Source organism: Coccinella septempunctata, chromosome 5 (genome assembly GCF_907165205.1).
Source record: "Coccinella septempunctata chromosome 5, icCocSept1.1, whole genome shotgun sequence".
Classification (NCBI taxonomy): domain Eukaryota; kingdom Metazoa; phylum Arthropoda; class Insecta; order Coleoptera; family Coccinellidae; genus Coccinella; species Coccinella septempunctata.
Window position 1 is genome coordinate 1,331,171 of NC_058193.1, and position 119,480 is coordinate 1,450,650.

Below are 119,480 nucleotides of genomic sequence, written 5' to 3' on the forward strand. Positions count from 1 at the left end.
CACAAGGAAAATTCTTTTTTCTCTCTTTTAGAAGTACGTGAGTGCGTTAAACAAAAAAGTTAGGTTAGGGTACAGAATATTGTTTAGTACTTTTTCTTTGTTCAAGATCCGTGATCTGGGTAGGCATCAGATGTTAGGGTGTGCCAAACATTTCATGCCTTAAAAATCAGTATTTTTGCCGTTATTGAATAAAACTCAAATTTCACGACTAATGCCAGGTTTCGCACAGTCAGGTTCATTTGTATGCTTGTGTTTTTTGGAGTAGGCTATGTTGGGAATTGTCATTCTTACTTTTTTTACTGATCAAGCACTATGCAAAACATGCAATAATAATTCTGTCGTCCTTACATGAAGAGTCCTATCTGCAAAATTTAGGTTTGGAGAAAATCCGGGGTGTTTTTTTCTTTTCATTGTAAAACATAGAGTATTTCCAGAGACAACAACGAGACGCCCAACTCCCCACTATATTTCGTCTGATGTTTTGCATCCTTGTCTCACAGCATCGACCCTATTTGTAGATGGCGCCAAAGGCACTGGTGTAGCGTTTAGCGCGGGAATTATGAATTATTCTTTTGTGTATTACTGTTTTCTTGTTTTGAAGTATGGGAGCGATTTCGCGCAACCATGAAATTGATGCTGAAATTTTTGCCATGTTGATTATTATAATCAATTGGCAAACAATTTCGCTATCAATATGGCTGCGTGAAAATTTTTGGACGGAAATACAACTTTTCGAATGGTGGTTTTACGATTTATTTGAATTTGAATGAAACTAATAACAAACATATAGGAGAACAATTGAAGTATTAAAAAAGGGAAATATAAAACAAAACAAGTAAAATATAAAGCAAGTGACGTATAAACAACAAAATAGGTCAAATGACCTATCACATATTCTTCATTTTCATCAATTTTTTCGATTTGATTATAGCATTTTTTTGGTTTTTAAATTTCTGGTTTTCCCTTTTAACCCACCAGACTATTCCAATATTTACAATACTTTGCACTGTTATAGTTTCTATCTGTTCGCAATGTTGTTCACATGTTAACCATGAAAAATCAATGTGATTATGAACAAATTCAGAGGCATGATATGGAAGGTCAGAAATATTAGAGTTATCCACCATAAAATTCTCCAAAGAAGTTATACCTTGTGCAATGGATATTGTGAATACAACACTTGGATAATACAAACTCCTCTTATCATCTGACCATTCCTTGTTCCAGATGAACATGTTGTGTGCCTCCAACACATCTGATGACAATAGAGCAGAACAACCCGTACACGTTATTTTCTTATAGATGCCTTTCAAAATGAAACCAGCAACATAAGCTACTGAAAAAGTTTCTGCACGGCCTCCATTCACATCTGCTTCAATTATGGATACCGTCTCCTCTGTTGATATTTCTGGCATACATATGACTTCAACTTCATTAGGTTGATATTCTCCTTCTTTCTCATCTTTCTCCAGAAATGATTTTAAATTGCTGAGAAGATCATTATTGTCCTTCTCACAATTTGAATGAGTGGAACAATGAATTAGATTGTTTAAAATTTGGGCTTTCAAACTACCCACAAATTGAAAAGCAGAGGGATTATCATTACATCCTGATCCATATCTGATGCATCCAAATAGGTTCTCTAAAGGATCTTGATTTAGAGACCTTGGACGCAATACTGTGAATCTTTTAGAATGCACATATGCCCAGATTCCCCTGATAGCATTCAGAGATGTAATCCAACCCATTTGAGATGGTGGTGTACCTACTTTGCTTGACCTGCCCGCTTTTTGAAAGCCTTTTAAATTTCCAACTCTTCACCATTTGCAAAGCTTTTGGCCAATATTCAATATGAGGAGAGTTTTCACTAATATAACATTTCAACTCCTTTCCTGACTGGTTGGTGTTCCCATTAAGACTATCGAACAGCGTATCTACTTCCATCAGGAATAAGGCTGTAGCAATACACTCCTGTTGCATTGCTCCTAAAAATTGATATTCGATGAAAAAATATAAAGATAAATTTGAAATTAATTTTACCATTTCTTATCATCGAGTACAAATATGCTGACACAGTTCTACTCATTACTTGTGCAGCTATGTTAACCTTCATGGTATACTTCATGATTGGGTCAAAAAAATTATCTTTCAGCTTATGAAGGGACCTGAAGACATAAGGAGATGCCTTGTCTTGCTCATAAGCCCAACGAACATGCGAGAATTTGGCCTCCATAGTTCTCATAGGCCTCCATAGAGAAACTTCGCCGTCCAGCATATCATCATATATGACTGAGAGATGGCCGAAAAACGATCTTTTATGTTTCGACTTGAAGTCTAAAAATAGCAAAAAATCTTTTAAGGTAGGTAGCAAAGATCTAGATTTGGAGGAGTTACTTAACCCAAAAGCATGGCCTGAGGGTATACTAATCAGACCATTCCAGAACATCTAGCTAAGAGTAACCCAATCTGACAATGAAGCTGTGCACCAAGGAAGTTATTGTGAGGTGAACGATATTCGTTGTAGTACTAGTTCAAACTTACCTCAGAATAATTGTTTATATTGCTATTACCAAAATGTCAGAGGGTTACGTACAAAGATAACTAATCTTGCTGTATCAATAATTAGTTCAGATTATGATGTTATATTTTTAACTGAAACTTGGTTGTGTAAAGACATCTCAAATTCAGAATTAGGTATTAATAATTTCGATATTTACCGCAAAGATAGAGATTCCGTAATTAGCTGTAAATCAAGGGGTGGTGGTGTCATGATAGCCATAAAGAAATCGATTTCTTCAAGAATTATATCAAGCTCACATAATGATATAGAAGTTATATTTGTTTTAGTTCATACTGAGCGCGGAGATATATTATTGTCAAATGTATATTTCCCTCCAAATAGCGACGTTTCTCTTTACGAGAGGTTTTGCGAAGAATTAGAAGATATATCTGATCGATATTCTGACGCAAACCTTATATGCTGTGGAGACTTTAATCTCCCGGGTATCTGTTGGAAAACCGAGTCTAATAAAAACTCAGTAAAGATAACAAAAACTCAAAGGGTAATCGCACAGTCGATAGCATTGTTAAATATGGTGCAATTGAACGAAATCTCAAACATGAACAATGTGATATTAGATTTAATATTTTCATCATTCGATAACACGACGGTTTCTTTAGCGGCTGATATCTTGCTTCCTTGTGATATACATCATCCGGCATTATGTTTCTACATTGATTCCGGATGTTCGATAAGGGAAGAACAAAATTACACATTCCTGGATTTTAAGAACGCCAATTACAATGATTTATTAGATTACTTTTCGACAATAAACTGGAACGAAATTATTTTTGAAAGGGATGTTCAAAAGTCCATTTCAAACTTTTACTATATTGTTGATTCAGCAGTTGAATTATATGTTCCTAAAAGAATATCAAAAAAAATATAAATTCCCAAATTGGTTTTCACCTCGCCTAAAAGGTCTAATTTATTCGAAAAAAGCGGCACATAGATCATATAAGATATCTAATAGCTTAGAAGCATATACACAGTTTGCTGAATTGAGACAAGAATGTAAAATTGAGTCGGAAAATTGCTTTCGTGAATATATAAATTCTGTCGAAAACTCTATAGAAATTAACCCAAAGTATTTTTGGAAATTTGTGAACGATTCCAAGTTGAATAAGAGTCTTCCCTCAACTATGTATTTCCAAGATGAAATTTCAGAAAATCCACAAGAAATAGCCGAATTTTTTAGTTCCTATTTTTCCAAAGTTTATAAAGCGAGCAAGCCAAAACACTTGAATACACCGCAGGATAATTTAGTCGATATAGGAAATGTATATTTTACGCCAGATGAAGTACTTAAAGAGTTGTTGACTTTGAATGACTCTAATGACTCGGGTGCTGATAATATTGGGGCGATATTTTTGAAGCGCTGCGGTGATATATTAGCTGAACCTTTATGCCTTATATTCAATAGCTCGATTAATTGCGGAAGTTATCCAAAGATCTGGAAAGATAACTTTGTTATTCCTGTACACAAGTCTGGAGATGAAAAAGATGTAAAAAATTATAGACCAGTATTGAAATACAGTACAATCGCGATAACGTGAACAGAATAAAACCAGGGTTGTTCACACAATAGAGGTTGTTCATGTTACCGGAGGTCACTGAAATACAAACTCTAAAACATATTGCTATACAGATTAATTATCTAATAAAACTAAAATACATTCTTATCGAAGATTTACAATGGTTGAAAAAATTGTGAGATCTTAGTTTGCACCCTTTTTGGCAGAAACAATGTTGTTCACGCTATTGAGCCGTTCTAACGAGCGAGTGTTCACAGTATCGCGATTGTACTGTATTCTCACATCCCTAAAAATTTCGATAAGCTTGTCAACATCAAGATTTCGCCCTGCCTTTCACATGTTTTTCTATCAGAACAACACGGATTCATTAGCAAGAGATCGGTAACAACTAATCTTGTTTCGTACATAGACATCATTTCAAATGCAATGAAAGAAAAATTTCAGGTTGATAGCATTTACACCGACTTTCAAAAAGCTTTTGACACGGTTCCACATTCGTTACTTGTTGAAAAACTTAAAGGGATCGGTATCGGCCCTCCGTTATTGGACTGGTTGTCTGATCGTCTGCGTGATGGTACCTTAAGGGTTAAGCTTAGAGATAATATTATCTCCGAGCAGTTTCTCGTTCTTTCTGGGGTTGGTCAGGGTTCACCCCTTTCTACGCTACTCTTCCTATGTTTTATAAATGATATAGGAAAATATATTAGAGGAAGTCTATTTCTACTGTTCGCTGACGATCTTAAATTGTTTAGGGTCATACGGAGTATTCAAGATTGTCTTTCACTACAAGAAGATCTTATCAATGTTGAAAGGTGGTGTGTTGACAATGAAATGCAATTCAATATCGGTAAATGTAGTGTAATGAGATTTTACAAAATTAAATCACCTATCCAGTACGATTATAAGTTGAACAATGTCAAACTGAGCTCAAGCCTAATTGTTGAAGATCTAGGAATACACCTCGACCACCAACTGAATTTGATTCAGCATATTTTCATCATAACTCAGAAAGCTATGAGGATGCTTGGATTTATTAAGAGAAAACTCAAAGATTTTAATAATATCTCTGCCTTAAAAAGTGTTTATTTTGCGAATGTCCGAAGTATATTGGAATATTCAACTGTAGTTTGGTCTCCTTATTATGAAGTAGGTACACAAAAATAATATTGAGCGCGTGCAACGAAAATTTTTAAGATGGGTTGCTTACAAAACGAGTATTCCCAAGGCCTCAATAAACTACGACCATCTACACGTGTCTTTATCAATGAAACCACTAACTATAAGAAGGAATAATTTTGATGTAATGTTTGTATACAAACTAATCAATAATTACATTGATTATGAATACTTAGTATCTAAGATAAAACTTAATGCGAAAAATGTATTCCTTAGACATAGAGATCTCTTATACATCGAATATAACCCCACTAATTATGCCATGAATAATCCGATTGCACGAGCGATAAAAGGGGCAAATGCATCGGAGATTGATCTTTTTCAGATATCTATTTTTAGTCTTAAAAGATATTTTGAAGCTATTTGAACTTGTCAACTGTTCTTGTTGTTTTTTTTTTTTTGTTTTGTAGATTTCAACATTTTTTGTTTGTTTTCTTGTTAATTTTTGGAATATTGTATATCTTATTGGAAAATTGGCTTTGCTATTTGTAATTAATAATAATAATGATAATAATTCGTAAATTGGCATGTCCGTTAAGATAAATAAATAAATAACAGCATACAAACAAAGGAAAAAGGGCGCCAAAGTTTATTTTGAATCGTGGCGTTGTATACACTAGAGATCCGGTCCTGATTTAAAACATACCTGATTCAATAATATTTGGGATATCAGATTCGATTGGCATATCATTGCTACTTTCAGATACAATAAATCTGCTTTCTTCACATTTTTCTGGCGTTGCAGAAGTCGAAGCGAGTGATTTATTGAAGAACTGCATTGGAACTGCATCTCTGAGCAGTCTATGATTTATAGAATCTGTGTATGATTCTAGAGTGAAATGTTTAGAGCATATTCTGTAATTTCGGAGATTCTCTCCCATGAATCTCATTCCTAATTTTTCTTGCCAGATTTTGGATCTGAAAATATAAAAAACAACATTGTATTCACAGTTATCACTGGTATAAATATCATTCATCACTGGTATGCGTGTCCTGACCAGAAATAAAGGTCGAAACGTCGGCATCTCATTAAGGATTTTTATTTCCCCTGTCCTCTTTGCCACTACATAGTTGATTATTTATGGTATAAATATCTTCAACTTACTTGTTAATATTAGTTGGAAATCGATGCATTTTTGGTACTTCATCTTCTACAGCTCCACAAATAAAACATTTAACCATTTTAAAAGAATAATTTGTCACAAACAAACACCCAGTTGCAAGAAGGAGTCCATTAAATCAGCATTAATTAATAGTGCCTTAAATTTGATGTTTTCATTATTTCAATGCCTGTTGCAAGAACTTGATTTTTCAATTATTTTCGTTCCATTAGTTAATGTTTCGGTAATGAATTCATTAAAAGAATTATGACATTTCTCCCGAGAAATGGCATTTCTAGTGCACAAACCATAGTGTAACTAATGAAACCGTGGAAAATGCAAAAATTATATCTATGCTATGAACCTAAATTATTTTTAGTGTCAGTTGTGTTGACGGTGTTGTTTGACGGAATTTATATAAAATGATTGCTACAAAAAGAAAAAAGGGTTGCAACTACACCGCCGAAGAAACGACTAAACTATTAGATCTCTTTCAACAGTAAGTATCATATCATAATATAATTCAATTCATTATAATTCCATTCATTGATGTTATCATGTTTCAGTATATATTCAGGGAAGAATTAATTCTTATTTATTACTTTAATGTACAGTATATTTTACTTCATAGGTATCAGTCCAGTATAGAGGATAAAAGGACAGGAACTATTTTTTTAGCCCGCAAAAAAGAAGCGTGGCAGAAGATTTGTAATGCATATAATGCTGTCGCCACGAGTGGGGTCCGAACAGTGGAAAATTTGAAAACCTTTTACGACAATAAGAAAGCAGAAAGCAAGAAAATCCTTGGCAGAATATAATGTAAGGCTAATTATTATATACATAATAATAAAAACTAAAATAAATAATTTCGACAACACAAAAATATATATAATGTTGATGTTTTCAGAAAAAAGAATTCATGAAACACCAGGCTGAGCTGTCGTTACAAAATGTAATAGCTAGAGAGCTAGTGAACCCTGGGAGTAACGGTCTCCCTGTAAGGTTAGAAATTTGTATACTTACGATTTATGACATGCTAAGAGCAATAGCCATGACCTGGCAGGCGTCAGCCCTGCACGTCATCAGCCCCTTTATTTTTTGGACTGTTAAGTAAATTGAGTTTCAAAACTTGTTTCTGTAAATTTGAAAATTTAATAGGAGAAAGTTTATTTATTGTACATCTTAAAAAAAAATTGACAGGCGATTACAATAAGCAGAAGTATATGACAGATCAATCAGAAAACGTACAGTTGATGAGGTAAAATAAACTTTATCCTGTATACTTAAAATTTTTATATGTTTTCAAGTAAACGTCTCAGAGTAAATATGTACAATGCCAGGCGGTTTTGAACAGCATAAGAGCTTGACAGGCGAGGGGACAACTGCTAAGGGCGTGCAAATAAGAAAAATTGTGCAGTGATATTGTGCATTGTTCTACTTAATATTAACATTTCAGGAAATAGTGTGCAAGATGGAATTGGAACACGTGGTTTGTGTGATTTGTAACGAAGACACTGACGAAAAAACTGTACAATATACAGAGACTACGTTGAATAAAAGTAAATCAATATTGAAAATAAGAAAAGACAATAATTTAAAATTTAAAGATATTTCTTTGCCAGAGGAAATTAACGCAAATACTGGTTACCATGTAAAATTTTATGAAAACTTTCTTGCTGTGATGAAAAAATATCGCACAAGTGAATCATCAACTTCTTCAAATCTACCAGCATCATCATCAGGTATTTTTTATGAACTTCTATATTTTTTACTAGGCTTTATTCTTTAATTGTAACTATATTTTTGATTTTATTACGTGGTACAAATTTTATCATTATTAAATATATATTAAATGGAAATTATTCATAATAATGGTACTGTAACAATAATTATATTAATGTGCAAATCACGATTTATTAATTATTATTGACGGAAATAAAAATAATTACGTAAAAAAATAATTATAATTAATTGTTAAATATGAATATCTCAATGATTTTTTTTATATAAATGTCATCGACAAACGTAGAAACAGTGACAGTAGCCCCTCCAATAGCTACTGAAGAAAGCGGAGCATCAACATCTGCTGAAGTGCCCGTTACTAAAACTAGCCATGCTGATAGGCTATGTGTGTTTTGTCGAAATAAATATAAACGAGTGAAAGGGCGGTACCAACCTCTTCACTCGTCAGAAAGAGTAAGTTTGATGCAAGTTTTGAAAGAATTTGGCGAAAATAATGAATTTTATGAAAAAGTTAGCGCAGATTTAAGCCCATTGATTTTTTATCATAATAGCTGTCGAACAATTGCCATATATACTTTACAAGAACAAGCGAAGACAAAATCACCACCGAAGAAGACTTGGAAATATTTTCACAAACTGGCTTTTGATGAAATGCAAATATTTATCAGCGAGGAAATAATAAATAAAAAAAGGACATTTTCATTCACATACTTATTATGTAAATACTACTTTGAATTATTACAAGGAATACTCGAGGAAAATGATGAAGATGTTGATGTTAATTTTAGTATCCAGCGGTTTGAAGCTAAATTGTTACAGAATTACGATGAAATTACAATTATCATTTACTGTATGCGTTCATGTAACATTTCTTATTTGCACGCCCTTAGCAGCTGTCCCCTCGCCTGTCAAGGTCTTATGCTGTTCAAAACCGCCTGGCATTATACATATTTACTCTGAGACGTTTACTTGAAAACATATAAAAATTTTAAGTATACAGGATAAAGTTTATTTTACCTCATCAACTGTACGTTTTCTAATTGATCTGTCATATACTTCTGCTTATTGTAATCGCCTGTCAATTTTTTTTTAAGATGTACAATAAATAAACTTTATCCTATTAAATTTTCAAATTTACAGAAACAAGTTTTGAAACTCAATTTACTTAACAGTCCAAAAAATAAAGGGGCTGATGACGTGCAGGGCTGACGCCTGCCAGGTCATGGCTATTGCTCTCAGCATGTCATAAATCGTAAGTATACAAATTTCTAACCTTACAGGGAGATCGTTACTCCCAGGGTTCACTAGCTCTTGGACTATAACAAGAGATGAATTGAGAACAGCTCTAGAACACGAAAAAACTGATAAGGTTAGTTTAACTCAATCAGAATTTGATGTTAATTATTGTTACAGAATATTGATCTTATTTTATTCAGGGTCAGTGGAGTAAAACTGGCGGTGGTAATTGGTGTCCCACTATTACAGAGCATGACCAGAAAGTTCTGGCTATTTTGAAGGATCAAGTAACACGTCTGCCGAATAGCAGTGATAGTGCTGCTTTTTACTTCAAAGGTGATGAATCAATAAAATATTTCAAGTTCTTTGTTCAGATATTGAAACTCTCTCATGAATTCCTACAGATCATTCTGGGGACATATTCATCGACTTGGATGAACCTAATGTTTTGGTACCAGCAGATGAATATCAAGGAACAGGTAAACAAGTCGTTTTGTATGTATATGTACCATTATAATTTACTTAAAAAAAAAGAGTCCTCATAGATAATAATTATAAATTATCACACATAATACTATTTTTATCTTGTGTAGGTTCAAATGAAAATGAAGTTGGAGAACAACTTGAAAGTGAAGGAAATATGAGAGGTTCAGTTAGATTTATTTTATTAACCTATACTGATATGGCTTGTTATTTCTAGGTGACATGGAGACAGTAGCAGACTATGATATGAACTTGCCCAGAAATATTGAAACAAAAAAGGAAAATGGTGATTGATTGCTACGATATCTGTTATTAAATGATAATCCCTTTCAAAAATATTATTGGCGGTTATTTGCATATTTCATTTTCCAGTTTCATCCCGATCCCGAAAACCTAAGAAGAAGAAAACCAAAAAGGAACTTGTTAATTACAAACAATTATATTTTAAGCGGAAGTGCCAAAATGCATATCTCCAGAAACGAAAAATATTGCAAGATATACGCTTGCGGCAACAAGAGCACACAATGTTGAAAAAAAAAATTGATTTTGAAGTAGAATTAATGCAAAAACAACATAATATGAAATATAAATGAGTGGTAAGATCCAACTAACATTGCTGAAAATATGCTCTCATCAATATTTTTATAAAAATAATTTCCATTTGTTTTTCAGTTGGTGGTAACATTTACTAACCTCACCTAACCTAACCTGGTCCCATATATCCTGGACTGATGAACATTTTTTATATTGATAATTTCCTTTGTTTCCTTTTCCAAACATTTTTTTCAATCAAAACATTACAGGTTTCATCGGTAGTTTTGGTAAGGTTTGACAGTGTACTAACAGTAATTGTGAATAATTCTTGAGACTGATGTGTAATAAAAGTTATCCCTTGAAGAAAAATGTCTTTATTTCAACCTATTACCAATATACAGAGTGGAAACCAACGAAATTCTTTGTTCATATGTTAGAAGAAAATTTTGTTCCATAAAGGGTTTTTTAATAATAATAATAATAAGTAATTTATTTCAACAGGTAAATACCTAGTTACAGAAAATAACTTAACCTAGCATAATGAAAGAAACCAAGCTACATTGCTAATAACGAAAAGGAAGAAAAACAAAATTGAACGATATTATACCGAGACTAGAAATATGCAAATGAGAAATCAACCAATATTGCAAACTGAAAAAAAAAAATTTGAAATTACAATGGCATGGAAACAACGAACAAAAAAAATTAAGAAAGGGTTTCTACACTGTAAAATATAAATAAATAATTATCAATTGAAAACGGTATTGACCAAAGCTGATCTAACTGAAAAATCTTGGGGACCATGTGATATATGATTTGCAAGTTCTTCCTGATCCAAATCTACTTCAAAAAATTCTTCTTCTTCAAATGAGATGGCCATATTATGAAGAACTGCGGTGGCCACAATAACTTTTAATATTGTGTCCATTTTTTTCAAAGTAATTCCTTTTTGGATGCAAGGAAATCTACGTTTCCATACTCCTATGCACCTCTCTACTGTATTTCTTGTTAGAATATGGCTTTTATTGTAATTTTCTTCTCCGGTGGTGGAGGGACTTAGAAATGGTGTTAGTAAATATCTTTTACAAAAATATCCACTATCTCCAATTAAATAAAAATTGCCATATGCACCATTTTCAAGCATAGCACATAAAGGCGAATTATTGAAAATTGTGCTATCATGAACAGAGCCTGGCCAGCGAGCAATTATGTTTCTTATTTTCAATCTGGCGTCATAAACAATTTGCACGTTGATTGAAAAAAAGCCTTTGCGACACCTGAAGGTCTCAGCTAAGTGTCCACCTGGTGAATTTATCTTCACATGGGTACAATCTACAGCTCCTAAAACCCTTGGAAAAGCAGCAATTTCATAAAATTCTTGAGCAACTTGCTGGTACTCTTCTGAAGTTGGCATTTTAATCTGCTGATCCGCTAAGCTTGTAATAGCTTTCGTTACCCTTTGTATGATGCGGCACATGGTAGATTTATTACATTCCACCAAATCCCCAAGTACTGCTTGAAAAGAGCCTGTTGCATAGTATCTCAGCACTATAAGCAGTTGAGTTCTCGCATCAATTGCTTTAGAACGCCTTGTTTCAGGTTCAATCAGGTGTTCAATTTTACTCAGCAAATGCAGAATACATGGTTTATTGAACCTGAATCTGGATCTGAACTCGTTGTCATCATATCTGTTCCATAGGTCCTTTCTGTCCGGGATATTTCGGGAAGTAGTCGTTTCTCCATCGGATAGAGATGAGAGACTGGACATGCTCGACAAACTGGACATAATATGTAGCGAATAAAAGTGATTTCCAACAATTTTCACTCCAAAAAACGTTTGAATTATGACTTGCGTCAATTAAATGAATATTTGATGGGACGAAACTGGATCATTAAATTTTTAACGATAAAGCGTCAATATAATACTTCATTTGAAGCAAAAACTGTTTCCTGCAACAGGAAATATCGATAATGACGTGATAATGATTGGTGTACTTTAAATTAAACGAACAACTAATGTTTTCATTAAATCTGTTTCCTTGCAACAGAAAACCCCGTTTAATAAAGAATTAAAATTTTAAAGAGACCATTACAGTATAATGAACGTTCCTGCAACTGGGTGAAAGTCTCACAAAATTTAAAATTTCAAACCACTGTCACTCAGTTGACGCATGTGTAGGTGTGTTCCGTGTTGCCACAAGTATTTGCACGTGGACTTATGAACATAGAATAGCGCTTTCGCCATTGAAAATGGAACATTGATTTTGTTAATTATCTCGCAATGGCAGTTTATATTTATACATTTGGCAACGCCAGCAAAACCGTATGCAGCGCCTCTACATTCAGGGCCGTTTATGTAGACAAAGATAGATTTATGTTATTTTCAGTGAAATAGACAAAGATGATTGACATAGCCTGAATCGGACAAATTTAGTGAAGGAGTTGACCGTCTCGTTGTCTCTGGTATTTCAACATTTTCAACAAACTTTTCATGTTTTATTTTATATATTATGTCGAAGAATAGAACTTGATTGCAAAACATAATTTTGATTTATCTCTTCCCGGTTAGTAGATGTTTGATTATATTATTTTACATTCATCACATTTTACAGATAGGATCTTTGTTGTTAGCAAGGCAAAATTACACTGGAATGATATATCAAAAGTATGTTCTTTATTCGCGGCGAATGTAAAAAATCTTAAAAAGGATAATTAGAAATTTAAAGAAAGAAATTCACATTTACGAATTCTGACAAAATCAAAGTTCAGGAAGTATCATAACAATTTTTTCCGTAGTGGAAGCAATAACCCTAAACGGACTCGAGTGAATTCAGTTACAGATAATGAATGATATCTCAGTTCAAAACTATCACAGCAATTTTCTTAACAACAGGAAACTAATACTACAATAAATCTTCAGAATGTTGACCCACTACCTCCATATATTTATCAATTCTTCTACGAAGTCCATCTAATGTAGCTTTTCTTATTTATTCAGGTTCAGGTGATAATCCCAATAATGCAGCCCGCACCCTCACTTCAAGGTGTTATTTTTGTAGATCAGTCTACTTCAAAGAACACAAGCATAAAAATGAATCTGACTGTGCGAAACCTGGTTTAGTCGTGAAATTCGAATTTCATTCAATAACGGCAAAATTACGGATTCTAAAGGCATGAAATATTTAAGACACCCCTAACTAGTTTTTGACGAGCAATGGATTGGAATTACAAAATTATAGGTTGCCATTCGAAAAAAGTAAGATACAGTTTTATTGGGTCTCACTTTGGAGCCCTGTTTCAAACACCCTGTATAATATTTCCTGAAAAGTTATACAAGGAACAGTATAATCTTACTTTCTTTTGTTCTACTTTCACAAAAAAGAATTATTTCAATTAGGGATTTCGAAGGTATGGACACTAATTTGTGACAATATTCTTTTTCAAAAATTTGATAATCAGGCTATAATTCGAAAATCGCGCATATCATCCAACAAATAGTGTGAAATTTGACGAAGAATTCGAATATGTATAAATATACAGGGTGTTGCATTTGAAATAAAAAAGTTACATTCGTTTCCGGTAAAACCGTAACTAGATTGTGCTTGAAAATATTTTACAATTCAAGTTCATGTATTCTGAAACGAAAATCCAAAATCTTGAATCTATGTTACAATTCCATCCTCGAACACGTCTAATGAAATACTAAAAAAATCACCCTGCAGATTTCTAACGTATCCCAAGTTACGCAAAACTAATTCGCACAATGAACGAGAGCAGTTTTATTTACACTAATATTCAATCCGAGATTCAATCTCTCCTCTCAAAATATACTGAGTTTTTATCCTTCGTTACTGTTCACAATCCATTATTTATTTTCATTGCTGAATCATGGTTATACGTTGATATACAGGACTCACTGATCAACATTCCAAATTACAAGTTGTTCCGGGGTGATAGTGTCACTATAAAAGGATTTATTTACAATAACTCTTCTGTTGTTTCCAGACGGATTGATACATCGGGTATAGATAACCTTCTACTTTACGTCTCTTTCAATCTTCGTCAACTTATACCTGCTGAAGTATTACTATTCATTGTGTTAATCAGAGTTACATGAAAAAAAAATATTTGTCAAGTTGAGATTAAAACTCAGAGGCCTAAGTAATAGAAAAGAGCAATACAAAGGTGAAAATGATTAAAAATAGCAGTTGCAATGACTAGCTATAAAGGAAAACGTCATTGAGTCAAGAATTGTAAAAAGTGGATAGCTGGCTGTCGACCACCCAAAAATAAACCAAAATTGAAAACCAAAATCAAAGAGGACGCTCTATCTGTCAAAGAAGTTTTAGTTGAAGAGGAAGATAGGTCAATTTGGTGGATGGATAATGCAGCCACTAAGCATGTCACGAATACCCCAATTTATTTTTCTGATTTTCAAAAGTTTGAAAATTCTTGTAGTATGAAGGCCGCGGGGTCAGAAGTACTAGAAACAGTTGGAAAAGGTACAATTCAGTTCATGTATCCTGTTCGAAAAGGAAATTCAATCAAAGAAGAGTTGCTGACACTAAGTGGAATTTGGTTTGTTCCAAGCATATCAAAAAATCTTTTTTTCTAATTTTGACATTTAAAGTGACTTTTTTGAAACTCATTGACGTTTTGAAACGTTTTAATTTTCGCAACCAGTTACTCAAAGTAAAATATTTCGCAACTGATGATTAAACGATATTTGCTTTCATAGTAACAGAGTGAAAAATTGAATAATTTCAGTCACTAGACGATTTTAAAGGAATCTCCAAGACAAGCTTTTACAGACGATTCTGGTAATTTTGATTTGAATTCATAGCAACATCCTATGCAAAATTAGAAAAAATATTAAATGAAATGAAAGAATATTGGGATTCTTGGACTAATTTTATTTATTGTTCTTCAATACAACGCCGACGTTTCGAAACGACTAACTAAATGGACCACAACCTAAGAACAACAAAGAAAAAATATTGTGTGAAACACGTTGGGAAACACTATTTTTCGTATTTCGCGTTCTTTTGCTCAACCAGGGAAGCGCGAGAAATACGCTCATTACGAAAAATAATGCTTTTCCCAACTGATTGCACAAATAACTATTTCGGTGTTGGCGGCACATGATAAGACTTCAAGCAGAAATGTTTTTAGATCTACATCTACTAAGTGCACTTTTAAAGTTGAAACCAAAGTAATAACAGGAACTAGGGATGTTGATGGAGGATTATTCAAGTTGAATATCAAACCCATCATTCCAGAATCAGAAGTTCACTGCAGTATTGCTGAAGCAAACTACTATATGCTGCAATTATATCATGAGAGATAGGGACACCAAGACGAACGATATGTAGAGGCAAAACTTGACAGAGAAATGAATATCAAATTCAGAATGGATAATGAAGTTTGTGAGCCTTGTATATTTGGAAAGATACATCGATTAACTTTTGGTAGAAGATAGAAATCAACAACTGCAGGAGAATTAGTTTCGGCGCGGATTTAGTTGGATCTTTTGATTTTTCCCTCCAGAAAAAAAGATCTGCTCATCTTCAAGGACAGCTGCACCCAGTTTAGAATGGGCTATTATTTGAAAGAGAAATCGGAAGTATAAGATAGATTGAAAGACGTGATAGCGATAATACAAAACACTGGTCATTCAATGAAAGAATGTTTAAAGAGACGTTAATCAAAATTCAGAATAGTTCAGAAAAGACTGACTCTCCAGAAAGAGGTCAAGATATTCAAGAGCAACAAGAAGAATATTCGGTGGAATTTTGTGTTTGTAAGAATCGGGAGAATAAGAAGTAGTCTACTTGCCTGATAGTGTTTCAATTATGTAAATCTATTCAATCATGGATGAAAGTGAAGGTTATAGTAATTAGTATTATTATTATCAGAACAGAAACTTCACCCGAGATATTCAGTCAGCTAGAAGATATACAGAATAAGAATTCGGTAAAAGTGATTCTGTGCGAGAATTCCTTCCATCGACATATTATACAGGGAGCATTTTGTTTTCCGCATTTCCTCCAGGGTTCACACCGATAGACCTCTATTAGATTAGATAAGTAGAATTAAGATAGTGAAGTTTTGAGAGATTGGGAATTGCCTGAATATGTTTTGTATTCCCTGAACTTCTTTTAGATGTCATTTTGAATACAGGGTGTATGGTGTATTCAAAGGTGAGGCTTCTTTTTTCAACAGAAGGTAGAACTGGTCAAGATAAAGCGTTTCACGAAAAATCACCTACCTATACAGAAAATTGAAAATGTTCACTGAAATGTACATAATACGATCATATTTATCTGAATTATCACAAAGCAATCGTAAAAATTTATTTCTTGAAAACTATATGCTTTCGTTCAGGATATTGGATTTTTAAGAGGGGATTGTAGAAATTTTCTCATTATTTAATAACTCAAACGATTTTATAAAATGGCTCATGTCGATACCAACTAACAAAAAAATTCAAAGTGTAAAAAATATAATATTAGTTCAAAATCAATGAAATCTGTCTGAATTATTCACAATTTTTCAACAATGGTCATCACAATCTTCTTTCATTCTAACCCTTCTACAATCCTCGTAAAAATGGGGTGAAATTGCCGAAATTGGGTAACAATAATAGCACTATGTCAAAAAAAGCACTTCCAATGAACTATCTCGATTTTCTTCACCCTGAATCACACGATACAACAATTTTTTCAAGTGACCGGATCCAACTACTCAGACTCGCGAGCACTTTCATAGTCCCGTACTAGAAATTAAATGAAATTTTGTCAAACTACTAGAGGTTATGGCTCAATCATTTTGGATATTTCATAAAGACGTTTTTGGTGAAATGACTTACTTTGATGACTTCTACCTTCTTTAAAAAATTCACTTTTGAGAACAGCCTGTATATTTTTGAAAAAGCGACAGCTTCAAATATTTAAAACTACAAGAAACCTTCGAATTTGCATCACTCTATACAATTTTCGTAATAAAACCGTCTTCAAAAGCATATCAAAAATTCCCAAGGAAACGTTTCGGTTATAGACAGAAGACAGAATGGAGTTCGATGCACAATAATTTTATCTAATCTTATCTGATTCACTCAGTGTTCCCTCTCAACATCATTCTTGGTAACCAATTTTTATCATTTTGAATTTAGTTGGGAATTAGTTTAGGTAAAAGATGTTTTCGTATTTTCGTGTCCGATCATCTTCACGAGAGTAAGTAAAAACAATATTCATCAACTGATTTGGGAGAATCCTGTGAAAAAAATTCATGATATTCCTGCGAGATGATTGTCAATGAAATTGAGTGGTCGTGTAATCATGTTCATGAAAAAAAGAAGACAAAACCTTCATATCCATTCCTGATCTAACCGGTTGACGTCACACATTATATATGGTCAGGCCATATTCGGTAAAATTTAAAAATTGGCGAACTCGAAAGTTCTGTTTTCATAATTTTCTCAAACTTATGCGTGCGATGGAATTCAAATTTTAAGACCAGTTCATTATCTCCGAAGTGACTCAATTTTTTTCAAACTAATCAAGTCAACCGCAACAAAAGGTGATCTAAAATGGGAGATAATTTGAACTAGGCAAACCAAACCTAACATAAATAATAAACTAGTTAGCATTTTTTTATACAATATGGTCCAGAATTTCTAGTGGTGAAAATTTGTCAAAAATTAAGGGGTAGAGATCTTACTTCCTTATGTACACCTCTTTCTGAAACGGAATTAAAAAACATATTTCTTCAGCAATATTTACAACAGCAATGATTACTGAATTAATAATGTGGGTATGATTATGAGAGATTAGCATACTATTCCGTACTCCTTGAATAGAGTGTTGTGTGTTTTTGGAGGGTATTGAGGATTTTTATGTTATAGTTTTATTAATTTTCAATCATCCGAAGGAATTATTTCCAGAATTGTTTGCTTAGACTTTTTTTACGCATAAAAGGTGTGTTTGTTAGAATTCGTCAGATATCACCCTTTTCGATTGATTCAAGATATAAAGATATATTTCACTCTAATCTTCACATTTTTATAATAAATCAATAATAATTTGACATCGAAAATGACCCTTCTGTTAGTAATCTTGTATCTATCCTGAACCTGAAATTTTCGTCCTGTAGAATGTAGACTATATTTCCCATTACCATTACCAATGCCACAGTTTTTCGATGCCCGAAAACTGAGTCCATCGACTAGTCACAATGAATTTGAGCTGTATTTTGGCCTGAACATTTTTCAAAAATATCTCATAAATATTGAAAAACACGTAAGTGATTATAGCTCGAACCACAAATCGCTTATCATCATATCGCGATGTGAATCTTTGGAAAACTATTCATTTTAGCGAAGATTGAACCAGTGACGACAAACAGAATATATTTAGAATAAATTTTTGAGAGCAGTTCAACGCCAAAATACCGCATGAAAGTTTAAAAAATTCAACGCACTATCTTCTGCTCAGTAAACCTAACATCAAATTATTGCACAACCGGCAATCAAATTCCATAAACAAAACCTTTTTTGAATCAATATTAGACAATATAAAATACTTATTAAAATTTTGTAATACACGAAAAAATTATAGTTATCAACAAATTTTGATATTTTGAAGATGTCGAAAAATTCTCAGAAGTTTTTGTATTCGAAGATCTGAAACTTGAACTTCTTCAAGTAGAATCCACTGACAATCGCAAAAAAAAAATGTTTTCCTTTTCTGGATTTCGAATTATGAGGCACAGTTGTGTTATTCGAAGGTGATTTTTTGTTGATTTTGTCATCTGTGAATTGAAAAAAATCGTAGATTTCAAAAATATACAGATTTAATGGATTGAATTATGTAGTGGAGCACCGTAAGATTTAAACCTCGGAACCCAGGGAACATCTATGAAAAAAATAAATTTGTGCGTACTTTTTTTTGACAAAGTTCACCAGAAGCAAATTGTTGCTTCTTATTATTTATGTATTTTTGAACAATCTGGATGACGGGATGACTGGATAAGTCATCCCGTTAACGAGAATAAATCTACAAAAAGACCCAAAAAAAGAAACATCGGTGCGATCAGACTTACATATAATTTCTTAGGGCTACTTGCGAATGTGTGCCCTTGTGTGACTGAAGAGACCCAACTGTGACCTACAGATCCTTTCACACTCCGGGCATGGAGAGTCACCAACCAGATCTGGCCGCAGCTGTATCTTTCTCGAGTCTCCATTGTAAATGTGGACCAAAGATTTCTACTGTGATCTGTCTAACGCTAGTTGTTTCAAGTAATGATTGGTATTAACTGATTTTAGGGATTGATGTAGTGTATCCTTAAACTGCTTATACTGGCCTCTTGGCCAGTGTACCAGAGTGTTGTGTCTTGCATCCTCAGAATGTGGCCTCTCCATCTGAGTCGAGCCCTCGTTACTTGAGATCTCAATTGTTATACAACTCGCGCGCTGCAAGACTTCTGCATTTGTTGTTGCGTTGTTGCGTTTGTTCAAGCTGTGGGTCCTCCAGCTTTCGCTTCCATAAAGAAGCGTTGGGAGGACCCCTGCTTTGTACAGCTGTCTTGGTCTTCAGATTGAGGTTGTGATTTTGAAACACTCTGTCATTTATCTTCCAGAATGCCCGTGATGCCGAACTGAGACGGTTGTGTATTTCCGTGTCCAGGTTAGCCCTAGTATTTATGAAGCTTCCCAAGTATTTGAACTACTCGATCTGTTCTAGAGTTTTATTCTTCAGGCTGATATGTTTTTGAAGGCTTTCTGGCGGACTTACCAGGATTTTGGTTTTTTAATTTGGGTCTAAGGCCCAAAGCTTCGTATATATGTTTATAGGAGTCCAACATTATCTATTGATCCTTTGAGCTGCTAGCGATAAGTGCGCAGTCGTCTGCATATTGAAGTTCCGTGATATTTTTGAAAGGGTTTCTGCTCTGAGGAGCTTCAGGTTAAACATTCCTCCATCAAATCTGAATCTTATTCCAACACCTCTCACATGGATCCAAATCCATCAACTAGTTAACTCCCCACTTTCACATACTAATCTCCTGACGAAAGATCTTGATGAAAGCCTTCGATCAACAGTCATCGACAGTCACCGAAATGACTTTTTTCTTCTTCTTCGCCCACTTAATCATCTTGGAAATCTACGATCTGAAAGCAGTACTGAACATTTTTCTCTTTGCAACTACATACACCCTCAAATCTCCCTCTACCTCCTTCTTCCTCGCATACAATCCCATTAATCTTCGAAGCTGCATAAGAGCGCTGGTCCCCGAACGCGGCCCTTCCGGACACCCCGGAATGCAAATTAGAGCCAAAATATCCGACAAAAGTAGTTAGGGGGATAGAATTTGAACAAAGACGTATAAGAAGTTTTTTGTAAAATCAATAGTTTTCGAGTTATTTGCTATTGAAATCTAAGATTTTAACGAATAACTCAAAAACTATAAGCTTAATCGAAAAATTTGTTATGAAAGAAATTATAGCTTATATTAAAAATAAAACAACTCAAATGGCGGATCTTTATTTATTTATTAATATTTATATTTACGCGGCATAATTCCTGACTGAAAAACCTGTAAAAATTTATGGATATACCCTTTTGACGATTATTAGGCCCCAGAATTTTATGTAACAAAATTATGGTGTAAGATGATCCCCAGGGATCATCTTTTTCATTCAGCATTAGCTATTTCAGTGAATCCCAATTTTCTGAGAAAATTCGAATTCATCTTAGTGCATTCCTTTCATTTCACATTTCCGCCTTTAAAAATATTTAATTCTCAAATATCCAGTACATTCATTCCGATAGGCAGAGTGAATGTAAAAAACCGTTCATCAGTGTTTAACGTTGTTTTTCTTGCATGCCGTTGAAGATTTCGACGTATAAAGCGGTGAACACATATGAGCGGCCACGATCACGATCACGATCGTGAGACATCGCGACTGAACGGCGCTATATCGCTGAACGGAGCGTGATATTATGTGCGGAATAAAGCGGTGAACACATATGAGCGGCCGCGGCCACGATCACGATCACGATTGAGAAGCGTCCCATGCAAATGTATTAGGCGGTGAACACATATGAGCGGCCGCGGCCACGATCACGATCACGATCGTGAGACATCGCGACTGAACGGCGCTATATCGCTGAACGGAGCGTGATATTATGTGCGGAATAAAGCGGTGAACACATATGAGCGGCCGCGGCCACGATCACGATCACGATTGAGAAGCGTCCCATGCAAATGTATTAAGCGGTGAACACATATGAGCGGCCGCGGCGACGATCACGATCACGATCGTGAGACATCGCGACTGAACGGCGCTATATCGCTGAACGGAGCGTGATATTATGTGCGGAATAAAGCGGTGAACACATATGAGCGGCCGCGGCCACGATCACGATCACGATTGAGAAGCGTCCCATGCAAATGTATTAAGCGGTGAACACATATGAGCGGCCGCGGCCGCGATCACGATCACGATCGTGAGACATCGCGACTGAACGGCGCTATATCGCTGAACGGAGCGTGATATTATGTGCGGAATAAAGCGGTGAACACATATGAGCGGCCGCGGCCACGATCACGATCACGATTGAGAAGCGTCCCATGCAAATGTATTAAGCGGTGAACACATATGAGCGGCCGCGGCCACGATCACGATCACGATCGTGAGACATCGCGACTGAACGGCGCTATATCGCTGAACGGAGCGTGATATTATGTGCGGAATAAAGCGGTGAACACATATGAGCGGCCGCGGCCACGATCACGATCACGATTGAGAAGCGTCCCATGCAAATGTATTAAGCGGTGAACACATATGAGCGGCCGCGGCCGCGATCACGATCACGATCGTGAGACATCGCGACTGAACGGCGCTATATCGCTGAACGGAGCGTGATATTATGTGCGGAATAAAGCGGTGAACACATATGAGCGGCCGCGGCCACGATCACGATCACGATTGAGAAGCGTCCCATGCAAATGTATTAAGCGGTGAACACATATGAGCGGCCGCGGCCGCGATCACGATCACGATCGTGAGACATCGCGACTGAACGGCGCTATATCGCTGAACGGAGCGTGATATTATGTGCGGAATAAAGCGGTGAACACATATGAGCGGCCGCGGCCACGATCACGATCACGATTGAGAAGCGTCCCATGCAAATGTATTAAGCGGTGAACACATATGAGCGGCCGCGGCCGCGATCACGATCACGATCGTGAGACATCGCGACTGAACGGCGCTATATCGCTGAACGGAGCGTGATATTATGTGCGGAATAAAGCGGTGAACACATATGAGCGGCCGCGGCCACGATCACGATCACGATTGAGAAGCGTCCCATGCAAATGTATTAAGCGGTGAACACATATGAGCGGCCGCGGCCGCGATCACGATCACGATCGTGAGACATCGCGACTGAACGGCGCTATATCGCTGAACGGAGCGTGATATTATGTGCGGAATAAAGCGGTGAACACATATGAGCGGCCGCGGCCACGATCACGATCACGATTGAGAAGCGTCCCATGCAAATGTATTAAGCGGTGAACACATATGAGCGGCCGCGGCCGCGATCACGATCACGATCGTGAGACATCGCGACTGAACGGCGCTAAATCGCTGAACGGAGCGTGATATTATGTGCGGAATAAAGCGGTGAACACATATGAGCGGCCGCGGCCACGATCACGATCACGATTGAGAAGCGTCCCATGCAAATGTATTAAGCGGTGAACACATATGAGCGGCCGCGGCCGCGATCACGATCACGATCGTGAGACATCGCGACTGAACGGCGCTAAATCGCTGAACGGAGCGTGATATTATGTGCGGAATAAAGCGGTGAACACATATGAGCGGCCGCGGCCACGATCACGATCACGATTGAGAAGCGTCCCATGCAAATGTATTAAGCGGTGAACACATATGAGCGGCCGCGGCCGCGATCACGATCACGATCGTGAGACATCGCGACTGAACGGCGCTATATCGCTGAACGGAGCGTGATATTATGTGCGGAATAAAGCGGTGAACACATATGAGCGGCCGCGGCCACGATCACGATCACGATTGAGAAGCGTCCCATGCAAATGTATTAAGCGGTGAACACATATGAGCGGCCGCGGCCGCGATCACGATCACGATCGTGAGACATCGCGACTGAACGGCGCTAAATCGCTGAACGGAGCGTGATATTATGTGCGGAATAAAGCGGTGAACACATATGAGCGGCCGCGGCCACGATCACGATCACGATTGAGAAGCGTCCCATGCAAATGTATTAAGCGGTGAACACATATGAGCGGCCGCGGCCGCGATCACGATCACGATCGTGAGACATCGCGACTGAACGGCGCTATATCGCTGAACGGAGCGTGATATTATGTGCGGAATAAAGCGGTGAACACATATGAGCGGCCGCGGCCACGATCACGATCACGATCGAGAAGCGTCCCATGCAAATGTATTAAGCGGTGAACACATATGAGCGGCCGCGGCCGCGATCACGATCACGATCGTGAGACATCGCGACTGAACGGCGCTATATCGCTGAACGGAGCGTGATATTATGTGCGGAATAAAGCGGTGAACACATATGAGCGGCCGCGGCCACGATCACGATCACGATTGAGAAGCGTCCCATGCAAATGTATTAAGCGGTGAACACATATGAGCGGCCGCGGCCGCGATCACGATCACGATCGTGAGACATCGCGACTGAACGGCGCTATATCGCTGAACGGAGCGTGATATTATGTGCGGAATAAAGCGGTGAACACATATGAGCGGCCGCGGCCACGATCACGATCACGATTGAGAAGCGTCCCATGCAAATGTATTAAGCGGTGAACACATATGAGCGGCCGCGGCCGCGATCACGATCACGATCGTGAGACATCGCGACTGAACGGCGCTATATCGCTGAACGGAGCGTGATATTATGTGCGGAATAAAGCGGTGAACACATATGAGCGGCCGCGGCCACGATCACGATCACGATTGAGAAGCGTCCCATGCAAATGTATTAAGCGGTGAACACATATGAGCGGCCGCGGCCGCGATCACGATCACGATCGTGAGACATCGCGACTGAACGGCGCTAAATCGCTGAACGGAGCGTGATATTATGTGCGGAATAAAGCGGTGAACACATATGAGCGGCCGCGGCCACGATCACGATCACGATCGAGAAGCGTCCCATGCAAATGTATTAAGCGGTGAACACATATGAGCGGCCGCGGCCGCGATCACGATCACGATCGTGAGACATCGCGACTGAACGGCGCTATATCGCTGAACGGAGCGTGATATTATGTGCGGAATAAAGCGGTGAACACATATGAGCGGCCGCGGCCACGATCACGATCACGATCGTGAGACATCGCGACAGAACGGCGCTATATCCCGGAACAGATCGTGATATTATGTGCGGAATAAAGCGGTGAACACATATGAGCGGCCGCGGCCACGATCACGATCACGATCGAGAAGCGTCCCATGGAAATGTCATATTCCGCACATAATATCACGATCTGTTCAGCGACATAGCGGCATTCAGTCGCGGTTGTCACGATCGTGATCGTGATCGTGGCCGCGGCCGCTCATATGTGTTCACCGCTTAATACATTTGCATGGGACGAGTCTCGATCGTAATCGTGATCGTGGCCGCGGCCGCTCATATGTGTTCACTACCTAATTCACCCTTTGTTAGATACAGATTTTTGCGTATGCCTTAAGTGGTGAACACATATGAGCAGCCGCGATCACGATCACGATCGTGAGACATCGCGACTGAACGGCGCTATATCCCGGAACAGATCGTGATATTATGTGCGGAATAAAGCGGTGAACACATATGAGCGGCCGCGGCCACGATCACGATCACGATCGAGAAGCGTCCCATGGAAATGTCATATTCCGCACATAATATCACGATCTGTTCAGCGACATAGCGGCATTCAGTCGCGGTTGTCACGATCGTGATCGTGATCGTGGCCGCGGCCGCTCATATGTGTTCACCGCTTAATACATTTGCATGGGACGAGTCTCGATCGTAATCGTGATCGTGGCCGCGGCCGCTCATATGTGTTCACTACCTAATTCACCCTTTGTTAGATACAGATTTTTGCGTATGCCTTAAGTGGTGAACACATATGAGCAGCCGCGATCACGATCACGATCGTGAGACATCGCGACTGAACGGCGCTATATCCCGGAACAGATCGTGATATTATGTGCGGAATAAAGCGGTGAACACATATGAGCGGCCGCGGCCACGATCACGATCACGATCGAGAAGCGTCCCATGCAAATGTCATATTCCGCACATAATATCACGATCTGTTCAGCGACATAGCGGCATTCAGTCGCGGTTGTCACGATCGTGGCCGCGGCCGCTCATATGTGTTCACCGCTTAATACATTTGCATGGGACGAGTCTCGATCGTAATCGTGATCGTGGCCGCGGCCGCTCATATGTGTTCACTACCTAATTCACCCTTTGTTAGATACAGATTTTTGCGTATGCCTTAAGTGGTGAACACATATGAGCGGCCGCGATCACGATCACGATCGTGAGACATCGCGACTGAACGGCGCTATATCGCTGAACAGAGCGTGATAATATGTGCGGAATATGACATTTGCATGGGACGTTTCTCGATCGTGATCGTGATCGTGGCCGCGGCCGCTCATATGTGTTCACCGCCTTATTCCGCACATAATTTCACGCTCTGTTCAGCGATATAGCGGGGTTCAGTCGCGGTTGTCACGATCGTGATCGTGGCCGCGGCCGCTCATGTTCTCATGTTCTCCGCTTAACATGTTGATATGCGATAAACCGGAGCTGACGACGTTTTTTACTCTTGTCGCATTCTGGAATTTCCAGATTTTTCATTGTGGGGGATTTGCCTATAAAAGCAGATTATTCCCCGCGACGGGTCTCACTCTCTTACTCTTTTCTCTGCGATTCTTCTTTGATTGTGTGAACGAGGAGCCGTTCAACGAAATCAGAATAAATTTTGTGTTACGAAGATAGTGCTCTTAGAAATTAATTTTTATTTTTCGTTTTTTTTTTCCGCGAGTGCCTTGAATAAAGGAGGTAGATCCCCGTCTATACCGTTCAGTTTCTTTATTAGACCTACACCGGTTGTTTCTTTGACACTGCTGTACTGTATCGCTTTCTGTTATCTTTTGGCCACACTTTACCCTGTTTCGCGAGTCTGACTTTTCCCTTCGCTATCAGTCATGGTGCGTAAGCCCTTGGGGTAGAGAATAAGAGATACCGCTCGTCGTCAGTGAAATCCCGTAGTTGAGCTCAAAATAGACCTTTTCTTCGCTATCAGTCATGGAGCGTAGCCTTGGAGTAGTGAATAAAGGTCTCGAGTAGATCCGCTCTGGTTGTGTTTCTTTCATTTCTGGAGAAATACAATTAATTACATCCCGATACTGTATAGATATAGATATATCTCACTTCGCGAGGTCATCCTTAGTTTCCATTTCGTCAGTTCTGGTTGGCGCATTTTATTGAACAACCTTTGATTTTTCACTGTACCCGGTATAAACTTTATGAAGTGCTCGTGATCGGATCGAATTACCAGAATGTGTGTTTGCTGATCAATACGCTCATATTTCATACCTACACATATTTCCGTTGTTTATATAATCAGTTTCCGAAGGTGTGAATAAACTGGTACATAATTTAATTTTGACTACTTCGTTATCGCTTCCACCCTAGATAACAGCGAGAATAAACTGGTACATAATTTGATTTTGACTGCTTCGTTATCGCTACCACCCTAGATAACAGCGAACTCTGCCTCCGACTAGCAACTACTCTGGTAGGTTTGCTATTCTTCCTAGTGAAAAGAATAGCTGGCGCTCGAGATAAGTTTCTCCGAGGAAACCACGTTACACTATTATAACCTATACGAACGTCATCGTCATTGTATTCAAGTCTAGAAAAATTCAAAAATTAGCATATAAGGAAGCAACAAATATAAAAATCATTGTTATCAACCATTCACAACGAAAGTAGCTTAATCTTAAAGTTAACCTTACCTGAGATCAAGCGGCCACAATTCATATTTCTATTTTCAAACGTACAATAATAACGTCTTTTCCGATTGAGAGGATCAAAATTCTATTCCTCCGCCAAGGAGGAGAAGTGTTGCTATGTAACCCTTTTCCTGGTGACACCGGAGGAATTTCTCTAATTCAAACGTCATTTTAATTCGTTAAAGTTACATTGGATGTACAATTGGTCAATGTTGCATTTTAAAAATTGAAACCATGTAATAATGAACTGGTAGAATTCTGTCTCGGGTTCTGTTCAACAGTTGATGCCTCAATAGAGACTGAGTTGCCAGTTCCAGGGAATTCGTTGACGCTCAATATCATCAATCTCATTCTTATTTCGTAGCGAATCCTCGATGTAGCCTTCTGCTACACTACTGGTCTTCTAACCTCCGTGTCGTTTCAAAGACTCAATGTTGGCTCCGCCATCTATAAGTAGTGTAGCATAAGTTCGCCTCAATGAATGACCTATGTATTCGTTTGGATTATTCAATGGGGTATTTTCCTAAATTTCAAAATATATATCAACGAAATCCTGATATCTCAAATATATGGAAAAGTATTTTCTTTTCTATTTTAACAGTTGTATTTTGCCTGTTTTTAATTACGGAAATTCACATCGCGGAGGCATTCTCCCAGAAACATTCTACGTCACTTTTACAATCCGGCATCGTTGGAACACTCATCAATGTTTCTCATCAAATTTTCTGATCTCCATATATTATTGCGTCTATGGTTGTGTATTTCCATCAATGACTCTCATCAATGTTTTCTGATCTCCATAGACTTGATAAAATATTATTGAGTCTATGGTTGTTTATTGTCAGTTAATATTCGATCTTCCTTGGGCTGTTATTGTTGATGAAAGAAGGCATTGCTGATATATTTTATAGGTTCCTAAAGTCATCAATATGAAAAAGTTTACAGGTGGTAAATTTTCACTGCTTGCTTTTGAAAAATTCGACTCCATTTCCACAAGTTATAACAATCTGACAAGAACGTTTAAAACAATGTCAGAAACTGTCATCGGTTTCAGGAAGATATAATTCTGTATCTTGGAACATAAATACATAAATGCATTTATGTTCCAAGTTCTATATAATATCCTCTTGATCAGTTCCGATGTTGTCGAATTCACAAAAATTACTAGACTCTAGTAAAGGCATTCTACGTCACAAGCTCTCACAAATTTTTTTTTCAAAGGCTATATTTTTTTTCCTACTGAATTTTGAGTGGAACCTTTTATGTGGTGACTAACCAATGGAAAATTGTTTCCAAAAATAATTTTTAATTCTTTTTTTGAGTTTTAGGAAAATACCCCATTGCAAAAAAGTGGCAACCTTTTTTGGAACACTTCCTATACTATGTATTCCTATCACAGCCCTGTAACATTTTTCGGATTGATATTTCAGAAAAAATCTATTTTCAACGAAATCGTTTGGTCTTAACGCAGTGTATCTCCGATAAATATTTAGATTATTCTCTCCAATAACTGTGAATGTTCGAACTTTTCTCGTCTTACTATCAGGAATATTTACTATTATAATATTTCCCTTGTCCTCGATATCTGTAGTTTTCGTTTTCACCATTTCGTCACATCTGCAGGCACCAGCTACTCCGATTAAAATAATCTGAAACAAACACGTGATCAAAAGACAAAATTAAAATTACTTGAAATATGATAGTTAACTTTAATCCTGAATATGAATCATCCGGTGCTTCGAAGAGAAACCGTTCGAACTCTTCCTTCGAAAAAACTCTTGACTTTTTTGCAAGATACACTTCATTGGATTTTTTCAAAAATGCACGCAAATTCAGATATTTGCCAATATCTATGTCATGTTCGATCGCTAATTGCGATTCTATCATTGAATATCGAGCCCACGAAGTAGAGGATCTCCATTTTTTTCCCTATCAATTACGTTGAAATATGCTAGAAGCACATTCTCTTGGTAAATTGTCACATTTTGCGAATTACACCAATTCACGAAGTGATCAAACTGCAGAATATTTTTCAATAGACTTCGATGGTCCTATCCCAGGTAGAAATTTTAGTCTTCAAGACGTCAACGTCATGTTTGGACGTATGGTGAACAACTTGGTGACGTCTGTGAGACCTTATGGTGACGTTAATATGTCACAGCCTGAAGACGTCTTACGGTGACGTCTTGAAGACGAATTTGGAAGACGATTATTCGGTACTTCTTACGTCTTGCGTACGTCTTTCTTACGTACTGAGGACGTTAGTATTTTTCTGAAAATTTTAGAATTTCATGGATAGAAATGAAACAAGAAACAACATAATGTGAACCAACATTGATTCTTCTATTTTTTTTCTCTTACCATCCCCCCCCGGCCTTGTGTTCGTGCACGCATCAGCCAATATCATTTAAATCCTAGGTACAAGACAATTTCTTGCTCTTTTCATTTTGGCGTCCAAAGTATGCCTAAGGTTTCTCACGAAAGAACGACCCTGACCTTGAAGATCAAGGTCATTCATATAGTTTACTCGTAGTTTTCTAGTGTAGATATTTCTATTGAAAGATCGATTGCCGTCTTTTAGACGTATAGTAAGCGTTAACGTAATAATAAAAAGACGAGACCGTCTCTGAGTCATATCAATAGTGATTTGAAATAACGATGAATTGCCTACCTAGTTCGTCAAAAAGTGTAAAACCATCTGATAAAAATTTCTAAATACATTTGTTGCAGTAGTTTGATGAAGCTGAAAGTTTCTGCAGTTGTAGGTCTCGTCGGTAGCCACTCGCGATATTCTAAGACCCTTTCAAACATATTCATTTAGCCTATGGTCTATTCGAACATACTTAAAAGAGAGAGTGAACACAGATTTACACAACAGAATACCAGCACATACTTCAAAATACAATCAGAATTATTGTCTCGTTCCTTTTATATAATAGTTATCCAGAAAATTCGCAAAAAGTAAGATCAGATTTAATGAAAAAACTCTCTCAAAAACTATTACCTATTACCAAAATTAACAGAAGAGGTCGAAAAATCCAAAGCTGGCATGAAAAATACGACTCAGTATTTTGGAAATACTAGGTGAAAAGGAGCTGAAAATAAAATACCTGAAACTAGTGTGGAAACATTGAAAAAAAAACGAAAGAATTGTTTTATTCGCTCTCATAAGAAGAAAAGAAGGAAGCCATATGTTTGTTATGAATGCCAGAACCCAATTTGCCTAGAGTGTGCGAAAAAAGTATGTTCAGAATGAGTGAACAAATTCGTGATGAACAGGCATTGTCAGTTTTTTTAGAATACCTGTTTTTGACCAATTTTTGTGAATACATTTCAGTAGTTCAATTCTTATTATATCAGGAAAAATAAAAAATTATTTATTTAAATAGTTTTTCAATTGAATTTCAGCTGTTTAAAGAATCGATGTCGAAATGTTGAATATTCCAGACTACATTGAAAATGTAGCATAATTTTCACCTCTAGAATAACAAAGGAAACATAAAGTGCGTTCAAAAAAATTCTTCGTCAAGTAGGCTCTGGAATTTCGAACGTCGATATTTCGTGTCTTAACATAATTCTCAGCTTTTGCTGTACTATTTTCCAGGTGAACTGTCAAGTTAGAAGTTAGCATTTTGGATTGCTGTCGAATTAAAATTATCAGGAAATTATAAAGATGGTTTTTTTGGACGTGTAAAAAGCATTTATTATTATTATTATATATTTATCCTACTTCAAAATTGGGGAGAAAATAGAAGGAGAGTGGAAATATTCTTTAATGCTCCAGCGACATTTCCAATGTTGCTGAAAGAATAAATGTTTCGAAAGTACTGTTTTGCGATACGTTGACGAAACAGGTATGTTCAAGCAAAAAAAAAGTAGTGGTCGACCAAAGAAGAAAACCTCAGAGTTTTTCAGCAATAATGAAAATATGATGACATATGGCGTCAGAGGAAACCTGTCAGGTTGAGCAATTATGAATTTATTCGTTACTTTTCGAAAGCACTCTATAAAAATTACGCAATAATTATTTCTTCTCTGCTGCAAAGACTGCAGGTTGAATTCTTTTAGCAGGTTTTTTGGTGGCATAAGGAAAGGGTATACAATATATGTTTTTTGAAAAATAAGTACCTAGGTATCTGAGAAATCTTTTTTGCACTCTTCAAAATAAAATTGATATTTGTTACAGATTTTGTGGCCCATATTATTGTGCATATTCAAGGTTTGATCTAAAGAATTATAACGTGCGTTCAACAACGTCGACATTCCCTGTCCAAACGTAATTTTCAGCTTATACTATGTACTATTTCTCAGATGAACTGTAGATTTAGCGTTATGGATTGTTGTACTAAAATTATCAGAAAATGCATATCAGCAACAGTTGGTTTTTACGGAGGTGCAAAAAGCTTTCACTATTGAATTCTAGGGAGAAAATAGGAGAGTCAATATAGTCTATTCATAATATATCCAAAGCTGGCTGTAGATTTCTATCAATCGTTCCAGAGTACTGTTTCGAATAGTGTTGATTTTTTCCGGGAAACAGGTATGTTCCAATAAAAGAAAACGTGGTCAATCAAAGAAGAAAATCCCAGTTATTCAGCATTGTTGAAAATATGAGGACTGAAGCTTATCGAACCACTGCTTGGGTTTTTTCTCAACTGGCTGGAGTCTCCGTTGGCAAACGCCAAACTATTCAAAAAACAGTCATCAACAATTTGTTTCTATGTATAAGAATGACATCAAACTTCAGTACATTTTCACCAATATTTTTTGGATTCAAATGATTTGACTCAATGGAAGAATGGCTTTTCGCATGTTCGGAGGATTCTGCTAGTAAACTTTTTCCTAAAAAGTGCCTTTCCACTTTCCAAATAAAATTACGATGTTGAGCTCAATGTCATGATTGTTTATATTTTGGGAAGATGAATTAATTTAAGGAAAATTATACGTTCAGTGACAGTCACATCAACCTTCAAAATTCCATAGCCTATTTGACGACTAATTTTTTGAACGCACGTGACAGTTTGTTTGTTGTGCCAACACTGAAGTGCTTAGGACTTTAATTACAAAGACCATGAATTTGAAGGCTTCATTTACAACATGAATGTAATGGTCATTATAATTCATGATTGCCTGAATATGCATCCCAAGATCCCACCATTGTTCTTTTTTCTAATGTTTGATTATCAATCAAAGGGATTCATCGTATGTTCGCGGCCAGGTGTAGAAGTCATACAATTTATCTATGAAATTTTCGATATTACATGGGTGTTTTTCGTGATAGATGGTCAAATACTGAAGCTATTACAGCGGGTTGTGTATTTGCTCCTTAAATTTTGCTGTGTTTAAGTGAATTTTTCGGATTGAATGATTCATTCATTTACTTCAGTTTCTATAGCTGAATAAATAATATAAACAATTCCACAAAGTCAGACACATATGCTGCTTGTCGTTTGATAAGTAACCGGACGGGCTGGATTAGGGTATTCATACACGATCGTGCAAGGTTGTTGAGTTGCGAGTGATCTGGGACATGCGATTGAATCTTTAAGAGACGAGATTTCGGGTAACAGGAGGGAGATAAAATCGGCCATTGCCGCATCTGAAAGTAATTTGCTGCTGAAACTGGAGGAATTGCACCATAAGGTGAGGAAGCTTGAAGAGGAGAACGCCAACCTTTCAAGAAGGCTAGAGACTATGGAAACTTTCTCAAGGAAAAACAACATTATCATTTTTGGTCTCCGGACTTATGAGGACTTTTCGCCTTCAGTTGTTTGTGGGACTCTAAGAGATATGCTGGGTGTAAAAATAGAAGTCACCGATCTTAACAATGCTTATAGACTGGGACCTGATGATGGAAGTCCTATTAAAGTTGAGTTCACGTCCTTCCTGAAGAAATCTGAGATTCTAAAAGCCAGTATGAAACTCAGAGGCACTAAAGTGGGAATCAGAAATGATCTCACACAAAAACAACGATTCGAAAATAAATTTCTGCGAAGTCAACTGGCAAAGATAAGAGAAGATCCTACAATAAAATCATTCCTAAAAGGAAATAAATTATTTATGAATGGGAAGCCTTACACTGCCCAGGAGCTCGAGAATGGATGTCACTATGGATCATTTGATAGAAGGGTTTCAAGTGCTCCGTCGACTCCAAGGAGAGAGAGCATGGCCATCAGTGAGGTTGAACATTCCTTGGCAACACAGAGAGAGGAGGATACTTCGAAGGACCAAAAGAAAATTGAACCGCTTTCTAAGTTTGGTGATAACAAAAAGCATTTGAAAGAAAAAATGAGGAATCTTAGATCTGGATCGAAGAATAGAGATCGTTAATTTTGGTTTGAAAGATTTCATATTTGTACCATTGAATCCTGTGCCTGTCCGGGTTTATATTGGGTCATTTTTTTGTATTGTTCTTTAATTTGATCATTTTCTGTTTTGTCATAGATTTATTATTTTGTGGAGAAAACATATTGTTATTTCTTACATTCCCCAATACAGACAATAAGCATGAGTTGGTTGATGGATGAAATAAATGTCGATGAGATGGAGACGGTGACTGTGGATGATTGTTCTATGGTGAGGAAGGTTGTAATGGAGGGTGGAGAAAAGCTGGCCCTGATTCAGATGAATGTGAGGAGTATCAAGAAGAACTTCGATGAGTTTCTGGTGCTACTCTCGTCTTTTGGTTTTGAATTTGATGTATTGGTTCTAACGGAGACGTGGAGAGTTGAAGATGTTGAGCAGTTTGGGATTCCAGATTATTGTGTTTACTATAACAATTCAACCATTAATCAAAATGATGGGGTTATTATGTATATAAGATCAAATTTAGTCCATAAAGTTAAGTTCAAAGTGATCAATGAGTTGAGTGTCCTGAATTGTGAAGAAAGGAAGGAGCTTCCCTAATAGCACACAACGTCCATGGGACGTACAATTCATGTCCATTTAACGTCGGAACGTCCATGGACTTGACTTGTATGTCCTTCGGACGTCCGTTTCCGGACAGTTCTAGGACGTCCCAGATGGATATCCATTGTTAGTCCAATTTATGTACCATGTCCGTATCGGATATCCATTGGATGACCGTGATGGACATAATACGGACTATATGACATATGTCCGTATCATATAGTTCCAAAATAGTCCCTGACCGACTCAATACAGGCAATGTCAAAAATATGTCCTTACTGGATATCCATTAGGTGTCCGTGATGAACATATTACGGACCATATAACTTATACATATATATTACATGGTCCGTATAACGTCCATGACGGACACCTATTGAATATCCGGTAGGGACATCTTTTGAATGTCCATACCGGATATTCACAAGGAGTCCGTAATATGGACCAAATAATACATACATGTATATCAATGAACACCAAAATTTAATATAATTTTCACTAAACTCCTTCCTTTCCGCTTTGTAGTATATGAATATCTTATGAATATTATATTATGTCCCAGTCAACCAGTTTCAGTCACAGGGAAGTTGTTGGGAATTACCACTGTGGAAATGCGACTTCACAATGTTGATTTAAAAAAAGGCCACCAGTACTTACTGGAGAGTGCTTAATGTCCGCAACATCGCATATCGCGGGTAATTACCCAGTACATCACATAGTAGGTGTAAAAAAAGCACCCTAGACAGCAACTTTGCGACTTCTCATTTTGGAGGTTTTTGGAACGATTATTTTGACAGAATAAACTACCAAAGTGTATCCTCTATTGAAGTTATATTCATGTTCAATTTGATAATTACCATCGTGGCAATCAATTTGCACTCTATATTCGAGGCGTTCCGAGGAAAAGTGACCCAAGCTACAATTTTTCTGAAATTGAATTAACAGTAAGAACTGCCTGAAAATGAATCAAAATTTTATATAACTCAATTTCAGAAAAAATGTAGCTTGGGCCTCTTCAGCTCTGAACGCCTCATTTGTACCCTGTGTTTACTCTTTACTCTTACCTACATATATTTCGCATTCTGCTCTCATCCTCAAAAGGGAAATTGAACAACTATACGAATTACTGATATCTTTTTATTCAAGATTAATATGTTTCATACAAATCCAAATATATAAAATAAAGAACATATATCTTGTTATAAATCTTCATTCCACTTCAGGAACGGCATGGTCCAGCTGAAGAAGAAAAAATCAGAGCTGTATTGATAGTAATAAATTGAGTGTCATGAAAAATCTAACAACAGTAGAAGGTGATTTTTTTCAGCACAGTATCTAAAATAATAATTTGAAGTTCTCTCGATGATTCAAATCAATTCCAAGTTTGATTTTGAAGGTTGTGAATGTTACTTATCACCTAAATTCATATGAGGTATGTTGAAAGTTGAACGTTACAAAGGTGCAAAAATGGGGAGGATAAGAGGGCCAAGAAGTGATCATGATGTAGTCATTATTTCAATAGGTTATATAACTACTCACCTTTTACTGCACGTTAATTAATCAATCAACGTCAAGTAACACTTAACTAAAACGAAATTTGATAATAGAACAGCTCGGTTATAAAAATTATTCTAAAAATTCATTCATAAAGATTTTGTTTGTTCATTCTCTCAACACAACGCAGTCACAGAACGAAACACGTCACACCACATTTTGCATAGCGGGATTTAGGTTATGAGTTAACCTCGAGACCACGTGCTGATAAATAGAACATAAGAAACAGTTACTGAAAGTTTTTCTTAGAGAAGTCGCTGGGTAGAGTTCATCGAAATTTATTCACAACACATCATTTCATGTTCTAAAAATATCACAGATTCAATATTTCAAAAATATCAACAGAGAGAAGTCGCATAATAGTAGCTGTGTTCACTTCATCGGAACATCTCGATATGATGTTACATGCAACCACTAGGGATCTAAAGTTGAGGAATTCGCAAACTTAACAATATGCGGACGTTAATGTCCACAATGTGAAATCTTGAGTACATCCATGAAACTTCTCGAAGAAGCGCTTCAATGGGATATTTTTGGGTACTCCCTGCGACTTACTGTTACATTTCTGGTTGACTGGGGTATAACGTTATGATAAACGAAAACTAAATACTTGAGTAATTATTATTATAAAATGATCTATGTTTGAGTTTTAAGACTTTAGTTCTTATTATATGGTATTTCTGTATTGATCGACTACTATTCCATAAATCAGTTAATAATATAATGAATATGTTCCTACAAGTAGGTATGTTGTATAGTCTCGGTAGCTAGGACGGTTGCAACGAAGGCTTAGTAATACGAAGTCCCCATGTACTCGCGAGTTCGAATCCGGGCTAAGTGTAAAAACTTTCTAGTAAGTATGGATGGAAATGGAAACAACACAGAGTATACATCTGCGTCTGAGTGTAAGACATTGGGTTCTAGGACATTAAAATTCTAATAGATAGGATAGCCAACGTCGTGGTAAATTTTTGTACCGTTGAGATAGCTAATGATGGTCCAACGGGATATCCATTGGACGTCCGCGATGGACGTCCGAATTCGGTTCAAAGTTGTGACATTTGTACGTCCCTCGGATGTCCATAGAACGTCCATTGTACCAGAAATGGACGTCCCATGGATGTCCGTAATGTCCGAAGAGGACGTCCTATGGATGTCCATAGGACTACTTTGTGCTATTAGGGTTTAATATTGTGCCAATGTACCGATCACATTCTTATCGGGTTGAAAGATTCCTTGATGATCTCGAAAATTTTCTTTCTGAGGGAAACCTGGGAGGCGTCACTTACCTTCTTGGGGATATTAACGTCGACATCTTAGACCAATCCGATAGTGTAAGTGAGGAATATTTGCAAATTCTAAATGGTGCTGGTTTTGAGTCAATCATAAATTCAGTCACTAGACTGCTAATACGGCAACGTGCATTGATCATATGTTTGTTAAGGGATTGTCTACAACGGACTTGGTTGTTCCCCTCACTCTGAGAACAAATGTTACTGACCATTATGTGACCATTGCTCTGCATCAAGTTTCTGCTACGAGGACCACGGGGACTGTTGGTCAGACGTTTGAATATCATAAGTGTGTGAATCGTGAATTGTTGCTATCTGAGCTATCTAAAGTATGCTGGGAAGAATTCCGGAGGACTAAAGATGTTGAAGAAAAGTCAAAAATATTTATGGCAAACATCCTTAATTGCGTAGAATCAGCGACGATCACGTCCAGAAAATCAACACCTAAGAAAAGACAACCATGGATAACGACTGGTTTGATTAATTCCATACTCCGAAGAGATCTTCTATTCCAGAGGTTCCTAAAGGAGAAGAGCGATGAGAGCAAAACTCTGTATACTGCTTTTCGTAACAAACTGAATTCACTTCTGAAGAAGGCTAAATTTTCTTACTATAGTCATAGAGTTCGGTCTGCAGAGGGTGATATCAAGAAAACATGGCGTTTTATCAATGAGGTTACAAACTCCAATAGTGTAACGCGAGCCATTCCTGACCGAATTGTTGTTGATGGGGTAGAGACGGATGACCGTAAACAGATTGCAGATGGCATGAATAAATACTTCACCTCTGTAGGGCATAAACTGGCTTCTTCCATTCTGGGCCCATCCTCTGAGTCTGGGTTCAAGCAAATGTCATGGCCTGGCTCCATATATGTGGAACCGACAAGCATCGAAGAGCTCACAGGACTGATATATTCCTTGAAAAAGGTTGAATCATCTGGCTGTGACTTGATTACTGGGAGTTTAGCTGAGGACATGGCACCTCTGATAGCACAACCCTTTGTCGAATTAGTCAATGCATGTTTTCAGGTAGGGTATGTGCCTTCATGTTTTAAGACAGCATTGATCACACCTGTTCACAAGGGTGGAGATAGGAGCGACCCCGGCAATCACAGACCTCTGTCAGTCATTACTGTCTTTGCAAAAATATTTGAAAAGGTCATCTTCATCAGATTGACCAAATACCTAGATAAATTCAAGATCATTTCTGAGAGTCAATTCGGTTTTAGACAAGGTAGATCAACCTCAGATGCCTTGGATGCTTCGATGGAAAATATTTACAAGGCAATTAACAGAAATAGGAAAGTTCTCTGTGTGTTTGTCGATTTATCGAAGGCGTTCGACATCGTCAATCATGAGATCCTGCTTAAAAATTTGTTTAATATTGGAGTGAGAGGTAGTGCTTTTGACTTGCTTAAGAGTTATCTGGATAATAGAACCCAAAGAACTAAGATCTATGATGTTGTGAGTGAACCGGAGGTTATTCGTTGTGGCGTTCCCCAAGGAACTGTTTTGGGTCCGCTATTGTTCCTTATATATATGAATGATCTGCTGAAGTTAAGTATGAAGGGCAAAATAATTTCTTATGCTGATGACACATGTATTCTCTTTGAGCAAAACTCTTGGATGGAGGTTGGAGAATTGGCGCAAGCGGAACTGAAGATTGTGAAGAAGTGGTTTGATCTAAATCTACTCTCAGTCAACGAATCCAAATCACACTTCCTGCCGATTTCATTAAATAGTTCACAACAGCCGAACTTTGAAGCGCTCCTCTTCGACAATATAGTAATAAAAGCAGTGAGATCTGTCAAATACTTGGGAGTTTATATTGATCGTCATCTGAGATGGGATGTGCACAGCATGGAATTACATAAGAGATTGAGAAAAATAACTTACAGAATTCGTTTGGCCAGGGATTTTCTACCTAGAGATTTATGTTTCACTGTTTACTTCGCACTGGTGCAGTCGGTTTTACAGTATGGAATTCGTGCTTGGGGCGGTTTGAGGAAAGAATATTATAACACTGTGGAGAGAGCACAGAAGCGACTTATAAAAATCTTATTCAAGAAACCTCGGCTGTACTCTAGTGACAAATTGTATAAGGAATTGAGAATAATGGACCCGAGGCAGCTATACATAAAAAGTTTGGTATTATCGATCCCCAAAAAACGTCACGAGTTGGATCTCTTATGTTCTACTTATAACACAAGGCAGACACAAAATGTGATGGTTAGGGGATTCAGGGTTACCAGGGAGAAGATCAGATCTTCTGCTCTTTATAGATTGCCACAGATCTACAATATTGTTCCCACCTATCTGAAAAGCCCACAAAGTTACCATTCTCTGAAGCGTAGAACAAGTAGCTGGTTACTTGACTGTTTCTCGAGACAAAACGTTCAAGAACTTTTCTGATGGTTAATTGTATTATTTGCATTGTGTTTGTAATTTCATAGTCATGCTGCTAATTCACTACTTTGATTGGAGAGAGTTCATACACAAGCCTTAGATGACTTTTTTGAGCTCTCTCAAATTCTGAATTGTATTGTATGCTTGGGTGAATAAATTATTATTATTATTATTATTATAATCTTGAATTATGTACCAATTGAGTGTAATTTACGTGTTTTAAACAAAATGAATAATAAATATAAATGAAACCTAATGAGTTTTCAATGAATTTATTCGTAAAATCATGAACAGTCATAATGATTATCTACTTGACTGCGATTTGTGAAATTGGTTTCTCTATTTTGTCATCAACTATTGGTTCGTTCATTTCTTTTTCGTTTTCGACAAATAATGCTTCATTTTCTTTGTCTTATCTCTATTGACATATTGCCATTGAAAAGTGTCAGAAGTTTTTTGAATTTCTTTCTCGGTTTTTCCTATTTTCTAATGAATATATCTATTTGAGATGATTTCCGAATATAAAGGTCCTGTAGCGTTCCTCTAACAATTGAACAACAGAAGAATCATCACTTGTAAGACCGAACCTGGTCGAAAAACCCTTCCGGTCAAAGGCAAGATTCTGAATATTATTGATTTCAATGAGAGAAAGGGTTGATAGGTTTCAGGTCGAATATAACAAAAACCAATTCAATAATTTGCCGACGTTTCGGTTTATTTGAAGCCTTCTTCATAGGCTCTGAAAAGAAGTAATAAACAAATATAAAATTGGCACTAAGCAATCGTACAGATGAATGCAGAGTAAATAAAGAATAGACCTATAAGAATTTGAAAAATAACAATGTCACAGGTCCACAGTCTATAAATAAACAACGATAGCTCAAAAACATGCCCTAGTAGATCATGCAAGTGAACAACTTAATTCATTCAGATTCGACTCAATTTTGATATTATGTTGTATGAAGTTCAACATCCTTCGGAGTGTAGATGCAATAAATATTTCAAAGAAAATTGTAATGTTACAGTCCTTTATAAGGACCCACTTATCAATGTATCAATAGCCGTGGGAAAAATATTTCAGTTGCTTGACTTCAACGTTCAGTATAGACGTGTACATTCGATTAAAATTTTTCAGGGATTTATCTGAACAAAAGAAATTGCCGAAAAAGGGAAATTTGCATCGATCTGCAAGTGAGAATAATGGAAAAACCATTGATAAGAGATATGTTGCAGCGCACAGTACTGTCAAGATGTCATTGACACACTCGAGGACAGGTAAGCGTTAACAGAATCTAAATTGATTAATAAACTAACTGAATATTTCAAGTTATATCAGCATTTTTTAATTTCGAAAAAATTCTGACTCTGAATTGTATTTAGTGAGATTAAAGTGCGCCAAAGTTGGGAATCTGCCGTTACTGTGGTGAATCAATAACGTTTTGCGACAACTGGCTCAGAGAATTAGGGTGACAAATAGTTTATGCAGAAATTTTTTCATTTCTAGAACTATACAGGCACAGGTACAAAGAATATTTATATCTTATGGAAATATAAAAGAAAACTTATATGATACCAAACAACCAGTATACTAACACCATAGGTTAAGAACGAAAAACAATCAAAACTGGCATTCGCGAAAATACCAAAAGTGCACCAGCAAAATATAGGTACATTTTTACTTTGTACACTTTGGTCAAAATGGACACTTATGAACACTGATCTTTCCTTCTGATGATCTTATAATTTTTAATTTATTTGAATTTACACACGTAGTAAATGGTTAGAAGAATTGTAAAGGGAATATCAGGATTTGGGAAAACAGATTGCCACAAATTTTTTTCCGAAGGATTGTTAATTTTTCAGATTACTAACGGATTATCAGCCTTTTTATAAGAGAATACTTCAAACCGATTTCGTTACGAAACTCGAAGTTCAAATTGTTGAAGGGGATTTATGAAAATCAATTCAAGCTAAATTGCCACAGCAGGGCAATTAAAAGGGATCGCTAATAAAGGGCATGAATCGACCCAAACTAAAGATGTCCCTGAATTGATAATCCGAAGAATTAAGTCTGAGGATTTATCAAGCACAGTTTTTCCTGGAAAGATAAATGACAAATATGTGAAAAAACTGGTTGACACTGACTGAGCGAAGATGACTGGCTATATCAAGACATTCAAAGAACACAAGAAGAAGATAACAACAAGTTTAAATGAATCCTGAATTGGGAGAAGAGCGGTAGACGACTTACTTGGGAAAAAGAATCCAGACCAGCTGGAATATGAAGTCGTACAATGGGAAATGTTGAAGATTGATGGAGGTCTTCGAAACGAACATCTTCTAAAAATGAAGATGGATCTGAGGATAGGCTTCAGTTGATTGTGCCGAAGAGAGAAGAGTCGAGTGGCAGACTTTTGACCAGAATACAAAATGGAACTGAGATGTTGGAAAAAGTCAACGAGCGATTTTATTGACTAAATTGTAAGTAAAACGCTAAATATTGGTGTAAAAAATGCAAAGCTTGTGCTGTGGTTAACGGAACTTATGGTGAAGGAGAAGTAGCTATCGACATCGCTGACCCTTTCCAGAAACAGACCATGGAAACATGTACATTTTGGATGCGATGGACCAATGGGAAGAAGCCTACGGCATTCCTAATCTAGTGGCTAGTACGGTAGCTCCTCTGCTGAATTGGAATACCTTTAGAGCTTTATTGATGTGGCAGTATTATTGTTCGCAGATGATTTGAAGATTTTTCTTAGAATACACAATACCCTTGATTGTCTCAGGCTGCAGGCGGCACTTGACAGCCTCTCGACATGGTGCAAAGGTAATAGATTGAACCTTAATATATCTAAATGTAATGTTATGACATACACCAGGAAGAATAAAGTTGTAAATTTCAATTATAATATCCGTGGCACAATACTGTCTCGGGTGACTGAAATAAGGGATCTGGGAATTTTGTGTGATAGTGGTTGCTCTTTTGTACCGCATATTAATCAATTGTTACTTGCCTCCAATAGAACTTATGGATTCATAGTCCGGAATACTAAATGATTTCACAATTCGAGCACATTGATAGCCCTTTTCAATAGTTTAATACGTAGTAGATTGGAATACTGTAACATAGTTTGGAAACCTATATATGACTGTCATAGGAAGAGCGTTGAGTCGGTGCAGAGAAGGTTCTATAAGTTTCTGATGTGAAGGCAGGAAGGTGTGTATCCTCCCATAGGTTGTGATCATGGTGTTTTACTTTCAAAATACTGTGCTGATTCTACTGTGGATAGGGTGAACATATGTGCATTATTGTTCATTTACAAAATTGTCAATCATAAGATCGATTGTTCCGGGCTATTGTCTTGTTTGCCGTTTCTGGTTCCCCGTTTGGGTTCTAGGAATGAAATGGTTTTTTACTGTGTAGCGGGGAGAACAAATGCGAGCTTGAGATCCCCTATTAAATATGCATGTGGACTTGTCAATTTGTTCGCCAGTGTACTTGACATTTTCCACGATTCTCCTCGGTCCATAGTGAGGGCCTATAATTCGCACCGCTGTTTGCTTTCTTTGTAGGGATTTGTTTCGGATATTTTATTTTTGTTTTACTTTTCATGTCTGAACATTGTACACCATACCAGTGTATCATAATTGTATCAAAGTTTTTTTCTCATTGTGATTTCCTGTAATTGGGGGTTTTAACCTGTAGGAAATAAAGTACTTATTATGACTTTAGCCTTGCGGCTTTCACACTCCTCTCCAGAGGAAAATTCACTTATCCCAGATATCTCAGATATCAAAAGGATTAAGCTCTGTTGGAGACCTTTCCAGGTTTTCGGGCTCGTGCTGGTGGTCGGGTCCGGGTCGCTCCTCGCCTCCCTGCTGTAGGTTGGATTCCTGCTCCACCCGCACTTCCTGTCGGAGTAGACGGTGTTCCTCTGCATTCCCCATGTACTTGCGTACAGTTCTCGCCGTTCCGAGCAGTACCGCCTTCTGCATGACTCTATAGATATTTTCGTCTAACTGAAGTTTCCTCAAGTTCTCCAGTAGTTTCTTCGGTATCAGGCCTGTAGATGAAATGACAATAGGGATGGTCTTGATATCTTTCAGCTTCCACTGTCTTCTGGTCTGTTCCTCGAGATCTCTGTATTTTGAAATTTTTTCAGTGTGCCTATCTAGAAGATTGTTATTATTTGGAATTGCCACGTCGATGCTCTGTCCTCATCCTTATTGAGCAATATGAGGTCTGGTCTATTGTGGGTTATTTTTCGGTCTGTGAGAACCGTGCGATCCCAGTAGAGCTTGTGATGTTCGTTTTCCAGCACAGCATCCGGATGGTAATTGTAATAAGGAACCTTTTTCGAAGTTAGTTGGTGTTTTAGTGCCAATTCTTGGTGAAGAATCTTGGCAACAGCATCATGTCTATTTTTGTACTCCGTGCCCGCGAACTTCTGACATCCCCCGGTGATGTGCTGGATAGTTTCATGTGTCGCACAGCCATAACGACAGCTATCGTCCGCCACTGAGGCATCCTTGGCGATGTACTTCATGTAATTTCTTGTTGGAATCACCTGATCCTGGATGGCGAGCATGAAGCCCTCTGTCTCAGGAAACAACCTTCCGGAAGTCAATCAGTAGTTCGACGCAGATATGTCGACGTAATCATGGTTGACCTCGTTCTGGTGCCTCCCATGCAAAGGTTTGCCAATCAGTTTCTGCATTTTACTTTCTGCAGAGTGTTCGACGGTTTCCAAGTGATCCTGTTGTAGCTTTAATGGTGTAGAACTATCAGCAACACAAACTACTCGATGGACTTCTGACGAAGCTGCCTTGCTCAAGAAATATTTTCGAAGTCCTTCAATTTCCTGGGACATCCGGTTGGACAAATCAACAATTCCTCTACCCCCAAGATGTCGTGGCAGCTCTGTCCGTTCTATTGAGCTTTTAGGGTGATGTTTATTGTGTTTAGTCAGCATCGTCCTTATTTTTCTCTGTAAAGCTGCTAAATCGGTGGTCGTCCAAGAGATAATACCAAATGAATAGCTCAGCGCCGAGCAAGAGTAGGTGTTAATCGCTTTTATCAGATTCTTGCTGTTAAGACCAGTTATTTTATTTTTTTTTTTTTTTTTTTTTTTTTTTTTTTTCCTTCGTGTGAGGGGAAAACCCTTTATGGGCACCCAGAGGGTCCGCACTCTAGGTAGTGTGAGACTCCGAGATCTTGTTTGGCTACTCACTAAAAACCCCTCACACTTTCGACGGAGAAGTTCTTCGTCCGGCCCTTGCAGCGTCCCTTAACAAAAGAGATGAGCTGCAAGTGGCATCTAGAGTTCATGGGATCTGATGATATGCAGTGACCCAAGCAACACCGCCTTCTGCATTCTGTGCGCTAGTATCTCGGCCCAAGATCTGCAGGCCGGAATAATCTTCAATTCTTCCACGTAGTTGGCTCTCATTCCTCCGAGACATCCTATGATCAGTACAACCATCCTAACTTTATGACCCGGGTACATAGTTCCAAGCTCGAAAACAAGATCTTTGTATTTTTGCCTTTTCTGCTCTTCCTTCATCACCATGTTGTTTTCTGCAGGGAATGAGAATTCCACGACGAACAATTCCTTCAGCTCTTTGTCCAAAAGAAGTATGTCTGGCTTTATTGCATTGATCTGCCGTGTTGTTGAGACAGGATAGTTCCAGTATATTCGAGCTTTCTCGTTCTGGACCACCGCTTCAATCTCCAGAGGCACATATGGTAGCACCGGTTCTTTGTCTATCTCATATGCCGCCCTCAGATGGAAGTAGAGAACTCGGAGTGCCGCGTTGTGTCTCTCTATATACCCCGATGGAGCATGGACTCTGCAGGCGGAAAGAATGTGCATAATCGTTTCTTGTTGACTATGGCACGCTCTGCACGTTGTTGGGGTGTCCATTTTCATGATGTTCTTTTTATACCATCTGGTATTTATTACTCCATCCTGACACGCCATCACAAATCCCTCCGTCTCTGACTTAAGACTAGCCGACTTTAGAAAGGCGAAAGACAATTCTTCCGACAGATCTTGGTCTTTTAAACTCCTGAAAAATATGGAGTGCAGGCTCTTACTCATATGATGTTCGAGTAATGTATTCGACTGAGACTTCCGGATCAGTCTTGCTAGCCTTCTTTGGTCCGCTTGAGTGATCGGTGCTCCAGCACGCTCAGGATCGATCGACACGCCGGTTATACCGAGCTTCTCCAAGGCTCTCTGTGCAGCTCGGAATAGGAAGGCTCCGTGGTTCGCGAGTTCATGCTGAGCTACAAACTTCAGAAGCGGATCTTCACTTCTTAGGACCCTTACTGCTGTTTCCAATGTTTGTTGATAGTGTTGATATTCCAAACATTGCAATCCTCTACCCCCTGGCTTCGGGGAAGATATATCCTCTGAATCGAGCTATTTGGGTGAAGGCTACGATTCATGTTCATCGTTTTTCTTGTTGACCTATCAAGATCGAGGAGTTCGTTCACCGTCCAATTTACCACCCCGAAAGAGTAGGTAAGTATCGGGATGGCTAGCATATTTGTAGCTGATACTTTGTTCTTTCCTGACAGCTGTGATTTCCAGATGTCTCTCAGCTTCTTCTTGTAGCTGGCTGATAAGGCGTCCTTTATCTGGGTTGTCTCCAGTACTCCCCTCTGTTTCATCCCGAGAAACTTATAAGTTTCTCCGTCTTCCAGACGTCGAAAAGTCATTCCATCTTCCAGTTGGATATCTTCTCCTGGATCATCAACCCTTCCCCTGCGGAGATGAAAAACAGCACACTTGTCCAAACCAAATGACATTCCCACTGCAGAGGTGTACTCGGAAACGATATTCAATAGTTGCTGTAGTGCGGTCCTGGAGGGAGCGTAGAGTTTCAAGTCGTCCACGTACATTAGATGGGAGATCAGGTGGTTCCTTCTGCCTGGTGGACCGGCCTTGTATCCTATTCTGCTTGCCCTCAGCTCAATTGATAGTGGCATGAGTGTTATGCAGAATAATAACGGGCTTAGCGAATCTCCCTGGAACACTCCTCTTCTGTACCTCACCCATCCCGTATAAACGGTTCGTCCCTCTGCTCGGATGGCAAACTTCGTTTTCCACAACGCAATGATGCTTTCTATCGCATGGATGATGTTAGGGTGGACTTTCAGCATTTTTAATAGCCGTATGATCAGGTCGTGCGGCGAGGTGTCAAATGCTTTCGCGTAGTCTAACCATGATGTATGTAGGTCGCGCTTGTAATGTCTGGCGTCTAGGCATACGCTCTTGTCGATCAGCAAGTTGTCCTTGCATCCTTGCACTCCTTTCTTTGCTCCCCTCTGTTCGTAGATACTGTCCCACACTGGTCCAATAACCCTCAGAATTCGATCTTGAATAACACTTGTGAGTATCTTGTACAGTGTATTGAGGCAAGTGATTGGGCGATAGTTCTTGGGTTGCCCTAAGTCCCCTGATTTTGGTATCAGCACTGTCCTACCCTCCACCAACCATGAAGGAATGGGCTCACGGCGAATCAGCATTCCGCTGAATAATCTTGCCAGGTGTTTATGTGTAGCCGGAAAGCTCTTCCACCAGTAGTTCTGAATACCGTCTGGTCCGGGTGCTGTGAAATCATTCTTGTTCTTAAGGGCTTGTCTAATATCTTCGGCTGATATTTCAGAAAGTTCGTCGTTCTGCTGTAGGGTTTGATCACACATCTGCTGGAATCTGGGAAGTGCTGGAGTATCCCTGGTTTTTGCTGGTTGTTCGTACAGGCTTTTCCAAAACTCTTCGACGTCCTGAGGTGATGGTGGGTTTTGCACCTCTTGCTGTTGAGGTTGAAATAATTTCGATGGTTCCGCGGTGAAGGTGTTGTTATCTTCGATCCATCTTTTTCTCCTTATCAATTTCTTTCGTGCTGCTGCCAGTGATCTTATTTTATCTACAGCTTTCTGCTTCAGTAGATGGACTGTGGGCAAGTTAACAGTACCATGTATAGCACGAAGCTCCTCAATCATCTCCCTCATTCTCTTGCTCGGTTTAGTTTTTCCTTTCATAACATCTATGACACATTGGTACCAAGATGCCTGCTGCCTCATTGATTTTATTTTGATGTCAAGTCGATTCAGCCTTTTCCTATGCTTATTATTATTATTATTCGCAGCTGTACTTTTCGGTGGACATAGTAGATAAGCGGCTGCTCTCACTGCAGCCTCCACCTCTTCCAGTGAACAGGTCTCGTTAAGATGATCTTGAATGATGCTATTCAAAACGGCTAGATCTTCAGCCTTGTGTCTTGATTTTATCCGGGTGGGTTTGATCAGTGGGTCTCCAACGGCAGCCTCAAATGCCTCTTTTGTATTGTCGACTAACTCTGATGAATCTCTCACTGTCCTTGGCCTTTGTTGCTGTCGGTCTGGAGCATCTGTCACCTGCTCTCCAGCTAGTTCTATCTCTGGAACTTCTCTCACTTGTTCCGTTCTTGGCCTTGCTTCCAGGGCTGCAGCTTCACTTCTGTGAGTCATCGCTTGGTGTTGTTGGTCCGGAGCATCTGTCACCTGCTCTTCAGCGCGTTCTATATCTGGAACATCTCTCACATGTTCCGTTATTGGCCTGTTGGGGCGTGTACCAGTCCCCGCACGGGGGTACTACTTAGTAGTATACGGGTGTGACAACCCCGCGGACCCCGGTCACTCTCAGCCGATGTCGGAAAGAAATCAGCTAAGCCTCGGAAAACAGTCGCTGCCTGGGGATCGTCAGGGCACGTCTGGAGTTGGTGCTGGACGTGACAGCATGCGGGACACCAACGGCAGAACGCTGAGAAGGCGGGCGCCTGCCACACAAAAAGCTACGCCTTTAGACGAGGAGGACATCGACGAGGAGAGAGTTCAGGTTGTCGGTCGCATAGGGATTCAAAGCTCGCAAGAGCACCCCGTAGTCGGAACCGGCAGCCGAAACAGGACAGCACAAAGGGGACGCCACAAGTGGACGCCCGAGCAGCATAGCCTGCTGTCTGCGCTATACAGAAGATCAGGACCCGACAGAAGGGGATACATGAATAGGCTGCATGGTCTGTGGTGCGAAAATTGTCCAGACCTCAACTACATGACGCAGCAAAACCTGAGAGATCAGATCAGTCATCTCAAAAGAAGAGGAATCTTGCAGCGGTCTCGAGAGCAAGGAAGGTTGGAACAACAAGCTGAGGAGCAGGTGACAGATGCTTTGAGCCAACATCAGCAATTGACGGTTGACATAACTCAAGAACAAGCTGTAGCCCTTTTGAGTGATATCGCGGGCCGAAGACCAGTTATTATTATTATCATTATTATTATTATTCATTGTGATCAAGGCCGAAATTTCCAGTCGACGTTGTTCAAAGAAGTATGCATTAAATTGGGGATTCACAAAACAAGGACTACACCTCTTCATCCAGAATCAGACGGCATGGGACTGGGTGAATGTATTTTATTCACCATGGCATATAAATCCTCGATTTAAGAATCTACAAAGGAAACTCAATTAAATATAGTATTCGGCCGAGAAATAAGACTGTCTTGTGACCTGGATTTTGGATTTAAGCCTGGAGAAGACGTAGCTAGGGACGATTACTTTACGTTAAATTAATAAATCAACCGAATGAAAATGTGCTACTATATCAAGGCTATTGAAGGTTGGTTTACCGCTGGAGATCTGATGTGGTTGCATAACATAAGGTTCTTATAGATGATCAATCCGGTTTTAGAGCAAAGCATTTTTGTGAAAGTGCCATTGTTGATGTTTGCGATGAATGGTTGAGATAGACAAAAACAATATTGTTTTAGCAGCGTTCATTGATTTTGAAAGGGCTTTTGAAACAATTGACAGAAAACTGTTATTGAAAAAGTTAGAAAAAATTGGAATCCGTGGTACTGTTTCGGCTTGGTTCACATCGTATTTGACTGATAGATCACGAAGAGTTAAATTCAGACATAGGGTATCTTCTAGTAAAAGATCTGTATATGGTGTACCTCAGGGAACAACGCTAGGGCCGATATTGTTTTTAATTTATTCGAATGATAGAAAAAAAAATCTTAAAAACTGTAGATTGAGACTTTTCGCTGATGATACAATGATTTACATAGCCGGCAGTGATATCAATGTTCTGTGTATGTTACTAAATGAAGATTTAGAATTACTATGTGATTGGCTAAATGATAATCAAATGAAAATTAATTTTAATAAATCAAATTACAGTACAATCGCGCTACTGTGAACACTCGCTCGTTAGAACGGCTCAATAGCGTGAACAACATCGTTTCTGCCAAAAAGGGTGCAAACTAAGATCTCACAATTTTATTCAACCATTGTTAATCGTCGATAAAAATGTATTTTAGTTTTATTAGATAATAAATCTGTATAGCAATATGTTTTAGAGTTTGTATTTCAGTGACCTCCGGTAACATGAACAACCTCTATTGTTTGAACAACCCTGGTTTTATTCTGTTCACGTTATCGCGATTGTACTGTATATGATTTTTGGTAAGGATTATAAATTGAGATCTTTAGATAAGGTAATAATTAAAGTTGATAACCACGTTTTACAAAGACTTCACTTAATTAAATATCTAGGGATTATACTTGATGAAAATCTGAAATTTAAACCTTATGCCGACCATTTGACTAAAAAAATTGCTCAAAAGATCCAATACATCTCAAGGATAGGTTATAGGATTGACATGAAAACAAGATATCTGTTATTTAAATCAATTGTTCTATCACATCTAGATTATTGTACGTCTCTCTTATTTAATTTGAAATCGAGTGTCATCAATAGATTACAGGTAGTCATAAATAGAGGCATGAGAATGGTGCTCCAATGTAATAGAAGAACACCAATTAGATCGATGGTAAATTCACTAAATTTGATTACTGTCAGACAGAGAATCAATTTCAAAACTTTGGATCTCATTTACAAAATCGAACATAAAATGTTACCAGATTATTTATCTGAGAGGAGTAAATATGTTTCTGAGATTCATCAGTATAATACTAAAAATCGGGATAACTTTTTTAAGGATATATTCAGTACCCGGCTGACAATGGGTTCTACTTTGATTGGAAGTTTAATATCCTATAATAAATTGCCTGATATGTTAAAGAATTGTAATAAATATGTATGTTGGTATCATATGTGAGGAAGCACTATTTTCGAATAATTATTGTTAGTTTTATATTGAAGCTGTAACTAGTAATTTTTACTAAATAAAGAATCTATCTATCTATCATAATCCACAAAGCAGGAAAGGTTTTTCACCGAAGCTGCAAAGACAGTGGGAGGGACCGTATGAAGTTATCAAGAGAATAATGACAAAATGAGCCCAAAATTATCATTGTATTCATTCGCCAAAATTCCGTAAACAGAAGTCATGATGGGTTCCTATCGGTCGAATTATTTCGGAAAATATACCGGCACAAAAATTTTTATAACACAATTGGCACAATGGGAACAAAATTATAATCCTAAGAGTCAAGTAAACGCGGCGAATTCACGAGCTAACAAGCATTCTTGTAAGAAGCCGGCCAGTCAGTCAGCGCTACTTGTCGAGTAGAAAGAATTTGCTCAGTAGCCAACTAGCTGGACAGTAGAAACCACGTGTTGCAAGTGATATTAACAACTTGTATGCAAGCTACTGTGAGTTCACTTGGCTAGTTCACAAGCTAGGTATTCGCTAAAGAGCCGGGTGAAGTCTCCGGCAGTACAACTTTTTCCAGAGCGTTTTTACAAGCAGCTAACAGAGCGAGTGCGTCAAGAACAATGGATTAGTTTACAAGCTACTTGTGAAAAAGCCGGCTTGTAAACTCGCTCCGTGTACTTGACCCTAATTTCTGAGAATGCTATAATCAGGATACCAACTTGATGGATTATTTTCATTATGTGCATGTCAAACAAGTTCTGAATTACAAAAAAATAAAACGTACTACTTACGACCATCCAGTATTGTACCCACTGGTCATAAGTTTTTCGTTTTAAAGATCTACATGAATTGAAATTTTTATGTGCACTACATTCAGATTTTATATCGATTGTTTCCTTTTCAGAAATTCAAAGAAACATATGGACTTCCACATCACTGCCTAGTTCCTCGCGCACAAGAAGTGACGCTGTAGCCTTCAGAGTACCTCATCCTATAAATACACCAAGTAATATAATCATGCATTACTTCGCTTCATCTTCATGGCTTCTATAATTACTCATTAGTTCAGTAGATAAAATAGTAGGTAATATACCGAATAATAAAAATGATTTTTAATGTTCTATAAATCATACGTACAATATGTAGGTAACAATTTCATTTATGTTCAAATTTAAACTTTTGTTTTGATTGGGACAAAGATTTGACAATATTGCAGCCATATCCAAGAATACGTCTATTATGATCATTGTATAATGCTTGGAACTGTCAAGATATGAACTTGATGCAATTAAGCATTCCTCCTTGTGAAACTACACAGGCTGTTGCAAATGTATCAGCTTCCTCCTGTTGCTTTGGATGATAATGAGGGGTCTACACCGTTTTAGTTATCAGTTTATATGGGGTTTTCATTGAAAAAAGACGTTCGTTAAATGCTGCCATCTTCTCTATGAATGTGGAAACAATTGTTATATCCGTAACTTTTACTTAGCTTTCAAGTGTTCCAGCAACACTCCACATTCTGGTAGTCTTTCCGCCTTATACGGATGGCGGAACAGTTCCGTGGCATAAACTCCTCTTAAGATCGCCGTGTTTTCGGAGCATCTTTGTTCTTTTGATCCTTACGCTTGTTTGAAGTCTATACGGTCGTATTCATAGGATTTTTCGTGGATATTTCTGATAATCAGTATATGATCTGGGCGGTTTCTTCTCTGAAACCATTCTGGTACTCTTCAAGAATTTCTTCTGCGTAAGGTTGCAATATTTTGTATATAAGACTTGAAAAGACCTTATACGTTGCATTCAGAAGCGTTTTTCTTTTATCGTTTTTAAAGTCTGGTCCCCCTTTTATAGATTGGCAATTCCAAACAAGCGATACTCCCCTGGTGTCAATTTTCATAAATAAAAGATTGTAGACTTTTGTTTGTTCACATCTCGGAATGGAGAATGATTCAATAAGAGTTTTGATGAGAAATATAACTTAATGCGTCGAAAATATCTGTACCTATCTTGTGATAATCAGGAAAGCTCAATGAAGTTTTCATTATAATTTACTTTCCTGTAAAGGTCAATTTCCACTATTTTCCATGATGAAATGAAAGTTTAGACAATCTAAAAGGACTTATGCATCTTGTCCTTATAGCATGCTAAAGAATAGGAGGTGAATCAACTGGATATATAACCTCAAAATGGCAGGTTCTGTTCACCCCAGAGAGGTTTTTTTTTCACCTAGTGAGTTGATATACATATGAATTTCTATATCATTCACATGAACTCTAATTTTCAGTTCCTCTTAGACAAGTTTTCTTTGCATCCATGTTCCAATTTTGGCCATTGTTGATAATGGAAATGGATTAATCCCCAAGAATGAATATGAGTTCTGGGGTACTGATGACGGTAAATAAACCAGAAACCGGTCTACCTACTACTCTTTCGATTTTTGGCGACACGTTCCTTGCAGTTCACTTCTCAATTTAGATTTTCTACTAGTCCATTTTCATTACAGTGGAGAAGGCTAGATATCATAGTTTTGGCTTTCATATGATCAAAATGATCATAATACTTACCATAATTTGAGGTTGAACATCGTAAGTGCATGTATTCCATCTTTTCGAGTTCTCGTCAGTACTCCACAGTTGCGAACAATTTGCAACTCTTCGTTGACGGTCAGCCTCTCACTTTGTGCGATACTGTGAGAAATCTGTGTGTAGTTTTTGACTGTAGGCTTGATTTTTCCAGTCAAGTTGCTAGTATTTGGAAGACCGCCTTTATCCGATTGAGACTAGTTTTCGTCATTTTTGACTTTTATAATAATAAAAGTAATAATAAAAGACCTTTATTTTGTACTCTATGAATACAATCAGGAGACGAAGTTCAGCCTATAGCTATTCTACTTAACCTCTGACAATAATTTCATCGAAAACAAATAAGAAAAAAAACACAACAAAACAAGATGAAAAAAATATTTTCTACAAAAACTACAACTATACCACACTACAAAAACAATAATCCTAAATCTATTCTGAGAAAGTAGCAAGTGTCTTCTCAAATGTTTCCTATTATCATTCACAGAGTAACTATCGAATAGGTACTTAAAGTAATAATACTGAAAATAATGATATTACAAAAATAAGAAACAACCCCCTCACTAAATACACAGCTAAGGTGAATAAAACACTTAGAGATACAGAAACCACACTACTGAAATACGGACATAACAAATACAGTTTAAAAGAGAAAAATCCACAAATTCACCAGTCACCAGCTCATAAAATAGCCAAATTCATCAGTCAATTCTTCACTAATAAATTGAAATTTAGCTCTGAAAATTCGATCAAAAATTCTCTTGAATTAGTTCAACACCTCACATCACTAAATCTAGACCCCAATAAAGAATATACATTAATTTCTTTCGATATTGTGAACTTATACACTAATGTACCCGGTAATGACTCGCTTTCTCTGTTTGAAGAACAACTCAATGAACATTACAATTCAGATAACTCCCTAAATCTAGATGAAGAAGATATTGATAATATAATGAAACTAAGTACCTTAATCTCAGAACAAAATTTTTTCATGTTTGACAATAATAATTATGTGATGAAAGATGGCCTACCAATGGGTTCACCAGCCAGTGGACTAATAGCGGAATTTTATGTTAATCACGTAGAAAAACAAATAATGAAAATGCCTTTTAAATATAATATTATTACATGGAAACGATATGTAGACAATATCTTTTGCATCTGGGAGGGAACAGAAGAGGAACTGGAAGAATTCTTCACAACTATTAATTCTAAATTTAAAATAAAGTTCACCCTAGAACATTCAATATCGAATACCATAAACTTCCTCGACCTGACGATTTCTCTTGACATAGGCAATAAGTTCTCTTTTGAAATTTATAGAAAACCTACACAATCTGACAATATTATCCCATATCCTTCTTATCATGCACCGTCGATGAAAAGAGCCGCCTTCAATTTTTTTGTTTTATAGAATTCTTAATGTTCCCTTATCCCCCGAAAATTACAAAAAAGAAATAAGTATAATATAATATATCAACTAGGCACAAATACACTAAAGAATACATCGACCAAGTATAACACACAATAAAAAGGAAAATAACAATGAAGAAAATCTACCCCCATATCACAAAAAGAAGACTCTATTTAACAGTACAATATTATAAAGGCTTACACGAAAATATACAGCGAAATATTACGAAATACGACTACACACTGATAAACAAACGACATAAAACAATCGATAACCTATTAGTCAACAACAAAACCAAAACTAAACGAGAGGAAGAAAGTGGAGTATATCAGATAAATTGTTCAAGCTGTCCTGCCTTTTACATCGGCATGACTACACGTAATATGAAAAAACGTTTCGACGAACACAGTAAAAATCAACCCAAGTCAGCATTAGGATGCCATATAAACGAATGTAAACATAACATAGAATTTGATAACTTGAAAAAATTACATAAAGGTCATAATTTTTATAAACTAACAATGCTAGAACAATTGGAGATTTTAAAGAACAGAGATAATCGACATTTATTAAACGAACTTTCAGATTTCAACCTTAGAGAGGGCAGCCTGATAAAGATGATTAATTTCCCTAACATACCCCCTAACATTAGAAACGTGACAGATGACAACTTAAATTAACTTACACTACGTATCGAATAATTTCACCACATACCGACCAGAAGAAATTCAACAACAACATTGTTTGTTGTCGAGAGTCTAATGATTTTTATGAAAGAGACTACCTCATTGACGGTAAGATTGCACATTCTTACTACAATGCCTGCATGGATTTATGTGATGAAATTTTGAAAAAACACATATATACTTTTCAGCTGGCCTGATGATGGTTTGACAACCGAAATCGATCGCCAAAGAGTAAAACTTTAAAAGAAGTGTGTTTTTTGTTTTTGTTTAATTATCCCTGTTTAGGTACTTAAAGCTATTACATATACTGACAGCACAAAACGTGAAGGATCGCTGAAACATGGCTGATCTAAATCGGGGCAGCATAAGCCTATTCCTATGTCTTACAGACACATCATGAACATCTCCTCGAAAGATAAGGTTATCACGCAAATATGGAGGGTTTGACGAAGTCAAAATTTTTTTAATTGAAACAGCAAGCTGCAATCTGTACAAGCCATCGAGTTTTAACCACTGCAGTTCCTTCATTTTACTAAAGATCCTGGAAAACTTGCGCAAACCGAATATAAATCTACAACATGCATTTTGAACTTTCTGAGGTCGGTACTTAGTTGTGGAGTCCAAGCAAGGATAGAACAGTATCAAGCCATAATTTGACGTCCGGAGGTCCTTAGCTGAGTCCATGGTCATTTCCTTGTCTCATCTGTGAATCAGAATAGTCAACACTATTGCTTAAACTCTCGAAGATAAACAATACTGTACTGGAGTATTCCTTGACAAAGCGCAGGCCTTCGACAAGGTGTGGCACACAGGACTGAAATTCAAGATCAAATGTACCCTGAACCACAGCTACATCCTCCTTTTGAGTTCTTATCTAACAGAAAGATATTTTTCAGTGGGGTTCAACGACGCCACGTCAGACCATTGCCCTATAAGATCTGGAGTACCATAAGGTAGTGTTCTGGGTCCTTTGCTCTACCTCTTATACACGTACGATCTGCCAGTTAGTAATTCCACGACCGTGGCCGCCTTTGCGGATGATGTCGCTGTTCTCTCAGTAGACGAAAACCCAATCATCTACTCCACTAACATGCAGAACCATATGAACCAACTGAACTCTTGGTACAAAAAATGGAGACTCAAAATGAACCAGTCCAAATCAGTTCAAGTGACGTTCACAACTCGCCAAAGCAATTGTCCCCCAGTCGCAATTGATGGATTACCTCTACCAGTTAAGAACAATGTAAACTACCTTGGCTTGCACTTGGATCGACGACTCACCTGGGAAAAGCACATACAAACAAAGAGAAAACAACTAGACATCAAATCCAGACAGATATATTGGTTACTGGGGAGAAAATATAAACTTTCCGTCAACAACAAGGTATTACTGTAAAAAGTAATGCAGAAACCCATTTGGACGTATGGCCTGCAACTTTGGGGTTGTGCGAAATCATTAAGAATTTACATAATACAAAGATTCCAGTCGAAAACTCTCCGTTCTATATTAAATGCACCTTGGTACGTAAGCAGCAAAACCCTACATGAAGACCTTCAAATACCGTTTATAAGCAAAGAAATCAAAACAGTTGCCACCAACTACCAAAACCGAATAACGGGCCATACAAATGACCATATCGAAAATCTGTACAGAAATGGACCACCCATCCGAAGACTGAAAAAATTCTGGCCTGAAGACCTACTTCCATCATCAATAAATAAGTGCTTATGCCAGTGGGCACCTCACTTCCACGTCTATTACTTTCATAAGAGCCATTGATCGAGTAGTTCTTAAATTTTCAAGAATACCTCAATTTCACTTGAGGGTAGCTGGTGAGTGGATATATGTAGACTGTCAATAATTTCTCAGAGCCTATCATCACCTCTGTGGCACAGCACTCAAAAGAACCAGGAGCATTGAAAGACTTCAAGTCAATTGTCTCTGAAAATGAAAATTCTTCTTTCACCAGGATAGCAAAACCTCCATGATGACCCTTTTCCCTGGCAGTATTCGGATGTCAAGTTATATTATAACCATCAGGAATGCAGTTTACTTACTTCTCTCTGGATTGCCAATGTAAGACACAGAAAATCAACGTCATGTTTCAGTAGGGCCTGTTAGACAGGATGTTCTGGTGGAAAACACAAAGCTATACATTAGTGTGGTTTACTTCAGTGTAGTTGAATTCAAAGGTTTTCGAAAAAAGTCCTTAACATCTGAAACTGTGACCTCAGTACCAGCAGTAAATCCATTTTCTTCTGAGGGCACCTCTAATATTCGTTAGTGTTACCGGTACTCAAAATACTCTTCTTTATTTTCCTTCGCACTGTAGGCTGATTCGTTACTTTTCTTTGATCTTCTTTCTTTTTTTGACACCGTTGTCCATTTCGTTGTTAAATTTTTGCTTTCAGTATATACCTACTCTCTCACATTGGTTGTTTGCATTGCGGGATAATGTCAACCTGTAGTTTTATGCTTCAGCTGTCTTCAATGGGTCAATGACAATCTGGATATTTCGCGCCTCAGTTTGTTTGTCTGTATCTTTAGTTCGGCATGACTCAGTGACGGGATTCCAAGTAGGTGGGAGATCTGAAGTGTTCACATGATTAACCCTGATAAAATTTTTATCGTTTACGAGATAATGGATTTCCTTTTTTAGATCGGCAATTTGTAAATTATTCGATATAATCAAAACCTTCCAATCTTAAATTTCATTTTCGAAGCAGCAGACCAGACCTATCCCTCATGATCTCAGTTGTACTTTTCGATTGAAAACAATATTTGCATTCCCACTGTTTACTCACACTTTCATCCTCACGAATATGGCTGAATTTTTGAACGGATATCTGGACACATTCGATGTGAAGGCTATTTTCACAAGTTTTGCAAATAATTAAATCACTATATCCATCAATTCTATCGAGAGCATGAAATTACGTGCACGTGCACTCGACATCGCAGTATATGATTGTATGTTTTTCCCACAGCAAAAGCTTCTCTAGGCATATTTTGTCCTATCGCTTTTTTCGATCCTTATTCATAAGTGAATACTAACTAACAATACAAAGTAACAATACCTATTTCCTAAGAAATATTAAGAATAATAACTGTCTCTAGTAAATCATTAACAATTGCAGAATAGTCTTATTCCGCCAATTCATTGATGGCGGACAGAACAGAGGATTTTGCTTCAAAATGCAAGATCACAAATGGTGAAATGGTATTATTATTTATTCAGGCCTCAGCTGCTTCACTTCTAGGATCTATTCAATTTTTCAGGGGTAATGCTCAAATGCATGTGAAAAATGAAAGTTTTCGAATTCGGAAGTGAAACTACTTTATTGCTCCAAATATTCACGAGACTATGAAACCATTGCGAGTCTCTCGTACGAGACAGTCGCATCTCGAAAACGAGACTGGATGAGATTTCGAAAGGACTCTCGTGGGCATCACTATTGAAATTAGACAGCAGATGAAAAGTCTTTATTCACCGATTATTGGTACTTTGGAGATAATCACTAAAATTGCATAAATAATTTTTGAAATTCAACACCACGAATTGTTTATGTTGTGTGCATTTTTATGATACATTCGATGTGCATTTGGTACTGCAGTCGTAAAAAAATATATCAAAGCAGATAAAAAAGTTTCGGAGAGTATCTTAGATAACATTCCTAATTTTGAGTTTGTGCATACACTATCAATGGGGAGAGTTCCTTATAAAGCACCAATCCATTCATCTGTTTTCAATTATATGAATCCCTTCAATTTGCACCTTTGAAGTATTTCACCTGATGAACATTTTCACTAAAATTAAAAAAGAAAAACTTACTGATACTAGGTTTCCTATTCTCTACGATAATATTTCACAATTTCATTTACAGTTCCTCCTATGGAGCAAGGATTTTCAGGCAGTAATTCTTTTGGAGGTGAGCAAATGCACCGGTCTACAATTGATTGGGATCACTCATTAATTTCTATTGTTCCGTGGCGTTTGTTGAGGTTTTTTGGAGGTGAGCAAATGCACCGCTCTACAATTGATTGGGATCACTCATTAATTTCTATTGTTTCGTGGCGTTTGTTGAGTTATCTGGAAGATTTCTTATACATATGTTCTTTTAGGAAAAAATGCGATATTTCACGTTGTTTATATCACATATTTTTTTTACTTTATCAAGCTCTTGTTTCTGTTCATATTATTTTCTGAAAAAACTCAAATATCAACTGAACATACTGATATTGAATATTCCTGAAATGAATGGAAGTAAGGTTAGTGATCCTTGTCAATTATTTAGTAGTGTATTTATGATTATTGTAAGTGAATGAATGTTTCGTCAACTTCTAGTTGGACATATCAAGCCATCTGTGCCACCAAAAACGTCAAGAAAAGAAGCTCATAATAAAACAAAATACAAAGTCAAAAAGACTAACAAACGTTTCGATAACACAGGAAATGAGTCCTTACCTATTTATCAGACACACTCCAAAAACAGGGGGCTAGCTCTTATAGTCAATAATGTGAAATTCCATGAAGAAGAACTGTACAGAAAAGGGGCTAAGAAAGATGAAAAGGACATCGCCGATGTGCTCAAACAGATTGGCTTCGATGTGGAAAGGTTCCGCGATGTGAAAAAGACTGTGAGTATATTCTGTTTATTTTTACACCTTATTCGATAATGATGCCCAGAGCCAAATCCGGAAATGAACTCTTGATCAACGGATCAACACCTATTTGTTTTTCAATTCATGATCGGTCAGAATTTCATTATTGTGCGATGAAAAGCTGCATTTTGTGCAGATCATTAGGGTAAAAGAACACAACATTATGTTACAACTCATCAAGTGCTAGAAACTGCTGGTGTGAAAATATTTGAATTAGCTCGGATTCATAACAAATGTTAAATATTTTATGCTTTATATAAGAAACCTATTGAAATTAACAGAACTAATGTAGAATCAACAAAATTATAGCTCTGTGAAAGCAGTTTGGTTACTGTCATAGATTATCTAAATTTTATCCAGATAATGTCTGTTATATTCTTTTGAAATTCAATTGGCATTAGAGGTTTTAATTCTATTTGAATTTGTGATAGTTTTTTCAGACCTAAATTTCCATCTAACACTTCTGCTTTAGTAACCAACATCTAACAATTCCTCATCTTAAAATTGTTTTTTTCCAAATCGATTATTATACTTTAAGTATTGCTATGGGAATGCCAATTTTTTAATCGAAGAAACTGCACTTGTTACTTCTATATATATTTATTATAACATTAAATGTTGAGCCAAAAAATACTTTCTAATCATTTTTGAGCAGATTTGCTGAAGAGGAAATTTGGCAGTTTATCTCTATGATTAGTTATGTTTATGTATGCTGTCTACACGTACACGCAATACTGAAACTTGTATGAAACAGTAATATAAAACGAACTTGTTATTATGTCATCTTGTTTTCATTTAGTATGGACAATACCATTCTTATTCGGCACTTATTATTTTACAAATCATAATATTGGTTATGCACATATTTGGTTTTCATCTGTTTCCGTTCTGATTCATCTGAAAATTGAAAAATAACGGATACATTCCCGACTAATTTGATATTAACACATTGACGGACAGTGCCTATTTGGCAGTTGCTTGTGATATGACGCGCATATATACTGATTTGATATGGTTCAAAATTGAAGTGCTATATATCAAAATATTACTAGTGATTTAGAGGATGTGAATATGGAAAGAAAACAACAGACGGCTTTAGACGTCATTGTCATAACAAGAACATTTAACTTCATTTTTTACGACATGGGCGTATAAAGGCGTTCTCATTTTTTCAACAGAAAAAGTAGAATTTCTCTTCATTAGATTTGGTAAGAAAGTTATAATGAAAGTTTAACACGGAAACTACGTAATTTTCGAGCGTAACACTCTCACATTTGAAAAAATACTGAACACGCTGAATGGCTGTGTCGCGGCTGAATACTCGGTATGGCGAAGCGAATGACTCGATCAAGATCGTCATCTTTGAGATTCACAAAACTCAAAATGTGTGAACGATGTGACCATTTTTCATAATATCACGCTTTTCCAATGTCCAGGAATGTCATGTCGATGTTAGACGAGTTTATAGGAAGACGTCTATAAACGTCTAAAAACTGTGCCGTCACATCATGCACAGTGACCTGAACGTCTATAGACGTCGTTGTCCGTCAATGTGAACTTTGACCTCATATGAAATGCAGCTTAAAATTTATACCTAAGAATTGGAGATAATCCATCATTCGAAATCATTCAATGATTTAACGTCAAAGGTGAAAAGAAACTGATCTCTTGATTGTCATTTTCGTATTTCTAATTCGCTCATGCGTGTGAGTGAATTCCTGCCTACAATTTGTCTCCATTTCTTTTCATATCATAAAACGCCTATTTATCAATATTGGTATAATTACGTGCGTAAAAAAATTTTTCGTCCACTAGGCTATGGAATGTTGAACGTTTATATTCTGCGACTGAATGTATATCTGTCCTTGAATTAAGTACTTCATTTCCCCAAAATGTGAACAATGCCCAGTGGCGGCGCAAGACCTTAATTTGATGTGAGGAAGATACATTTTGCGAGGCCCTCTGGTGAAGCCAGAGGACGTTTTCATGAAAAAGCGACTGATAATAAAAAATGAAATTCAAGAAATATAGAAGCTTTTTTTACTTTCAGCCTAACTCACATAACTGAACTAATTAATTATCAAGTCATGGCCCACCTGAGATGCTAGATCATGCTTAGTTGAAAAATTTCAAAATAACTATTGAGGACTCGTTCGAATGAACGCGCAACAACCTGCGATTGGATCCATGCACAGTGCAAGATTGTGCTGAACTCGGTCAACCGTTTACATGGTCGAGCGTAATTAATTACGCGTAAACGATTGCTGGAGTCGCGCGATCCTTTGAACTAGGCCTCAGTGTATTTATTAGGCTTAGTTCAGACGATAGCGCGTAAACGCGCGATCAACAAACAGCGCGACTAAAGATACAGAGAAGTCATATACGAATGTTCATATGGTCGCGCGACATCGATTCGAACCAGAAACCGGACTACTAAAGATACAGAGGAGTCTACGCGCATATGAACATTTATATTTGACTTCTCTGTATCTTTAGTCGCGCGGTTTGTGGATCGCGCGTTTACGCGCCATCATCTGCACTAAGCCTTATTCAGTTATGTGCATTCAGTATAGGTCCTTTCGTTTGCATAAAAGGTATAGCACTTTTCTACACTCGATTTTAGTATTCGTTTGCTGATTGTATTTACGCCAGTGTAGAGGAGGTGTATTTTATCTACACCTAGTCAACCTAGTGTAAATCCAGACATTTGGAGTTCACCTCGAGACGTTGAAGAAGGTAGATGTGTTGAATGATACCAGTGCGATACGTCATCTCTTGTGTTGTAAAAGAGAAAGTGGAAGAGAAAGTCGAAGTGAAAGTGTACACTAGCGAGGCTACGGAATTTTTGATTCCGTCTACGAAACTTCCGAAGTTTGTTGTAAGTTCTATAAGTGTATGTGTTATAGAGCGGAAATTCGTTCAAATTCAGTGTATTCAGTGTCGAGTCCAGATCACCCCCGAGATCGCTGGTTCCACAGATATCACTGGTGAGTCGATTTATTTTTCTCATAGTATAGAAAATATATAACTTAGCCACATAGCTTAGAAGTAACATATTAGTGAGTATTTCCAATATTCATTATTACACAAAAATACCTCATATAGTTCAATACAGACAAAAAGCCATGTCGGAGGTCTCAGACAATGAGAGCTCCTACATGGAAGCTACGGACACCGAAGAATTCAGCGATAGAGAAGCAGAGGAGCTTGTAAGGCTCAAAGAAGAGAATGAGCAATTGAAGGCTCAAATAAATAAATCAACTGAAACCGTTGCTCAGTTGGTCGGGGAGATACGCCTCTTGAGAGAGGAAGTTAATAAGAATAAAGCGCCTCAATCCCCTAGTTTTGCGGAAATTGCAAAACACATTTCGGCACAGAAATCCCCCACATTTGCAGAAATTGCAAAGCCGGTAGCGGTTCCCAAAAATTCCTCCAAACAGGAAGTAGCTCCAGAACTGGAAAAGAAGAAAAATTTTGCAACTCAAGTTGCAAAAACCCAGAACGCGCCACCCACAAAACGCGCGCGTAAAGAAAGTGCATCTCCAGACGAAGAGACCGCAAAAAAGCAACGGAGATACCTAAAAAAGGTAAAATTCCACCCGTCACCACGATGGGTACAGCCTCAGCTCAACAGAAAAACACTCCAGTGGAGGAGAGGAAAGAAAAAATCCCCCCTGTCACCCTGAGAGGTACGTCCGAATGGACGTCAATTTCCAACGCGTTAATGCGAAACGGTATTAAATACCAAGGAGCGACGACAGTAAAGGACGGTTTAAGAATCGTCCCACAGACCGCCGATGATCATAGAAGGATGACGGACTTCCTTCATAAAATAAATAGGGAGTTTTACACTCTTCAACGGGAGGAAGAAAAGAAAATCTACGCGGTAGTGAGATACCTACCGCTGGATGCAGATATCCCGACGATCCTTGACGACCTCAAGGATCAAGGGATCGTCGATGCTAAGGTCATAAGGATGACCTCAAATAACACAAAAAAGCCGATGCCCTTATTGCTGGTTAAAACCCAGAATAAGAGTATCTTCGAGGTGAGAAGGCTCTACAACATGAACTGTGTTGTTGAACCTAAGAGAAGGACGACCGGGCCTGGACAATGTTACCGCTGTCAGCGATATGGACATGCCCAAAGTAAGTGCACTTTTCCATGGAGGTGCGTGAAATGCTCCGGTAATCACAGCTCCAAGGAGTGTACGCTTACCAGGGAGAACGAGGGGCGAAATGCCTCTTGTGTTCTCTGTGGAGAGCAAGGACGTCCAGCCAGCTACAAGGGATGTAGCGAATGGAAATTGGTCACTAAAAAGACCAAGAGATCGCCAAGATCGAACCAGACCAGCTCGAGGCCAACACAAAATACACCGAGGCCATCCCAAAACTCTTCGGAAGTGAAGAAACCCCAGGAAACTGCAACCAAAGCAGTCAAAGAGACGAAGAAACCAGAGAAAAAGACGGAAAAGGCAAAAACCGTCAAAAAAGCCGAAATCAGAAAAGGAATTTCTGGAATCACTGAGGAACTGGATAAGTTCACGAAAAACCTCCTCAGCACGATGATGCAGAATCTGGAGAAAGAGATTGAGAAGAAGATGCGGCAAATTATTAAGAATATTTAATGGCTGACACGACGATAAAGAACAATCTCATAATTGTCTCTTGGAACGTCGAAGGATTGAGAGCCCGCAGATCAGAATTCGAAGAACTGATTGAAGAGAAGAGACCGGATGTCATAGCTCTCCAAGAAACAAGACTTAACGCCAACGTTCGGATAGCATTTCCCAATTACGATATCTACAGAAATGATAGACCTAACAGCACAGGTGGCGTTGCTATACTGGCTAGAAGGAATATGGATCACCATTTCGACCAAATATTCAATGGACAAGAAGTAGAAGCAATATCGATTATTGTGAATACTAATCGAGGACAAGTGAAGATTATTTCAACTTATAAATCACCGGATAAGAACATGCTGGAAGAGGATCTAAAAATGCTACTAGAAGGAAGACACCCTAAAATCATAATTGGTGATCTTAACTGCAAATCGCAGGAATGGAATAGTAGAGTGGAAAATACCAACGGGAGAAGACTGAAGATTCATGCTGAAAAACTTAATGCAGTTGTGATAGGACCTGATATACCGACCTACATACCAAGAGTAAATGGACTACCCGATGTACTGGACATTGTCGTAATGAAAGACATCACTGAAGAAATCAGCATTGATACAATAGAAGACGGAACTTCAGACCACAATCCCATAGAATTCATAGTGGGACATGGCCCAAGAAACGAAGAAGAGACACAAACCAAGGATCGCACAGACTGGGAGAAATATAAGAATTTACTTCAGGAGAAAATCACGGATATTCCCCAAATAAACACCCGGGATGAATTAGATGAAGCAGTTGAAAAATTGGAAAATCAAATAAAAGAAGCCTATGAAGAAAGCACCAAGAGAATAAGGAAACCAATTCCGAAACATTCACATGGAGATATGCCAAGATATAAAGGAACTTATAAAAAAGAACAGAAGACTCAGAAAAATCTACAGAACAACTAAAAGAGAAGAAGACAAGAAGAAACTGAATAAGCATAGCCAGATATTGAAAAATGCTTTAACAGAACTGCGTAATAATAGATGGCACCAGAGATTAAGGGAACTGAATACAATAGATCACTCGGCTTGGAAAATGCAAAAACGCTTACGACGAGAAACGACAGTTATACCTCAACTGCATGAAGCAAACGGAATGGTATATACGAGACTTGAGAAAGCCGAAGCACTGGCCGACTCAATTGAGAGAGAAGCCAGAATAAATTACAGAAATGATGATGACAATGAAGATCTAGAAGAAGAAGTGGAGGCAAACGAAGAACTGATGATGGAACCACCGGAAAACGAAATCATTCCAAAACCGGCTTCACCAACAGAAATCAAAGAGATCATAATGAAATTGAAAAACAGGAAAGCGCCGGGAGAAGATGGGATAACGAATTATATGTTGAAGAAATTGCCTAGAAAAGGAATAGCAGCCTTGACGAATATAACAAACGGAGTGATGAGGACCGAATACTACCCAAAGAGATGGAAAACTGCAGAAATGATAGTTTTCAACAAGTCTGGAAAGGAACGGAAATTTCCTCAAAATTATAGACCAACCAGCCTACTGTCAGCACTAGGAAAAATCGTCGAGAGGGTTATCCCTAAAAGGCTGAATGAGGAAACAGAAATGTTGAAGATAATTCCACCCGAACAATTTGGATTTCGACGAGAACTCCAATTACTACGGCTCATAGAATACGTCACCGAAGGAATGCAGACCAAACAGGCCACAGGATTAGTTCTGATGGATATCGAGAGAGCTTTTGATAGAGTATGGCACGAAGGCCTAATCTACAAGATGAAAAAAGCAGGATATTCGACCAAGCTATGCAAGATTATAAGGAACTATCTGAGGAATAGAAACTTTTATGTGAAAATAGATGGAGCAACCTCACAAACCAGACAATTGGAAGCGGGAGTGCCTCAAGGATCGGTACTTGGACCTCTGCTTTACGTAATATACGTCTATGATATCCCGAAGAATGCTAGAAATATTCTCACCTTGTACGCAGATGACACAGGAATAGCGTTCAGACATCGACGCCCAGAGATCATACACCGGAGACTGCAGGAAGCTATAGATGAATTACTCAAATGGTGCATCAAATGGAAAATCCAAATCAATGGAAGGAAGACTCAATCAATATTACTGCAAAAGAGAAGATTGAGGATGGAAGAAAACCTTGAAGTTGATGGAGAAGAGGTTGAATGGAAAAATGAAGCAACATACCTAGGAGTGACGCTTGACAGAGGACTTACATGGAAGAACCACATCAAATGTGCAGTTGATAAAACAAAAGCCGCAATGAGTAAACTTTATCCACTCATAGGCAGAAGAAGTCATATGAATAAGAACATCAAGTTGACGATGATTAAAACAATTGCGCGACCACAACTCACATATGGATCGGCGGCATGGGGCTTCGCAGCCAAGACCCACATCAAGAAAATACAGGCCACTGAGAATAAACTCCTTAGAATGGCGATGGGCGTACCCTGGTTTATTAGGAACAAACAAATCTACAAGGACTTGAAATGGGAACCAGTTACAGAATTTATGAAGAGAAAGGCGGAAAGGATATTCGACAAAGCCAAACAACATCCAAATGAGGAACTACGAAGATTAGTCAACTACGATCCAACGGAAGAAGCTAGAAGGTCAAGAACCTACCACCGAAGACCCAGAGATCAGTTAAGGATTTAAATGTAACCAAAGAAGAGCTTAACCTATAAAAGCTATAGGCAGCATACAAATATCAACACGACTATGATCGTCCAGAAACCATAAGAGTCAACTGGTTAATAGGCAAAATGCCCGGAACCTATGAAGAAGCAGTTGAGGGTTTTTAGTGGGTCTCGAGCTCAGAGAGTGAGAATCCCCACACTGTTCCCCCTCAGGAGAGGGTGTGTTCGTCTGTTTGCAGATTTTCCCCCTGCTACACCAAAAAAAAAGTGTAAATCCAATCAGCAAACGAATACTAAAATCGAGTGTAGAAAAGTGCTATACTTTTCATGCAAACGAAAGTACCTAATATCATATTCGTATAGAATTATGAACTATATACGCCAATTTAGTGAGTCTCAATGGCTTCTTTTTTAACATCCCTATTTAAGCATGAAAAAATTTCATGGTTTCATGGATTCATTCTGAAAATTGAGTTAATGTCAAATCGTTGATAACCCAATCAAGGTCTTGTGAAACCCGCTGTTGGACGTCAAGCTCAAGTGGTGTAGTGGATCCTCAAGGTAAGCGTCCACAGTTAAGTCACTCGGGCGAAAATTATTCGCTTCGAGCGAAATTTCGCACTACCTAAAACGAAGCGCAATTCATGCAGAGCGAAATTGTCGCGTGTAGAGACCTTTGATGCGCTGATGAAAACCAACAGACCACCGACTCGCAGTGAAGGCCCCAGCCCGGTAGTTACTCGGTACCAAAAATTATAATCTTTGCTCGGTACCTCTACACTAGGCGCTTTTTGAAATGTCGGTCCATTTGATAGAGTTTCTTGAGTGAATGTATATGTTAATCGCTGTTTTCATGATAAAACATTCTTTTTTATTCGGCTACTCCTTCGTTTCTGAAGTAATTTTGAAGATCAAAACGGTTCTCCTTAATCAACTCTTCGACTCTAGTCGATATTCTTTGATACTGTTAGAAAATGTACGCAAATGTTGTTAAGTGAAGGAACTTTTAAATTAACTTATTCATATTGCTACAGGAATATGTCTCATACCAAACATGTTGGTGCATGGAACTTGAAAATGGCAGAATAATTTGTTGAAATATTATCAAAAATTAATAAGATGTGTAATGTAACGCCATCTATGTGATAATGTGTGAAACCATTCATTGTCTTTGTTTCGTTGGTTGTCCATGTTTTTCCATTGAATAAAGGGTCAGTCTTTGGCGAGATAGCAATTCGGACGTTTGATTCCACCCGATCCTAGATTTTTAACACAATTTTCTGGATATACTGTAATATAATTGCAATTGTCATGTTTCGATAACTCTTTGTCCATGCGTCGATGTCTTTATCTATATGAACTCACATATGTATGGCATTAGCCAGTTGTAATTCGACTGTGAAGAAATAAACAGTTTCCTCAATTTGAATTTATTTATGCATATTCCTAAAAATACTACAATATACCCAAAACCACCAGATTTAGACACGTTCACTGCCCTTATTGCATAAACCTGATACGAGGGGCTCCTCGGCCCGCGAGGCCCCTCAAGCCGCGAGGCCCCTCAAGCCGCGAGGCCTACGCCTTCCGCCGCCTCTGACAATGCCGACATTGACCCTGATATCGTAATGTTGTATAGAAAAGCACTTTTTAGGAAGAAGATACTAGTAAATTTCTTGCAACTTTGTAACGCTCCGGGGTACTTGAGCGCCAGCTTTTCTTTAAGGGAAAATAGCAAACCTACCCTGGTAGCTACGAGCCGAAGACAAGGTTCCTCGGTGTCTGGGGTGTTAGCGACAACCAATGAGAGTCAAAATTAATGAATGAATGGCACTATTATAAAATCCGTACAGTAAAAGACTCGAAATCAGTGAATTTACAGGGCAAAACGGACGGAATGACACGGGATCCGATCTCAAACGTGATAAGGGGTTAACGGGCGTGTTCGCCAGCCAGAACCTAAGACGCACACTTAACGGACAGGTATCCGATCTCAGCCAGGTAAGGGGATGAAACAAGACGGCACAGATTCCCGACAGATCACCCCTAGGTGCGTTCTTCACCCCCTGAGTATCCACGCCAGCGGAGTTCTTCGATAACAGCAGCGGTGTGCGTCGAACAAACGAGAGAGGAAACTCCAAAGTGCTTTCCGCACCCCCTGAGTATCCACGCCAGCGGGTTGCTTCAGCAGTGGGGGTGGAACTCAACCCGGGGTAGTAAGGGATGGAGGAAGTTCTTCGCCACTCCAAAGTGCGTTCTGCACCCCCTGAGTATCCACGCCAGCAGGGTGTTTCAGCAGTAGGAGTGGAACTTAAACTGGGGAGTAAGAGATGAAGGAAGGCTGAAGTTCCAATGATATATAAAAAAACGGAGTGTCGTCTCACCTATGGTTTCGGTTTGGCCACAATTTAAAGAAGAAAAATCACCCAATACAGTGAAGAATAAAGAAAACAAAATTATATTCTGAATGGTAGAAAACTCAAAACAAATCTTCTATTGAAACTCAACGGCAGAAAGATAAGTTACGACGGCGAACGGCACTATATTCGTAAGCGAGGTGAATCAATCGTAAGTGAAGTGTCCTGCGGGGAAACATCTGATTTTATACACACAGGGGGGGGGGTGCGGAAATCAGATGAGCCCCGACTGTCAAAATTCGGTAAAATTTGCGTAGATGAAAACGTCTAAATTTCGACTTATCTGTGCTAGCGAACAAAAAACACGGTTATCTTCCAATTCAGAATGTTTTATACGGTGCGACATCGTTTTTCAGAACTGAAAACGGAATAAAAACGGTGCGGAATGTTTACAATTCCGAACGAGGCCGGAATCCTGAATTGGAAACTGAAAATATTTCTCTCCAAAATTAATTCAAAATAAAACTAACAGATTGTTCCAAAATCGAAGTGTTTTGTCAGAAAAATACACGTTCATTACAACTTGTCAAAAGCATATCTTTCATCGTGTAAAAATTTCAACTGAATTTAACAATTTTCATACTAAGGAACATGAATCTTGAATGAATGGAGATATTATTATGTTATTTTGTACTTTATCATTATGTAAAAGGTTCTACCTATGAGTGTTTAAAGTAAAAAAGAACAGATGCAAAGTAATTACACTATGTGTTAAAATTATTCGATATATAAACACTTCATTGAATTCTCGTCCTGTTCTCGTGGTCGAGAACTAGTTTTATGGCACACAATCCGGCTGATCTAGAGTTTTTTATAATTTACCTAACTAACAAAATCATGACTTTCTTTTATATATCAAGAAAATACTTATTGGAATTACATAAATATCTTATAGTTTAATTTTTATAGGATATCCAACGGATACTGAAGCGATTCACAAAAGAACCAAAATTGAGCAAGGCAGATATATGCCTTGTGGTTGTCATGAGCCATGGGACCAATAATAAAATTCCTGGTGGCTACACTGAACTTATGTGTGTTGAGGGTGAAAAAATTTCGACCGAAAATATCATCGACTATTTCAATGAATCTGAATGTACTCGACTCAAGAATAAGCCAAAAGTTTTCATTTTCCAATGTTGCAGGTACCTATAACATACCTACTTTTTCTTATATTCAATTCAATAGTTCATTCCCGCAGGAATTCTCCCTATGAAAATGATAAAGTATCAATTAGTAAAAAACCACAAGATAAGTCTAATACTTTAATAGCGTATTCGACAATTCCAGGTAAGAAGATAACAAAATAATAATATAATAAATAATTGTAGGTATTGATTATACAATGCATATGACATTTTTTCAGGTTTCTCATCACACAGGCACGTGGAAGATGGAACCTGGTATATACAAACGATTTGTAAAGTTTTCTCAGAGCATGCACATCAATATCATATCGAAGATTTGCTCAAGATGGTGGACAATGAAATGAAAAAACTAGACCCACACCTGAAACAAGTTTCTAGCTATGAAAACAGAGGTTTTCTTCACTGCTACTTACATCCTCGTTAAAACTGCTCATTCAAACCAGATTCAGCGATTTTCACCAAAAATTAATTCTATTACTAAGACATAGAAAAAAAAATTGTTGAGGTGGAAACTCTTGAAAAGAATGTTTCCTTGACCACCGAAATCCTCGATTTAATTCAATCACTTTATTGACTGGGACAAGAACCCAACAAAGTTGGACCCGATTTACGACTGATGCAGAATATGGATAATGCCTATTAAGCCTATTCATATCTCGAAGTACTATGCCGTACATGTAGGAAAGAATAATCGTCAACTGACCTATTGTTTGCAATGTTCTCCGATCGAGTCTACTGATTCCCATATGGATTTTGTTTAATTGTTAACAAGACACCTACTTGGTCGGACCACATAATTGCTGTCACATCCAAGGATGATAAGATGCTATGATGGACAGTGGCGGACTGGGGGCCCTAAGCGCAAGACAAATCTGGGGCCCCTACTAAGAATACAATGTAGGACACAGACATATCTTATGTAAATACATATCGAGGGCTTTTTTTTTTCAATTATCTATGAAAAGTTAAAAGTTAAGTTAAGCTAATTTTTACTTATATCTTTATTTCAATACGAACAAAAATCTAGGGTCGGGATAAAATTAATAAGAAAAATAAATAAACATATTTGAATAATTGAAAATATATAGAAGATATAGAAACTAATGCAACTTTTTTATTCTACAGGAAAAAAAGAACATAAAACTACTGAACAAAATTGAAAAATTCATAAAAACGACCATAACAAGAAGAATGGAACATTTTTTTATTTAATTTTAATGAAATAAAGGATCGCTTCTATTTTGGCCATAGGTTTCCCGTGATCACTTATTACACTCAATTGCAGAAGGACCTCTCTAATATTTTTGTATCTATCTATCATCTAAGGCACAAACTGCATCAGCTCTTGATGACCATCTAGTATCGCAGATTCTCTTGATATGTTTAGCTTTGTCAGTCAAGCTGTTTTGCAAAATATTCCATCGTCTTGTTGAGGCAGAGAAATAAACACATAAATTCTAATCGAAACAGAAATAATGTATGGCACCTCGACATGATTCGGCTGCTGAGTTCCCCACTAAATTGAGAGAGTGGCTGGTGGCTGGCACAAGGTATATATGTAATAGGCTGTTGGACCGAATTCAGATAAGTACCTATTCAATGCAGGACAAAAAATTCCCTTCCTATTAGATTTTTCTCCTTCCCTGTGGCTCGAAAAGCGATTCCCAAAGAAGACAGTAGTTTCACAGTATCGACTATCTCTTTTAAAATTTCACGCCAATAATTTTTCTCTGCATCTAACTGTTTCATTAATTCTGTGTCAATGCGTCCAACAGTCATGCATCGTCTTCTGAATGAACACATTGCAGATATGTGTTCATTTTGAACATAAAAACAAGCCCTATTTCTTCTGGGAATAGATATTATAAAATATGAGGGAGAAAGTTGGGCTCGATATTTTTCGTAGAGCCCGGGGGCCCCTTTTTAGTTGGGGGCCCTAAGCGCGCGCTTAGTGCGCTTCTGTGATAATCCGCCACTGATAATGGATATTATCTATAATATTCATTCTCAAATATGGCCGATCCAACTTATAACACAATGTATATGTTACGGCTAAAGATGGAGCCGGATTAGCCGGCTAAACTTAGGTTTATATTCGAGGATCGGCTAAAGTTCGATAAAATATTCATCTGCGTCAGGTCTTTTCATTTTTAGCCGGCTACTGTGCACATTAACCAAAACGGAACGGCTGAAAATGTATTCTATGGACAAGCGGAGAGGTGATGTGTCATGAGTGGTCGGATGGGAGAGTACGAACGCACACGGCCACTTTTTTGTTTAAATTTTTTAGAATTGAATTAGGCAAAAAGCATCGAATATATTGTGGTTGTATTACATAACACCCATGCATGGGTTTCCAATTTAATATTTAACGAGTTGTTTTCATCTGTTTAGGAGATTAATGCTCTTCAAAGCGAGCCTAATTTGTGAAAAACCATAATATGACCCCACAAGGAAATGAGATATTAGACGTAGAAAATTTTTTCTGTAAACAAAAGTATATTTTCTCTACCATTCAATGAATGGGTTTATGGAAAAATTACGGAATAGGAACTATAGTTTCTAACGTTGAAATTTCTTTCCAACCAATTCTTTCGCAAAAAAGAACAAAAAAGAACTATGAACAGGAACATTAGTTGAAAACACTTTATCTAGCTGATTTTGTTAAAAATTTCCTCCCGAGTCATTGAACATACGGGTTCCAAAATACGGCCTGTCTCCACCCTTGATGAATCATCCCGGGGGATACAAGTGCATTCATCGTAAAGCTTATCAGGTTAACTACAAACAAGATTGGGTACTTCTACTTATATTTTTCTAGAATTCGACTTTTGGTATTTTGATGAAGAAGTTCGCGGCATCATTCTTGTTTTCATTCTCTCCTTTTGCTCATTCAATTCCCCTTAAATTATGAATAATAACAAGATAAAAAATAATCACTAACACTACAGTTTTCCCTCACACTCAAAATAGCATGTCTCCAATTTTGTAATCAAGCGTTTAGATTTTTAGATTCGTCAATAAGAATTCATTGAGACACAGTTGAAACAAATATATGTTCATTCTCCAATTTCTCAACTGCTTGACAGAATGCTTTTCTGCTATTAAAATATGTGAAATTCATAAAAAAAATGCATATGCATTGCATTGATAGTTCGATTATACTCGCATTACTATTTCTTTACATTGTTTTGATTGCCCCTCAAGCCCTCTACATTTTTAGCTGATGGGATATGGTTACACTCAAGTTTAGCCGGCTAAAGATAGAAGAAACTAACATTAGCAAATACCCGAAGCTAAACCTAATAGTACATACGAGATCCCGCTGCAGAATTACTACGTTCATGACGTACACGGATGTTTTTGATATCAAATTAAAGCTAATTTTTTTTCGAATAGGATGGTGTATAGCTGCCTGTGAAAAAATGGCCGCAAGTTAGGTCTGACATCTGTTAAAATAGCGAGATATCTGAAATGAAGTGAGAGAGATGGCACGAGTTATATATCCGAGAACGATGAACTTCGTTGGAAGATCGCAGGAAGTGCAATCTCAGCATCGTCTCAGTTCTGACATAACTTTCACTGTATAAACGTATTGTACGAAATATAGCTTTTTAAAAACGCTTTTCCTGCCTTAATAAATATAACTGGCGCAGTCGACGGAGTTTCACGGAGTTTTCATTGTGAAAAACTTTAGAGTTCTACCCTCTTTTTGGTGAAACGAGAACCTACCCACAGCAGTACAGTCAAAAATCCATCTAGGAGGAAGAAGATAATGCAGTTGTGGATAATCATAACAAGGTGGTGAGCGTATTTTTATTCATTGATGTCAGACTCCTCTAATCCTAGTATTGATTCTGTAGCGGAAACCAATTCTGAATTAGAGACAGATTTGTTAGAATTATTTAATAATATTTCACTTAATAGTAATAATAAAACTTTGAATATGCCAAACGCACCTGAAAACTTTGATATCAAAAATTTAAGCATCATTCCCGATTTCGATGGGAATCCGAATAAATTACATAGGTTCATTCAAGCTTCGGAAGCAATTTTAAATCACTATTTTGATGTTGAAAATCAAAATAACTTCCAAAATGTGTTGATATTGAATGGTATTTTGAATAAGCTCCACGGCAAAGCGGAAGAAGTTGTCGCAATTCATGGAGCTACCAGTAATTGGAACGACATAAAAAATTCTCTTTTATTACATTTCGGTGATCAACGAGATGAAAATTGTCTTAATCAGGATCTAGTTAACCTGAGGCAAAACTTCGGAGAATCTCCTCATGACTTCTATGAAAAAGTTATTACATTATTAAATACAATTTGTAATTATATTGATTTAAAATGTGAAGTTGGATTTAGAGCAAGTAAAAGAGATTTTTTCCAAAAACAAGCTTTAAAAACCTTTTTAGCCGGTTTAAGAGATCCTTTGGGTCCTATTATTAGGGCTATGAGGCCTAATTCTTTATCTCAAGCACTACAATTCATAATTGAAGAAGACAATATAAAACATTGCCAAAAATCTAATCAAACGGTAATCAATAATTCCAGAAAATTCATGAATTATAGTAATCACAGAAATAATTCAAATAATTTTTCAAAATTTCGTCAAAACTTTTCCACAATGGTACCCATCGAACGACAAAATTTTGTTACGAATCAGCAATTTCCTAGCAGACCCATTACTATTCAAAGAAATATAAGTTATAAAGAGCCGAAGTTTTTCAGTAAAGCTCAAGTTTTCGGAAAGCAGCAACAACCTGCACCTACTCCAATGAGTATATCTACTAATCATACTAAACAGAGAACTCAACCAATGAGTACCTCAACAAATAATAGATATTTTACAAACAGGCAAAATCAATCCTTTCCTCAGAAACCAAATTTTATAAGTGAAGAGCTTTTTAATACCGAGTATCATAATAATCCTCACAGCTCTAATGAAGAATTCAAAAATGACGAAATTGCTGAAGATTACGAACAAAATTTTCGGAACGTTCAATTTCAGACCCACAGCACATAATAGAATTTCATGTTTCTAATGATAAACGCGAATTACCTTATATTGAAATTAAAAATCCCCCTCTTAAATTACTAATCGATACAGGATCAACAAAATCTTTTATTAATCCAGATTTAGCTAAAAAATATTATTCAAATTTCATATTCAAAGAACCATTCACTGTCTCAACAGTCCATCAAATCTCTCATCATCAATTTTGTGCCAATATTCCTATATTTGCTGAGTTTAATAGACATAATGAAAATTTCAAATTCTATCTATTCAAGTTTCATAATATTTATGACGGTTTAATTGGATTAGATAATCTAAAACTATTGGATGCGTCTCTTGATTTTCATAGTTCTAAGCTCAACACTCCTTTTTCGACAATGCCAATTAAATATCAAGAATCAGCAAATAAAGCTCCATTCAAAATTAAAATTGATGCGAATTCTAGAATCATTGCTAAAATTCCAATCAAACACCTATCTGGTGACGTGATAATACCGAAACAAATCATTCAATCTTGTGAAATTTCTGAGATTGTAACTTGTTCTAAAAATGGCCTAGCAAACGTGGAAATTTGTAATGAAACCAACGAAGATGTTATCCTCATTTTAAATAAACCGATTGAATCAATTTCTATACAGAATAATTTCGAAATCTTTCAAATGGAAACTAATAATAAGTCAGAATATATAAACGTAGAAGAATTAATGAGAACCAATCATATGAATGAAGAAGAAAAATTTCATATTTCAAAATTATGTCGAAAATATCCAGATATCTTTAAGTTAGAGAATCAACCCCTTTTTTTTCAAATCAGATAAAACACTCTATTAAAACTAAAGACGATATCCCTGTCTACACAAAATCTTATAGATATCCTTTTATTCATAAAGAAGTTAAAAATCAAATAAATTCTATGTTAGAACAAGGTATTATCAGACCCAGCCAGTCACCTTGGTCATCGCCGATTTGGGTAGTACCAAAAAAAGCTGATGCATCTGGTAAACAAAAATGGAGAGTTGTCATAGATTTCCGAAAACTCAATGAGAAGACTATTGACGATAAATATCCTATACCTAATATAAATGATGTTCTTGATAAAATCGGCAAATGTCAATATTTTACAACACTAGATTTAGCTAGCGGATTTCACCAAATAGAGATGGATCCTGCTGATATTCCTAAAACAGCTTTCAATGTAGAGAATGGCCACTACGAATTTCTACGTATGCCATTCGGATTAAAAAATGCGGGTTCTACCTTTCAAAGGGTAATGGATAACGTACTCAGAGGACTTGAGAATTGTTTAGTCTATCTAGATGACATAATTGTCTTTTCAACATCATTACAAGAACATATTGTTAATCTTTCAAAAGTTTTCAAAAGGCTCAGAGAGGCCAATTTCAAAATTCAGTTAGATAAATCAGAATTTCTAAAAAAGGAAGTAGCTTATTTGGGGCATATTGTAACAACAGATGGAGTCAAACCAAATCCAGACAAAATTCAAGCTATCAAAAATTACCCAATACCTAAAACAACAAAAGAAATTAAAGGATTTTTAGGGTTATTAGGATATTATAGAAAATTTATCCGTGACTTTGCGAGAATTACCAAACCTTTAACAGCCTGTTTAAAAAAAGGTGCAAAAATCGAGCACACCACATCGTTTATCAACTGTTTTGAATACTGTAAAAATTTGTTAATGAACGAACCTATTCTTCAATATCCGGACTTTTCAAAAGAATTTATTATAACTACAGACGCTAGTAATTTTGCCATTGGTGCAGTCCTATCACAAGGAAAAATTGGTAACGATAAGCCTGTCGCATATGCATCAAGAACTCTCAATGATACTGAGCAAAATTACAGTACAATTGAAAAGGAATTACTCTCTATCGTTTGGGCAACTAAATACTTTAGACCTTACATTTTTGGCAGAAAATTTAAAATCGTAACAGATCATAAACCATTACAATGGCTTATGTCACTTAAGGAGCCTAATAGTAAGCTTTTAAGATGGAGATTAAAACTCGAGGAATTTGATTTCGAAATTGTTTACAAAAAAGGAAGTTCTAACACAAATGCAGATGCTCTATCGAGAGTCGAGATTCACAACAAAGATTTTTTTGATTATATGGAGAAATTTAATAAAGAATTTTCCGAGAAAAATACGAATAACGATAACGAGTCGATGATTGTTAATTTGGAAGAAGCAGACGTTGAGGAGATATCATTCGAGAAATTTGAGAAGCTTTTTAATGCAAATGAAATATATTATTGTTCAACTGTGACCGAAAAAATTGGCAATTTATTTGATGCTCCGGAATCCGACTCCCTTGCTCATTGTGTATCTGAAGATTTTTATATGAATAAGGGTATTGCACTTGATTTCAAAGAAAAATTCGGTAAAGTTCAAGAACTCAAATCTCAGAATAAAAGAACTGGAGAAGTGGCTAAAATTTCACACAACAAAAGGAAAATTTATTACTTAATAACTAAGGAATTTTATTACCACAAACCACGATATGAAACAGTATTCGAATCACTTTCCAATCTCAAAGAATTGTGTCAAAAAGACAATGTTAAATCCTTAGCATTACCGAAAATTTCGTGTGGTTTGGATGGACTAGAATGGAGAAAAATATTCAGCATGATCAACTATATTTTTGCAAATTCCACCATAAATATTAACATTTATTACTTATCTCAAGACGATTTAATCAAATCCAAGAATATTGAAAATCTGTATGAATCGGATGGTAATACTATACATTCCAATCACGAAAATCCAATTCAAGAAGTCCCCATGTCTGAGAAAATTTTAAATGTTTTTGACAATCAAATAGTTTTTGAATTTGTTTTTCATTCCCCGGCGGAGGTTAGAATAAAAAAATTTTTTTCGAGCAAACAAAGAATTTTTGTTCAAATATCTACTAACGATTTAAAAAGGGAAATTATTGACTTTTTCAAAACATACTTAAGACCTAATATTCTTTACGCTTTGTATTTCACAAAAGATAATTATTATGAAGAAATATGCGAAATTCTCAGAAAAACATTTAAACAATCCGCTTTCAAATTATTGAAGTGCAATGAAATCTTAGAAGACGTGGAAGAAAAAGATGAGCAGGTTAGAATTGTTAAAAATATGCATGAGGGAAAAACAAACCACAGAGGAATTTCTGAAACTGTTTCTAGAGTAAAGAGAACATATTATTGGCCTGGTATCCAAAATGATGTAACGGAATATATTAATAATTGCGAATTATGTCAAATTAATAAATATGATAGAGACCCCCCAAATCAAAAATTAATGCTTACACCCACGCCATGTAAACCTTTCGAAATTGTGCACATTGACACTTTTCAAGCACAAAACAAGAAATTTCTTACAATTGTCGATGCCTTTTCGAAATACGCCCAAGCATACCCATTAATTTCTCTTACAGCTATAGAAATAGTAAGATCTCTGATAATTTTCATGACGCATCACGGTTCACCGTCAACAGTAGTGATGGATAATGGAACAGAGTTCAAAAATAGTATTGTATCTGAATTTCTTGAACTACACCAAATTTCTCCTCATTATATCACAGTAAATAATTCACAATCCAATGGTATCATCGAAAGATTTCATTCTACTATATTAGAACATTTGAGAATTTTAAAAAGTAAAAACAATGATTCATCAAATATTGAAGACTTAATGCCCTACGCAATATTTGGATATAATAATTCTATTCATTCCTTGACGAAGCAGAAACCTATTGACATAATTAACGGCCATTTGAATAGTAAGGATCCCCTCAATATAGATGTAAACAAAGCCATTATTAATAACTATGTAGAGAACCATAAACAAAAAACTAGAGAAATTTACAAAAGACTGAATGAACTGATGGGGGAGAGGAAGCAGAACATCATAGAAAAGCAAAATCAAAATAGACATGATCCTTTAACGTATAAACCTGGTACTATCGCGTACAGAAAAATTAAATCCAACATGAGAAATAAGCTTTCTCCAAAATTTTCAAAAGAGACAGTACTACGTAATAAGAAAATTAAGGTAGATAGTGATAAGAAAATTTTGCACAAACAAAACCTCAAAAAACCTAAAACTAAATCTAAGAAACTTTTTCAGGCTAATCCTAATGATTCTGGTGACAGCACAGGACATTCAAATAATAAACCTGAAGGACAATCCGGGAGTCCTTCCAATTCTCCTAGGGAAAGCGAAAGTTAGAAGCAAATTTCACAGTTTCATACATTACTATGACCTTCAACCCATCTCCACACAGTTAAGATATTTAGAATTTCATTATAAGACAGTATCTAGTACTATTTTAAATACTTCAAGCTCCGTGTTTCGTACAGAATTGGAAAATCATAAAAAGTTTTATGAATATCAATTAAGCTCAGCAGAACAAAAATTGAAAAGTTTGATACCAATGGGAAGATCAAAAAGAGGAATTATTGATGGATTGGGAACCATAATAAAAAGTATTACTGGTAATCTAGATGCAAATGACGCATTACATTATGAATCGGCATTGAAAGAACTTCAAAATAATCAGAAGAATATTATGTTCAATTTAAATGCAGGTATTTCATTAACCGGTGAAGTAATCGAAAATTTCAATAAAACTATTTCTGTCCTCAGAAATAATCAAAAAACAATTGCTTCCCAACTTGAAGGAATCTCAGGAAAATTTAATCAATTAAGTGATAACTTTTATATGTATATTCAGATTAAAAATCTCATGGACCAAATCGGAATATCTATCAATATTATTATAGAATTAATTGATGAAATTGAAAACGCCATTAGTTTTTCCAGACTAGGAATATTGCATCATAGCATTATTAAATTTTCCGAATTATATTCAATTATCAATAAAACAAAAAATTTATATGGTTCAAGTAATCTGATATTCGTCGACGAGAGAGAATATCACAGATTTTATGAATTGATAAAAGTAGATGCATATTTTGTTGAATTCAGAATTGTTTTCGTTCTTCATTTTCCTGTTGTACACCCCGAACCTTTTTCTCATTACCATTTATTTTCAATCCCAACTATAAACAACACTATTATTATTCCCAAAAATACCTATCTGACAAGCAATGAAAAATGGTATCAATACGCCTCTTCGCCTTGTATTGATTTACACCCACTATATTACTGCGAAGACGACAAACACAATAATGGGTCAGAAGTAGAAGATTGCCTGTTCCAGCTACTGCAACTCCAAAAATCCACTGGTTCCTGCCAAAATCACCCTGTGGAAACTAGCAAGAACGTTGTCCAGAAGATTGGTAATGGAAGATTCATCATGTTAGCTCCAACTGGGATGAAAATTCGCACAGTATGCAGAAGAACCGACGTCAGCACATTGAAGGGAAACTTCCTGCTAAATGTACCAAAAGGATGTCATTTCGAAAACTCTCAAGAAAAATTCTACAACGACAAGGAAATCTTGGAGGGAGATCCAATGTACCTTCCTGAAATTGCTGCCGAGTTGAATGCAACAACCCTAACTGCATTCAAAATAAAACTTGAAGATTTTTCATTGGACCAAATACACAAATTGAAGAAGAAACAAGAGGAAATTCAACCCTTTGGAAAAGCAAAAAAGTACAAAATCATTGCATGAAGTCCTGATAATTATCATTTATTTGCTATTTTTCATAATTATCTCCTATTTTGGATCGAGGAAAATTAAGTTGTGGCTAAGATCCAGGGTTCCAAAGAATCAAACAGAAACAGAAGAATTCCAACCACGAGCAGTTCCACGAAATCAACCAGAGAGAGAAGAATCCCAAGCTAGAGCAGTTCCATTCTTCACTACGTAGACACCTTTCTGAGGATGGAGGAGTTATATATCCGAGAACGATGAACTTCGTTGGAAGATCGCAGGAAGTGCAATCTCAGCATCGTCTCATTTTCCAAGAACTAAGAAAGTGTACCGAGGTTATAAATTATAATTTTATTATCATTGAATCAGTTCTGACATAACTTTCACTGTATAAACTTATTGTACGAAATATAGCTTTTTAAAAACGCTTTTCCTGCCTTAATAAATATAACTCACGCAACGCCACTTGTTAGATGAGGATGGTGGATGCCAGCCGACTTAACATTTACAAAATTATAATTACGTAATGAATATTAAAAAAAAACTTAAAGTATTAAGAGATTTAATTTATAATAAAAAATAATTTATTCATCAAGTACAAATGTAATTAAATCTGAAGGATTTTTTTTCGTGTTTCTTCAAAATCAGTCTCTTGAATCAAGTTATATTTTATATCAGTGTATTACATTTTCTAGTCCAAGTCCGATTCCTCGCTGCTTTCACAATCGCAGTTGTCACTATCGTCGTCGCAATCAGAGTTTTTTCCATCATCTGGAAATGTGTTAGCTCAATTACATAATACATTTTCTACTTGTATCGGAGTTGAACTTCCCAGAAATCATGTTGGTTTCAGGGAACTATCCAGAAGAAGCCAACCATTTATTCTCCGCACTAAACTTTAAACAGTGGTACTTAGTAGCATTGAGCAATATATGTAGAATTGACGAAAATCGTCCGTAGCACCTTTTGTTTTAATGACTTCCAAAACTATAAAATGTGGGTTGAAACAAACCCTTTGAGTTTTTTAATGAATTTTTCATCATTCTCTTTTGCCGCATACATCTTGTTGAACATGATAAATCGTCCAGTGTCTTCTTATGTTTCGATATTTATTGATTTGGACCTTATTCTTATTAGAATCTATTATATGCATTGCGCCCGAACTCTCAATATTCGTATAGCGCCCGACGAAGGGTGATTACATAAATAATATCAACAGCGTTCTGTACAACGAGCTCCAACACGTGGTTATAATATACGAATAATTCAGATGCACTGTTGAGAACCCTAAGATTCCTTTCACACCACGAGTTTTTACCGTCGGGTTTTTACCGGAAAACAACCGAATGAAAAATTATTCATCGGGTTTTATCCGTACGGTGGGCACATCAAGCTCTCGAATCTCGTGGCGATAAGCGCCGCTGAAAATGCAATCTGGTTGTTTTCCAGTGCAAAACTAAACCGGAACATGTGTGAAAGATCCCATAATATCAACAGAGATGATTCGGAACATCGGGTAAGAACCCGATGGTGCGAAATGAGTCTAACTCTCTCTTACTTTATTTCGGATATCTCGCTATTTTAACAGATGGCAGACCTAACTTGCGGCCATTTTTACACAGGCAGCCATACATCATCCTATTCGAAAAAAAATTAGCTTTAATTTAATATCAAAAACATCCGTGTACGTCATGAACGTAGAAATACATCGAAATGTTACCTGCTTACACCTGGCTGCGAGGTAGTTGCGGCCGAGTGTGCAACGGCAGCTATGGATTATAGTATTCTTTACATGCATTGTTATGATGTGGATGATATTTTATTTCAAAATGGAGTGAACGAAATTTCTCTTGGAATATTGATTTACATTAATTTAATTAAAATTACTTTTGACAGGTGTTAGAAATAAGGTTGGTTTAGGATAAATTCTTCTTCAATGAAACGCACTTTGTGAAACAATCTGTATATTGATTCAATCGATTTAACGGAGGTCGTTCTATACTCTCAATGAATATCAAACCAGAACTAACTAAAACGGAGAGAAATATCTCATTGCTAAAAGATGCTTATATACAGTATATAGGTTCCAATAGCAAAGTACATAATATGGTTATCACAGTCGAAAACTGCTGGGGTATGTTATTCAACACTTTGACCTCCAGCACTAATATTGTTGACTAATATACCAATTGCATTTGACATATTTATAGTTGTCGAGAATTCTGAATGAGTAAGGGATTTGGTTTTGCTTTACTCTGATGAATTTATCTCAACAACAGGCTGCGGTGTTATCAGTGTATTCTCCTATCCATAAACGTATGTAAAAATTTGTGTTTGTCACTGTAAGTAATGAACGTAGTTATTCTGCAGTGGGATCTTAGACTATAATAAGTTCAGCCGGCTAATCTCAAGTTTATCTTCACACCTATCTTTAGCCGTAACATATATAAGCTACATTCGACAATAAGGAGTTCTTGGAGTCAATGCATCGTTCGACTACGAGATTGTCCTGCCACTGCCCTATGGCTAGCATCATCCCTACTGTCAGACAAGGCTTCAAACTTATTTCCGTTACAATTTTTCATGATAGTCGTCAGTAAGGGGACCTCATCGTAACTTCGTAATATATACAATATGTTCGTTGTTGATTTGCCGCAAATGTTCGCGTTGAGTGCCAACGTTCAGCTTCGTACTCATAGTTACAAACTCACATTCAAAATACAAATACGACAAAAATTTTTGTCTCACCAAAATTTTTTATGTGGAAGTGGTGAGTGCAACTGGAGTGACTTGTTCAAAAAGAAGTATGACAGGTCAAGGCGCGAGGTGGTACATTTTTTATTGTAGAACACCCATTCTGTTTTCCTGACTGTATTCAGATATTACTCTTGATTTGATCTAGTTTCATTTTCATCAGTCTTGTTTCATTTTCAAATGTTAATTGAGTCAATAGACGAATACCTCGACTTTTCTTCTTTATTGATAATAATAACCTCAATCCCAATACCTAAAAGTATCAAGTTGATAGATACTCTTTGCTTATACGGTTCCGATTCGCACGTTAGCTATCTTTTTTTTCACAATATTGTTCAGTATGAAATAATAATTATGTGAAGCAATTCTACAATTCCACATTATTACGAATATTTATGCATCAGAATCGATACTCACCTTTGTAGGTATACTCCATTCACATTCAAAAAAGTAGTTGGTTGGCCATAATATCGTTGATATCAAAACGACGATGCCCCCAACCATTCATCAACACCTATTGTTTACGCTGAAAAAATGCCGAAAGTGCTAGCCTAAAAGTAAACGAGAGTATCAGGAAGTGCCATTTTGAATTGGAGTACGCTCATTTTAATATTAATAATAGTAACCCTGATATGTCGAAAGCGACATTTTATCAGACGGTATCGAACATATTCGATGTGATTAAATTAATAGTGTAACGTTCTCAAGGTTAATTAAACTGTGTTTTTTCGAGAACTTCATATAAGGCTTGTACTCTAATTTATTTACACACTCATCAATTTACTTCCACTACTTTTGCACTTTGTAATTCTTCGGAATTCACTCGGCTTTATTCAGAACACTAACTGCCCCGAAATCCCTCTTTCGCATCTTTCACATCGATACGCCCCTGTTCGAGAATATTCTCTCAGCGCCGAGAGCTGTGGCGGCGTAGTTGTACCCATGGTAGAGGAATACTTCATCTCACCATGATGGTACCAAGGGTAGCCAAACGATGGCATCACTGCGCACGACGGTTGCGATCACAGGGTAGATTATACGTCTATTGCGGTGCAGCATACGCCAAACGATGGCGCCACCGGCGACGCAACACTCTATACCCTCGACGTAACCGGCGTTTATAGCAGGCACAAACTGCGCTGCTTCGGCGATTGTCGTAGGTAGCTGCTAGGGTTCATTAACCTACCTGATGAGTCCGACCCTAGCAGTGGGACGAAACAATCACCCCAAGAGCACGCCATTCTTCAAATGGCGTGAACTCACCCCAGCACATACCGCCAAAGAGCTATCGCGATATGCCCGATGTCTTCGAGCAGCTTCATAGGATTCGTACGTTATACTGCCCCCCTCTTCAGACGTTCGGTCTCCAAACAAATTGATTGGGGTAAAATTGGTACAAGCATCAACTTAGGTGATAATCCTGTCTTCCTATATTGAAATCACCTTCCAAAGCCAAGATGTCATACTGAGTCTTCATTCACATCAATCGCTATTGCATAAATGCAGTGCAGACTGTTCTTTGAGCTGTTCATGTTCTCCCCACCAGCTATCACCATTCCGGACATACTTACAAACTCATTTATCTACCGAACAGAATGCTGGATGGTGTCTCTCCTGTCGATTCTTGTATTAACGATATGTAGACCATGGTGAATAGATGAAGGTACTTGTCTTATATTAGTCTTCTTGATGATAGAGACCACTTTAGTCAGATATTTTCGTACAGTTCAATTCATTCTCTTCACCATGGCATCTGACTTAATTCAAAGCTATTCACATAAATTCTGGAATATGCTGGACTCGAAGTTCTTGATCGGAATGTAACTCGAGTGGCACGCTAAAACGGGTAAACATCTCCAAATTAGCACATCCGCCACTGTCGAGACCTATCAGTTTGAACCCATTCATTGAAATAGTCCATCGCCACCGGATTCCGATCTTCTTGTTGCTAGGAATGGGCCAGCAATATCGATGGCCACTCGTTCCAGAGGACTGCCTACGTAATACTGCTTCATTGGCGGTCTACGAATTTTTCTCGGGTTATTCGATGAAGCACATAATCTGCAGTTCTGGTTCCAGTCTTCCTTACAGTTGACACACTGAAAACGGTCTCTCACCTTTTTCAGCCTTTTTTTTATACCGAAAATGCCTATCAGAAGCACTCCTTCCTCCAAAATAATGCAATTCCACTATGCCCATAGGATTAAGATGACTTACTCTTCCCATTTTGGTATCTGTCCTTTCTCCTTCCAATGCAGCAACATCTTCTGTTCTGAGTCACCTACTCAGTCTCGATTTGGGTATTCTGACAGTATTCCTTCTCTTCTACTTAACTGACATATGAATGTGATATGGCGCAAAAAGGTTGTGTTGGTGCAAGTTCCGCAGATTTACATTGTAAAAAATGAAAATCAAAGGTATAAATTGTAATGGTTGTTGCCACCCGAGTTATGCAAAGAGCCTTAAATCCAAATTTTTGGACAAAACATCAATAAGGTGCTACGAAAGTGTCGATATAAAAATCGTAGCAGACGATTAACAGGGCCCACTCAAATGGGCGTGCAGCGGATGCAAGGTATCGGGGCGCAAAAGCGAAGGGGCACCGAAGAGGCTGAATTTTTCAGTCGTAAAATTAATTAGTGCATTATAGTTGATAATTAAAAGAGGTAAAGTAACTTTATGTCTATACGTCTATACGCATCACGTGTGGAATAGATGCTAGACGGTGAGAAAACTCTCATAATGTGAATTTGATGACTTGAAATTTTGTTAATTTTTTGTCTTTTATGTTGCTCCTGCTTGTGATATGATATTTTATTTGTAATTTTTTAAACACGGTGATTTCAAAGGAGAGACACTTTTTTGGCAGAAGGTATACTGGTCAAAATAAACCATTTCACTAAAAATAAAATTTTTTTAATTCGACAGGAATACAGTGAAATTTCGAATATGGGACTGATAATTCTAAAGAGAAACGTCACGGTTAGATCAGATGATTCGGTAGGTATGTTGAATTTAAAGGTACCTACGGTCAAGACAAGACTTTTCCATTGTTTTGGTGTTTACTTTCGTGAATGACTCAATTATGCCTCATATTCATTAAAAGATTGAACTCGAACAAGATCCATAGCTAGGGTAGTGGAAGTTAGCCACGCTAAAATATAGAAGGAACTGTGTCAAGAACAGTTTTACAATTACCATTAGCGAACGGTATAAGTATTGCAATTCGAAGATTATTTTCCAAGAGAATCTGTGAATAATGCAAATCTGACAACATCAATTCCGTCTTCCGTCCAACGATGCCACATTCACAAGAAATTGAATCCCTACTATAAGCGAAATGTTCGAGACTATTTGAATAATGTGTTTACCTACCTATACTTGGATAGGACCAATTCTTTGGTCTGTACGCTCTCCGTATTTAAATCCCTCAGATTTCTTTCTTCGGGGTCATTTGAAAAGGTTTATCTTGAGGGAGAGGGGAGACTGTGCAAGAAAAGATACATCCAATAACAAGTGCTTGTGTCTGTTCGTGATCGAATTTCGAATATTACTAAGAAGCCAATGCCCTTACTACTGTTGGAAACCCAGAATAAGTGCATCTTCGAAATCAAGAGGCTGTACATACAACATGAATTGTGTTGTCGAACCAAAAAGAAGGACAGCAGGGCCTGGACAGTGCTATCGTTATCAACGGTATGGACATGCCCAGAACAAATGCACATTCCCATTGAGATGCGTTGTAACGTGCGTTTCTCGGAGAAGCCTTTAATCTCGAGCGCCAGCTATTCTTTTCAATAGGAAGAATAGCAAACCTACCAGGGTAGCTGCTAGCCAGAGACAGAGCTCGGTGTTGTCTAGGGTAGTAGCGACAACGAAGAAGTCAAAATCGAACTATGTAAAAGTTTATTCACAACTTCGGAAACTAATCACATGTCAAAGGGAGATATGTGTGATATAAAATATGAGTGATTCTATCAGTGAAAATACATTCGGGAAATCTTATCCGGTCACGAGCACTTTATGAAATTTATACCGGGTGTAGTGAAAAATTAACGGTTCAATAAAAATGCGCCAACCAGAACTGACGAATGCTAAGGACTTGCTATACGGTATCGGTGTGTAGTTGAATCTCTCCGGGAATGAAACACAATAAGGGCGGATCTGTTCGAGACTTTTATTCGCTGCCCCAAGGGTTAACACGCCATGACTGACAGCGAAGAAAATGTCTATTTTTAGCGCAACTACGGGATTTCACTGACTACTTGCGGTATCTCTTATTCTCTGCCCCAAGGGTTAACACGCCATGACTGACAGAAAAGAAGAGATTTCGGATTTAACACTTATGACGCGGACAGGGGGGTTGACGGAACTTTCCCTTCAGTACCCCAAGGGTTAACACGCCATGACTGATAGCGAAGGGAAAAGTCAGACTCGCGAAACAGGGTAAAGAACGATAAAATACAACAGGAAACGATACAGTACAGCAGTGTCAAAGTTAAAGAAGTAACGGCGTAGGTCTAACAAAGAAACTGAACGGTACAGACGGGGACCTACCTCCTTTGTTTCAAGCACTCGAAACTCAAAGGATTTAAAAAAAGAAAAACTAAAAAAAATTAATTCTAAGCACTGATGCAAATAACACAAAATGATTATTCTCAACGGCGAAAGTACTACGGAAAATCAACTGAATTTATACTAGAAGTTAGAAACCACGTTAGAAAGCGAAATAATACTCAAGCGAAAGGAAAGCACTGAAGTAAAATTCAAAAGTCAGCCGACGAACTGAAGTAACAGTCGAAAAGTCGAAAAGTGACCGTCGCGGGGGGAAAATTTGCTTTTATAGGCATATCCCCTCTCACGGTAAAAATCTGAAAATTCCAGAATACGGCAAGACTGAAAAACGTCGCCAGCTCCGGTCTATCGCATATCAACAGATGAAAAACGTTGAAATCTTCAGCGGCATGTAAGAAAAACAACGTAAAATACAGATAAGCGGTTTTTTACATTTACTCCGCCTGTCGGAATGAACGTACGGAATATTCGAGAATTAAAATATTTTCAAAGACGGAAATTTAAAACGAAAAAATTCACTAAGATGAACTTCAATTTTCCTCGGAAAACTGGGGTTCATTACACCACCTCCACCTCGGAAGAAATTAACTTACGATGAAATAGTGAGCTTAATTTCACGACTCTATCTACCCCTAGTACCTTACTTTCGCGCGCGCCACCTATATACTCGTGACCAGTTTACAATAGCTGTATTCGATAGTACTTATCTTCTCTATGGTTGGCCACTGGTAGTTCCAATGCGCACGCAGAAACGTCAGCGTCAGTCATTTCGGCGCAGGTCTCCGCCATCTTGTCAAAGAACTTTGTTCAGCGTTCCGTGGATAAATGGTGTATAACAGTGGAAAATCCTCCCTCTCCATGTGGAAATTCATCTTCATCGCTGGTCGGAAACGTGCCATGTTTCATTCTTCCGGTGAGTACCTAATTTAACTGTGTTTGGCGGGTGTTTGAATTCCATCGTGGTTTTGTAGGTTACCCAGGAATCGTGGGAGCTGCAACAAGTGGAAAGCCTCCAACAGCTCGACGTGGGGGCTCAATGGACCGGTTCACCCCTTTCGACCTGGCCATACGGATGTTGGGACTCTCGGAGCCGACAGGAGACTTGCAGGTGGGTAATTTCTAACAATAAACTCTCCAATCTTCATCGTTCTTCGTGGTCAACTTTTCTTCTTGGAACGGTTTTTCTCTGTATTCTGCTTTCAGGTAGACGGTGCTTTCTTCAGGTAAACAGTGTTAAATTGACGGTACAATAATTTCGATTCGGTTCAGGACAGAAATTGGTTAGATCTATTGGATTAATAGACGGATATACTCAGTTGCAAGGTGAAACAGTATCCTTTATTGGTATTCCTTACATAAATAACAGATTTTTCGGACAGTTTTAACAGGTTTGATTTATAATTGCATGTTGAACGGATGAAAAGCTGTCGATACAGTATTTCGGTCAACTGTGGTGCCTGTACGGAATTGTGACGGTGTAGTCGGTTATAACTATGTTTAATAACGGTCTTCAGATTAACGAGATTTCTCCTTGCAGGTGGCCTTGGCTTCTTGAGCAGGCACGGAGGGTTAACTCCCTACTGGTTGGCATGTGGAACTTGTTCAACTTCTTCCGGGGTGGTTCTAACCTCTGATTCTTGGAGACAGATTGTCTGGACGCATTGATTCTGGTTAATTGAGCAACTACAGTTATTCAGATAAACAGGTAAACGGAAAATAATAATATAATCGGTAACGGAAAAATTATATACATATGTATATTCGGTAACGGAAAAATAATATATATTCGGTAACAAAAAAAAAATAACGGATTTCCTCCTTTCAGAGGTTATTTCTATAGAACGGTTAACGGATCATGTCAATAATATTATTATGCATGAAATGGTTTTAAATCTTTAATGTGTATGTTAGTGATTTTTCTACCCTCTGTATCTTTCAGGTCGTAGATGACAGGTGAAACGACTTTAACAACGGTGAACGGACCGGAAAACTTCGGAGCCAACTTGGCGGCGAAACTGTCAACGGCAGAGGATAAAGGACGGTCCCGGCGTAGAACTTTATCTCCCACATGGTATCGGATTTCTCTTCGTCGAAGATTGTAGTGGTGAGCCTGTTGTTGGAACGCACGGTATAATTTAGTACGGACGAACTCATAAGCCTCCTGGAGATGTTTGATCTGTTGAGTACGGCAAGTCATGTCTCTATTTTCTTCTCCTGTACGGTTGGATTCTCCGTTCATTTCATTATTGTGGGGGTTTGTCGAATAAATCGCCCTCGGGATTTCTAGTTCCCTTCCATAATTTAAAAATGCCGGTGTAAATCCAGTAGACTCCTGTTTAGCGGTATTGATGGCAAACGTTAACTCTCCTATCTTTTCATCCCAGGTTCGTTGATCGGTCTCACAAAACTGTGCTATCATTGTCTTTAGGGTACGGTTAGCTCTTTCTACAGGGTTGCACTGAGGAGTATACGGTGGTGTGAAACGGTGAGCGATGTTCAGCTCTCGGAGACTGTTCTTGAATAGTCTGCTGTCAAATTGTACTCCATTGTCGGATATTACTATTTTTGGGCAACCGTATTTCAGTATGACTTGTTCGTAGAGGGCCGAATAAACAGTTTTGGCGGTGGCTTTCCGCAACGGACGACACTCTACCCACTTTGTGAACCGGTCTTGCATTACCACGATGTAGGAGTTTCCCTTTTTTGACCGTGGCAATGGTCCAACTATGTCCGTGGATACTTCTTTGAACGGCGCATCCGCCATTCGGTGTGGTTGCATCTTACCAGGGGTTTTCTGTTGTGAAACTTTGTACTTTTGGCACGATGTGCAGTTCCTCACGTATTTCGCAATGTCTCTAAACATCCCTGGCCAGTAATAATTTCTGGCTATCCGTGCAATCGTCTTAGCAATCCCCATGTGACCTGCTAGTTCTGAGTCGTGGTTTTCCTGCAGTACTTCTGTTCGCTGTTCGGATGGTACACAGAGTTTCCAGGGTTGGCCGGTTCCATCTTCTGTGAAGTCGGATGAGTCCCAGAAATGTCGCAACAGTTTTCCATTTTCAACGGCGTAGTCAGGAAAATTTGCTGGGTCTTTTTCCACCTCCTGTAACTTTTTGTTGTACCATTTGCACTGAGTTGTTTCTATCTCGGATAAACATACGGAATCTAGGGACGGTAACGGGTTTCGGGACAGGCTGTCGGCTACTTTGTTCATCGATCCTTTACGGTACTGAACTTCGAAGTCGAATTGCTGAAGGAAAACGGCCCATCGAGCAATTCTTCCGGACGGCGACTTGATGGAGTTAAGCCATTTCAGACTCATGTGATCGGAAATTACTGTGAAATGGAATCCTTCTAGGTACGGTCGCAGTTTCTCTATGGAAAATACTATGGCGAGACATTCCTTTTCTGACACGGAGTAATTTTTCTCTGCGGGGTTTAGTGTTCGGCTCACATAGGCGATTACTCTCTCTTCTCCATCGATCACTTGTGTTAGGGCACCTCCAAGGCCCATGTCACTGGCGTCAGTTTGCAGAACGAACGGTTGGGTGAAGTCTGGACAAGCCAGTATCGGAGATTCTGTGAGTTTTTGTTTCAGAAGCTCGAAGGCCTTCTGCTGGTCTTCTCCCCATTTCCAACGGTGTTTCTTCTGCAGTAATCGAGTCAACGGAGAAACTAAATCGGAGAAGTTCTCTATGAAACGACGGTACCAGCTGGCAACTCCAAGGAATCGACGAAGTTCTCGGACGGTTTTCGGTATTGGTAAAGACACTATCGAAGACACTTTGTCGGGATCGGTACAGATGCCATCGGAGGTGACGACATGTCCAAGGTATTTTAGGGATTTTCGCACAAAGTCACACTTGTCGGGGTTGAGACGAAGATTAGCTTCTCTCAACCGTCGGAATACTTCTCTCAAGTTCTCCAGGTGCTCCTCGAAAGTTTCCCCCAGGACAACTATATCGTCCAGGTAAGCGAACGCTTCCGGTTCCATTTCTGGGCCAATGACGGTGTCTAGGAACCTCTGGAAGGTGGCTGGGCTTGCATGTAAACCGAACGGCATCACGGTGAATTGGAACAGACCTCTTCCGGGGACGGTAAATGCAGTAATCGGACGGCTCTCCTTTGCTAATGGTATCTGCCAGTATCCTTGTTTCAGGTCCAGTGTGGAGATGTACTTCGCTTTTCGGAGTTTGTCCAGAATCCCAGAAATGTACGGCAACGGGTATGCATCTTTCACAGACACTTGGTTAACAGCACGGAAGTCGATGCAGAAACGGTACTTTCCGTCTTTCTTCTTGACCAATACAACGGGTGAACTCCACGGTGACTTGGAGGGTTCAATCACTCCCTCAGCCAACATACGGTCCACTTCCTGATTGAAGATCTCCTGCATTTTCGGATTTAGGGGTCGGTACCGTTGTTTGATCGGTTCGGTGCCCGGTTTCAGTTTGATCTTGTGTTCAATCAGGTCGGTTGTACCATACAGGTCTTCGAACTTCTTTAATTCCTCGGTCAGAAATGCCTCCAGTTCTTGTTTCTGAGATTCTGTCAGTTCCAATAGGTGTTCTTCGGCGGTGTGAACTTCTGCGGTGGTTTCGACGGGAGTCATCGGTTTCGAGATCAGTCGGCCTTCCAGGAAGCACTCGGCGGTACTGAGATTTACGGAAAACTTGAAAGTCGACAGAACATCCATCCCCAGAATAATGTCTACCGGTAAGCTTGGTACCAGTAAGAATTTCAAATCAGGCAGTGTGTAATCGGAAATTTGCACGGTGGTGGTGTACAGTTTCGGCGTGACGGTGGTTTTTCCGTTCGCTATTACTGCAAAACTGTTGTGCATTGTTTGTCCTGTGATTCCTTTACTTTCACACTGATCGGATACGGCCTGACTGCAAAAACTCCTGGTCGCTCCTGTATCTATCAGTGCTCGGAAGTGTTCGCCGGCTATTTTGACCTCTATTAACGGTCGGTTATCATTACAGGTGGTCGGTGTCAGTGGAGTCAAGATTCCGGGAGATGTGGTCGACTCCGTCTCCAATCTCCCCTTCAGTTTTCCGAACGGCAGGGACAATCTCGTGAGAGAATGTTCTCCCTCTGACATCGAGAACAGAAGATTCTCGGTGGCCTGCGACATTCTCGACGCATGTGGCCATATCCACCACATCGGAAACACTGTGTCTGGAAGGACACTCTCCTTCCTGATGATGATTGGGTCCGGTCAGCGTGGCTATTTTCGGCTCGACGACGGGGTGGCGGTGTTGAGTTTCCGGATCTATCTTCGGAGCTGTCTCCAGAAGTTGGACGGTGTGATTCCTGTTGTCGGACTATTGACTCTCTGGATCGGTGTGACTTTGGACGGCTTTCCCCCTGCGGAGAAAGTCGTGTTTGGTCGGCTGGTGTCGGCGGTACTGGTTCTCTGTGACCGGTTGTTTGGTGAACCTGTTCTACGGTATCCACAGAAAAACTCGTCTGATATCGGTTCAGCTGACGGGGAGTGTACGTTAGGTGAGGTTCCTCCACGAAACCTGGCTTCGAGGGTGGCCGGGTGTACTGGCTCATCTGCCACTGGACCAGCTCAAAAACTTTCCCCTTACGGAGAAGTTCATCATACGTCTTGGTCTCCTGGAAGGCCAAGGCCTGCTGTAAGGGCGGAATCAACCTCTGTCGGATGAGTCGGATCTGCTCCACTTCGGATGGTTTTGTATAGGTGAGTTTCTGGAATAAGTTCTGCATCCGGGTAACGTATAGGAGCAACTTTTCTTCAGGTCCTTGTGTTCGTCTTTTTATTTCCTCCAACAGACTCTCCTCATAGTTGACAGGCAGAAATGCTTCTTTCAGTTGGTTGCTGAAATCCTCCCAATCCTCGAAAGTACCTCTCCTGGGAATAAACCAATCCCTCGCATCCTTCCGTAGTAATTCATAAACTGATTCAAAAACTTGTTCCAGGGACACTTTACGGGATTCAGCCAGCCTCTCCACTTCCTCAAGGAATCCGGTCACACTTCCAGTGCCATCAAATGAAATGTTCCATTTGTGTACAGGGACAGTCGGTATTGTTGATCGGGACTCCGGTTCTGATCTGGCAGGTGTAGTGACAATTGGTCGGTCAGGACTTATCCACGGTGCAGGTAAGTGTGGAAAAGACACCCTTCGTGTAGAATTAATCCATCTACCCTGTGTCAGACCCTCAGGTGTTGTTGTTCTACAGTCCTGTGACTGCGTGAGAGGTATCGCTGGTAACTGTCGCAGTAATGCTGTACATGTCTGCCTTGTCTCATTCATGACCTGTTCTAATGTTGGATTCCTTACAGGTGTTCCAGTATGTGAGACATCGACCGCTACAGGAGGATCGACACCATCTCCCAAGTCGATAAGCGATGGCTCTCGGAGCCCTGAAATCCGTTCCGGTTGGATCGGTGACACTCCAGGTGAACTGGGCACCTCCACATCCAAGAGAGACCTCTGATGTCGGTTAGATGTCTGCAGCTGTTCACGATTGCTCTTCTGACGTAGCTCCTCTAGTGTTTCCAACGCCTTAGCTGTAGTTGCCTTCATTTGTCCAACTAGTTGTAACTGTGTTGTGTCTGCAGTAACAATAAAGTCCAGCCTTCCTTGTATGTGTATCAATCGGGTGTAAATTCGCGAAAATTCGTTAGCCGCATTCTCATGATTGAAGTTCTGAAGGGATTCCACTAAATCGGTGAGTTTATTTTGGCAAATCTCAATCTCCGAGGCGGGGTTCAATGATGTTGGGGGTAATAGAGGTTCATTAGACTGAAGTACTTGTCGTAGTAGACTCCGTTTAGTCATCACAGTACCCGGTATCGATTGTCCTCTCAGTTGTAATTCGTATGTAAGTTCATCACTGAGTAACCGGTTTACATCCATGTTCGACATATTATTTTCAACGAAGTCCGATTCAGAACGCACCAATCTTTCACACTCGGTATGTCTTTCACAATCTGTTTAAGTTCTAAGTCCAACCCGGTGAGTTAATCGTTAGCTAACCTACTCACTTAAGTTCGAAGTGGGTATCGGTGTAACCCCAAAAAAAAATAAAGTCTAAGTCCCGGTGTATCAAAAAAAAAAAAAAAAAAATCTAAGTTCAAATCACGGCGCACCAAAATAATCTAAGTCCCGATGTATCACCCCAAAAATTTTACAAGTCCGACGTTACTCGAAAAAAATTTCAATCAGTCCCACCAAAGTCCGAAAATATTCGCGAAATACCGCACACACTCGCAAGTCGCCTCGTATAGTCCGGAAAATTTCCCGAAATTCGAACCGCACCAGAACGCACAGGTCAGATTCCAAACAGTTTTTTCAGTTCAATATCCAGAAAATAAATCGCAATAGGTTTCAGAAAAATCAGCAATAATTGGTAAGTTTCAACAGTACAGGTCAAAAGAAAATAAAAGCAGGTAGACAAGTTATCAACAGGGTAATAGGTGATTCGCTATTAAACTGATAGGTAAATAAAACCTATTAAATTTTACCAATTGTGACAATAAATTTTCAATGTTCGGAAATTCACTCACCTTCAATACGAAATTAAAACAGTTCAATTCAATAAATCAGAAATAATAAGAAATCGGAAATAATTTTCACTGATATTAAGGCGCAACAACAGTTCAGTTTTCAATAACTCAATATAAGTAATCGGCAAAAGGAATAATCACAAATTAATTAAATTATTTCCAATAGGTTTCAACAATAGGAAAATTTTCAGAATATAGTCCAATTCAATTCACAGTATAACAGTTCAATACAGAGTGGCAGGTAATAAAACACAGATCAAGTTTATTTTTCACAGTTCTCGGTTCAAGAAATAGTTACTCACTGTTCTTAGGTTTTACTCACTGTTTCGGAAATTCACTCACTGTCCGGTTAATGTTTCTCACCTCTGTTGTTTCCTACTAGATTTTGCACTGTCCCTGCTCGGGCGCCATTTTGTAACGTGCGTTTCTCGGAGAAGCCTTTAATCTCGAGCGCCAGCTATTCTTTTCAATAGGAAGAATAGCAAACCTACCAGGGTAGCTGCTAGCCAGAGACAGAGCTCGGTGTTGTCTAGGGTAGTAGCGACAACGAAGAAGTCAAAATCGAACTATGTAAAAGTTTATTCACAACTTCGGAAACTAATCACATGTCAAAGGGAGATATGTGTGATATAAAATATGAGTGATTCTATCAGTGAAAATACATTCGGGAAATCTTATCCGGTCACGAGCACTTTATGAAATTTATACCGGGTGTAGTGAAAAATTAACGGTTCAATAAAAATGCGCCAACCAGAACTGACGAATGCTAAGGACTTGCTATACGGTATCGGTGTGTAGTTGTATCTCTCCGGGAATGAAACACAATAAGGGCGGATCTGTTCGAGACTTTTATTCGCTGCCCCAAGGGTTAACACGCCATGACTGACAGCGAAGAAAATGTCTATTTTTAGCGCAACTACGGGATTTCACTGACTACTTGCGGTATCTCTTATTCTCTGCCCCAAGGGTTAACACGCCATGACTGACAGAAAAGAAGAGATTTCGGATTTAACACTTATGACGCGGACAGGGGGGTTGACGGAACTTTCCCTTCAGTACCCCAAGGGTTAACACGCCATGACTGATAGCGAAGGGAAAAGTCAGACTCGCGAAACAGGGTAAAGAACGATAAAATACAACAGGAAACGATACAGTACAGCAGTGTCAAAGTTAAAGAAGTAACGGCGTAGGTCTAACAAAGAAACTGAACGGTACAGACGGGGACCTACCTCCTTTGTTTCAAGCACTCGAAACTCAAAGGATTTAAAAAAAGAAAAACTAAAAAAAATTAATTCTAAGCACTGATGCAAATAACACAAAATGATTATTCTCAACGGCGAAAGTACTACGGAAAATCAACTGAATTTATACTAGAAGTTAGAAACCACGTTAGAAAGCGAAATAATACTCAAGCGAAAGGAAAGCACTGAAGTAAAATTCAAAAGTCAGCCGACGAACTGAAGTAACAGTCGAAAAGTCGAAAAGTGACCGTCGCGGGGGGAAAATTTGCTTTTATAGGCATATCCCCTCTCACGGTAAAAATCTGAAAATTCCAGAATGCGGCAAGACTGAAAAACGTCGCCAGCTCCGGTCTATCGCATATCAACAGATGAAAAACGTTGAAATCTTCAGCGGCATGTAAGAAAAACAACGTAAAATACAGATAAGCGGTTTTTTACATTTACTCCGCCTGTCGGAATGAACGTACGGAATATTCGAGAATTAAAATATTTTCAAAGACGGAAATTTAAAACGAAAAAATTCACTAAGATGAACTTCAATTTTCCTCGGAAAACTGGGGTTCATTACAGCGTGAAATGCTCCGGTAATCACAGCTCCAAGGAGTGTACGCTGACCAGGGAGAATGACGAACGTAATGCTTCTTGCAACCTTTTTGGAAAACAATGTTATCCAGCCAGCTACAAGGGATGTAGCGAATAGAAATTGGTCACGAAAAAGACCAAGATCAAACCAAACCAGCTCAAGGACAACACAAAATACTCCGAAGCCAGCCCAAAACTTTTTGGAAGTGAAGAAACCCCAGGAAACTGCAACCAAAGCAGTCAAAGAGACGAAGAAACCAGAGAAAAAGACGGAAAAGGCAAAAACCGTCAAGAAAGCCGAAACCAGGAAAGGCATTTCTGGAATCACTGAGGCACTGGATAAGTTCACGAAAAACCTCCTCAGCACGATGTTGCAGAATCTGGAGAAAAACTTTGAGAAGAAGATGCAGCAAATTGAATATTTAATGGCTGATACGACGATAAAGAACAATCTCATAATCGTCTCTTGGAACGTCGAAGGATTGAGAGCCCGCAGACCCGAATTCGAAGAATTGATTGAAGAGAAGAGACCGGATGTCATAGCTCTCCAAGAAACAAAACTTACCCCCAACGTTCGCATAGAATTTCCCAATTACGATATCTACAGAAATGATAGACCTAACAGCACATATGGCGTTGCTATACTGGCTAGAAGGAATTATGGATCGCCATTTCGACCAAATATTCAATGATCAAGAAGTAGAAGCAATATCGATTATTGTGAATGCCAATCGAGGACAAGTGAAGATTATTTCGACTTATACATCACCGGATAAGGACATGCTGGAAGGGGATCTAAAAATGCTACTAGAAGGAAGACACCCGAAAATCATAATTGGTGATCTTAACTGCAAATCGCAGGAATGGAACAGTAGGGGGAAAATACCAACTGGAGAAGACTGAAGATTTATGCTGAAAAACTTAATGCAGTTGTGATAGGATCTGATATACCGACCTACATACCAAGAGTAAATGGACTACCCGATGTACTGAACATTGTCGTAATGAAAGACATCACTGAAGAAATCAGCATTGATACAATAGAAGACGGAACTTCAGACCACAATCCCATAGAATCCATAGTGGGACATGGCCCAAGAAACGAAGAAGAGACACAACCAAGGATCGCACAGACTGGGAGAAATATAAGAATTTACTTCAGGAGAAAATCACAGAAATTCCCCGAATAAACACCAGGGATGAATTAGATGAAGCAGTTGAAAAATTGGAAAATCAAATAAAAGAAGCCTATGAAGAAAGCACCAAGAGAATAAGGAAACCAATTCCGAAACATTCACATGGAGATACGCCAAGGGATATAGAGGAACTTATAAAAAAGAACAGAAGACTCAGAAAAATCTACAGAACAACAAAAAGAGAAGAAGACAAGAAGAAACTGAATAAGCATAGTCAGATATTGAAACATGCTTTGACAGAACTGCGTAATAACAGATGGCACCAGATATTAAGGGAACTGAATACCATAGATTACTCGGCTTGGAAAATGCAAAAACGCTTACGACGAGAAACGACAGTTATACCTCAACTGCATGAAGCAAACGGAATGGTATATACGAGACGTGAAAAAGCCGACTTGCCGACTCAATTGAGAGAGAAGCCAGAATAAACTACAGAAATGATGATGACAATGAAGATCTAGAAGAAGAAGTGGAGGTAAACGAAAATTTGATGATGAAACCACCGGAAACCGAAAACATTCCAAAACCGGCTTCACCAACAGAGATCAAAGAGATCATAATGAAATTGAAAAACAGGAAAGCGCCGGGAGAAGATAGGATAACGAATTATATGTTGAAGAAATTGCCTAGAAAAGGAATAGCAGCCTTGACGAATATTACAAACGGAGTGATGAGGACCGAATACTACCCAAAGAGAAGGAAAACTGCACAAATGATAGTTTTCAACAAGCCTGGAAAGGAAAGGAAATTTCCTCAAAATTATACAACAAACAGCCTACTATCAGCACTAGAAAAAATCGTCGAGAGGGTTATCGCTTAAAGGCTGTTACGGACGGCGAGTGAAAAAGAAGTACCAACTTACCTACCGAGATGGACGACGAAAGAAAGTTTTAAAATTGTAAATATTGTGTAAATATACCCCTGTAATAGTAGAACTGTCAACCTATAGGTCAGCCGCCCCCACCAATACGGTGCATCTGAGACCCTAAGAAGGGGCGCATATTGTATAAAGAGCGAGGGTTTGAGACAGTCTGCAGTCTCGAGTCATTCGCTTGACAAGAGAAGACGTGCTACAGTGCTCCTAGTGCTATAAAAGAGAAAGCGGACGAGAAAGTCGAAGTGTCACAGTGCCGTAAAAGTGAAAGCGGAGGTGAAAGTGTACACTGGCGAAGCTGCGGAATTTATGATTCCGTCTACGAAACTTCCGAAGTTTTTTGTAAGTTCTATAAGTGTATGTGTTATAGAGCGGAAATTCGTTCAAATTCAGTGTATTCAGTGTCGAGTCCAGATCCCAAGATCGCTGGTTCCACGGATATCACTGGTGAGTCGATTCATTTTTCTGATAGTATAGAAAATATTTAATTTAGCCACATAGCTTAATAGTAACATAGTAGTAAGGATTTCCAATATTCATTATTATTCCGAAATACCTCATATAGTTCAATACGGACAAAAAGCCATGTCGGAGGTCTCAGACAATGAGAGCTCCTAGATGGAAGCTACGGACACCGAAGAATTTAGCGATGGAGATGCAGAGGAGCTTGTAAGGCTCAAAGAAGAGAATGGGCAATTGAAGGCTCAAATAAATAAATTAACTGAAACCGTAGCTCAGTTGGTCGGGGAGATACGCCTCTTGAGAGAGGAAGTTAACAAAAATAAAGCTCCTCAATCCCCTAGTTTTGCTGAAATTGCAAAACAGAATACGGCACAGAAATCCCCCACATTTGCAGAAATTGCAAAGCCGGTAGCGGTCCCCAAAAATTCCTCCAAACAGGAAGTAGCTCCAGAACCGGAGAAGAAGAGAAATTTTGCAACTCAAGTTGCTAAAACCCAGAACGCGCCGCCCACAAAACGCGCGCGTAAAGAAAGTTCATCTTCAGACGAAGAGACCGCAAAAAAAGCAACGGAGATACCTAAAAAAGATAAAATTCCACCCATCACGACGATGGGTACAGCCGATTGGGTAGAGATCTCAAAAGCTCTCTACTTGAAGAAATTCAGCTACAACAGAGCAACCGTCGTAAAGGACGGGATCAGGATCGTAGCCTCGACTGTGGACGACTACAGGAACATAACAAAATATTTTGACCAGATTGGTAAGGAGTACTTCACGTACCAGATGGAGGAAGAGAAAAAGATATATGCAGTTATAAGACATCTCCCAATAGATGCTGACCTAGATTTAATAAAAAATGATCTAAAGGTCCAAGGAATCCATGACGCCGAGGTGTCCAGAATGACATCCAATAAAACCAAAAAGTTTATACCCTTATACCTGGTAAAAACTCAGAGAAAGGAGATTTTCGAAATAAGACGCCTCTACAATCTCTGCATTGTAGTGGAATCAAAAAGAAGGGCAGAAAATCCAAGCCAATGCTTCAGATGTCAGAGGTACGGACATGCCAAAACAAGTGCTCTTTTCCATACAGATGCGTCAAATGTTTGGGCAATCATTGCACAAAAGATTGCGAACTTACCAGAAAAGGTGAGGAGAGAAATGCCACATGCGTTCTGTGCGGTGAAGAAGGCCGTCCAACAAGCTACAAAGGATGTAGCGAATTCAAATTAGTGACAAGAAAGAGGAAAACAGGCCAGAAATCGGCTCAGCAGAGCACGATTCCTCTAAAAGTCCAGGAGAAAAAGAAGCCCACCCCCTCCAAAGTAGACGACAAGAAAAAAGAAGTACCCAAACCAGTACAGAAGAAGGAGACACCGAAAATGCCCCAAGCTAAACCTACGATCAACAAAACAAAAGAAAACAGAAAAGTCTCTGAATCCGCCGACGATTTAGACACTTTTACTGAAAAAATTTTCAACAAAATCATGTTGAAAATTGAAAGAGAGATGGAGAAAAAACTCCAAGGAATGTTCAGTAAACTGAAATAATGGAACATACAACTAGGAAAAATTTCCTTAAAATAGTCTCCTGGAACATAAACGGGGTCAGAACTCGAAAACCCGAGATAGAAGAAATAATATCAGAGAGAAAACCTGATATTATAACCTTACAGGAAACAAGAATACAACCAAATACGCGACTGAATATCATGAATTATGAGATATATAGATGTGACAGAATCGCAAACACTGGGGGAGGTGTTGCCTTACTGGTTAGACGAGATCTGAAACACTATTTTAAAGGAAGATCTGACGAGTCACAAATAGAAACAGTGACGATTGTAGCTGAAATAAATCGACAAAGAGTCGAAGTCACATCGGCATATAAAAGACCCCCAAATAACCTATTGGAAGAAGAAATCAACAACTTACTAGATGGAACAAACCCGAAAATCTGCATCGGAGATTTTAATTGCAAATCTCCAGAATGGAACAGCAGGATGGAAAACAGAAATGGCAGAAGACTGAAAGATCTCGCTGAAAAACATGAAGCTATCGTTATTGGACCTGAAGAACCAACGTACCTAGCATTCGGAAATGGATTACCAGATATAATTGATATCGCAATTATGAAAAATATCACTAGAGAATTCTCGATAGAGACCTTGTGGGACGGAACCTCTAACCACAACCCCATCGAATTAACAATAGGAGATGGGCCAAGAAGAGAACTAATGCAAACAAGAGAATACACCGATTGGACGAAATATAGCCATCTGATACAATCGGAGGTAACAGAAATACCGACAATCAACACACCGGAAGACCTAGAAAGAGCAGTTGATAAACTAGAAAAGAATATAATAGATGCCTACAAAAAGAGCACAAAGAAAATAACGAGACCAGCACCGATACATCCACACGGTGATACACCCAGAGAAATCAAAGATCTCATCAGGGAAAATCGGAGACTAAGAAAAACATACAGGCTCAACAAAACAGATATAAATAAGAGAAATCTAAACCGACACAGCCAAGTTCTAAAAAATGCCCTGAAGGACATGAGAACAAATAGATGGAACAAAAGAGTTCAAGAACTAAATACTATCGATCATTCTGCATGGAAAATGCAAAAATGTCTGAGAAGAGAAAAGACTAAAATACCACCTCTCCACGGAGAAAGAGGAATGGCATATACGAATACCGATAAAGCAGAAGCACTGGCGGACTCGATAGAAAGAGAATCGAGAATAAATTACAGACCTGATGACGATAATGACGAGCTGGAAGATCTTGTAGAGAACAACGAAGAAGAAATGGACGAACCACCAGTAGACGACAAAATAGAAAAACCAACTTCTCCATTTCAAATAAAAGAGATAATCAGAAGCTTGAAAAATAGAAAAGCTCCCGGAAGTGATAAAATAACGAATGCTATGTTGAAGAAATTACCTAGAAAAGGTATAGCTGCTCTCACAAATATTGCAATTGGTATAATGAGGACTGAACACTATCCGGAAAAGTGGAAAACTGCAGAAGTCATAGTGTTCAACAAACCAGGCAAAGATAAGAAATTCCCCCAAAACTACAGGCCGATAAGTTTATTGTCCGCCCTAGGAAAAGTAGTAGAAAGGGTAATCGCTAGGAGGCTTACAGAAGAAACTGAAAATCTGAATCTCATTCCAGCAGAGCAATTCGGATTCAGAAGAGACCACTCAACTGAACAGCAATTACTGAGACTCACAGAATACATAACAGAAGAATTCCAAAATAAACAAGCAACCGGTCTTGTACTACTAGATGTCGCCAGAGCATTCGACAGAGTATGGCATGAAGGATTGATTTACAAAATGAGATATGCTGGATATTCAATGAAACTGTGCAAGTTGATTAGGAATTATTTGAGGAACAGAAGATTCTACGTGAAAGTGGAAGGAGAAAACTCCACAACCAGATATATGGAAGCAGGGGTGCCTCAAGGGTCAGTACTTGGGCCGTTACTGTATAACATATATATTCACGATATACCAAAATCTCCAAGGACTATGCTGACACTATATGCCGACGACACAGGAATCGCAATGCGACATCGCAAGCCAAAAATTATAGAAGGAATGTTACAAGAAGCTATAGATGAAATAAATGACTGGTGTATTAAATGGAAAATAAAACTCAATGGACAAAAGAGCCAAGCGATATTACTGCAGAAGAGGAGACTAAGAACTACAACAAATCTAGAGGTAGATGGAGAAGAAATCGAATGGAAAAACGAAGCAAAATATTTAGGTATCACCCTAGACAAAGGTCTAACATGGAGAAGCCATATCAAACAAGCCGTTGACAAAACCAAGGCAGCGATGAATATGCTCTACCCGCTGATAGGTAGAAAGAGCCACATGTCAAATGAGACAAAATTGAAAATAATCAAAGCCGTTGCTAGACCGCAACTGACTTATGGATCAGGTGCTTGGGGATTCGCGGCAAAGAGCCATATACAAAGAATTCAGGCAACAGAAAACAAGCTACTACGATGTGCCATAGATGCGCCTTGGTTTGTCAGGAACAAACAGATATATCGAGATTTGAAGTGGGAAACCATCACCGAATTTATGAAGAGGAAAGCTGAAAAGTTATTCGAAACAGCGAAGGAACATCCAAACGAAGAACTCAGGAGACTAGTGGACTACGATCCGGAGGAAGACAGAAGAAGAATGAGAATTTACAAAAGGAGACCGAGAGATCAATTGAGGAGAGATTAAAATGAGTACGACAACTTATTAAAACTATACTAAGAAGAGATATCCGAAATGGACGAACATGAAAACCCTAGCACGACAATGTGCAAGAAGAAATCAACCGATTAAGGGATAAATGGTTTATAGGCAAATGCCCGGAACCAACAAAAGCAGGTTAGGTTTAGTGGGTCGCGAACTCAGCAGAGTGAGTAACCCCACAGTGTTCCCTAGAAATGGGTTCCTCTGGGCGAGAGATAGAGCCCCGTGTTTTCACGGTCGCAGATTCCCCCTGCTATAAAAAAAAAAAAAAAAAAAAAAAATTTGCAGTCTCCAGTCATCGTTTGCCCAAGTGTGTTGTAAATATATTGTAAATAAGAAACCGTTCTTTGATTCCACGACCCGAGAAACAAATACAGTCCACTACAGTCTGGTCCTTCAGCCGAATCAAGAAAACCATCGAAGATTTGAAGAACGAAAAGATCGAAGATTTGAAGAACGAAAAGATCGAAGATTTGAAGAACGAAAAGATCTTTCAGAGCTGAGCGCGAGCGGATCAATTCACTCTGAAGTAACGAAAAAGATCTTTTCAGATCTAAAGGAACGAATAAGATCTTTTCAGATCTAAAGGAACGAAAAGATCTTCTCAGATCTGAAGTAACGGAAAGATCTTCTCAGATCTGAAGAAGCGAACAGATCTTTTCAGATCTGAAGAAACAATCGGATCTTTTCAGATCTTCGCAACACGAAGAGGCGTCGGTCATTGACTGGAACTCGTATACACGCTGCGAAATGGTAATAACAAGAAGTCAGGTGGACGCAGCAGAGATGGAAGAAAAACGTCGTCTCCAAGCAATCGAGAGGGAACAACTGAGGAACGACTCCCTGGATCGGTTGAGGAACATTCCCCTAGATCAGCCGGCGTCACCATTATCTGGGTTGGTAGAACCTAACATGGCTAGTGACAAAAGACGCGAGAGGTCGCCGGCAAAATCCAGCAGGTCACATCGATCGACAAACAGGTCACATCGATCGAATGTCAGTGTGACTACAAGAAGGCGGCTCGCAGAATTAGAGGCGGCGGAGAAACTGGCCGAAATTAAGAGACTCGAGCTCAAGATGGAAGCCGATCTCGTGAAGATGCGGTTGGCCGCAGAAGTAGCGGCAATTCAAGAGGATGAAAGTGGCGAAGAAGAGCAGCAGGCGGAGCCCCCTTTCAAAAAAGAACCACTCCAGAAAGTAAACGAGTGGCTGATACAAAATCCAGTCAGCCAACGGGGGGAGGGGCTACAACGAGAGGAACCAAGGCAGACGCGTCTCGAAGCAGTACCACCAAGGTCACCAACTCCAACAAGATCAAGAAGTAGCATCGAACATCTGGCAGCTACATTGGAAAAGATGGCAAGACCAAGGTCGCGTCATATCGACTTGCCTACGTTTTCTGGAGCGGTCAATGAGTGGCTACCCTTTTACGCGGCGTACCGGGACTCGAGCCAGATGTACGAGCTCACTGCTGCTGAAAATCTCCAACGGTTGCGAACCTGTTTGAAAGGAGAAGCAAGGGACAGGGTTTCTGCCCTACTCTACACCGCCGCGGATCCAAATGTAGTGATGAAAACCCTAGAGCAGTGCTTTGGACGACCGGAGGTGATCATCGACCAGGCGCTGGAAGAATTGAAAAAATTGCCAAAACCCAACTCGACGGCGGCAGACCTGAACAGTTTCGCAGTCAAGATACAAAACATCATCTGCGTATTGAAAACGATTGACCGAAGGGGATACCTTTTTAATCCGATGCTAACACGGGAAGTGCTGGACAAGCTTAGCCCGCACTTACGTTCACGGTGGTGCGACTACGCGTTCGATCAAGAAGGTTCGGCAGACCCGGAAATCGTTGTTATGTCGCGATTCTTGATGAGGGAAGCGGATCGAGCGCTGCGGTATACATACGCTCCCGCGACGTGCGCCGCGAGTACGAACAAAGAGACACGCCCTCCAGTGACAGTGAAATCAAGTGCGAACAGGAACGGGCAACAAGGTACAGTGAAGAAAAGTGCGGCGGTGTATAGTACGTCAGAAGATGGACAAGAAAGGAGCAACCGGTGCCCCGAGTGCGAGAGAGATCATGTGCTGCCAGAGTGCCCGAAGTACAAGGCGCTTACGGTTGATCAAAGGTGGAATCTTGTGCGCGAGAAACGGATCTGCTTCAAGTGCGCGCAAAAGAAGCATCGTCGCTTTCAGTGCTGAGCGAAGCCATGCGGCGTCAACGAGTGTCGCCGCCCACATCATTCGTCGTTACATCAAGACCAAGCAGAGCCCGAACAAGCCATGCCAGCTGATAAGAAGGAGACCGTGTTGTCAGTTGCATCGGGAAGCATACTGCATACTGAACCAAAGACGGTGTTATTGAAGATGTGTCCGGTCGTCATAGCAGGACCCAAAGGCGAGAGAAAGACTTTCGCCTTGTTGGACGAAGGGGCCACAATAACACTGATCGACCAGGAACTGGCAGCCAGCATAGGGGCAGAAGGACCGTCACACCCACTTCACTTAAGGGGAGTGAACATGAGCCAGAGCGAAGCAGAAAGCCAGCTGGTGACGGTCAAGATTAGGGGCGTCAAAGAAAGCGACGAATACCAGATCCGGGCAAGAACGATGAAGGACTTGAAGCTACACCAGCAAGGCATTCCGAACACGCTGTTGAGCTTCGATCACCTCAAGGACCTTGATGAGGAAGAAGTGTGCTTCGAGTCAGCGCGCCCTGGCATATTGGTCGGAACAGATCACTGGGAGTGCATCGTCTCAAGAGATCTACGGATCGGTGAACCCAACCAGCCGGCGGCATCGAAGACCCGGTTAGGATGGGTGGTGCATGGGACTGCGCCTCGCCGCGCCATCTACGAAGGAGAGGACGTACTGCACATTTACGAACGGGCCAATAGTGTTAACCCAGGCGAGAAGGAACTGCACGATCTCGTAGAAGCACACTTCAAGATCGAAGCACTGGGCGTGCAAGGGAAGCCTAGAATGAGCGAGGCACACCAACGAGCCGTCACTATAGTCGAACGAACCATCAAGAAGACTGACGTCGGCTACGAGGTGGGGCTACCATGGCGTAGGGACAAGATGACAATGCCGGCAAGTTACAATCAGGCCTTGCGTCGTCTCAAAAGGAAGGAAATACAGATGGACGCGGACCCGGTTTTCAAGATGGAATACTCCCAGCAGATTGAAAATCTATTGAAAAAGGGTTACGCGACGCCATGTGACGGTTCGGAAGACGATAGCCCAGTGAAGTGGTTTCTGCCTCACTTTGCCGTGACGAATCCAAACAAACCGGGTTATCGATTGGTGTTCGACGCAGCGGCGAGAAACAATGGGGTGAGCCTAAACGACGAGTTACTGGAAGGACCTGATATGCTGTTGTCGTTGCCGGGCATATTATTCAGATTTCGAGAAGGGGCCGTCGCTATCACGGCGGATATTCAAGAGATGTTCCTGCGAATCAAGGTACGACCCGAGGACCAACCAGCTCAACAGTTCCTGTGGAGGGGAGAAGACAGAGAAAGGCCTCCGAAGAAGTACAAGATGACCAGTGTTTTCTTCGGCGCAACAAGCTCTCCGTACATAGCTCACCATGTCCGTAATCACAATGCAGACATACACGGAAAGGAGTTCCCGCGTGCACTGGAAGCCATAAAGAACGCTCACTACATGGATGACTGGGTTGCGAGTTTCAAAGACGCGGAGGAAGCACGAAAGGCTGTCGAAGAAACGAGAGAAGTGCATGCTCGTGCTGGCTTCAATTTGAAGGGATGGAACTCTAGTGATCCAAACATTTTGGAAGGAATTCCCTCAGAGCTGCACGCAACGGCCCCTACGCAACTGGGGGGAGAACAGCCCGGAAGCAAGATACTCGGGTTGTATTGGAATGCTCAACGAGACGAGTTGGGATTCAACACCTGCATGAGCCGAGTTCCTGAAGATGTCAAAGCGGGGAAGCGAGCACCGACCAAGAGAGAAGCACTCAGCGCTGTCATGTCTGTGTACGACCCGCTGGGGCTATTGAGCCATTACACCATCCGCTCTAAGATCATCCTACAGAGCTTATGGCGACTTCAGATGACATGGGACGAACCGATCCCGGCAGAAGAAAACGAGCTCTTTACATCCTGGCTGGTGCAACTTCCCGAGATCGCGATGCTACGACTGCCACGCTGCTACACGTTGAACGGGTATGAACGGATCGATCTTCATATACTGTGTGACGCAAGTGAGCAGGCATTTGCGACAACGGCATACTGGCGCATCACGAGAAACGACGGGACCATCGAAGTCGTCTTAATAGCGGCAAAGGCGAAGGTAGCGCCAAAGAAAGCGCTGACGATTCCCCGGTTGGAGCTCCAGGCAGCGGTGATAGGTGCTCGTCTCGCCGAAACCATCAAGAGGGAGCATCGCATGGAAGTAGACCAGACGACGTACTGGACGGACTCGTCGACGGTGGTCCATTGGGTCAGGAACGACATGCGACGGTATACACCTTTCGTCGCACATAGACTCGGTGAGATTGCTGAGCTCACCCAAAAGGAAGAATGGAGATGGCTGCCGACCGACCACAACGTGGCTGACGATGCCACACGGTTGACCAATGCGCCCATCAGCTCGACGGACAGGTGGTTCCAGGGACCAGATTTCCTCTATCTACCTGAAGACCAGTGGCCCGGGAAGACGGCGTATGAAGAAACAGAAGAGGAAGTCCTACATGTGAGTGAGAATCCCAGAAGATCCAGCTGCGTACCTGATCCTGCCCGCTTCTCCAAATACGAAATTCTGGTAAGAACTATAGCAAGAGTCCTAGCCTTCGTGGATATCTGTCGACGACGAGCGATTAACCTGGAACATCGACACATCGAGCGCGCAGAAAAGGAGCTGATACGACGTGTTCAAGAAGACAGCTTCCAAGACGAGGTAGAGCGAATCCGGTCAGGTCGAACCATACCAAAGGCGAGCCGGCTCTACCGACTAGATCCCGTGATGGAGGATGGAATTCTGAGAGTAAGAGGCCGTATTGGAGCATCCGCCGCACCAAGTGACACGAAGAGACCTGTGATACTTGATGGTCGTCACCCAATCACAAAACTGCTTGTTCTACGGGAGCATTGCTCTGCGGGACATGCCAATAGAGAACGAGTGACCAACGATCTACGCCAACACTATTGGATCATTCACCTTCGACCCACGGTACGAGCCATAGAAAAGAACTGCGCCTTTTGTCGAAGAAGACGAGCAATGCTGACAACCCCAGCAACAGGAGACCTTCCACTTGCTCGCATGGACCCTTTTCACCGTCCCTTTACCAACTGTGGGGTGGACTACTTCGGGCCAATGATGATCAAGATAGGGCGCCGGCGAGAGAAGAGGTGGGGTGCACTTTTCACTTGCCTCACGTCACGCGCCGTACACATCGAGATCGTCGCGTCACTCTCAACGGACTCAACAATCATGGCATTGAGAAGGATGGCAGCACGCAGGGGTTGGCCGCGACTCATGTACTCAGACAACGGTACCAACTTCCGCGGGGCAGACCAAGAACTCCGTCTGGCATATAAAGAATGGCTCCCAAAACTACAGGACGAAGGGTTGCTGCATCGCATGGAGTGGCGTTTTATACCACCTGGCGCGCCAAACCAAGGCGGCGCGTGGGAGAGGATGGTACGATCAGTGAAGACGGCACTCAGGGTGACACTGCGAGAGAAGGCACCGACAGAAGAAGTACTGCGGACGCTCCTTACGGAGGCAGAATTCTCGATAAATGCCCGACCACTGACCCACGTGAGCGTGAATCCAGCAGATCCCGAAGCACTCACACCCAACCACTTCCTGATAGGATCATCGACCGGCATGCCAGCCACGGGGCCCTGTGATGAAGCCGATCGACGAACATGGCGAGCAAGTATGGCTCTCGCAGACCACTTTTGGAAGCGCTGGGTACGGGAGTACCTACCCACTTTAGTACCTCGAGGAGACTCCAGTAACAAGGCGCGTCCCCTGCGCATCGGAGATGTGGTCCTGATCGTTGACAGCACACTGCCAAGAAACACATGGCCCATGGGGTTAGTGAAGAGTACATATCCCGGACCAGATGGTGGCATCAGGGTCGCCGAAGTACGAACGAGAACCGGCGTTTTCCGACGACCTGTTAGTAAGCTCGCCGTCGTTTTGAAGGAAGAGGACTACGCAAGCTGCGCCGGGGGGAGGACTGTTACGGACGGCGAGTGAAAAAGAAGTACCAACTTACCTACCGAGATGGACGACGAAAGAAAGTTTTAAAATTGTAAATATTGTGTAAATATACCCCTGTAATAGTAGAACTGTCAACCTATAGGTCAGCCGCCCCCACCAATACGGTGCATCTGAGACCCTAAGAAGGGGCGCATATTGTATAAAGAGCGAGGGTTTGAGACAGTCTGCAGTCTCCAGTCATCGTTTGCCCAAGTGTGTTGTAAATATATTGTAAATAAGAAACCGTTCTTTGATTCCACGTCCCGAGAAACAAATACAGTCCACTACAAAGGCTGAATGAGGAAACAGAAATGTTGAAGATAATTCCACCCGAACAATTTGGATTTCGACGAGAACATTCGACTGAACTCCAATTGTTACGGCTCATGAAATACGTCACCGAAGGAATGCAGACCAAACAGGCCACAGGATTAGTTCTGATGGATATCGAGGGAGCTTTTGATAGAGTATGGCATGAAGGCCTAATCTACAAAATGAAAAAAGCAGGATATTCGACCAAGCTGTGCAAGATTATAAGGAACTATTTGAGGAATGGAAACTTTTATGTGGAGATAGATAGACCAACTTCTCAAACCAGATAATTGGAAGCGGGAGTGCCTCAAGGATCAAGGATCGGTACTTGGACCTCTACTTTACGTAATATATATTTATGATATCCCGAACAATGCTAGAAATATGCTCACTTTTTACGCAGATGAAACAGGAATAGCGTTCAGACATCGACGGCCAGAGATCATACACCAGAGACTGCAGAAAGCCATAGATGAATTACTCAAATGGTGCATCAAATGGAAAATCCAAATCAATGGAAGAAATACTCAAGCAATATTACTGCAAAAGAGAGGATTGAGGATGGAAGAAAACCTTGAAGTTGATGGAGAAGAGGTTGAATGGAAAAATGAAGCAACATACCTAGGAGTGACGCTTGACAGAGGACTTACATGGAAAAATCACATCAAATGTGCTGTTGTGCGCGACTATTAAAACATATCACATATGAATCGGCGGCATGGGGCTTCGCAGCCAAGACCCACATCAAGAGAATACAGGCAACTGAGAATAAACTCCTTAGAATGGCGATGGATGTACCCTAGTTTGTTAGGAACAAACAAATCTACAAGGGAACCAGTTACAGAATTTATGAAGAAAAAGGCGGAAAGGATATTCGACAAAGCCAAACAACACCCAAATGAGGAACTACGAAGATTAGTCGACTACGATCATTGGATCGTAGTCGACTAATCTTCTTCAGTTCAGAAGAAGCTAGAAGGTCAAGAACTTACCACCAAAGACCGAGAGATCAGTTAAGGATAAGTAACCAAAGAAGAGCTTAACCTATAAAAGATATAGGCAGCATACAACTATCAACACGACTATGATCGTGTGAGAGTCCAGAAACCATAAGAGTCAACTGGTTAATAGGCAAAATGCCCGGAACCTGTGAAGAAGCAGTTAAGGGTTTTTAGTGGGTCACTCAAGAGAGTGAAAATCCCCACACTGTTCCCCCTCATAGTCCGAGAGCTGGCCGCATAAACAACTACCTCATAAGTTACCAAAGGTTTGGTTTGGCACTTTGGTTCAAATTTATTACGAAAACTTGAAACCGCCCGTCTGCCGGGCGTGAGTGGTCGCCTTATGGGATAAAAAAATTGGAACTTCCTAATAGTTACCAAGATGAATGTTGTGTCAAAATGGTCTAGGATCTTAACTGAATTGAAATCGTAAGCGTCTGCCAACAGGGGTGGTCGCTATTTCGAAACAGACGCTGTCAAATACAGGGTGGTTCAGATCATAACCAAGAAATTTAAACCACGTATTCTACATCAAAAATAAGCCCTAGTTTGTCATATAAATATATGTCGAGAAATGTTTCCTCTCCGAGATACGGGGTGTTAAAATTATAGAAAAAAAAAGTTTTTTATTAATAACTTCCACACTGCTTGAAATATTTTTATGAAATTTGAGACATAGGTTTTGAGCGTCAAGGAGCACTTTTTGCATAATATCATTTCTTTTCTATTCTACCAGTGGCCTCCGTACTGAAGCGAGACTGAATATTTTCAGATAAAAAAATGATACGCCACTGTTTTTTCCGACAATGAAAATTACTTTTCAAATCCTTATTTAATTTGGAGCAAATTCGATATCTTGACATTTTGCTGAGCGAGGCACCGTTTCCGGTTGAAAAAATAAAACACATTCTCATGCATGAAGAAATTGCAAAAATTTGATATGATTGTAGCAATTGTAGATTAGATAAATTCAACACACACCCAACTCCTTTTTTTAAGGTAGATTAATTCGATTAAAAAACTTAAATGACAGTTTTGGTTTCCAATTACTCGTTTCAATACAAGCATAACCATAAAAGACTGTAATTTCTTTATTGTGGAAAGCAAAGTGTGCCATGGAGGATACTTCGTGAATTTGATAGGAATCCAACAACAAGCAGTCGAATAGCAGCTCGCACACTTCGATTTTCTATGTCAAAAATTCTTGCAACCCGTCCAAGGTTTACGAGAAGGTGATGAACAGCGAAGGTTATTTTTTTGCTAATGGATTCTTTGTTCAATTGAGCAGAATAGAGACTTTTTAAATACCATATTATGGACTGATGAATCGTGTTTCAGTCGTCGGGGCGTGGTAAACTTTCATAACCAGCATGTATGGGCCCACGAAAATCCACATCCCATTCGATCAAGAAATTTCCAAGTAGAATTTAGTGTTAATGTTTGGCTTGGAGTTCATAATAATCGCCTATCTGGACCCTATTTCTTACCAGAACGAGTTAGTGGTGAAAATTGTTTACAATTTCTAATGGCAGAGCTTGCAAATATGTGGGAAAATATTCCAGTAGAATCGAGATTAGCGGCTGGGTTTCAACTTGACGGTTGTCCAGCCCACTTTCATAGAAATGTGAGGAACTGGTTGGATAATAATTTTCCAGAAAGATGGATCGGACGTAATGGGCCAGTCAGTTGGCCTCCACGGAGCCCCGATATTACCCCTTTGGACTACTTCGTATGGGGGTTTTTGAAAGAAATCGTATATATGACTTCCGTGAACTCAAGGGAAAAACTTATTGGCCGTATTTAAAATGCTTGCGACGAATTAAGAAATCGAAATTTAGCTGCTGCTGTCGGATCTATTAGACGTCGATGTGAATTATGTGTTCAGCAAAATGGGTCATACTTCGAACATCTTCTTTAAGTTTGGCGATTTCTTCATGCATGAGAATGTGTTTTATTTTTTTAACCGGAAACGGTGCCTCGTACAGCAAAAAGTCAGGAGACCGAATTTGCTCCAAATTGAATAAGGATTTGAAAAGTAATTTTTTTTGTCGGATAAACCAGTGGCGTATCATTTTTTTATCTGAAAATATTCAGTCTCGCTGCAGTACGGACGCCACTGGTAGAATAGAAAAGAAATGATGCTCTTTTACGCTCAAAACCTATGTCTCGAATTTCATAAAAATATTTCAAGCAGTGTGGAAGTTATTAATAAAAAACTTTTTTTTTCTATAATTCTAACACCCCGTATCTCGGAGAGGAAACATTTCTCGACATATATTTATATGACAAACTAGGGCTTATTTTTGATGTAGAATACGTGGTTGAAATTTCTTGGTTATGATCTGAACCACCCTGTATTTGACAGCGTCTGTTTCGAAATAGCGACCACCCCTGTTGGCAGACGCTTACGATTTCAATTCAGTTAAGATCCTAGACCATTTTGACATAACATTCATCTTGTTAACTATTAGGAAGTTTCAATCGATTTTTTCTCATCTTTTCAATTTTTTTTTCCCTTAAGGCGACCACTCACGCCCGGCAGACGGGCGATTTCAAGTTTTCGTAATAAAGTTGAACCAAAGTGCCAAACCAAACCTTTGGCCATCATTCAACGGCGAACCGTGGTATTGCGAACACGTGTGACCTAAGTTTATACGATAAACAGCGTTTTCATCTGGAGATAAGATTCGAAACAGGTGAAATAAACAAATATTATGCTAATTATTCATCATAATATTGATATTACTACGAAAAAAGTAATTTTCTTGAAATGAATAACTCAAACCTACCTCTCCAACAAATGTCTTATTCAACTGCTACTCAGACACAAACACCAACTTCTTTTCCGAAGAAGGATCAGGGAATCATATAATGAATGCGAATGAGAACTTGAGAAACAATGACTATGTTAAATCAATCGCAACTTTAATTGGAGCAAAAAATATAAAATACATTTCCCGTCTCTCAAATGGAAGAATTTGTGTATTTCTAGACAGTAAACAAAGAGTTGAACAATTGGTGGAAAATCACCCCTCGATCTTAATAAACCAAATACAAGTAAACATTCGCAAACTGGTAACTCCTGCGAAAAGAGTGGTAATTTCAAATGCTTGTCCGTCTATACCACACGAACTAATCGAAGAACACTTAAGAACCTTAGGACTAAAACCCGTTTCACGAATGAGTTTTCTTAGAGCAGGAATAGACGGTGAAGAATTTGCTCATATTCTCAGTTTCAAGAGACAAATCTACATCAATCCACCTGAGGAGGATAATATGGAACTTCCGAATACTTTCCTACTCACGTACGAGGAGACAACATATAGATTGTTCCTCTCGTCAGGTGGCTATACCTGTTTCAACTGTAAACAAACAGGACACATCGCACAGAATTGCCCAAATAACACTACTGAAGATGCGAATAATAATAAAGAACCAGCATGCCCCCCATTGGAAAGAAAAAATAAATCTAATAATGATAATAATTTCAACAAAACTGACAACCCATTGAAACGACGAGCCTCTACAAGTCAGCCTTCATCAACAACTGAATGCCATAATCAAGTTTCTGGTAATGAACATCACACAGAACCCTTTGATAATACTACCTTCATCGCACCAACCAAGCTAGCTCCAAATCATAACAAAAACAAAAAACATAGAATCACAGAACAATCATTCACCGATAAAAATATGGATGATGTCAACAAACTAATCGAAGGAGACCCTTCCCAATTTCCTTTCTCTTTTGAAAAAATTAATACTTTTCTTAATGATAGTTGTAACTCTAAGGACCCAATAACTGAAGCTAAAAAAATTACTACTGATTTCAACATCCTCATACATACCATGGAAGAAATTTATCCTCACTTACCTAGTAAAACTGCTAAATCTAAATGCACTAAAGTTGTAAAAAAATTGAAAGAACAACTTGATGACGAAGAAAATGAAACCAGTAGCAATTGGAGCGAATGCTCACAGGAACTCATTGTTACAGAAAGTGGCCAAAATTTTAATTCACAATCTTCACAGTAATACAGTGGAATTGTCGCGGTTTTTACCAGCGACTCGAAAACCTTCAAAGATTATTAACTGAACATGTCACTGATGTTTTATGTTTACAAGAAACTTTGCTGAAAGATGATAATCAGCCTCACCTGAAGAATTATAATGTATACAATCTAAATCGACAAAATGCAGGCAAAGCCAGCGGAGGAGTAGCTACATTCGTCCATAAAAAATATCACAGTGAACAGATTCGACTTACAACGAACCTTGAAGTGATTGCAGTAACAATACAAGGACAAATAAAGGTCACCATATGTAACATATACAGGGTGATTTTTTTAAGTGTTTCATTAGAAGTTTTCGAGGAAGGAATTGTAATACAGATTCAAGATTTTGGATTTTCGTTTTAGAACTTTAATTGCAAAATATTTTCAAGCGGAATCTACTTCCGGTTTCACCGGAAACGAATGTAACTTCGTTATTTCAAATGCAACACCCTGTATATTTTTACATATTCGAATTCTTCGTTTAATTTTACACTGATTTGATGTATGATATGTGCAACCACTCAAGCGGTTTTTGAATTATTACCTGATTATCAAATTTTTTGAAAAAAAGGTTGTCACAGATTAGTGTCCATATCTTCAAAATCCCTCATTATAAGAATTTCTTTTTGCGAAAATAGAACAAAAGAAAGTACGCTGATACTATTTCTTGTATAACTTATGAGGAAATATTATACAGGGTGTCTGAAAAAGGGCCCCAAACTGAGCCTCGATAAAACTATGAAATCTCACTTTTTTCAAATGGCAACCCTATAATTTTGTAATTCCAATCGATTGCCCGTCAAAAACTACTTAGAGTGTCCCCAACATTCCATGCCTCTAAAATCAGTAATTTCGCCGTAATTGAATAAAATTCGAATTTCGGGAATAAATCAAGGTTTCTTAGTCTAACCATAGATTTATTAGGTTATTTATTAGCTCTATATGGCGAGTTCACTGAGGGAGCCCGGAAACCAGGAGGCCAGTACAAGCGGTTCAAGGATACACTACATCAATCCCTAAAATCAGTTAATGCCAATCATAACTGGGAACAACTAGCATTAGACAGGTCACAGTGGAGGTCTTTGGTACACAGTTATAGTGGAGACTCGGGAAGGATACAGCGGCGGCCAGATCTGGTTGGTGACTATCCATGCCCGGAGTGTGGTAGGATATGTAGGTCACGGTTGGGACTCTACAGTCACAGGAGAGCACACAGTCGCAATTAGCCCTGAAAAATTATAAGTCTGTTCGCCCTTTTTTTTTTCCTTTTTTTTTCTTTTTCCTTTCTTTTTCCTTTCTTTTTCTTTCCTTTTTGTTTTCTCCCTTTTTCGTCTTTTTGTAGATTCATTCCCGGCAACGGGATACAGCAATGAATGAATGAATGAATGAGTAATCAGCACAACATTATTCATAATAGCCATGAATGATATAATGGACATAATCAAAACACCAGTCAAAATATCAATCTACGCTGACGATCTCCTGATATGCAGAGGCCACAAGGGACAAACTGTAATAAAACTTCTACAGGATGCCATCAACCATCTTGAAAATTGGGGAAAAACTACTGGTTTCACCTTCTCAACATCCAAAACGAAAATGATGTCATTCACGAAAAAAACTCCAAGAATCCTCACTTGGAGCTATACGGTAACCCCATCGAAAATGTTACGAACCACTGCTTTCTAGGAATGATATTCGACTCCAAATTGACGTGGAAAGCACATATTGAGAGGTTGAAAACAGATTGTCTTAAACTTAAACGATTGAACATCATGAAGGCATTAGCAAACAGTCAATGGGGAGCTGACGAGCAAACACTTCTTACAATATACCGTACTCTTATTAGATCTAAACTAGATTATGGATGTATCATATACGCTTCAGCCAGCAGAACCACGCTCGAAAAACTCAATTCCATACAGAACACTGCATTAAGATTGGCGACTGGTGCCCTAAGAACAAGTCCCTCATTGAGTCTGCATCGGGAAACAGGTGAACTGCCGTTACATCTTAGAAGACAATCCCTGCAACTCACTTACGCAGCGAGATAACCGCAGATACAACCAACCCAGTAAGAATTTCACTCTGCCAGAAAAGATATAGTGAGACATACAATCGATATCCCGAACTTAAAACTCCCCTATACTATAGAATACACCAACAAATAACTCAAAATCAAATATTACAAGTTATGACCCATAAAACTACCTCTGAAGCCCCCTGGAACATACCCTCTCTCATCTGTGATGATACCTTGGCCAAACAAACAAAATCAGACATGTCCCCTCAAATAGTACAAAAAATGTTTCTTGAAAAGTTGAACTCCATTATACATGACTGTACTTTTTACACTGATGCCTCTAAAACAGAAGATAGTGTTGGTTGTGCATTTACTACTCTCGAACACACAAAGAAATTCAAACTCCCAATAACCAGTAGCATATTTACCGGAGAATTATATGCAATTCATCAAGCAATGAAACATATTGAGGAGAACGCATACATTAACAACGTTATCTGCACTGATTCCCTTTCATCACTTCAGTCAATGAAATCACGTACTATATCCAATCCATTAGTCAGAGAAATTTTAGACACAAACACAATAATTTCTCAGCAAGGTAAAAAAGCTGTCATATTATGGATCCCATCACATATGGGAATACCTGGTAACGAAAAAGCTGATCGAGAGGCAAACGATGCCA

The 119,480-nt window shown here is 38.8% G+C and overlaps 5 protein-coding genes across 7 annotated transcripts; 3 read left to right on the forward strand and 2 right to left on the reverse strand.

Annotated features, from left to right (window-relative positions):
• Positions 1-508: 508 nt before the first annotated feature.
• On the reverse strand, positions 509-6,248 carry LOC123313026. Its single transcript, XM_044897688.1, has 5 exons — positions 5,918-6,248; positions 2,041-2,334; positions 1,822-1,985; positions 1,151-1,508; positions 509-636 (listed from the first exon to the last, which is right to left on the reverse strand). The coding sequence occupies exons 1-5, from the start codon at positions 6,246-6,248 to the stop codon at positions 509-511; spliced, it is 1,275 nt and encodes a 424-aa protein (XP_044753623.1).
• Positions 6,249-8,381: 2,133 nt separating this feature from the next.
• Positions 8,382-10,313, forward strand: LOC123313028. The gene is made up of 5 exons (XM_044897691.1): positions 8,382-8,499; positions 9,395-9,483; positions 9,551-9,686; positions 9,755-9,829; positions 9,944-10,313. Exons 1-5 carry the CDS (start codon positions 8,382-8,384, stop codon positions 10,048-10,050), a joined length of 525 nt encoding a protein of 174 aa, XP_044753626.1. The 3' UTR covers positions 10,051-10,313.
• Positions 10,314-11,115: 802 nt separating this feature from the next.
• On the reverse strand, positions 11,116-12,135 carry LOC123313029 (putative nuclease HARBI1). Its single transcript, XM_044897692.1, has one exon. The coding sequence runs from the start codon at positions 12,133-12,135 to the stop codon at positions 11,116-11,118; it is 1,020 nt and encodes a 339-aa protein (XP_044753627.1).
• A 5,347-nt stretch (positions 12,136-17,482) lies between these two features.
• LOC123314254 (caspase Dronc-like) lies at positions 17,483-71,847 on the forward strand. 3 transcript variants are annotated; one of them, XM_044899416.1, is made up of 8 exons: positions 17,483-17,599; positions 40,758-40,897; positions 51,697-51,798; positions 59,363-59,491; positions 59,824-60,116; positions 70,769-71,004; positions 71,061-71,149; positions 71,226-71,847. In XM_044899416.1, exons 1-8 carry the CDS (start codon positions 17,562-17,564, stop codon positions 71,429-71,431), a joined length of 1,233 nt encoding a protein of 410 aa, XP_044755351.1. In that variant the 5' UTR covers positions 17,483-17,561; the 3' UTR covers positions 71,432-71,847. The 3 variants fall into 3 exon arrangements, with proteins under 3 accessions (XP_044755351.1, XP_044755352.1, XP_044755353.1); XM_044899417.1 differs by having other exon boundaries at positions 59,363-59,407; XM_044899418.1 differs by lacking the exon at positions 40,758-40,897 and having other exon boundaries at positions 17,493-17,599.
• Positions 71,848-107,450: 35,603 nt separating this feature from the next.
• LOC123313031 lies at positions 107,451-111,401 on the forward strand. The gene has a single exon (XM_044897694.1). It carries the CDS (start codon positions 107,451-107,453, stop codon positions 111,399-111,401), a length of 3,951 nt encoding a protein of 1,316 aa, XP_044753629.1.
• The last annotated feature ends 8,079 nt before the right edge of the window (positions 111,402-119,480 follow it).

Coding starts and splice junctions, on each gene's coding strand:
- LOC123313029 (XM_044897692.1), bottom strand. CDS start 12,135: ATGTCCAGTCTCTCATCTCTATCCGATGGAGAAACGACTACTTCCCGA.
- LOC123314254 (XM_044899416.1), top strand. CDS start 17,562: ATGTTTTCGTATTTTCGTGTCCGATCATCTTCACGAGA. Junction 17,600..40,757: donor GTCCGATCATCTTCACGAGA/GTAAGTAAAAAC, acceptor AAAATTTTTCAG/GGATTTATCTGAACAAAAGA. Junction 59,492..59,823: donor TTTGTTGAGGTTTTTTGGAG/GTGAGCAAATGC, acceptor GTCAACTTCTAG/TTGGACATATCAAGCCATCT.
- LOC123313031 (XM_044897694.1), top strand. CDS start 107,451: ATGCCAGCTGATAAGAAGGAGACCGTGTTGTCAGTTGCATCGGGAAGC.
- LOC123313028 (XM_044897691.1), top strand. CDS start 8,382: ATGTCATCGACAAACGTAGAAACAGTGACAGTAGCCCCTCCAATAGCT. Junction 8,500..9,394: donor TAGCCATGCTGATAGGCTAT/GTGTGTTTTGTC, acceptor CTAACCTTACAG/GGAGATCGTTACTCCCAGGG. Junction 9,830..9,943: donor AGATGAATATCAAGGAACAG/GTAAACAAGTCG, acceptor TATCTTGTGTAG/GTTCAAATGAAAATGAAGTT.
- LOC123313026 (XM_044897688.1), bottom strand. CDS start 6,248: ATGAATGATATTTATACCAGTGATAACTGTGAATACAATGTTGTTTTT. Junction 2,335..5,917: donor CCCAAATATTATTGAATCAG/GTATGTTTTAAA, acceptor TGCTATTTTTAG/ACTTCAAGTCGAAACATAAA. Junction 1,509..1,821: donor GGCCAAAAGCTTTGCAAATG/GTGAAGAGTTGG, acceptor AATTGTGAGAAG/GACAATAATGATCTTCTCAG.